The sequence below is a fragment of the Papio anubis genome, chromosome 16, assembly GCF_008728515.1.
Source record: "Papio anubis isolate 15944 chromosome 16, Panubis1.0, whole genome shotgun sequence".
Taxonomy (NCBI): domain Eukaryota; kingdom Metazoa; phylum Chordata; class Mammalia; order Primates; family Cercopithecidae; genus Papio; species Papio anubis.
The window spans coordinates 89,713,990-89,838,303 of record NC_044991.1 but is presented as its reverse complement, the minus strand read 5'-3'; the positions used below and the strand labels follow the sequence as shown (position 1 = coordinate 89,838,303).

General features: G+C 56.9%; 1 protein-coding gene across 1 annotated transcript; it reads right to left on the bottom strand.

The window, feature by feature from the left end:
* Window positions 1-34,813: 34,813 nt before the first annotated feature.
* On the bottom strand, window positions 34,814-64,046 carry SLCO4A1 (solute carrier organic anion transporter family member 4A1). Its single transcript, XM_003904521.4, has 12 exons — window positions 63,919-64,046; window positions 49,730-50,594; window positions 48,203-48,293; window positions 46,440-46,561; window positions 45,810-45,921; window positions 41,893-42,047; window positions 40,486-40,681; window positions 39,159-39,324; window positions 38,886-39,058; window positions 38,536-38,600; window positions 38,020-38,168; window positions 34,814-35,357 (listed from the first exon to the last, which is right to left on the bottom strand). Exons 1-12 carry the CDS (start codon window positions 64,000-64,002, stop codon window positions 35,214-35,216), a joined length of 2,322 nt encoding a protein of 773 aa, XP_003904570.1. The 5' UTR covers window positions 64,003-64,046; the 3' UTR covers window positions 34,814-35,213.
* Between the last annotated feature and the right edge of the window lie 60,268 nt (window positions 64,047-124,314).

Sequence of the window (124,314 nt, the reverse complement as noted above, 5' to 3'; positions counted from 1 at the left end):
TGGTTTCATCAAAGTCTGGGGAGGGGTTAATGAGGGAGGGTGGAAAGCAGGTGCCCAGAACAGCACCCTCCCCACTCAGGGCCCCACACCTGGCACCCTGGGCCGGTCTCATGATGCTATGGGATGTGATCCCCTGGGCCCCTTATTACTGCCTGGATTTGTCATCAGAAGTCACCCTGAGAGCCCACACCCCAGCAGGATTTGGGAGGGGCAGCCCCACAGCACGCGTCAGTGCCTCCTCACAGGCCCTGCAGGCTGTGCACACTCCCTCCCTCGGAGCGCCTCACAGGGTGCCCCTGCCCCTGGCTCGGGAGCCAGGTGAGAGCGAGATTCTTGTCCTTTCCCTGTCCCCGCAGCGCCTGGTAGCACTGGCATAGGTGACCAGGCACAAGCTTGTCCCCCGCATGTCTGGGTTGCCCAGGAGCCCCCAGGGCACTACTGTCCCTTCTCTAGGCCCTCCCCGCCCCCTCCCCTGCTCCCTCCTCCCCAGAACCCCTGGGAGAGGTTGGGTAGAGCTGCTGCTGCGTGTGTGCAGGGCTGGGGAACCAGCCTGGCCTTTGTGGATGTTGCTGGCTGCAGCTGTTGTGCTGGGAGCAGGAAACCTGGGCAGGCTGGGGCAGGCGTTGCAGGGTGTTGAGGGAAGTGGGAGGCTGAGGAACCCCCTCCTGGGCCCACCCAGCTAGGAGAATTCAAGGCTCCTGAGCTGATGGCTGGCAGCGGGACTCCATGCTTATTCATCCGTTCTCGCCCTGCTTTGGGCTTCTCTGTTCAACCGAAGCCTGATACTGTTGTCAGGGAGCTGCAGCTCACAAACATCACAGCTTAGAAATCCTGGCATCAAAGGAAATGCCAGCGGTCCCTTTGCTGGAAGCCAGGATAGTGGACTCAGAAGCCAGCAGATAGGGTTTGAACGTTGGCCCTGCTACTTCACATTTGGACGAGTGTCCTTAGCGTCTCTGTGCCTCAATTGAGTCGTCTGTAAAACGGGAATAGTGGCTGAATGAAGGGCAGGGCTGTTACTGATGGGTCTCCACGGGGAATGAACGAGGTTGATGTCAGGCTGAAGAGGGGCTGGATACCCTCAGCTAAGTGTCGGGTGTGAGGTGAGGTGTTCCATCACTAGAGTAGGCTGGAATAGGCCGGATTTGTCCTCTGGAAGGCATGATTCACCGGATAAGTACAGGGGCTTGGGCGAGGACCTTAGTGTCCACGCAGGGAGTACATGTGCTGGACAGTGTCAGGTCCAGGCACTCACCACTGTCTTGGTAACACTGGGGCCTGAGCACGGGCTGGGCCGTCAGGCGCCTCTTTCGAGACCCCCACAAAGAGGAAGGCCACAGCAATGGCCACTGGAGTCTGTCCCTCTGCCAGCCAAAGTAGGAGGATGCAGCAGATTGTGCTCTCTCTCTGCCTAAGCTCATTGTTTGGTTTTCAAACCCCTGACCTTTTGGCTAAGCTGCCCTTATTTTCAAAGGTTTATCTTTGAGTTAGCCTGGGAGCTTAAAAAATCATAAAAGGCAACTTAGTGCAAATATTGTGATGGAGCATTTGCTTAAAACCACGTAGGAAAATGTCACTTGGAAGGCCTTGCTCTACACGGCGGATGGCGGGCCCCCGGTGGGGACTCCTGGCAGCTACGCCGCTCAGCTGCTCGCCTGTTCTGAGTTCTCCTGTGCACTCACCAACCGGATGGCTCTGCAGCCGGAAGCTTTTAACTCCACGTTGTTTGCCCCTTTCTCTCCTGATTTCTGCAGACAGAAGCCCTTCCTAAACAGCTGAGACTCTAAGAAAGTGCCGGTGAAGCTTGGGAAGGGCCGGGCCGGGTCCGGTCATGCCCATTGGTGATGCAGCCACACCCTTGGCCACCAGATGCCTTCACTGACACATGAAGCCGGGCACAGCCTCGTTGGGGGCAGGGCCCCGGGGGCGAGTGTCTCCTGCAAGCTGGAGAACCTTGGAGACCTGCTGCCCTGATCCCAACATTCCCAATGCTGCCTGTTGAGGAGCCGGCCGGTCCCAAGGGCAGCAAGGACCGAGGTCCACAGGCACGGCTGGGATGCTAGGGTGCAGCAGGAGTGCTGAACAGGGGCAGCCCGTGTGCTGGGGACAGTCTGGCTTTCTGTGGTTCCCTGAGTGGTGTAAGCAAGGCCATGTCCTTATTACCAAGCAAGGTAGTCATCTGTGCCTGGGGTGACAATCACATCCAAAGAGTCACCACATGAGAGGTCTTTGGAAGACGCTCCCAAGGGTGGGGGTCCCTGCTTGTTTCATTGGCTAGCTTACTCTGAGTCCCTCCAACGCTGCCCGGCACGTAGTTGGCACTCAGTGGGTTTGTGTTGCACGAGTGGAGCAGATGCGATGGTGAACAGGATGAGGCCATGCCAGCAGGATGTGCAAAACCTGTCACTGGTTCACAGCAGGCTTCAGGCTTCTGAATGTAGGAGAGTCACCATCTCTCCAGCCTCCATCCTTCTCTTCCCTCAGGCCCCCAACCACTGTTGGGCGACTCTTGCTAGCAGGAAGCCCTCTTACTAAATTGAAAAAATTAAGTTTACAATAACATCTACATCAGTTATCTATTGCAGCATAACAAAATGCCCCCACACTCAGTGGCTTAAAACAACAGGCATTTATTGTTTCAGTGGCAGCAGTAGTTGGTTTCCTGTGAGGATGAAGGTGGGTGGGGGAGAAACGTGAATGTGTTAGAGGCACAGAAGATAAGTAATAAACATAATTGGTAGAGCTTGGCTATAGATTTTCCCACCCACAGCACGGGAATTGCACGTGTTCCAGGACGTACAGTGTTCCAAGGAGGATCTTTAAAAACGGAGCGGCACCTGCACGTGTGTACGCGCAGCGAGTGTTCGCAGGCCCGCAAGGAGGGCGGAGCCTCCTTCCAGGCTCACACTGGCTGCGCTCCAGGCATCTCTGGGGCTGTTGGCAGATTCTGGGGGTTGTGCTACAGGCCGATCAATCCTCAGTCATCGGCATCCTTGTCCCTCACATTCCCAGGCCGCCCCTTGGACCTCGGCCAGCTCTCTGGAAACATGAGCCGTGTTCTCAGGGAAGAACCAGAAGAGGAAGCGGGCGTGGCTGCCCACAAGTGCAGCGGCTGCTGCATGGGATGGGCCCCAGGAAGGCCAGGGATACAGAGGGCATGTCGGGGTGACAGGCTGGAGAGGAGGTGGTTTCAAATCCCAGCTTCACCGGGCCTGGACCCCCAGTTTCCTGTGTGTGAAATGCACGACGTGGCCTCTAGGTCGCCAGGCTGCTGTGAGCATCCTGTGATGTGGACACACTTCATTCCACACAGAGGCCAGGGCCCACCCCGGTGGCTGCAGGGCAGCTGGAGAGGCTGGGTGGGAGGAGGATGGCCCGGAGTGGGGTCACACACTCCGTCTTTGCCCGCGTGGGGACATGCTCGGGGCATTGCCGTGGCTGTCTTGTGCGCTTGGCTGAGGATGGAGAGTGATTGGCCACCAGAGTTATGTGAGGTCCCCATCAGCGTCATAGACACTCAGCATTCCTGTTTTGGGCCTCAGGTGAGCTGGGATGGCCGTTCCACAGTGCCCGCAGGTCGCCTGAGGAAGATGGCACCAGCAGGCTGGGAGGCTCAGGGTAGGACAAACAATTCACTCTGGTTTTCCTGGGACTTTCGAGGTTTTAAAGCAGCAAGTCCAGAGACCTGGGAGCTGGAGCCCTCTCAGTCTCAAGCAGTTGGGGCTGAGGGTCACCCTGGCTGTGTATTGTGGGAGTTTGCTCTTACAGCCTCCCTCCCTTCCCATGCTCTCTCCTGCTCCGTTGACCCCCCACCCCAGGTCTCCCCTGCTGGGACCAGGTCTCCCCACTCCCTCCAAATCCCAAATCACCCAGGATTCCTTCACCTGCCACAGCTAAGAAGCCAAGAATCTTCCAATTCAAACCTGACATGGCTCCATGGAGAGCTGGCTGCTCTGCAATGGGCCCAGTTTTCAATCATGTATTTCCTCCGGGCTCTGATTCAGCCGGATGGTCTGACTCACACAGTCGTCAGACATATATCAACAAGTGTGTCTCTGCCGTCTGCTTGGAGGCCAGAGCCTCCTGGTGAGCCCTTGGTTCAAGGGCTCACACCTAGTGGGCAAAAGCGGTCAAGTTCCCTTAATTTTCATGCCCCCAAGAGCCATCTGCCCTCCACCTGGCTCTGCGGGAATCTGGCGCAGGCCTGGTACCCAGAGGACAGGGAGATGTGTGTTGAGCGAATCGTGAGCACCTGGAGGGAACAGCTGGCACTTCACCTGCTCAGCCTCTCCCCTCGCCTGGGTGCCAGCACCTGCAAGTCTTCCTGTGAATCGCCTGCTGTCCGCATGGTCTGTGTGTGCGCGCATGTGTGTATGCCTGCATGCGTGTTGGGCTACCAGGCACAGGGGCTCAGAGGGTCCCTGCTGGCAGGAGCAGGTCTTCCCACGCTCATCTCCTGTCCTTTCTCTGAGACCCAGCAGGAGGCTCTGTCTCCTCTCCCCAGGGCTGGCATCCACCTGGCAAAGAAGGCTGTGCCCAGCAGGGAGGGAGGAGGGCATCCTCTGCCTGCCCTGCCATGCTTTGTGTTCTCTCTGCTCAGATGCACAGAGCCGCATCTCCGCTGGCTGGAGTTCTGGGGACCCTCTCCGCTGGCTGCAGCTCCAGGGACCGTCTCCTCCTGCTTGTGGCTGGTTTCTCAGTGTGAATGAGACTCTGCTCCACCCGACCAGGCAGAGGGCTTGGGATCTGCAGTCCGACCCAGGGGCTTCAAGTCTTGGCTCTGCCACCTCCAGAGTGAGCGACCTTAGGTGGCCCTGAGCTTCGGCTTCCTCCTCTGGAATATGGGGATGTTAACTGTGCCTCACGTTCATGGGTGTGGATGAGATGGCGCTGCCCACATGGTGGGCAGAGTAAGGATCCCAAGGATGTTCATGCCAGACTCTCCAGAACCTGTGAATATGTTGGGGCACCTGCCAAAGGGGATTAGGGGGCAGGCGGATTAAGGCAGCTCATCAACCACAAAATGGGGAGGCTGTGCTGGGTTGTCCTGGGCCCAGAGGAGTCACAAAGGCCCTTAAATGTGGAATAGAGAGACAGGAGAACCAGAGTGACGGCAGCCTGAGAGGGTCTGGCACATTGGACGCACAGGGAGCCATGGCGCTGTCCTCACAGCACAGCAGGCCAGCTGTGAGCATCCCACACTGGCCGTGTCCAGAGAGCCTGGCTGAATGATGAGTGAATTAAGGATGGCTAAAGTGGGCTGGGGAGGTGGGAAGAGGCCGCTGGGGCCCAGTCCCTGCCGTACACCAGACTTCTCCCCTCCAAGACAGCACGAGGGGCCCAGGGTCCCCCAGGCTCTCTTTGCCCACCCTGGCTGCACCCGTCCTGGCCTTCACCTCCAAGCAGAAGGCGCTCAGGACGAGAGCCCAGCTCCACGCGGCTCAGAGACCACTCCCCTCCTGTCCAGCTCTGGTGTCGCAAGCTGTGCTGCGGAGAGTGAGGACAGAGGGGGCCTCTCAGGACAGGCCAACCCGGTATGAGGACAGAGCAGGCAGAGGCCACAGTCCAGGTGGCTGCAGCTGCTCCGCACCTGGAGGTGGGTGTCCAGGAGATGGGGCCCGGAGAGCGGCTCTGTGTGGAGCGGGGGAGGCACAGTTAGGGAGGAACCTTGCCCATGAAGTTCCATGTCCCTCCCCAGCTTGCTGGACTGTGAACAGGAGCAAGGACTGACGCCCTGCATCCCGGCACCCTGCACCCCAGCATCCTGCACCGTAGCGTCCTGCACCCTGATGTCCCTGCTGGGGCCTTGCGGGCTCTTGGGACTCCTGCCTGCCCAGCCCACTGAGTGCCTCCGTGCTGGCTGACCGGCGGGGCTGCTACAGCAAGCACGTTCACGGGGAGAGCACCGGATGTCTGGGGGAACTGGCTGAGGTGGGGCAGTTTGGGAAGACTTGTCCAAGGAGAACACGTTCACCGAGTCCTGGAATGTGGTGTGTGAGCAGGAAGGGTGGCGGGCGGGACGGGGTTGGGCCAGTGTGCAGCCCGAGGTCAGAAGACAGAGGGGTTAGGGACGCGGCTCCTGGACCTCTGTGCCTGTGACATGGAGTTTTATTCCTGGAGCTGGTGGAAGACCCTGCACATTCAGCCTGGGCCCCGGGTCAGGGCTGGTGGCTCTGGGGTCCCGCCCGAGGCAGCAGGCAGTGGGGTGGTGGGAGGAGAGGAAGCAGGGGGGACTTGTTGCCACGGCTCTAACTTGACTCCTCGCAGAAGCACAGCCTTGACTCCTGTCCACCCAGCAATCTCACCGTGCGCCCTTCCAGGCCTGCTGAGCAGAACCGCGTGGAAGGGTGAAGCAGAGACGGCCTGGAGTCACCTTGGATTGTGAAACCCATCAGCAAGTTTAAAGAAATCAGCCAAGAGACACACAAAGAAAGCTGATGTTTTGGAGGAAACAGGGAATTAGGTAGATTATCTTCTGAGGAAAGAAGATCCATTTCCAAGACATATTTCAATGCAGCCCAGTTTCCTAAAAGTTATTCCTGGGAAGAGCTTGCTATGAACGCACCTCAGGCCGATGGACACAGAGAGTGTCCCTTAGAATTTCCTATGACGTTCCCACCAATTTCTCTGGACCAGGTTTAAAACTGATGAATAGCAGCCCCCAGTCCCCTAAGCTCATTCCCTTTTCTCCTCATGCCCTCCCTGGCCTACCTATACTCTCCTCTCTGCCTCCTGCTAGAAGGAGGGTTCCTAATTGCTGGGCCCCCAGCGGAAAGCCATTTTCTTTTTGCAATTTGCTTTTGGGAAAAAGACAACACACAGGCAACACAGGCGATGCAGAGGGCCAAGCCAGCCCATCTGTTCCATCTGCAAAACAGAAGTAGCATTTTGTCTGCTCTCACCCAGAAGCTGCGGGCTTATGGCTCTTATAAATGCACCAATTTGTGGTTAACTTTCCAGGCGTGCTTGTGAGCACACTAGGCGATGTAAAGCTAAAATGGCTGCATTCAGCTAATATGAGTCTTCCGTTTATTGTCAGGAGAGAAAGGACGGGCAGCTCTTGCATTCTCTTGAAGGCTCAGCAGTCCGGCCCCCCGCCTGGAGGAGGTGAGGAGATGCTCGAGGCAGGGTTGGAGTTGGAGCAGGACGCTGAGGGTCTTGTCATGCCCGTCCTTCCTTGCACATGGCTGTGCCAGGCTGCCCTCTGGGGAAGGCAGGACTGGGTGCCGTGGCGCAGGCATCTCTTCCCTCTGACTTTCAGGCTTCCTTCCTCCTCGGTCTAAGGATGGAGTTTGCACAAACATGACTTCTGCGTCTCCAGAGATCCAAAGTGTCTGACTTTATCCGCAGTCAGGAGTCCTCCATGCTTAGAAATATTGAAATAGGAAAAATGTCTTCCAGTTTGTAGTCGCTTCCTAGGAGTTTCCAAAAGCAAAACCTTGAAACGGTTCCTCCTTTGTCATTCTCGCCTTGGAGCTGCAAAGGCCCATTCGAGACGCTTTCTTTAACAACGTGAGGCCATGCCATGGGGGAAAGGAACCCCCGGGGCAAGAGGGTCTGAGGGCAGCTGCCCGGCTCACTGAGGGTGGCACACTCCCTCCATGACCCTGAGAGAGAGCAGAGGGTTCACAGGGTGCCAGCATGGGCCTACACCAAGGGGGACAGCATGGGGACGCCAAGCCCAGTCCACACAGCAAGTCTGGGCTCCCATGAGCCACGGACACAGCCAGGGCTGGTCCATCGGCTGCCTCTGAATTCCCCTTTCACCCCAAGTCTCAGCTAAGGGCTCCATCTCCCACTTCCTGCAGCTAGACACGCCACAGAGTAAGTTCTGGCAGGGGGTGTGGAGAGAGGGCACCCTTGCCGCTCAGGCAGCATCTCCCTGGCTTCCTGGCCTCCCTCTGGCTGGGAGGTGAGGGTGGTGAGAGATGGAAGCTCCTGGGGAGACATTCCAGCAGCAAGAGAGAGGGAGCCTGTCTCCATCCACTCGGGGTGCTGACACACACCAGAGGCTGGCTGGAGTTCCTAAACAACAGAAATCCCTTCTCACGGTCTGGGAGCCGCAAGGCCAAGATCAAGGGAAGATTCAAGGTCTGCCGAGGGCCTGTTTCCCGGTTCACAGAGGGTGCCTTCTTGCAAGAAGCCCCACCTTCACCACCAAATCCCCTCCCAAAGGCCCCACTTCTCACACTTTTGCCCAGGGGGTTGGGATCCCAAGACAAGAACTTGGAGGAGCGGGGGCTGGGATTCCAACCCAGGAACTTGGAGGAGCCACAGGCATGCATTTGATTACAAAGCCCCTCTCTGGGTCTGAACCCCATGCCTTCCCAGGACTCCTGCCCTCCTGGGACCATTCCTGGAGTCAAATGGAGCCTGAAGCTTCCTGAGGACACCATTTGAGGCCCTGGCCAGCCCCAGCTGCCCCCTGGACTTTCAGTCCCATGGAATCTTTATTCTCTCGAACTGTTTGACTTGGGTTTTTGCCATGTGCCCTGATGTCCTGGGACAGTCATCTGTGAATTTAGGAGACACCTCCATCATTTATTCACCTCCTAGGGGATGAGGATACCTGGAGGGCAGGCCCTGATACCCTGCTCTCCTGTCAGGGGAAACTGCGTCCAGTGGGCAGAAAACCAGGGCACGGGCATCCGGTCCAGGGCCGGACAGCAGAGCAGCTAAGCCCAGGAGAGAGGTCAGCCTCTCGGGCAAGTTCCTGAAGGACAGAGTGTTGGGTCTCCCCTCGGGGCCCCTCCCTGGCTGCACCCCCTCCCCATTTAGAGTCACCAGGTGCCTCTCCTCAGGCTGTGGGACGAGGAAGGAGCCCTTTGCTGTACCCAGTGTTGTACCCAGTGCCTTGCCGGTCGGACCACGTGCTCCCCGAAGACTGGGCCCAGCTCTCCCTCCACTCAATCACCCCCAACCCCCACACTTCTAAGTCTTCAGGACCTGCTTTTTCAACCCCCACCAGCTTAGGCTGGTCTCAGAGGACTGCTCTGGGAGAGGAAGTCCAGACCATGGGCTGGGGTGCCTAACTGTTGCTCGTTTTCTTTTCAGAGAATGAATGATGTTGAGCTTGACATGGATAATTGAGTGTAAAACTTTTCTAAAAGTAACATACACAGATGCTGGGCCCCGAGCACTGCCTCCTCTGTGCTTTCTAGATAAGGAATGAGAGGCTGCTTGTCCTTGGTGTAGGCACCGGTCCCTGTCCCCAGCTCCCTGATTTTTTCGGTTGTTCTTATTCTCTCTCACCCCCGACTCCATCGGCAGGTGCTGAGACCACACGTGGTTTGACCCTCTCAGGTGTGTTCTGCGCTGCCTGTAAGACCCGTCCCTACCACTGGCCAGGCATTCAGCCCCCAGCAGCCCAGCCCCTTTGCCGGGCGGGGGAGGAAGCTCTTGGAGTCCATTGTGGTGGGACCAGGGACCAAGGCTTCACACCCGGCACTGCAGGCAGCAGGTTTGCCAGTCACTGGAAGACTATTATCCGTACAGTCCCCAAACACGGTTTATGACTATTTGGCTCATTAAATAGCCTGAATCCCTAGGGAAACAAATCAGACGAGGTCTATTTTTCTTCAATCACTGCCTCATCCCCTGCAGCTCTGGTGTCCCCAAACCACCCTTAGGCTCCGCGATTCTCCAGAAGGCTCTGCGATTCTCTAGAAGGCTCACACAGCATTGCAAACCTGCTGTGCTCACATTTGCTGTTCATTAGAGCAAAGGGTGCCGGCTAGAATCGGCGAAGGGAACTGGCAGAGTCCAGGAGGGCCCAGGCACAGGCTGCTGGTTTCCCCACTGGGCAGCCTGGCAGCACTTGCTTCTCCCCAAGCTGATGGCCTGCCTTGGGGTTCAGGGCTCTGCTGGGGCTCAGTCCCACAGGCTCTGTCAGGCGACCATGTGCGGTGGCTCGGTCTCCGATCCCTCCAGAGGCACAGCTGACACCAAGTGGCCCAAAACGCCCACCACAGATCCGATTAATAGCACAGACCATCCAGCCTGGCCCAAGGTCCACAGAAAACCAGGGCTCTCTTAGCAGGCAGGACAGGCCGGGGCTCAGAGGCCAGCTCCCTGTGAGGAGAGAAGTGGCCAGGACTTTCTCAGGGAAAGGAGAACCGTTCACTGCACAATCAGTCACTTTCTCTTCCCCTCAGTGACGCTCAAGGCAAACTCCAGATTGATCATTCCATTCCGTTCCACTGGTCCATCCGTCTTTCCAGTCCATTCCATTCCACCACCACCACCACCCGTTCCACCACCCTCCACCCCTTCCTCCACCGGGCCCCCATCCGGTGCCGCCCGCCCGCCGCCCATCCGCCCCATCCGCCATCCAGATATCCGCCACGATCCGCCCCGCCCCATCCACGTCCCCATCCGCCGCCCCACCCGCCCACCGGGCGCCACGCCCCATCCACGTCCCCGTCCGCCCGCCCCATCCGCCACCCCACGCCATCAGACCCGCCGCCCCACCTGTTCCACCTCCACCACTGCCACCACCACCACTGTCCCCTCCACCATTCCACCTCCACCCTCCACTGCTGTCATTCCATTTCTTCATATGCTGGATGTCAGTAAGGGGTCAGTTTCAGACTCCACGTTCCACTGTGTTGGGTCAGGGATTACAATCATGGCTGGTGAGCGGAGCGAGCAGCGCCTCACAAAGGCGACGGGAGAGGAGACGTACTGAGTGAAGGGGGAAGAGTTCCTTATCAAACCAGCAGCTGTCATGAGAAAATCATGAGAACAGCATGGGAGTGACCGCCCCCAGGATCCAGTCATCTCATGAAAATCATGAGAACAGCATGGGAGTGACCGCCCCCAGGATCCAGTCACCTCCACCTGGTCTCTCGCTTGGCGCATGCGGATTATGGGGATTGTAATTCAAGATGAGATTTGGGTGGGGACACAAAACCTAACCATATCACTGCACAGCCCCTGCCGTCCACGCCGGCGCGAGGCTGCTCCACAGCCCCACTGCCCGCCCGCCAGGCGCCTCCTGGCAGCCCCACTGCCGCCCCGCCCGGCGCGGGCTGCTCCCAGCCCCACTGCACGTCCCGCCGCGCAGGCGCACTCCACAGCCCCACTGCCCGCCCCGCCACGCAGGCGCACTCCACAGCCCCACTGCCCACCCCGCTGCGCAGGCGCACTGCACAGCCCCACTGCACAGCCGCACCCGCACTAACTGTGTAAGAGGCACTGGAACCCAGAGCTTTCCCCTCAAACGATTGCTGGGTGAGATGTTGTGGCGTTGTTAGATGATATGTTCCACTATGTGGTCTTTTGATAGACAGGGGGATGGATGGGCAGATGGATGGGCGGATGGATGGGCAGGTGGATGCCTGCCGTAAGCACAGGCAAGTGTGCATTGCCGCAATGACATGTTGCCAAATGTTGGGGTTACCGTATTTATAAGTGTGCATGTTGCTGTGTTTGCACATTGCCTCATTTGTGTACTTGTGTGTTCCTGAGTATTCCTGTTGTCCTGTTTGTGTTGCCCCATGTACACGTTGCTGCTTCTGCAAGTGGCCCGTTTGTGTGTCTGTGCATTGCTGTGTGTGTGTGTCTAGAGAATAAAATGAGAACTGAGAGGGGCCACCTTCCTCAGAATCGCTTTCCAAATGTGGACCTCCCAAGCCACCCTTTCCTTGCACAGCCACAGGACAGACGATGGCCTTCCCGCTCTGGACAAGCCTTGACGGGAGCAAATGCTGCCTGTCCGGAGCCTTCTGGAGGCCCTGGAGGACGCTGTCCCTGCATCACAGCTGGTGCAGAGGGGTGGGGGTTTGACCCAGGGAGTCAAGGCCTTTCTGACCAGACCCTTGGGCAGGGAACGTGGCCCCTCCAAGTCTCAGTGCCCGGAATATGATATGGTGAAAACTGCCGGCTGCCTTGCCAGGTGGACGAGGGAAGATTAACCAGGCAACAAGGGTGGTTGGTAAACGTGTGTGGGATGGACTTCCAAGGTGATAGGTATATGTGTGGCTCTGGGAAAGTAAATCTGCAGCTTAAACAAGCTTCCAGAACTTCAACATAGAAAATGGATATTTTCTATCAAAGGAAACGCCTTGAGAGGCCACATCCTTATTTCTCTGATTTTGCTGTTGCTCAAGGAGGCCCTGGAATGCCCTTACCTTCACAGCAGGAAGAGAGCACTGTCCACATTGCCCGCAGGTTCCCGCTCAAATCCAGAGTGAGCCTGCAGAACAGCCAGAAAGCCCACCCAAGGTGCCTCAGCCTGGAGCTCGTCCGCGCCGCAGAGCGGGTGCAGGTGCAGACGGCAGAAGGACACATCAGGGCCGTCGCGTGAGTAACGCCCCGCGTGAGAAGCTCAAGACTGGACCCTACTGTTGATTTCCGAGGGAATGCCCCACCCCTCCCAGCCCTGGCGCTCCCGCTGCATCTGACGCCAGGCGGAGGAGGGTCTCTGCTGTGGAGGACTTGTGATCGAATTGGCCCACCCAGATCATCCAGGATCAGCTCCTGCCATGTTGTGATATGAGAATAAATACGCATTTCAATGGTCTCTGACATAGAGCGACGATAGCCCTTGTAGTGTCTTGACCATCAGGGGTGCTAGGAGAATCTTTTGTTCTGATACTCGGTCTTCGGCCCCAGATCCTAACAATGAACTCCTACAGCCTTTGCAATTTCCTGAGGGGTAGTTGCGTCCACCCAGAGCTTCTCAAGCCCTTGGAATTTCTGGGGTGATAGGAGCGTCTTTCGAGCTGATGGGGTGGCTCTGGGGGCTTCAGGATGGGAGCTGGTGGCCACGGGAACCAACCACAAGATTAGAAGTTTCTGCCCCAACCTCTGATCTTCAGGAAAAAGGAAAAGGGGCTGGAGGTTGAGTTGATCACCGATGGTCAGTGACGTAGCTAATCATGCCTGTGTGATGAAGCCTCATGAGACCCCAGAAGGATTCAGTGCAAATGAGCTTTGGGGTTGGAGGATGCATCTGCCTGCCAAGAGGGTGGCCCCAACTGCACAGGGACAGAGGCTGCTGCACCCAGGGACCCCCCAGACCTCCCCCAGGTATACGCCTGCTGGTCATCTGCGTCCCCTGCAACGTCCTTCATAATAAACCGGTGAGTCTGTGTTCCTGAGTCCTGGGAGCTGCTGCAGCAAACCACTCCAGCCTGGGGAGGGGTTCACGGGACCCGGTTTATAGCTATGTGGACAGAAGCCCCTGGAGCGTGCAGTTGACTTCGAAAGTGAGGGCAGCCCTGTGGGACTCAGCCCTCACTCTGCGGGGTCTGACGCCATCTCTGGGTGGACAGTGTCAGAATTGAATTGAAGGACACCAGCTGGCATCTGCTGGAGAACTGCTTGGTGCTGGGACAAGTCACCACCCCCTGGGTCGGGAGTGCTGTGTCCGGTGCTGTGAGGGTAGGAAGAACAATTTGGTTTTTTCCCATATCTTCTCAGACCTTCCTGCCTTGAGGTCTGTACCCTTGATCAAACCTGCACTTTATAGGATCAGGGACTGGGGCGGGGACATCTTCAGCCTAGCCGCAGCTGGGAACTTTGAGGACCATCCTGAGAGCTGCCTCGCCCAACCTAGAGAACAGTGGAGATCAGCCAGGTGCTGCACCCCCAGGGCAGAGTGTACGGCAGGACCGCCCGGTCCCTAGAGGTAGGACAGCATCTGAGCTGCAGTTTGCTCCCTGGGGGCCTGGCTGAGACGCGGCTGCATCCAGGACTTAACCCTGGGACTTCTTCTCGGCCTTGGGGACACTTACACCAGGGACTGCTTCTGGGGAACCGGAGCTGTGACGGTGGCTCCTGGGGAGCCTGCCAGGAGGCATTCACTGGCGGGGACACCCCTGGTCCTTCAGGGAACAATGAGATGAGGAGATAGAAGAGCCCACAGATTTTAAGGGACCCTTGGCCAAGCGGGGGCCAGATGCAGACACGTTCCAGATATTCAGGCCCATAGGAGGCGTGTCTCGGGCAGCGCAGGCCGGCATTCAGCCAGAGTGGGCATAGCAAAGGCTTCCCTGTGACTGCTGCTGGTGGGCTGTGTGGTTTAAGACAACAGGAACTTATTCTCACTGTCACCAACCACAGGGTGTGGAGGAAGCCACCACTTTCTCCAGGGGCTCCACATACAGCGGTGTCAACCTGAGTGGCTTTTGCCCCTGCTCACGGGCATCCCTGAGGGTACCTGGGGGGTGACTCTGCCAGGCCTAGGGACAGTGTGGACCCCCTTTCGGTTACAGTCCTGGGAAGCCTGGGGCGGGGTCTGTGGGATTCCTGTGCCTCCGGCCATGTGCTTCTGCAGGGACTCAAAAACGTTGGCACAGGAGGGCACCGGCTGGTTGGAATCTCTTTTAGCAACCAGCACAGCTCTGCAATCTGGTTTTTAAAAATATCGTTGGAGGGAAAAAAGGAGCATTAACTGAAGGAAAATGTGTTCTAGTAGAAATGAGCAGTTAGAATACAGACACTCCCTGTGAACCCACAGGACCTGCTGAAATCACTCATGTTCTCTCTCATGCTCTCTCTCATGTTCATCAATGACACGTGCTTGGCCTGTGCACGCGCACATGGGCATGGGACTGGAGTCTGGTGCATGCCGCGTGCCTGCGTTGCTCTGAATCCTGTTACATGCATGGCCCCTGTTGATACGCACCCTGCTCCTGCCCACCCGGCTTCTCTCCCTCCCTCTCCCTCTACACACACACACACACACACACACACACACACACAAGTTGTACATGATATATTAAATATATGCCCATAGGTAATAGGTTTGATGGCTAAGCGAGAAGACCTGTTATTTTATTTTTCTTTAAAAAAGGGCTGAGGCTGCTGGATGTCGCCAAATGAAGAATCTTGCTGTCCACATCCTGAGCGGCCCTCGCATCCCAGTCTGGCTCTGTAATCCTTTTCAAATGCCACTTCTGTTTAACAAGCATGTCCTCTGGAGGGGAATCTGGTGCTTCTTTGTTGGCCGTCACAGCCGGCCGGGCAGCCCCGCTCTGCAGTGGGCAGCTGGCACCCAGGCATAGGAGGGGTCATGTGCTGGTTTAGCTTCCCAGACTCACGGGGGCCCCGCCCCAGCCCTGCACCTTCTGCGGGGTCACAGAGAGCCCGTCCCATATGGTGTGGGGGATGGGCTGGCCCTCCCCCAGCAACCAGAGGCCCCATTCCCGAGGCTCCAAGGGTGGGTCTTGGGATAGGGACACCAGACAGTGTGGAACCCAGAGCCCTTTCGCTGGGCTTGCTGGGAAAGGCAGCCCCACTCACTGGTTGCCGAGTGGGTTCCTGGTGGCCGTGGGCAGAGCTGGGGATGGAAGAGGCACAGAGCTCTGGGGGTGCTGCTGTAGCCCCTTGAGTCCTTCCCTGCCCCCTGCCTTTCCTCAAGCTGGTTTGACTTGGATTTTTCACCTGCACCTAGACATGGTGAGCGTGGGCACTGGAACCCAGGTGGCCAGAGGGGCCCTCCAGACGCCCCCCGGGAGCCTCTCGCCAGTGGTTACTGAGCCCCTTACTCTGCAAATGAAGCAGGAAATGGCGGGCAAGCGGCAAGGTCCAGCCCACGGTTCCATTTTCTGTAACCGGTTGGAAAATTCTGACGGCGTCATGCATGAATAGATTCTTGTCTTCTCTGGAAATTGCAAAGGCTTGATAATAAAGACATTCGTTCCTGAGAGGCTTCGGTCTGAGAAGAGCCGACTGGAGATAATTTGCCGCTTCCTGTGACAGCTAATGATTAGCTTCATCACAGCACGTCGCTGCCACAGATGGGTTTGTCTACACAGCCCAGTCACTTCAGAAAACACATTTGGACCGGGCGCAGTGGATCACGCCTGTAATACCAGCATTCTGGGAGGCCCAGGAGGGCGGATCACGAGGTCAGGAGATGGAGACCATCCTGGCTAACACGGTGAAACCCCGTCTCTACTAAAAATACAAAAAATTAGCTGAGCGTGGTGGCGGCGCCTGTAGTCCCAGCTACTCAGGAGGCTGAGGTAGGAGAATGGCGGGAACCCGGGAGGCGGTGGTTGCAGTCATCAGAGATCACGTCACTGCACTCCAGCCTGGGTGACAAAGTGAGACTCTGTCTCAAAAAAAAAAAAAAAAAAAAAAAAGAAAATAAAAGAAAAAGAAAAGAAAGGAAAAAGAAAACATGTTTGAGGAAACATAATCTGTAATCCTAGGGCCTTCTTTCAAAACATTCCCGGGCCGTGGTCCAGCTGTTTCTACTCTGAATGCTCCCGAACAGCCCTGTGTTTGGTTCCTTCCTCGGCCTGGGGGCTGCAGAGGCTGCGCTGAAGTCCTGGGGGCTCTGTCATTCCCGGCGGGGGTGTGCTGGAGACCCCCGGGGGCCACCCCGGGGCTGGGGAGCTTCTCCTTTAACAGAAGCCGAGGGCAGCTCCCCTGAGACCGCTCCTCTCCCCTCTCCATCTGCCAATGGATCGTTGGGGAATTCTTGACTTTGCCAGGTAATATTAGAACTCTAATTTGGGGAAGACTGCACGCGGGTAAGTGGGTGAGATGAGGGGCCTGACAGTGGAAGCTGTGACGGCAGGCCCGGGAGGGCGGGGTTCATGATCCAACCTCATTGTGTTTACCATGTTTGACATTTCCCACAACAAAGTTAACACAACAAAGTCAATAAGACAAAACAAATGAAAGCGTGTTTATTGAATTGCGGTTCTCCGCCTGGAAGAGGATGAACTGTCAGGCCCCGAACTGGAAACCGGTAGGGGTGTTTCCTTTCTGTTATTAAAGAATAAATCTCAGAATGCGTCCATGAAAGTGTCTCGCTGCAGAGTATGGAAATGTTAATTTCCTTTTGCAGTTTCTCTCCCGGCGAAATGAATGGTAACTCTGAGATAACAGTGAGTAACAGCGGAACCAGGGCTCTGGCCTGCGGCTCAGTGGCGGGCAGGCGTGGAGTGAGAGCAGGCAGCTCCCTCTTGTTCTGTGGTTGGGACTCTTGGGGTTCCCGCAGAGCCTTCCTTGGCTACGGGGTCGGAGCCTGTGGTGACCTCATGCAGGTGACACCCTCTGTTGACCCCATCCTCCTCTGGAAAACTGTCAACCTCACTCCCCTGGGGTATCAAAGGACTTGATGAGATGACGGGCACCCAGAGGTTGTCTGTCTCCCTGTGGGCCCCCTGAGACAGAGGGGAGACCGGGGTCAGGTGCAGGAGGTTTACTAGGAGGACACACAGGAATCCCCGCTAGAGCAGGAGGCGGCCGACGTGAGGGGCGGGCCAGGACCACTGCGGGCACCTGAGGCACCGTGCAGCTGGGGAAGCCACAGCAGACAGGCCCACCCACCAGGCAAGGTGCAAAACAGGGTTCGCCTGCCTCACAGGTGCAAAGCAGGGGCAGAGGCCAGGGAAGCTCATGTGAACAGGAATGCAGACGCTGGCTGCAGGTGTGGGCTCAGCCCCGGTGGTGAGGGTGGGGACACGGGTTTCCCGCATCTGCTCCACCCCTTCCATGATTATTCCTGCAGGTCGGGGTTCCCTCAGGCCCACCCCCTTCCTTGGCCCCAAACACTCCTGGGTGCCCCTTCCCATAAGTGGAGTGGGGTGAGGAAGGTGTGGATCCCCCTGCCAGGAACACAAGGAATTAGGCAGCTCGGCAGGATCCCCAGGGCTCTGCCTCAGCCTCCGTGAGTTCTCAAGGCATGGGGGTCACCTTCCAGAGTGTTTGGGGGTCTAAGATGACCAGGGAGTCTTTGGAAATGGTCGGTCCCCAGGAGGGGCCCAATGCGGAGTGGAGATGGCTGCTCAGGTGAGTGCTGTGCTGGGCACCCGCCTCGCTGGGCCCTGCTGGGGCTGGGGTCCACTCTGCCACATCGCCCGTAGGGACCTGCTGCTCATCCAGCCTGGGAGGCCATGGGCCAGTGCCTGAGGAGGCTGAGCGTCTGTCTGTCTGTTCAGGCAGCTGGTATCCTCAGTGTCTAGGGTGACGTCTGCAAGCCCTGGCTTCTGCACGAGCGCCAGTGTGATGGAGGAAGGACTGAGGGAGACAGGGAGCCACTCTGCCCAGGGACAGGCCTGCGAGGCACAGGGCACAGTCAGCCACGTGCAGGCCGGGGGAAAATGGGCTGAGGGTTTGGAGATGAGGGCCTGGCTTGATTCCTTAGAGACCGTTCATTATGGGAAAGAGTGGGGCGCCTCCGGCCACCTGCTGGCTCCAAGACTAACCACAAGAGGAAATGTCAGAGGAAATTAACTTTGCTCGAGCTTTTGTGATGAGTCTGATTTTCCAGCTTCTAGAAAGATGTGCTTCCATGCTGAAGTTTGTACTCATTTGGTTTATTTGGAAGAATTAAAGGGCTTCTTGGAAAATGTTAATATCTCCTTCCCACCAGCCTGGCCACCCCAGCTTCCCCCAGGCCCTGGAAGTTACATCTCCCTGTGTTTGGTGCTTCTGACATTGCAGAGGGAGTCCTTCCTCCTGGCAGCTCTGCCTTCCAGCCTCGAAAGCCATTGCTGGACACAACCCAAGTCAGGGGACTGGGTTTGCTGGAGTGGGTGGCAGGGTCGTGCATCCCCCACCCCAGCCATCTGCTGGCTCTGGAGCCCTGCTCTCACCCAGTGGGTGTCTCCTGGGCCCTGCGTCCATTCCATTTTGCCTTCAAAAGCCTGAGCTGCTGCTCTTACTCACCCAAGAGAGCCTCCAGTGTCCAACAAGAGCCCAAAACCCCCAGAAAATATAGGCAGAGTTGTATTTGCTGTGTGCTCACAGACTGAGCTTTTGCTTAAGAACTTGGTGGGGCTAGGGGTGAGTGGGGTCGGGGCGAGCGGGGTCGGGGCGAGCGAGGGGGTGAGTGGGGTCGGGGCGAGCGGGGTCAGGGGTGAGCAGGGTCAGGGATGAGCGGGGTCATTGGTGAACAGGTGGGGGTTGCACAGGGCTGAGGGTACATGGGCTGGAGGCGTACAGGCTGGGGGCGCATGGGTAAGCCCTAGCACTGAGTGGTATAGGGGGCAGCCACCCTCCCAAAGGGGCCTAGTGGGGAGCTGCAGGCAGGACCTGGGTGAGGTGTCCTCGTAGGGACCCCAGGGATCCTCTTTGCCCTCTGGGATGGGCTATCTCTGCTGCTCAGTGGACGTCCAGCTTCTGGGGCTTGCAAATGGGGTCGCGTGTGACTCAGCCCCTTCTGTGTATGTGTGCACATGTGTGTGTATGTGTGTGTAGGTCTCTTATGCTGCTGAGTGCCTGGAAGGTAGTGAAGCTGGTGGTGCTGGGACTGAGTGGGTGGGAGTAGGTAAGGCCTGGGGGTAGCTGCAGCGCTGCACTAGTGCCTGGTAGGGCATGGCCGGGAGGTGAGCGGGGATCCCCTGGGAGTACCTTTTCCTGCACTCCCACGTGCTCTGGGATACCCCTGAGGCTAGGAAGGCAGGTTGGGCCGTGGCTGCCCTGGAGGCTGTGCTACGCTGGCAACAGAGCAGCCAGGCGGACAACATGGGTCCCGCGGCCCTAGCAGAGGCACAGGGAAGCCGGCGTCATCCTTCCGTGTCCAGGAGCAGCCCCCCACAGCCCGTGCACCCCGAGGTGTGGCTTAGGCCCAGCCCTGCCCTTGGAGTGCAGAGTCTGGCTGGAGAGGCCCACCCAGAGCGGGGGATGGCAGGGGCCTCCTGAGGGACCTCCCCCTCTCTGGCTCAGAGGCTCTGCGCCCCACACGCTGCCTCCTGGCTTGGCCCCTCCCGGGCTCATCGTGTGGGTGCTAAGTGCTCCTCAGATGGTTGGTGGAAGAGCATGTCTCTGCAACCGGCCCAGATGACGCACCTGCCCTGCCCTGGACGCCACCGTGCAGTTTCTTCTGCCTCCTTTGCCTGCTGCCTCCTCCCTAGGCCTCAGCTCAGTTGGCTCTTCCTCCACACGCCCTTGGCCTTCAGTGTAGATGCCCCAGGGTGGCCACTGTGTCTCCCATGGCTGTGTGGCCTTTGGTCAACTTCATGGACCTTTGAAACAATGTGAGGCCTGGATTAGGAAGCTGCTGCCACTTGCCTTCAGAGGCCCCAGCCCCTGTTTGTGGGTGCCTTCCCATTGCTCCTGTTTGGGGGCACCCTTCCCATCTGCCTGCAATGGGCATCCTGTCCAGCCACCCCTTCTCTGTGGCGCTGGGCGCTCTGATACTCTCTTCCTCTTTCTGCACTGTCCAAACTTGCCCTTGGTAAAATAGCTGATATACTAATTCAGACTAAAGAGCCAACGACGGCTAAGGCTTAGTGTACTCTCCTTTTCTTTTCACCTTATAGTAAAATATTTTTAAAACAAAGAAAACAAAACCAAGATCTGACTCTGGAATGGTATTCAGCTGGCAGGGAAGGTGTCTGGGGTCAGAGGGCCCTCGGGGGCTCAGAAACAGCAGCAGGGTCTGCTCTTTAGGCAGCTGCCGGCCCCGCCCCTCTTCCCCCCTCCTGGCACCAGGATCTTCTCACTCAGACCCCGGCCCTCGGTGGAGCGGAGCTGCCTTCATCCTGAAGCTTTAGGACATGACGCTCAAGTCACAACTGTGACATCAGAAGAGCTGCGAGCTCCACGCCTCTCTGCAGTCGACTGTTGTCCTCGGTAAACAGGGAAGTGCCTGTCATTTCTCAGCTGGGGGGAGGAAAGCTCGTTTCCACCGGTGCTTGGAGATAATGTCCTCGTGAACAGCTGTTTAGACACCACCTGCCATCCGGTACCAAGAGCTCCGCCCCGGGGCGGGAGCTACACGGAGACACTGCCCATTATTCTGAGTCGTCTCCATGGGCGGCTGCATTCCCCAGGTACAGAGATTGCCCTGCCCAGACGAGCAGTGGCCGCGATAACCAGGAATGGAGGCAGGGGCTCTCAGAGTCCAGAAGCCCCCAGCCCCCGGAGGGCACCTGCCCCTCACCATCTTCCTAATTCAGTGGCTCTCACCATGGTACCTTCTGTCATCAGAGATGGGAGTGGCCAGGGAGGACCTGCTCAGCCATGGAACCACACGGAGGCGGTGGGGGCGCCTGGCTACCCGTTTACCAGCCCTGTGTCTACAGTTCGGAGGAGGACAGAAGGCTTCCTGGAGGAAGAAGCCGGGAAGCAGCTCTGCAGTCCCCACACCCCTTGCAAGGGCAGAATTTTTAGGAGGGCAGAACCCTTTATTTCCTTAGAACAGGCGCATCCGCACACTTATTACAAGATCTGAATTCCAGCGTGAGCGTGCCCTGCTGGGTTTCCCAGGTAGAGAATCTACCTCCTCTACTTCCGCTGTTTCGTCCAGCTCTTTCGTGCCCTGGGCGTCGGAAGCAAATGCGTTCTCTCCCAGGAGAACAGAGAAAGCCTGCTCTGGAAGACGTTGTCAGAAAGCCGAGACTCCACATCCATCACGGCCTTGGTGAAAATCCAATTAGAGGAAACTCTGTGTAAGGCTCAGATGGGGTTTACAGCCTTCTAAATTCATTCTCTTCTTCCTTAAGAAAAAAAACAAACAAAGCAAGAAAACAGCCCATTTGGTCAGGCCACAGCAGACAGAATGGAAGGGAGCAGATAGTTGCCCCATGAGCCCAGCCTTGGGCACTGGCCAGCTGGGGAAGGTGTGGGGGGGCAGCCAGGGCAGCCAGGAAGCAGCCCTCCATCCCCACCGCCTCCCTCCTCCCTGCCTCCACACCCTGCTGCCACCCTCCCCTGCCCACCCGCTTCACTGCACCCAAGGCCTGCTCGTGCCTCCCCACCGCGCCCCTCCTTGGCCTCTGAGTCCCCTGCTCTGACCATGTGTATTTTATGACCCTGGTTGGTCACACGTGCCCCAACCTCCATGCACTCCATGCACTGTGGCCTCACCCCAGACCCTTGACCCCTGCTAATCCACCCCATTCCTGGTCTCTTAATCCACCCCATTCCTGCTGCAGGAGCCCCGGCACGGCTGCCTGTGCATGCTTTGGCCAGGCCTTTCTGGGGAAACTGGAGAGTAAACAGCGCTGTCGTTCTTGCGGCTCTCGTTGCCCTGCTGGTGCAGTCGGTCGGGTTGTTGCTGCAGACTGAACTCATCACAGCCATGGGCTGAGAGGCGGAGCACAGGCTAATGAGGTCCTAATGAGTGACTTCCAGATGTGGGGATTGCTGGGGCGGGGGCCGCCCTGATGAGTTATGGGGACCCTGATCACCCTGGTGGGAATGAGCTTGTCCAGGGCAGTGGGGCAGGGGTTTCCTTGCACACTCAGGAAATTTGAGGGAGGGCGTGGGGGGATGAATGAGCAGGTGACGGTGGCCTAAACTGAAACAACAGCCCAGTCCCCAGGATGCCAGGGAAAGACTCTCCCTAGGGACTAAACTCTGGTGCCAGGGTGGCCAGCCCTGTGCTGACAAGCAGGCTCCCCTGTGGAGGGGTGAGCACCGGACAAATCTAACCCCAGTGGATGGACGTTCTGGGGAGACCAGAGGCTCCCAGAAGAGGCAGCATAGCCTGGTGGGGATCGGCTGACGAGTTCTGAGGCCATCAGAACATCTTCACGGGCTAATCAGCTACTTGTGCCTCCGTTTCCTCGCCTGTCAGGCAAAGGTGCTGATGGTTTTAGTGATTTAACAAACACCTGTACTGCACTTCCTGTAATCTAGGCCCCCAGCTCATCACCCCAGTGAAACTAAGACTGGTATCAGCCCCATTTCAGAGGGAGAAATTGAGGCACAGAAAGGTTAAGTAGAACACCCAGGACCCCTGGGGCTGCTGCATGTCCCTGGACCTCCCACTGCTGTGGGGGGATGAGTGTATGTGGGAAGCACGTGGTCACGTGAGATCTTTGCATGAGCGTGTGCGGGAAGCGTGTGGTCACGTGAGGTCTTTGCGTGATCATGTGCGGGAAGCGCGTGGTCACCTGAGGTCTTTGCGTGAGCGTGTGGGAAGTGCGTGGTCACGTGATCTTGCATCTGGTGCAGCAGTGCATCACTTACTGATGGAGAGAGTTTTGAGAAAGTCGGTGTTTGGTTGTGAACACTGCAGAGTGCACTCACACAAACCCAGACAGTGCCACCCATGACACCCCGAGGCCATGTGGTGCTGCCCGTTGCTCCAAGGCTGCAAACCCACACAGTGTGTTGCTGTGCTGAATATGAGAGGCAACTGTAACGCAACGGTGAGCATTTGTGTCTCTAAACACACCTGAACCTAGAAAAGGTACAGCAAAACTAGGTCTTATATCGTATGGGACCCTGTGGCATTACAGGTTCATCGCTAGCCTGAACATTATCCCATGGTACGTGACTGTATTCTCTCAGTCCTCACTGTCACCATCAACCTCAACATCAACTATTCCTGCAGCTTTGTCCCACCAAGCGCCCATGGAGATGCCCCTGGAGCAGGTGCCCCCACCAAGATCGATGGAAAAGCCTGTCCTTGCCACCTCCAGACATGGCCAGCAGCGAGCGGCTGGCTCTCCAGGAGAAGTGCTGGGTCTGAGCTCCACCAGCGGCCGTTCCTCGGAGCCCGAGGTCCAAGCCCAACACGACTTGGAATAAATGATCAAGTTATGAATTAAACACAAGAGAAATGTAATTACCACAGGAGCCAGCTGAGAATAAAATGGATTACGCATATCACAGTCATTAAACGGTGATCACATGAGGGCCTTTCTAATGTGCTGCTGATTAAAATCAATCTAAGCACAAATTATGGTTCTGAGTAATCGCTCCCTATGGCTCATCCCTCATGTTCCCCAAGGAGCTGACACTGAGAGGAAGCACCGGGGCGCCCTCACAGCCTGCACAGCTTCAGGGTCCACAGCCTCAAGCCTGCAGCTCAGCACAGAAAGAGACCACCGTGTGGCCCTGGACTGGTGAAGATGCTGGCCATCCTCATGCTGTGGCCAGCTGTGTCCCCAGAGCTCTGCACAGGTGCAGCGGTGAACCCTCGCCATGCCCTATGATGGGGGTCCCTGTATGGGCCCCATTTACAGATGGGGACACTAAGTTGGGGGGGTGACATGATCCACACAAGTTCAGATGACTTGTAAGTGGCAGAGCCAGGATTTGACCCCAACTTCAGGATGGGCTAGGAGCCACCATTCACCAGGACACTGCATGACAACTGTGTGTGCGTGTGTGTGTGCACGCCTGTGTGTGCATGTGTGCGCTTGTGTGCACGTGTGTGCCTGTGTGTGCATGCACGTGCGTGCATGTGTGTGCGTGTGTGTGTGCATGTGTGCACGTATGTGTGTGCTTGGGGGTATGCATGTGTGTCTGTGAGGTCACATGCACACACATGCTGCTATCTGATGGGATGATGCCTGGACTTTGGCAGGTGCCCCAGATTTCTGAAGACTCATGTAATGTCCCACCATCCCCCTGAGTGGAGAGACTCTCACCAAATTGGAAGTGAGAAACTGTGGGAAGGGTGGGCCTGTCCCAGCAGAGGTCACCACACTCACCTGTCCCCTCAGTGGTCACCATGCTCATCTGTCCCGGCAGAGGTCACCATGCTCACGGAACCCAGGGACCCCCATCTCAGTCCTGTAAAGTCTTTGGATCCGGGGCCACAGGCCCACCTACATTCCACCCATGTCCATGCGTGACCCTTCTGCTCTGGGCTCCCACCTACGTGGCCAACATGGTGGCATCCCTAGGGAGCCCTCGAGGAACACAGCCCTCCCAGGCACACAAGCAACACCTGTGGCCAGCCAGGGTCGTCACTGTGGAGAGTGCCATTGGGGGAGGGCCGGACGTGAGGCCCACCGTGGCCAACTGTTTCCACTCACCACGTATCTTGCCAGTCCACACAGATTCCCTTGTAAGTTTTGATTGCTGGAGAGACGTCTGCCTCTTTGGCTGGCGACATGATTTGGCTCTGTTTCCCCACCCAAATCGCATGTTGAATTGTGATCCCCAGTGTTGGAGGTGGGGCCTGGTGGGAGGTGACTGGGTCATGGGGGTGGTTTCTAATGGTTTAGCACCATCCCTGAGTGCTGTCTTGTGAGAGTTCTCACGAGATCTGGTAGTTGGAAAGTGTGTAGTGCCTCCCTCTTTGCTCTCTCTCTCTCTCCTGCTGCCATGTAAAGATGGGCCTGCATCCCCTTCCCCTTCCGCCAAGATTGTGAGTTTCCTGAGACCTCCCCAGAAGCAGGACCCTGTACAGCCCGCAGAACTGTGAGCCGATTAAACCCCTTTTCTTTATAAACTACCCAGTCTCAGGTATGTCTTTGTGGCAGTGTGAGAAGGGGCAAGTGCAGCTGGCCTCCAATGGAAGCATGATTCACGGTTTCCTCCTTCTCAGTGCTCCCTGAGGGTGCAGAGAGGGAGGGACAGTGGGCAGGGCGGCCAACCCCTCTCTGTCAGCTGGTCATTGGATGGTGTTAGCCCTGCCTCCTGGGTCCCGCCCACAACAAACACTTATTGAGCACCAACTGTATGCCAGGTGAATAAAACAAAGATATCAGCCTGTGGGGAACTGTGTCCTAGCAACGCTACAGACACTGAATTACGTCGCCAGCTAGAAGGAAACGGAGATTTCGGAAAACAGAAAAGAAGGGTGCTGGGGGGGTCAAGAGCACCAGAGAGGGGGAGCGGGCTGCAAGATGCAGTTCTATAGGATGATCGGGGCCTCCTTGTCACAGACCAGGAGGAGGCAGAGGAAGGAGCCCTGGGGATGTCGGGGAAGAGGGGGCTGCATGCCAAGGCCCAGGGCAGGGGTGGCCAGCTCTGTTGGGGGAGCCATGAGGCTGGAGGGAACAGGCAGGAGGAGGCAGGTGGATCACGCCGGGCAGGGCGGCCAGTGGCCACCAAAACCAGGGGACAGATGGGACCTGCCTGAGTTTGAAGGGTCTCTCTGGCTGCGGGTTTTCTGTCCAGAGTCAGGGTGGTGGGAATATGGATCCTCATTCCCCTCCGAAATCCACCGGCTCCTCCTCCCGCAGCCGTTCTTAGTCCCTCCTGCATGCTGTGGTCCACCAAGGGGGTCCTCAGCTGCACCCCTCCGTGGTCTCCACGCTCCTCTGTCCCCTCTGTGGTCACCACGCTCACCTGTCCCCTCCGTGGTCTCCACGCTCCTCTGTCCCCTCCGTGGTCACCACGCTCGCCTGTCCCCTCCGTGGTCTCCACCTCCGTGGTCTCCATGCTCCTCTATCCCCTCCGTGGTCTCCACGCTCACCTGTCCCAGCAGGGGTCTCCCCTTTGGAGGGGTCCTCACAGGGGACAATGCTACTGTACCCTGGCCCCAGGGGTCCCCCTCAGGACACAGCCCACGTGCCCTCGGTGGTCACTGCCTGGATGGAGCACCTCATTGGCTCCTTCCCTTCCCTGCCTGCCTTCCCCACCGCCACCTGTGCTCACCAGGATCAGCCCCCAGATAATCCATTTGCAGCCAAATACTTGTTGCAGAGCCTGCTTCTGGGGGACGCAGCCGAGACAGTGGCATTCTGGAATCTATTGCTGTGTAAGAAACCAGCCCACACCTGGAGTGATGGTCAGCACTGACCGTGCTCCTGGATCTGCAGTTTGGCCAGAGCTTGGCGAGGAGGGCTTGTTCTGCTCTGCAGTGTCGCCAGGGCCTCTGCTGAGGGCAGAGGGTTCATTTCTAACTTGCTGTTGAGAGCCAGGGGGAAGCTGTGTCATTTCAGACAAGCAAGTCGGGAAAGACAGTGTCACGCCTGCTGATCTGAGGGGAGGGGACACGGACCTCCCTGTCTCGATGAGGGAGGGGCAAGGTGCTGGGAGGGTGCTCGGAATGGGAAATACAGCATGGGCATTTGGGGAAAGTGCCATCTGCCATCATCTGCTCTGTGGCCCTGGAAACTCATAATTCTCCCTCATGCAAAATAAACTCACCTTCTGCCCTGGCTGCCCTACGGTCTCTTTCCATGGTTACATCAAACTCGGACTCAAGCCCGGGGTCTTGTCCCGCAATCCAAGTCCAGGTATGGACACGGTGCTGCAGGCGTGCGGCTCCCAGGTGCACCCCTCTCTCCATCTGAAGAGCTGTGAACTGAAGAGTTATCTGCCCCTGACAAGCTAACACCAGTAGTGGGACAGACACAGACCACACTGTCGGCTCTCCTTTCAGAGAGCAGGGAGGGGAGAGGCACACAGCAGTCTCCTGGGCATGTGGTCCTGAAATTTGGGTGAGTGAAATTACTGGGCCAGGCTGAGGGCCCAGTCCTAGCTCAGGGGATGGCTCTCCAGGGCTGCCCTGCCATCTGAGCTCTCAGTTCCATCCTCTGGGTCAACTTTCCTTTTCCATAAAATTAGTTCATCCTTGTAGCTGAAAAGTTTTTGCAAACTACCAAAACTCACCCAAGAAGAAACAGATAAAGTGAATAGTCCTGTATTTACTTAAAAAATTGATTTTTTTTCAATGAAATCTTCTGTAAAAGAAATCTCCAGGTCTAGATGTCTTCATTAGTGAATTCTAAGTAACATCAATTTATTCAATCTCTTCTAACAAATATACAAATGGATGAGGGGCTGCAACTACCACACAGCCTGGTGATTTTACCCAGAGAGATAAGCTCATGTTCACACAAAGCCCGCACGTGGATATTCGAGCACAGCCAATACAGGAACCTGCACAGGAGATTAAAAACAGCATACGGATTAATACACACACATGCAAGTGTGTACACATGGCTTAATACATACACATGAGTGTGTACACACGGCTTAATACACACACACGAGTGTGTACAAATGGCTTAATACACACACACACGGTTGTGTACACATGGCTTAATAAACACACACACAAGTGGCACACACGGCTTAATATACACGTACACGAGTGAGTAGAAGCAGAACCACAGAACTGGAATAAGGTTGATAGGCTGGCTGTTTGTGATATCAAAGTACAGTTTTGTAGAATCTTACCATGGGGGAGACTGGGCAAAGTGTACAAGGGATCTCTTTGTATTGTTTATTTCTTACAGCTGCATAGAAGTCTAACATTACTTCAACTTAAAGAAAAGAAAGCCAGGAAGGGTGGCTCATGCCTATAATCCCTGCACTTTGGGAGGCCAAGGAAGGTGGATCAGATGAGCCCAGGAGTTACAGACCAGCCTGGGCAACAAAATTTACACAAATCATCTGGGTGTGGTGGTTTGTGCCTATAGTCCCAGCTACTCAGGATGCTGAAGTGGGAGGATCAGCTGAGCCTTGAGCCCGGGGAGGGTGAGCCTACAGTGAGGCGTGTTCATGCCACTGTACTCCAGCCCAGGTGACAGAGTGAGACCCTGTCTGGAAAAACACAAAGAGGATGAAACATTTCCCAAGTTATTTTATGAAGCCAGCATTACTCATATACCAGAACCAGATAAAGACACTACAAGAAAATAAAACTAGACACCAATATCTTCCATGAATATAGACACGAAAATCCTTAACACAACACCAGAAATTGAATCCAGCAATATTTAAAAGCATAGCCCATGATTAGGTGTGGTTTACCCCGGCGTGGGGGCAGGCCTAACATTCCGAAAGTGACCAGCGCAATCTGCCACATCAGCACTGAAGAAGATCTGCTGCAGGGTTGTGTCAACAGACTCAGAAACGGCCATCAAAGCTCAACACCCATTTACAGTTTAAAAAACAAAAACTGTCAGCAAACGGGAAATAGAAGGGGAACCTCTTTAACTGATAAAGGGCTTCTATTAAAAAAAATACGTGCAGCTAACATCACACTTCACACTGAGTGGTGGACTGTTTTCTCCTAAGGCGAGGAACATGTAGAGGATGCCTTCTCTCACCACTCCTATTTGACATTGTACTGGAGGTTCCAGCCAGTGCAATAAGGCAAGAAAAAGAAATGAAAGGAATATAGATTGGAGAGGAAGAAATAAAAACTCTCCCTCTTCACAGATGACACGGCTGTTTTTGTAGAAATCCCACAGCGTCTGCCCAAAAGTGGGCCTCGCAGGTTTCATGACACAGAGTCAGCACATGGGACTCAACTGTAATCTCTCTACGCCAGCAGAGGGTACTGGGAAGTGAAATTGCAAATACAGCAGCAGTTTCTATGAACGTTCAACTCAGTCATTATGAAAACATGGTGGTTCCTATGGCTGTTCCTCGGGTTCACCCCATCAGCCCAAATCTCGATCTACAAATCTTGTCAAGACGAGTCCTCCTCTCCTGGAGGCTTCCTGGGGGTTGCCCTGGAACATCTCCCGAAAGATTCTTAGAAACTCCGTGTTTTGTGTAGAGCGTCTTTAAGGTATACCCTCAAGATCCACGGCAGACCTTTCCTTTCTTTGAGAGAGTCAATGAATAATTGCCTGAAATTTTTCTGCTGTTTTAACAGAGGAGTTTAGGGCCACACCCTTCACTCCCTCCTTAGACCCTCTGCGCTGCTGTCGCCTGAGCCTGACATCCTTTCATTAATTTAAGGATCCTTTGCCACCTGGAGAATCTTGGAATGAAAAACAGTGTTTTTGATTTTATTTTTTAGGCCACTGTGCAGTAAAACTGGATTTTGTAAGAAGTGATTCTATAAACCAGGCCTGGTGGCTCACACCTGTAATCCCAGCACTTTGGGAGGCCGAGGCAGGAGGACTGCTTGAACTCAGGAGTTCAAAACCAGCCCGGGCAACATAGCAAGACACCATATCTACAAAAAATATAAAAATTACCTGGGTGTGGTGGTGCATGCCTGTAGTCCCAGCTACCTGGGAGGCTGAGGTGGGAAGATCACTTGAGACCAGGAGGTCAAGCCTTCAGTGAGCCATGATTGTACCACTGCACTCCAACCTGAGTGGCTGAGTGAGAACCTGTATCAAAAAAAAAAAAAAAAAAAAAAAGGAAAAAAATAAGGAATTTGACACATGTATGGATTTGTGGAACCATGCCCACCGTCAGGACACAGATAGCTTCGTGACCCAGAGCACCTCCGCCATGCTACTTTCTTGTTTGCCTGAGATGGAGTCTTGCTCTGTTGCCCAGGCTGGAGTGCAGTGGTGTGATCTCGGCTTGCTGCAGTCTCTGCTTCCCAGGTTCAAGTGATTCTCCTGCCTCAGCCTCTGGAGTAGCTGGGATTATAGGCAGGCGCCACCAAGCCCTGCTAATTTTTGCATTTTTAGTAGAGATGGGATTTCATCATGTTGGCCAGGCTGGTCTCGAACTCCTGATCTCAAGTGATCTGCCTGCCTCGGCCTCCCAAAGTGCTGGCATTATGGGTGTGAGCCTCCCTGCCCAGCCCCAGGCTACTTTTAAAAGCCACACTTTCCTCTCCACCCCAGCCCCTGGCAGCAGCTGGTCTCCTCTCCATCCCTACAGCTTTGCCTTTTGGAAGCTGTCGTGTAAATGAAACCATACGCTACTAGCCTCTTGGGTCTGGTTCTTTTGCTCAGCATGGTGCCACCCAGGTTCGTCCCTGTCGCATATTAACAGTGCCTCCCTTCACGGCTGAGTCCAGTGCGTGGCTGTGTGACAATCCTTTCAAGCCCCAGAGGACATTTGGGTGGTTTCCAATTTTGTTGATGATTGTGAAAATTTGCTTGAACCCGGGAGTAAGAGGCTGCAGTGAGCTGAGATTGCACCACTGCACTCCAGCCTGGGCGACAGAGCAAGACCCAGTCTCAAAAAAAAAAAAAAAAAAAAAAAAAAGAATTGCGCTATAAAAAACATTTGTGTACAAGATGTTTTGTGAACACAATTTTGCCTTTCTCTAGGAGTGGAATTTCTGTGTTATAAGAAGGTGCGGGTCTAACTTTATAGTAAACGGTAGAGCTGGGTTCCCGAGCAGCCGTATTGTTCTCCACGTCCGCCAGCAACGGGTGAGTATTCCAGCTACCCGAGTCTTCATCAGCACTTGGCACTGTCAACAGCTTTCTTTTAAATTCTGGTAAGTCCTGGCTTCTTTAATTTTATCTAAATTTTGCTTGAAAACTAAAGGTAAAAAACGAAACCCTCTCTTCTCGTCCTTACGCACAGCTGCAATAAAGCCTGCTGGTGTTCCCGCCTGGAGTCGCTACTCGCCCGGGGCATCTGCACATTCTCTGCCTGTGTCCCCACAGGCCTCAGCGCTGCATAACCTACTGTTCCTGTCCTCTGAGGCTTTCCCTTCCTCCAGCTTCCGTCAACCCTTGCCTCACTTTCCTTCAAGCCTTTACTGACAGCAGAGGCCCTCAGGCTTAACACAGCATCATTACTTCTTTCCTTTCCAAATCTGCAGGTGTGGCTAGTGGGAAGGGCTGATTCCCTCCCCTACAGGGGGAGTGGGCACAGAGAGCCCAGCTGGGGACTGGAGCACCCAAGACGGCACCCCCATCACGGCGAACTCGGCCTGAGAGCTGGTGCACAGAGCCAGGGCTCCCGTGGTCTGGGCTTCCTCACAGTGTGGCACTGGGTTCCCAAGGCGAGCGTGCCCAGAAGGCACTGACAGTAGAAACTGTGTCACCTCTGCCACGAGGCAGTCCCAGTCGCCTGCCAGGGTCAAAGAGAGGGTGCACAGACCCCACCTCCAGCAGAGGGAATGGGACGTATTGTGGCTGTTGTTGGAAAATATCATCTGCCTCAGTGGGGTTGGAGTGTAGGTCTCTACGCCCCCTTCTTGCCTCCCGTCATCCTAAGGAAGTGCGCGGGGAGGGAGTTGGGGTGCCTCTGAACATGGGGCCCACACATGCTCTCCTGGCAGAGCTGCGGTTATGGAACAGACACAGATACACCAACATATCTCCAGGGTCTACAGGAGTGAAAGCACAGGGCAGGCAGTCAGCGACGAATGCATGGATGGATGTATTTAATAATAGCTTTACGGAGATATAAGTCACATCCCCAGATATTCACCTTTTAAAGCGTACAATTCGGTGTTTTAAGCGTGTTCACAGAGTTGTGGAACCATCACCATTATCTAACTCCGGAACATTTCATCACTGCACCAAGATGCCCTGCACCCATGACAGTCGCTCCCACCTCGCCTTCCCCCAGCCCCTGGAATCACTAGTCCATTTTCTGTCTCTACAGAGGGGTCCATTCTGGACATTTCTTATAAAAGAATCACAAAACACGTGGCCTTCTGTGTCTGGCTTCTTTCTCCAACCATGTTTCAAGGTCGGTGTGCACCTGCACCTGTAGTGCTGGGCTTCGTTCTTTCTGATTGACGGCCAAGCGAGACCCACCGTGTGGTCAGCCCACGTTGATTTACCTACTCATCAGCCAGGTGACATTCAGGCTGGTTCACTTTTGGACTATTAGGAGCAATGTTGCCGTGAACCCTTGTATGCTTGTCTTTATGTGGACACATGCTTTCATTTCTCTTGGGTAGATACCTAGGAGTGGAATTGCTGGGTCTTCTGCTAATTCCATGGTTAACTTTTTGATGAACCGCCAAACTGTTTTCCGAAGTAGCTGTGCCATTTTTCCATTTTCCATTCCCACCCACAGTGTGTGAGGATTCCAAGTTCTCCACGACTTGTCGTTTTCTGGTTTCATTTGTTTGCTTTTTGTTTTTGATGCAGTCAGCACTCTGGCTGTGGTTTGCACTTTCCTGGGTGTCTGGGAAAATCTTGAGCATCTTCTCCTGGGCTCGTTGTCTTTTGTGATGAAATAAAATTCAAATCCTTTGCCCATTTTTAAATTGGATCATCCTTTAATTGCTGGGTTGTAGGAATTCTTCTTACATTTTGGATTCAATTCTTCTGATTATTTTGCGAAAGTCTTACGCTGCCACCCAGGCTAGAGTGCAGTGGCACAATCAGAGGATGATCTGGCCCCACACACGTGCATGTGCGTGACTCTAGTTCCCCAACTCTGCCTAAAGGGCACTTTCCCGACAGCTCTTGCAGGGGGTGTGGCTAAGTTTGGGAGCGTCCATCACAACTGCCATACGATACAGAAAGAGTCAGCTCTTGATGCATGGAGGAGGAAAGTGAATGACAGCAGGGACCCGAGGGCATGACCCGCTTAGGCATAAAGTGGATAAAGGCTTTTTCTAAAACACAGCCGACGCCCTGCCCATTACCAGGGCCGGGATTGTTTCCATTTTCTCCCTGGGCCTTTTGGCTTGTTCCTGCCTCAGGACCCTGGCACTTGTTGTTTTTGTTTGTTTGTTTTTTACCTAAAATGTTCATCCCCTCCTGAGGTCTCAGCACATCACCTCCTCTGAGAAGCCTTCCCTGACTGCCCTAATGGCGCCCCCGGCCTCCCTGTAGGGAACCCTGTATCCACCCCTTTCCATCAGTTCTGGAGAAGAGGACCTCGTGTTGGCCTGGTACCACTGTCTCTCCAGCACCTGGAATGGAGCCTGGCAGAGGTGCTTGGCAAACCCCTCCTGTCGGCAAACACTGCACGAAGATGTGCAAGGTGCGTGGATGGTGCCTCTATGGCTCCTGGGCCTGCCCCTTGACCCTACCTGTCACTTGGGCTGAGTCCCCCTTGGGGTTCCAGGAGCCCACGCCGCCACTCAGCACGTGGCCAGGGTTGCCCCTGCCTGATCTGAAGACTGTGAGGACAAGAGTCGGTGGACCAGCACCCTCAGGCCTCTGGGGCTCCACTTCCTTTCTGTGAGGTGAGGTCAACCAGGTGACCGAGGGAAGGGGAGGCCCTGGAGTGGGGTGGGGTCCTCACTACAGAAGGAATCCAAGAGCAGACGCGTGGGAATCTCCATCCACACTGCAGCCGCTGGGGTGGGTCTTGGCACAGTGCTGAGTGAACACTCCAGTCCCAAAGGTCCCACACTGGACGACTCCGGGCAGGCAGCATTCTCGAGGCAGCCACGTTGCAGACGGGGACTGGCTCAGTGGGCACAGGGGCAGGGATGCCTGGGAGGGTGGTGGGCATGGCATGAGGGGTTCCAGGTTCCAGGGAGCAGCTCTGCAGCCTGATCACCTGCACGCGTAGTAAACGGCAAAGCACTAGACACACCTGCCCACGCGGCTCACGGTGCGACCCTCACTGTGGTCACACAAGATGCAGCCACTGGGGAGGGGGTGTGTGGCTGGGTGCCCCTGGAATGCCCCGCACAGGCCTCCTGGGGCTGCCTCTTTGTCCTGTGCACACCCTGAGTGCCCAGCCCCGGTCACCTGTCCGTCACCCCTCCTGTTGTTCCCAGCACCTCTGGAGACCTGACCTGGGTCACTGGAGGCCCAGCCCTTGCCGAAGGGCCAAAGCCTGGATCAGCAGGAGGTAGAGAGGAGCTTCCCACCAGAGCAGAAACCCACCCTCACATCCGACACTTGTGACGTCAGTCCTGCCCAGCCTGGTCACCGCATGGTCAGATCTGGACGTTCAGAGAAGGGTAACAGACTCCCCCAATCTTACAGGATGCGAGGGGTCAATGGCCTTCCCAGTACCCTGGCCTCGTGCTCGCTGTTTTCACCACCACCATCCCAGGGCCCCTCCATCCCATGGGGCAGCTCAAACTGCCTTTTCCTTGGTGCCCAAACCTCCCAGCCTTCTCCTGACCTCAGAGCATCACCCGGGGACACTGACCAGGATGAGGGCCTGTGTCTCCCCTCATTCCCATGGGGCTCTCCCACTGGGGTCTGTGCCACCAGCAGTCCCCAGAGCCGCTCCACAGGCCTCGGAACCACGCAGCTGCCACCCGTGACCCACCACCCTCCTGGCATGAGGCATGGCTGTCCGAGGGCCTTGCAAACGAGAGGGCCTGTGCTGGCTCCCGTGCACCCATGCACACACATACACATACACACACACACATGCGCACACACACATTTCAGTGTTAACAGCAGCTGCCGGCCACTTCCGTCCTCAGTCCCAATGTGCAAAGACAGAGCTCAGGTCATTCACGGGTGTCCGGGGCGGGGACCCAGGCTTGAAGCCTGAGGCTGAACTGGAGGCGGGAGCCGGTCTCCGTTGGAGCACACAGTCCCAAAGACCATACCAAGGATGGCGAGACCACCAAACTCTGCAAACTCATAGAAATAAAGCACACGGTATGGGGACACAGGCTTAAATACAAAATATATTTAGATATGCACAGCTTTCACTGAGGACACACAAGCCTTCCTTGGGTTGCAGGCCAGGCCCGCACCCTCCCAGTGGGATTCAGCCCCTCAGAGCTTGCCCTCACGCATACCACACACGATCAGGTATAAAATACATTCTATAAATATCTTCTGATGCAAAATATGTGTCCATAAATATATATTTGTGCAAGTTCCTCCCACCCACTGAAGGGCTGTACAGCTCTGGGGACAGGAGTTCACAGCTGACTTTAAACCACAGGTTAACTAGAAGGTTGCAGGTCAAATAGAAGTTTCCATGTGATTGCATCACCCAAGGGCACCGTTCTGTCATCAGGAAATGCTGAGCGCCTGCTGTGGCCGGGTGGGCGTGGGCGGTGGTCAGATGCTGCTCTGGAGCTGGCTATCTGTGGCACTGCCAGGGGCCGAGGACTGGCTGGGCAGACAAGCTTCCAGGCCATCTGAAGACTCCGACAGGGGCTTGTATAAACAGCAGGCTGTGGCAAAGAAGAGGACGCCCAGCACCTGGGGAGAGAGGAGCCCACTGGACCTTGCTGGAAGCCCGGCCAGAGCCTCTGGACGCTGGTGGCCTGTCCCGGGCCTGTCCCTGCCCTAGCCTGCAGCGCCCTCGCCAGGCCACGGAAACCCATCCTGCTCTGACAGCGTCTCTCTCCCGTATAACCGGTTTGTAGCGTAGACACCAACACTGTTAACGAGGGAATGAAGCACACCCTTTGAAAACAGGGGCACAGGACTGGGGGGCTTGTCATGGGTTGGATGGTGCCAGACACCTGTGAATGGGGACTTTCTTGGAAACAGGGCCTTTGCAAATGTAATTAAGGATTTGAGATGAGGTCATCCTGGATCTAAGGTGGGTCCTAAATCCAATGACTGGTGTCCTTACGAGAAAAGGAGAGGAAGACGAGACAGGGACAGAGAGAAAGGCCAACGCAGCTGCAGACAGAGCCAGAGCTCGGAAGGAGCCAGCCCTGCCCCCACCTTGATTCTGACTTCTGGCGTCAGACCTATGAGTGAGTCTGGTTCTGCTATGCTAGGCCACCCCATTTGCGGTCGTTTGTCGTGGCGGCCACAGAAACCTCACACAGAGCCAGTCACCGGTTGCCGGTCGCCACCACAGCCCGGATTCCAGCCCGGGTGCCGCCATCATGGGCAGTTCTTAACCTTCAGGGTCTTGGTTTGTCAACGAGGGGCCGCACCGACTTTGCAGGGCGAGAGGACGATGTGGCAGGAATCTCGCGTGGGCCCCAAAGGCGGTACGGTCCAAGCACGGATGCTGCCACAGTGCCCACGCACAGTACATGTGCCCACTACGGTTTCCACGCTGGGCGTGGGCCAGGAACACCCACTGTGCCTCCTGGAGCGTCAGCCTGGCTGATGGCCCTGAGCCTGCATTCAGGGAGTGCAGCTGTTCTGACTCGGTGCGGGACAAAGTGGAACGTGAGGGTGTTCATAAGGAGACACTGTGCTCCCCCCGCTAAAATTAACACGGATGCAGGGGCTGCTGAGGCCAACTCTGACCCCCTGGACACGGCTCCTGCTGGCTGTGCTGAGCCTGGGGGATGGTTACGTGTGGAGGGCTCTCAGCCTGCTGCTCCCGGACAAGGGATGCATCCAACAGAGACACACCCTGGGAACGTACAGCAGCCCCGTCATCGCAGACACTGAGACCCCTGTGGACGCGTGAGTCAAGGGTGGTCCTCAGCCCAGCCAAGGAACCACACATTCTCATGAAGGAAGCGCCTCCGGCTTCCTGCTGGCAGAGCTGAACGGCAGCGTCAGTGGTCCGGTGCTTTGGGGCCACGGCTAGGTAAATAAGGGTGGCTGGAACACGGCACTGCGATACGGTGATGGGGGATGTGGTAACCACACCGGCTAAGTGATTATCAGGTGGTGGTGTGGACAGCCTGGACGCGATGGACAAAGGTTATGTCTTATGAAGTCATTTGGTCAATTTCCTGATGCACACATGCCTTTGGCCCTCCCCAAACATCGCCACTTCCTGAGCAGAGACGCGCCTGACAGACAGTCGTCTGTTATTTGATGCCAAAGTGAAAGGCGTATCACACAGGGCTTGGGCCTTAGGATCCAGTATCCCCAAAGCTCCCTGCAGAATAATTGCTGACCTTGCCTTCTTCCAAAGTTGGACAAAGGGAGAATGCGAGTCCTGGGCAGGACAGATCAAGATTTCACCAGACTGTGCAGAATGGCACATGCTTTAAAAGTTATGAACTGTTTGCTTCTGGAATTTCCTATTTAATATATTCAGACTGTGGTTGACCTCGGGTAACTGAAACCATGGAAAGTGAAACCTCAGATGAGGGGGAAACCAAGGTCTATTTCTCTTTAAATTAACCCACTCTGCTTCTCTCCAGGGCCACGCAAGGCCCTGCTCAGACTCACCTATTTTCTGTTAATCCCAGGGGAGGTGAACCAGCTGGGCTCCTTTCCTTTCTCTAACCTCCCTCCCGGAAAGCCTGAGGCCAGGGGTTCCTGCAGGATCGACTTTCCTGGGTCTGTCACCCAAGGAAGAGCGTGAAGATCCTCTGAACAGCTGGCCCTGGGACTGCATTCTATTTAGGTTTTGTGCTTTATCCTCTAATGGGGGCAAATTCCAAACACAAATACTGCGCTTCCTCCCAGGTAGCATATGCCAGAAGTCACAACAGAAAGTTTGTTAGCCTGAAAAATGAGGGCCAGGCTAAGAGATCCAGTGGAATTCAAGGTGCACTGAGCATGGAGAGGCTACAACCTACCCGCTGGCCCCCCAGACCAAGGCCCGGAGCGGACCAGCTAATCCAGCCGCTCTAATGAAAGGAGCTGCTTATTTCTGCAAAGCTTTTGGTTAACAGGCACCCCAGGCACACGCAAGACCACACTGCAGAGGGGCAGCCCCGGGAGGCGGGAGAGGGAGCAGCACCTGTGCCTGGGCTTTGCGGGAGCTGCTGGGGACCCGGACAGTGAACCCCAGGGGGAGGCCCTGCGGTCGGCCTGCCTCCCTCCACAACCAGCTCATGAGGAATGGGGGAAGGGCCCCTTCTAGAAACTGGCTGTGAGGACATCTGTGATGTACTGGGCTGTGGTCCAAGCTGCGGAAAGATGACGGAGTGTCTGGAGCCCTCAGCCACCCTCAGAGCAGACCCTCCGTCCCTCCCCTGGGCCTGCTCACCTTGTACAGGAGCCCCATGATGAGGATGTAGCGGCTCATGGCCGAGTTCTGGTACACCAAGCAGGAGCCCTGCTGGCCACACTGGTCCTGCCACAGCAGACAGGCCTTGTCGATCACCCAGCCGAAGGCGATGGGCCCCGGGATGCCCCCTGTGGAGAGAAGCCCACTCAGCACCCACACTCCTGGTAGGCAGGGGGCAAGGTAGGGGGCGGGCAGCCAAGAGGCCTGGAATACTGGCCATTGGAGTTCTCAGCGGGTGCAAAGGGGCTTAAATGTTCCTTTCTTTGGAGATTCGGCATTGGGGCTGGGAGTTTCCCATGGTCTCCCAGGGAAAGCCTTTGGGCAAATAAATGACGATGGGCCCCTCTAGTGGACAGTTAGGGAATGGAACCCTTCCTAGGCAGGCACAGCCTCCTGCTGGGAAGCACATCCACTTGGTGGTTAGACACTTGCCCATGCCCTTGTGCAGTGAGCACACTGCACAACTGACCATGGCTTCCTCACACTGCACAGTACCTAGTATTCTAACTACAATCCACTGGATTCCCAGGGCAAAGGATCTCTGAGGGTCACGGACACATCTGCAATAGAAAACCGCAGCGTCAGCACCACAGAAGTGGGGTTGCCAAGTCACCCCCCAGGCCAGCAGCCTCCTGGCCCAGCCCCCAGCCACATCGTCACCTCCCCAAGCAGAAAGCCCCTCATCAGAGGGTCAGAGACAGTGAGGTCTCTCCCGCCACCAGTGACAGGCCCGCTTAGCAGGGGCCTGGGTGTTTCCCGGAGCGCTCCCGTCTCAGGATCTGCAGAGCTCTGCTCGGGGTGCTGCAAGGAAAGCGTTGGACAAGCGCACACCCGGCCCCGCTTACCGTAGAGTTGCCGTTAGTGCAGGAATGCTGCTGAGGAATGTAAAGAAAATTACAACGAATATGAAAACCAGAAGGAGGGGCTTTCTCTGACAAGTTGAAGTGCATTTCCCTGCAGTGGCATGGCCAAAACCAGAGGAAAGATTCTGAGGGACACAGCTACAGTCTCGGTACACCTGGGAAGCCCAACAATAGCGCCGATTACAAGGGGAAGGCACGGGGGCCCCTTCCCAGGGTCCAGGGGAGGACGGGGCAGTAGGCAGCGGCCTCACTCACCTTCTGGCCATCCACATTCATCTCAGTGGCTGCAGGGCACCCCGCATGGCACAGCGAGAAGTACATGAGGCCGTCTGAGCCACACACAGGGCTGTAGTGCTCCGGCTGGCAGCCGCAGGCAGCGTTGCAGGGCGCCGTTAGGTTCAGGTGGCCTTCGGGCAGGAGGCTGCAGAAGGCGGACAAGCGGGTGGTGGGGCCCAGGCCAGAGCCATGTTGGAGCCCGGCAGGCACAGGGTCAGCCTTAAGGCTCATCCCCATGCAGCCTGCATTTTGGGTCTACAAACTTGCCAAGCTTGCACCACCCCCAGCACGCTGGGCACTCACGCTAGGCACTGCCTTCTGGTGATAAAATGGTTTTTCCTTCTCACGCAAGGAAGGTACCTCCGTGCCCCCCAGCACCGTCTGCCTGACGCACAGCCCCTTTCCCTAGTTCATTTGTTTCTGGACAGGCAACGCGTTCACACGGATCAAATGCAAACATTAAGAGCAAGCGAGCGCCAGGTACACAAAGGCGGCCTCGCAGCCCCAGCCCCACCCCAGTCCTCGGTTCTCCAGCCACAGGCTGGCCGTGTGTTTGCAGGAGTCATCTGCACGTACATGCCCCCTGCCGGTCACAAAAGTCTGCACTTCTCCCTTGAATCAGAGCACACCGTGCCCATTGTCCAACTCCTTCCCTTTTCCCCTTCACGGTGTGTCTTGGCAGTGGCCCAGGATGAGCTTCCTCCATTCCTTTGTGGGCAGGGCCTCTGTTGTGAGGACAGCATAGTAACTCCGTCCACCCTGATGACTCTTAGGTTGTTTCCGATAATGCCACAACGGCCACTTTGTGCTTCTCGGTCTTGCACGGCGTCTGTAGGTGCACTCCCGGGGCCCGCAGGGCAGCGCCGAGGTGCAGGCTACCTGCATGTATTTTGGATATTCCCTAATTGCCACCTGACCAGCAGGTCCCCCTCCCACTTCCAGCACACGGCAACGCTGGGAGCACATCCTGGGACACTACATCACTGACAGAGACCAGCCTCGAGGACCCCGAACACTGGGGCTGCTGTTCCATTTGACAGAGCAGAGGGCTGAGGCCCAGAGACGCATATGACTGCCCAGGGGCACAGCCAGGACCTGAGCGCAGATGCTTCTGACGGCTGGCATGGCACACTTTCACGTGGATGCTGCCGGGCGCCCTGCTGAATGAGTGTTGCCCTTGCTGCTGTCCTGCGACGTAGACCTTTCCAAAAACCACCTCCCCCAAGTGCTGCACCCTTCCTCCTCCAACCAGGGACCACAGGTGCTCAGGGCCCCGACTCAAATCCAGGTGCCACCTGGCCCTCACCTCCTGCTGTAGCTGGCTGTGACACCCGCCATGGGCACACCGGGGCAGTGGAGGGAGAAGACGAGGATGCCCAGCAGGCTGACGACAGTGCAGAACAGGCAGAACTTGATGACCGCGGAGCCCCGGAGCCTGAGCTTGTTCACAAAGAAGCCACCCAGGAAGGTGCCGCCACCGCCTGCTGGCACCACCAGGTACCCTGGGGAGAGGGAGGGACTCAGCCAGGGACTCAGGCAGGAGACGGTGGTGGGAGAGGGCGGCACATCATCCGGGTCCACTTTACAGGTGGGGAAACTGAGGCACAGAGGTATCAATTCCTGCCTGCATGGCAGCACTGGACCCCACACCTGAGCGCTCAGCTGCTGATGGAGTCCCAGGAGGGACCTCTGTCCAGGGCCCGCAGCGAGGACGCCTCAGAGGCCGAAAGACGCAGGGCATGGGCAGGGCTGGGGGAAGAGGAGAGCCCAGAATGCTCCAAGGTCAGCAGCCCATATCCCAGTGGGAAGCCAATGACTCCTCCAGTGCCCGCCCAGGGCAGCTACACCCCCTCCTGCCACAGGGGCCTCTGCCGAGTCCCCACAGGCTGTGACACGGACATTTGTCGAAGCCTGAGTGGCCACCAAGAGTACAAAATTAGGATTAGCTGACACCCCTCTTCCAGGCCAAGTGGGGAGGGGAAAGGACGTGAGGGGACAGCTTTGGGGGGACTGGTGAGGAGGTTCTCCAAGGGGCAGTACAGCTGACCTCTGGGGGTCTGCTGAGTGTGGGAGTGTGGGAGTGTGGGCTTGTGAGGTCAGCCTGGAGGGGCCAGGCCTGGAGGGGCCTGTGGGGAAGGGAGGGGAACCCTCAATCTGACACCCTCTTCCTATCTAGATGATAGGCCCTGGAAGGGCAGAGCATGGTAGATTGGCCGTGGTGGCCCACGTGCCATGGCCCAGGGTACCTGTGAATGCTGGCAGGAGGAGGAGCTGAGGAGGGGTCTCCACTTTCTGCAGACCAGCCCAGCCTGAGAAGGCCAGCCTGCCTCTGGCACCGAGAAACCCCCAGCTGCACTGTCCCAGGAGGTCCTGAGGCACCAGCACCCGCTCACAGAACCACCAGGTCCAAACCCTTCCTGCACCAAGTCACAGAAGCCAAGGCCGGGTAGCGAGTGGATGGAGCCTACCCCGGACCCTTCCACCTAGAAAGCATGTCCCACAAAGAGGGTGGGACCTCCATCCCCCAGGCCTGTGGACAGGGTCGCTCAGCCCCCGTGGCGCTCTCCACACCTGCTCTGGCTGGTAGGGGGAGGGCGGTACTCGCTGCCAGGTACCCTGTCCGGGTCTTCCTAGAAGATGCCCTCAAGGATTCTTCGCTCCTCTGAGAACTGACACAAAAGCAGAGGACCCCCAAGATCCAGAGTTTTCTTACCAAACAAGGTGGCAGCTTCCGAGGCACTCAGGCTGAACTGGGACTCCAAGAACTTGGGGCTAAACGTGGACATGCCGGTGATGAGTGTGGCCTCGGTGGCTCCAGCCAGGCACAGCAGGATGAACGTGGGGTTCTTCAGGAGGAGCCAGATGGAGCTGGGCAGAGGTGAGGGTGTGGAGAAGAGACCGAGGGTCAGAGTGGGACAGACCCAGGGTGCGAGGAGCCTGCTGTTCCTGAGGCTGTCACCTCCCCGCTCTGAGCACAAAGGGCCCCCATTTTGACAGGCAGTAGAGTGGGGTACAGGCAGGTGGGGGACACCCACATTTATTCCAGAGAAACCCAGAGGGTGTCAGGCTGAGCCTGTGGCCTACTTGTCTAGAAAGCTGCAGCCCCTGATTAGGGAAAAACCTTATCAGTGCCTTGGCCAGAGCTTCAGCTCAGGCGGGCAGACCCCCCAAGTAACCCAGGACCCTGTTCCATCACGGGCCAGCAGCAGGGCCTGAAAAAGAGAACTGCCTGGGGGAGGCAGAGGCCAAGTCCAGGACTGGATAGGCCCCGGGATAGGGAACGGAGTCACCCGGAGTCACCAAGAGGTGCAGCCAGTCCTTAACCACCAGCCCCCGGGAGAAGTGGGATTGGAATCCTCCATCCAAGGAGCCCCTGGGTGGACCCAGCTGGCTTGGTTTGCACTTGGGGGCCACCGAGTCCTCAACCAGGGCGATTCCTTGGTGCATGCACCTGGGGCCCTGGGGGGAACTGTGGGAACTCTGAGCCCCGTCTGGCCCTGAGGACTCAGCCTTTACATCTGCCTGTTGCAGTCCTGGCTGTGGGGTCTCAGGACGAGGACACGCCCCCCCCCCGGAAGCTGGGAAGGCCTCATGTCAGGCCTTGCAGTTTCTAACCCAGGTGGTGGCTGACAGCAGTGCGTCGGGGCTCCCCATCCCTGCACACGGGGCCCTGGTGGGTGGATGGGGGTCCTCCCCGTTTTTGTTAGCGTTGGAGGGCCGAGCAGGGCTAACTCCCAACTGCTGCTTAAGCACGCAAGATGCTGAGACGGAAAACGTGTCGCGTGGTGTAAACCAAGCGAAGCCCTCCTGGCCAGTGCAGTGAGCGAGGCAGACAAGAGAAGGGGAACTGCCTCTGCAAAGAGAGGCTCGGCTCTCTCTGGGGTACACAGGTCACCAGACTGGGCAAAGCTCACATCATCATCCCAGCTCACAGCTACACCCTGTTCACAGCACGCTCCTGTGCGTGACCCTTCTCCCCCAGAGTGGGGGGGGCTCTTGGCCTCAGGGTGTTTGAGACGCAGCTATTGTCCTATCCCCAGAACTCGTAACACAGACCGGGGGCAGAGACTTTTCCTGAAGCCCTAGGTCATGGCACAACAGCCTCTCATATCAGCCCACGATAATGCAAATTTTCGCAATAAATGATGCGTCTGCCACACGGGAGGGGCACCAGGCACGTCGCTCTGCTCACACCACAGTGTCGCTGACTTGAACCCCTGCGTCTGCAGCTTAGCGACGTCCTGTAAACCTGTGCTTTCCAGCCTCCCGCCAGAGCGGAGCGCTGGCCTCACGTCACCCCACCGGCTCTTTCCTCCCAGCCACACTCAGAGCTGGTTCCCATGAACGCAACTCTGAACGCCCGGAACATTCAAATGCTCTCGTTCGAGGACGTGCCCAAATGTCAATGGATTCTGAAGAATTAGGAACGGGCAATGCAGCCCTCATTAGCCTGAGCCCCGACAGGCCCACAGGTGCCTTGCAGAGCTGATGTTAGCGACAGAAACCCCACTCCAGCCTCACACTCTGCCTGCTTGGAGGTGTTCACTGGCTTGGACTGACCTCGGCAGCCATGAACACGGTTTTTTGTTCCCTTCCCTGATTAAAATGGGACAGCCCAATTCTTTCAAAATTATTTCCCGACCTGAGGATTCCAAAGCCTTTCCTCCTGGGCAACTTAGGTCCCACGTCTTGAAAAGGGCAAAGATGACTGAGGGCAAAGATGACTGAGGGCAAAGATGACTGAGGGCAAAGGAGACCCCAGTCCATACCTCCAGCCAGCCCGGCTGGGGCAGGACACCTGCCAGGAAAGCCCTGGTGTGTGGGGGGAGAGCTGAGGTGGGCACCGGGGGGCAGTCCTGGCATATGGAAGTGAGATGGGGTGGGTACCCTAAATCCTGTAACAGGCTCATGCAGATACCTGGGGTTCCCCTGGTCCTGCCGTGTGGCGGGGCAGAGCAGTGGCCCTGGGTATATGGAAGTGGAGGAGTGGATAATGGGGTCTGCATGTGGGGACAGGGTGGAATGGTGGGGGAGTGGAGGGGAGTCCTGGGGCTTTTCCCAGACCTGCCCAGGCTCCAGGGTGCGTGGCTGCATCAGGAGGCCATGACTCTCCGAAGTGCTACACAAACTTCATTTCTTAATCATGGATTGCTCGGCTGATATTCTCATGTTGAATTTGCCCAGAGAATTAGTCATGACTTTAAATAAAGGAAACATGTCCCACAATTTCTTACCAGCAACTGGTTTAGGGAACTAACCCTGGACATAAGCCTCTTTGTCACCCGATGAACTAAAAGTGCCCCAGGGTTCCCAGGTCCGCACTGGGGCTCACAGCCACGCTGCGAACAGGGCGCCTGGCCCTCAGCTCTAAGCCGTTCTGCTGCCAGGTGTGGGGGAGAGAGGGTGAGCCGGCGCCTGCACGATGTTCCCAGCTCCTGGTGAACGTGGCCCCAGGTCAGTTCGGCCCATGGGGTCACCCTCCCTAGCAGGCAGCTCCCAGCTCCTTCGGGGGTCTATCAGGGCCCTAATGAGGTCCCCCCTTCCCATCTTCATCCAGCCCTGCTCCTCTCTGCTGTGGACAGCTCGGGGCTTTCAGAGGGGCCACCGTTGGCCCTGATGCCTTCCTCCTGTCCTGGTTGAGGACAGACAGCAGGGACACACCCACTGCCCACATCCTCCACCCACTATGGCCAGTGAGATGCAGCCATTTGTAAGCTCAGGGACCTGCTGCTAAAGGGGCACAAGAGTCTCCCTGTGCTACGGCCTCAGAGGCTGAGGACTTGGGTGGTGACCACACTGAGGGCTACCTGTGCCCAGCGCTGGGGAGAGCCGCGCTGGGGAGAGCCCCGCTGGGGAGAGCCCCGCTGGGGAGAGCCCCCCGGGGAAGGCATGATCCCCAGGAGAGACCTGGAGGGCCTGGGCCCCTACGTTGTCCCTGTAGGACCCCACCAGGCCAGGACTCCGTGTTCACCCTAGCAGTGCAGCAAGACAGCAAAGCAAGGCCGGACCACACTCAGCAGAAAGAAGGGAAGGCAGCCAAGGCAGACGATAAAGCAAGCAGCCTTCCCAGAGGGTGAGCAGGACACACAGGGTGCAGAGGGGAGGTCCTCAGAAACTGAGGGAGGGAGACAGAGGGCAGCAGCCCAGAGCCCGGGGCGGGGGATGGCCCAGGTGACACCTGACGAGAGGGAACTGGAGCGTGGGGGGTCACGGTGAGGGAAGGCTCTCAAGTTGAATGCAGCCTCCGTGGGGACCCTGGGACACACAGGCCACGGGGAGACTTGCTGGTGTGGAAGGGATTTGCTCCGTGGCCATTGGAAGCCAGGCGCAGCCCGCAGGAGCCTCCACACTGTGAGTGACGGGTCCCCGGGTGCAGGCCGAGGCCCTGGCCCCGCTTTGGGACTCACCCACGGCTCTGCAGCCCTGAGACAGGGTCTGCGGCCTCTGGCCCTGGAGGCTCTAGCTGTTGCTCCTTAATCTCTTGGCCCAGGTCTCAGGGGTTGGTGGGCCACAAGGGAGGTTTGGGGCTTCATCCCCATCATGATCCTGGAAGGGTCTCACCGACTCCCCGAGATGGGGGCCCTTAAAGGGTTTGAGGACACTAGGAACCCTCCTGCCCTCAGTCCTTACAGAGGCAGGTCTCTGATGGTTTTCCCGAAGTCTGGGTTGCTCGCCTCCCCGTGGCTGCCGTCCTTCAACTGGTGCATTTCCGCCGCTCTCATGACCGCGTAGCGCTGGGAGCCTGGAAGGGCACAGAGTCAGCTGGGGCTGGGAGCTCCTGGAGGTGGACTTCTCTGAGGGAGGCTCTGCCCCCACTCCTTTGCCCCTCCCCGGTCTGGGAACGTCATCGTCTGACATCCCTGCAGCCCCAGGGAGGTGGCGCTGGAACAGAAGCCGCATGAGAGTGCTCCACAAGCCGGGCTGGAGGTGTGGGAGAGCTGGGGCCCCAAGTGCGGCTGGGGGAAGGAAGGGATGGAGGCCCTGCCCCGATTGGGACACGAGCCTGTTCTGTGGCTTGAAGGGGAGAAGCCGCTGGGGCAGAGGGGAGGCCACAGGACAGGCTGGACACACAACCTGCCTCGTGCCACAGCCAGGAGGCATCTCTCCACCCAGATGAGAAGATGCAGATCAAAGACAGAATGAGGGTGTGCCGCAGACTTGACCATGGCGGGGAAAAACAGAGGAAATGGGGTGCCCCCTTCGTGAAGACTAAGGGACAACCCCCCGATGTGAAGGCCGGGCTGGGGACAGGGAACCCACCTGGCAGCTGCCGAGGGTAACCAAGGATGGGAACGGCGGTGAAGAAGGCAGCAGCCCCGGAGCCCAGGAAGCCGACCCACCAGGCACCGACCCACAGCGGGCTCTCGGTAGTCAGCTCCGTCCTGTGGAAGAGGCAGAGGCACCTGGGTCAGCGTGGAGCCCACCTGTGCCCTCCATGGCACACATACTGGGGGGGGCCTGGCCCCTCCTCCGGGCAGACCTCCGGGGTCTGTCTGCACACTGGTCAACACAGGCCCCTGGCGCTGCTGGCCACAGGTCCTGTCCTTTCCTTGCAGACCAAAGCAAACACCACCTTGGCTTCACTGTCTAAGACGGATGGCTCCGTGCCTTGGCCCACGCTCCAGGTCTGGAGATGCCACCTGTGGCCTGGTCCTGAGACCACGGTGGGGTTGGGCGCTAGGAGGGGCAGGCTCTCCAGGCAACAGCGGGCCGAGGCATCCCTCCCCACAGCAGAGGGTGACGGATGGGGTTCCCAGGGATGCCAGAGGGCTCAGCTGGAGCTCACCGAGAGCTCCCCACAAAGGGGCTGCTGTGCACGCGGCAATTTGCATATAAGTGCGCTTTCAAATGAAAAGGCGAGTGGAAAAGAATCATGGGCTGAGGCGGCCGTGCGAGCAGGAGAAGCCCACCCAAGCTCTGGGCTTCCAGGGATGCGTCTTCACAGTAAGGAGGAGGAGGAGGTGGGAGGGCAAAAGGCCAGCAAAGGCCGGGAGCAGAGCTGCAGAGACAGAGGACACAGGGAGCGCCAACACCTTGCAAGGCTGCAGCCAGGCGGCACCTGCTTGTTCTAGCAGGGAAACACTGACACCGCACACAGGGCCAGACCCCGCTCTGCCTCCCCACTTTGTGCACAGTGGGCCCAGATCCCAGAGCCAGATGGGGCAGAGAGACTGAGAAGCATCCAGACCCAGGACACAAGCCCCAAACCTACCTCCAGGCTCTGCCTAGAACGTGCACGATTGAGCCCACATTATCAACCCGAGGCCAGAGGGGCTTTTGTAAGAGGCCAGAGTGCTAGAGACCTCCAGGAGAGGCACCATCTGCAGAAAGAGTCCCAAGGTGCAGCCGTGCCCACACCACGTCACAGTCGACCTTGGAAACTTCACAAGTGCAGGCTGGGCACAGGACGAATGGGGGACCCTGCACCCATAGAGCCCTGACAGGTCAGCAAGGACATGCTTTCTCCTCTCCCTCCCCCTTCTCCCTCTGTCTCTGTCTGTCACTGTCTGTCTTCTTTCTCTGTATCTCTCTTTCTCTCTGCATCTCCATCTCTGTGTCTGTCTCTTGGTCTTTCCCTGTCTGTCTTTCCCTCTGTCTCTCTGCTTCTCCCTCCACCCCCACCTTGCTTTCTCCCGCTTACGTTTACAGAAACTAGCGTCACACACACAAGATACAAAGAAAGGAAAACAAAAGAATCTCAGTTCCATTAGGGAACTAGTGGCCAGGGCTCGCTGGACTTTGCAAGCGCTTGGGCCTTGGGCACCGTCCGTCTGCCTCGCCCCCTGCCCTGGGGCGGACTCCCAAGGCCCCCAAGATCCCCCGAGTCCAACAGAGCCAAGGCCAGCCTTGACTCCCTCCAGCCCGGGGGCCCAGCACCGGCACCATGCCCGGCCTGACTCAGAGGGGGCCCTGCTGGCTCTGAACCCCCTTCCAGAGACACGTGGATCTCTCCAGTGCACGCAGTTTGGTGGGCTCCCGTGGGTGTGGCCCCGCGGCAGGCAGCAGGGTGCGTGGCCACTCACCGTCGGCCCACTTCCGTGTAGATGTTCAGCAGGGCACCTCCGATCAGGTAGCCAGCAGCGGGGCCCAGGATGGCTGCGGTGTAGAAGATGGCTGCAAGAGAGGCAGAGGCATCAGGGCCGCCGTGCACCAACCTGGGGCTGCAGAGGGCCGTGTGGGGCTCCGTGCCCGAGAGAAGCCCTGCACCCACCGTTGTGCATCTCCGGCCCACTCCCCTCATGGGCCTCAAGTTAGGCAAGTCCGTGCAGCCACCACTGGGCCTGACGTGGGTCAGTGTCAGCTTTAAAAAACCTCCTCAAAGCCAAGCGCACTGCTGTCTTTCCCTTACAATAAGGGCAAAGGTCCTCGAAGCCTGGTTTGGCAGGACGTCTAAGTAGCCGCACAGACCGACCCTGGCAGGAATTAGGGACCCAGGGTGGGGAAAGGGACCAGAGAGGCCTGAGCCCCTCCACCCAGCCACGCTCATGCCCCCGTAGGCTGAGATTTGGAAGGGTCAGGGTAGTGGGACGAACCTCACTGGAGTGAGGTGATCAACGCCTGCCTTGGTTCTCGGGATGAGCAGAGCTCAAAGAGGACATGAGGAGGCTGAGGTCACTGCAGAGTCCGGCTGGGGCCAGCTGCTCCCCTTGACCATCCCTACGATGCCCCACCCAGGAGAGGAAAGCCAGGCAGGGGGCACCAAGAAGTGGGGTCAGTCGGGCCATGCACAGGGTCAAATTGTCCCTGTTGGACAGGCCATGGGGCTTCCCTACGTCTCAACAAACAGGAGCCAGAAGCCAGTGAGGGGCCCAGGGCTGCCCCAGGGCAGTGAGCTCAGCTGCCTGGCATAGGGTTGTGATACAGATTTACTCTCAGGCGGCTGTGAAGCAGCCATGAGCTGCTTCGTGTTACTTTTCCCCTCAAAGTTCTGACTCTCCGGATTTGCTTGGTCTCTTCCGCATCCCCCTGTGTGGCTGCCGGAACAGACATGGTGCTTACGGGGAGGCATGGGTGTGGCCTCTGGGCTCTGTCCCTCATCACTTATCCCACATGAAACTCCTTCCCAGGCAAGTGCCAGGTTCCCAGCTGGAGCATGAGGTCTGCCACCTTTGGACCTGGTGCCACCCAGTGCCTGGTGACTGTGCCCCATTCCAGCAGCCACCATTGGACCTGGTGCCACCCAGTGCCTGGTGACTGGGCCCCATTCCAGCACACCCGTCATGGGGGTGGCTCAAAGCTCTGCCTGCCTTGTCTCAAGAGTTTCCTGGCAAGGTGGGCTGGACACCACACAGTGGCTGCACTGAGACTCCTGGGCACAGCGGCCTGGAGCCCTGAGCAGGGTCCGCATGAGAAAGCCGGAGTCCCTTATGTCAGCTTTGGGCCTCCGGCCTGACTCCCCTCCCCTACCGCCTCTCGCAGCAGCCCCAGGGCCATGCAGGCAAGGTGCACACGAAGGCAGGGGGTGGGGCTGGCTCCGCCGGTCGCCCTCACTCCTGCAACACTACCCTCGGCCCTCCCTGCCCCGTGACAACCTCCCCGGCCCCACTCACCAATGTAGACGGGCGAGTAGCTGGACTTCACATTCTCATCCAGGTAGGTGACGCCCAGCGTGTAGAGGGGGGTGGCGCCCACGCCATGCAGGAACTGGCCCAGCATGAAGACCAGCTGGTAACGGTACAGGCCCGAGGTGCGGTCCGCACACGCCGCGCTGGGGTTGGCAGGGCACGTCCTGACGCCCGTGTCCGCCTCCACCTCGTAGCGGCCAGCTGTGAAGTGGGGCAGGGCGAACACCAGCGACCCCGTGCCCATGACCAGCACGCCCCAGCCCAGCCAGCGTGGCTTGTGCCCTGAGCCCCCGAAGTAGCTCACGAAGGTGAGGCAGAGGCAGGCGGCGATGTCGTAGGAGCTGGCGATGAGCCCGCTCTGGTAGCTGTGCAGGTCGTAGCGACGCTCCAGGGAGGTGATGACCGTGTTGATGAAGCCGTTCACGGTCATCCCCTGCAGGAATGCGGCCGCGCACAGGAAGAACAGGATGCCCTTGGGCGTATTGAGGACCTGCAGGCACGGGGGTGCGAAGGCCCACCAGCCGCATGCCACGCTCTGCCCGGCCGAGACGTACCGCACCTCATGGGTCCCCCGGGCGCCACGCTTCTCGGCCCAGGGCTGGCAGAGAGGCTGTTTGCTGGTGTCCAGGGGACTATGGGCAGCGGAGCGCAGGGAGCCGGGGCTCAGGGGCGTGCCGTGGTCAAGCCCGTTTTCCATGGCTGAATTGGGGCCGGGAAAGGTGAGCGGCTTGTCCCCCAGCGGGTGCAGGGGCATCTCCGCGCCTCCGCCTGGTGACCTCGAGGCTTCAGCCACACAGTGTGAGTGGCCTCCGTGGGAGTGGCCAAGTGGTATCCAAGGGGCTGGTGTGTCCTGTGAGAAGAATGTCTGGTTAGCAAGCTCACGTCTCTCCACGGATACAGCACGACCAGGCGGGAACATTCCAGCACACCCATCATGGGGGTGGCTCAAAGCTCTGCCTGCCTTGTCTCAAGAGTCTCCCAAATCCAGGGTGGCGTCTGGCCAAACCCACACTCAGGCACTGTCTCCCAGCCGCAGTTCCGCTGCGGGAAGTGGGGGCTGTGCCCGGCCTACTCACAGGGGCTCGGTTCCTGCCCTTTCTAGAACTGTTGGAAGGAAAAGCTGCCGCTTCAGCAGTGTGGCGTCGGGGCTGTGAAGAAGGCAGGGCCCACCGAGATGGGGCCACACAGTGGAGAGTGGAGCTGAGACGCGGAGGCCGAGTCAGACACTGGGGTCCCAGGTCACCCCGCCCTGCCCCCTCTCGTGTCAGCCACGTCCCCTGCCATTTGCAGCCGAGTGGCCCCGATGGATTCCACAGGGGGTCTCCACGTTGGTCCTGGAGCCTGATCTTGTTCATCCTTAAATTCATACCCTGGCAGCTTTCTGTACCCTTTGGCGTGAGAAAGGAGCTCCTCTTGGTGCAGTTTGGGAGGTGCAGGAATGAGCTGGAAACGGCCTCCGGGGCCACGTGTGTCCCCAGCACTGGAGACGCCCCCGGCCGCCAAGTTCTGGCCGGTGCTGGTTCGGCCTTGGTCTGCGGCAGCTGGCATCGCTGCCTGTGGCTAACAGGAGCTGCAATCGGCAGCCATGTGAACCAGTTACCAGGAAAATGTGCCCACGCGCCACCTTCCTTCTGAACCCTGCACTGCCCCTGCCCCGTTGCCCTCACCAGCCCCGTTTCCCACCATCCCGAGGCTCCGCAGGGCGCCTCCTTACTCCCCACACCAATTCCCGGATACACAGGTCCCCACCACTGCCCAAGGCCTTCTGGGAAACCCAGGTGGCTGCATCCTCTCTGCATCTTAAGGGGTTTCCCCACCAGAAATAAACCGGCAAATAAACAGGGCTGCTGTGATGTGGAACACCGGTGCTGCCTCCACCTTCAGAGGGTCCTTCCCGGGGCTGCTGTAAACCGAACACCTGTGCTGCCCCCACCCTGGGAGGGTCCTTCCCGGGGCTGCTGTGATACGGAATACCTGTGCTCCCCCGGCCCTGGGGCGGGGGGTCCTTCCCGGGGATGCTGTGATACAGAACACCTGTGCTGCCCCCCCCGCCGAGGGTCCTTCCCGGGGATGCTGTGATATGGAACACCTGTGCTCCCCCACCCTGGGAGGGTCCTTCCCGGGGCTGCTGTGATACGGAACACCTGTGCTGCCCCCGGCCCTGGGAGGGTCCTTCCCGGGGATGCTGTGATACGGAACACCTGTGCTGCCCCAGGCCCTGGGAGGGTCCTTCCCGGGGCTGCTGTGATACGGAACACCTGTGCTGCCCCCCCACCCTGGGAGGGTCCTTCCTGGGGATGCTGTGATACGGAACAACTGTGCTGCCCCCGGCCCTGGGAGGGTCTTTCCTGCAGACCTCAAGGTGCTTGCCATCTGGGGCACCTCCTGTTATGGCTGAATTGTGACCCCCAAAAGAAGCTGTTGTGGAGCCCTAATCCCCAGTACCTCCGAATGTGACAGTTTTTGAAACTCAGGCCTTTAAAGAGGCGACTAAGGTTAAACAGAGACATTGGGTGGGCCCTGATCCAATGTGACCGGTGTCCATATTAGAAAGGGGATGTGAACGCCCACGCAGGGAGGGAGAACGCCACGTGGATGTGAAGACCACTCCCCTGCCTGGGAGGGAGGCCGGGAGCAGCTCCTTTCCCTGCAGGCTCCGAGGGCCAGCCTTGCAGACACCATGATCCCTGATTTCCGGTCCTCAGCAGTAAGACAGGGCCTGTTTCTGTCGTCTAAGTCCACAGTCTGGGTCTTTTGTCTTCACTGCGGAGCTGGGGTGGGGTGGGCAGTGGCGTGTCCATATTGGGCCACATTGTATCACATTTAACAGGGACCTGGCGCTTCCAGAAGCTTCTTCAGTCCATGAAACATCGCACCCCGGGAGGCTCCAAAACACAAAGCGTGAGAAATGCTGCCCACTGATGTGAGGCTGAGGCTGGGGCCACCTCAGCCGTGCTCAGGGCTCTGCAGAGTTCGAAGCCCCAAGTATTCAGCCATGGGGTCTCCTTCCAGCCACAGCTGGCGATGCACAGAGATGCATGGAGACGCAGGGACAGCGAGCAGTCCCATGGGGACCTGGGCTAGGTGCTGTCCCAGGATCCTCCTGGCAGCTCCTTACAGAGTCTCTTTGCTGGGCCTGCGCTGGGACTAGGGTGGGTGGACGAGTGCCCCCCACGTTCCCCAGGCAGTCACGTTCACCTGGAACCTGACTGAGCGCGTGACCTTATGTGGAAAAAGCGTCTTTGCAGATGTGATGAGTGATCTGAGAAGAGATCATCCTGGGAACAAGGTGGGCCCTAAACCTGGTGACAGGTGCATTTAGAGGAGAAGATGACACAGAGAAGGCCACCTGCAGAAGAGACAGAGACAGGCATGGCACTCCCAGGACCACCTGGAGCCCCGGGAGCCATCGGGGCAGGAAGGACCCTCCTCAGAGCCCCAGGGGGAGCACAGCCCGTGTGGATTTTGGGTTCCTGGCCTCTGGAGCTAGGGGAATAAAATTCTATGTTTTCAGCCTCTTGGTGTGTGGTCATTTCTTGCAGCAGCCCCCACGGAGGCAAACAGGTGCCACATGTGCCCCCAAATTTGGGAGATGACAGAGACCTGGGGAGGGCCCAGAGAGATGACCCTGGGATTGAGGCAGAGTTAGAGCTTAACAGACACAAACTGTAAGGTGAGCGTGGCGGGTGGGAGCAGAGGCACAGCCGCTGATCCACTGTGGGGGTGGAAGGGGACACAGGGGTATCAGTGAGAACCAGCCCTGGGACAGGCCTACGCTGAAAGACACTGCAGCATTTGGGGATGACAAATTGCTGACTTTTTTTGTTTTTTGTTTTGGTTTTTAAATAAAGGGGTGACTTCATCTGTGAGGGCAGATAAACGGGCCCAGCATGGTCAGGCTGCGAGCAGGCCGTGGGATCTCCCCCAGGTGGAGGCAAGGCTTGTTTTACATCTGGAGAGATCTGGCAGCACCAGCACCCCTTCCCCAAGGCCACACAGATCTCAGAATTGAGCCCCCAAAGCTGGGCTCTGGCTCCTCTCCCCACGTCCTCCACCGAAGCGCGGTCCCCACACAGCTCCTATGTGGAATCGGAGGTCTCACCTCTCAGTGAATGGATGCCCCAGCCCCAGGCTCCTTGGGACGAATGCAGGCAGCTGCTGTAAAGAATCCCGCTGGGCGGTGGGGTGCTGACACCCGCTGTGCACACTGAGCGCCAGCTGTGTACCAGGCACTGTCCCAGGCCTCAGAGTAGGGGAAGAAGGCGCGGGGGGGTCAGTCGTTTGCTCAAGGCCACACAGCCCGCCGGTGGCAATGAGGATGCAGCCCCCGCAGTCTGGCTCCAGAGCTGACAGTCTGCGTCACAGCTGCCTTCTGACATCTATTGAAAGAGCCGTGCACACTCGTGTGGCACTCACGTGCGTCCGCTGTTGATCTTGGATGCTGCTGTGAGACTGTTTGAGGCCGAATTTGGAGGCCTCGGACAGCAGAGATTCCACAGCAGTCATTCCTGAGGCCTGGGTGCCCGAGGCCACACCCGGGGTTTTATTTACAGTGCCAATACCTATGCACGAGCTGGCAGGCCAGGCTGGTTTGGGGCCTGCTGTGTCAGAAAGGGAGTGTGCGTGGAAGGAAGCAGAGACTTTTGTACTGTAAGAGCAATGCGCCACACCTCCCCGAGGGGCAGAGAGCCACCCACTGCCACCCACAAGCCACAGGCTTGCCACTGAAGTGAGCTGTCGCAAGGATGACGTCCCAGGAGCATTTTTAACACAAGAACTCGAATGCCAGGAGTCGAGTGGAAAAGACGAGGAGCAACAGCCCCGGCGTGGGACTGGTGAGGAGGGGCCACGGCTCCACCGCTCAGCAGCCCGGAGGATCTCCACCAGCCGCTGAAACAGAAAGCAACCTCAGAGACCCAGAGTAGTACAGGCCAGGCTCAGAGCTACCCAGACTCCCCAGGCAGCATCTGCGCGTGTTTCCTTCGCGTCGTTTTTCTTAGTGCACGCACACAGAGCCAAGAAGTACCCTGAGGGCTGCCTGGAGGTCAAGGTCCACACACATGCACACACATGCACATGCAGACACATAAATAGCAGAAACTTGACCTCATTTCCGGGCTGGGCCAGAACATCAAGGGAAGGAACCTCAACGGGGCCAAGGAAGGAACAGCCTGACGTGGGCAAGGGAGAGCTCAGACAGAGGTGCCGCCTGGCTGCAAATGCTGGGACAGGGGTGGCGGGCTGGGGCGGGTCGGATTCACCAGCACTTCTGCAAAGGGTCTGATGAGGTCCTGGGATGCTCAGTGGTGGGCAAACCCATGTAAACCATTGCGGACCAAGACACAGACTGTCGTGAAACACCCACTCAACGCCCAGATACTGGGTTTGCCTTGTACACGCAGTGTGTTCAGCCCTGGCCTCAGGACCAGACGCTGGGGTCAAAGCAGGTAAGGGGGAGGTTCCCGTCTGCACAGCTTTGAGAGGAAGCCAGATTGCTAAGCTTCGTGATCAGCAATGGCCACAGAGAAACAGAAGGACTTCCTTCTTGAAAATGAAAGCCACAACTGAGAAAGAACAGGTAGTTGCAGGGGTCCAAACAGCTTCAAGCTGAAGGCTGATTTACCTGAATTAAAAGCTCTGACATAAATATGTAAAGCTCAGTCAAAAGTCACCTATTAAATTAAAATTAAATTTAAATCAGCAAATTTAAAATCCTATTTTAAATATTAGCCATGTGGCTTCTAGCAGATGCCCATCAGACAGCTGCACACGATGAGAATTACGCGGCAGCACTCAGCTCACCAGCTGTGCACCTCCAGGGGCTTCCGTTGGGGCCTGGTTCTGACGTCTTTCTGAGATCCAGCAGCGACCTGGCTTCGGGCCAGCCTCCCCTTATCTGAATCTGTACTTGCCCTCACGCAAGCGGCACGCGTGTGACAGTACCCATTCCATCTTCGTCATGCCCAAGAGTTTCAGCTCTGGGTTCTCTTCTGAAGCTGAAAATCTCTGGGAGGCCGTTTCCCCCTTCAGCAGTGGCGTCTAGATTGGAAAGGGGAAGGTGGGCGTTCCATGACTCAGGGGCTAAAGGACAACAGAAGCAAATATAAAAGCTGACTCTGATGGGGCATCTGCCTGGCTCGGGCCGTCACCAGGAGACGGGTGGGTTGCTGAGTGACGCAGGGCAGGCGACACTCCTGAACTCTCAGGGTGATGAGGACAGTCCCACGTTCATGCATTTTCCAAAGGAAGTTTCTGGGACTGTACCAAGACCTCACGTGGATACGTCGTAAGCACTGGAATTTACTTAGCGTGCCGTTCTGAGCTGGTGAGCCAGAGGGATGAGAACTCTGCCTGGAGAAGTGGGTGCCCAACATGTGTGTCAATGCTTGGCCTGGACCTGAAGGAGTCCTTGCTGAATATGCTGTGCAGGACTCACAGTTCAGGGCTAGTGTTTGGCACGAAAACCAGCCCAACGTGGGACATGAAAGCATCTTAGCCGCAGCAGCCGAGTCCAGCGATGGGGACAGCCAGACAGACACATGCTTGGTGGAGGCAGCCAGCGGCCCCGTCCTGGTCTCAGGAATCAGTTCCCTCAAGGACAGTGCTGCTGGGGCCCATGAGGACCATCCAGGCCACTCACATGTGGCTTTTCTTCTAGGATCTGCTAGCTTCTGAGATGGCCAAGGCAGATAACCTCATGGCTCAGTAAGAAGGTGAGCGTCGCCTCTGTGTTCGCTGCTAATGGTGCCTGGAGTAATGCTGTCTGGTCCGCGTTAAGGCGGGCAGCTCGGCGGCCCACACCTTTGGTTTCTTGGTCTCAGGCCCATTGTGGATAAGCTGGTGTGGGGTGGGGCAAGGGAGTTTCAGGAGCTGGAAGGGCCTCATGGCAGCCCCATGTAGAGGCCGCCTGGCCCCTGGCCTGGCCCCTGGACTGGCCCCGCCAAGGGGAATAGGACATTGCAGCTGGGCTCAGGGAAGCAGGGAGGCCTGTCCTTTCGATTCTTCTTTCCGGCACCCTGTGTGTGCCTGTGTGTGCACAGCTGTGTAGGTGCGTGTACACAGGCACATATGCCTATAGTTTCTTTCCACTTGGAATTGGTTTTGAGAAAAAGGTGCGTTAGCTTCCCAAGCTGGTCCCTGCACCAGTGAGGGATGGAGCCTCATCCTCATCCCAGAGCCACACCCTCAGCTTCAGCGGCTTCTTCTGATGCATGGACACAGCCCCCACTACAGGGCTGGGGAGGGAGCTGCAGGCAGCCTTGACCCCAGACCAAATTCAAAGGACCTGCCTCTTCCAAAGGCCTCCTTCCAAGGGCCACGGGGACCTCATGACTGTCCTCTCATCCCAAGCTGGCTGCATGGGTGGGCTGGTGTATACGCAGATGAGACTGCACCGCTGATGTGGCCAGGCACAGGTGAACCCCAGTGCTGCAGATGAGGAGTTTGGGGTGATGGTGAGAGGCAGTTGTGGAAGGCCGGGCAGTGGCAGCCAGGTGGCAGAGGAGGGAGTGGGAGACCCGGGGCAGGGATGGGTCAGCCATGGAGTGCAGGAGACTGCACCCGCGGGAAGGACAGGCCAGCGGCCAGCCCCCAGGCCGCTCTGGCTCCTGTCAGCCTCCCAGCTCCAGTCCACTGTCATCCTCATCTGAACACCTTGACTGCATCTAACACCAGGGCATCTGCTTCCTGTCTTCTGCGGGGCCCACTCTACAGCCTCTGATGCCATGTGCGATGGTCTCAGGGTCAGGGCCAAGAGCGCTGTAATGGTGAATTTCGTGTGTCAACCTGAGTGGGCCCTGGGTGCCCAGACATTTGGCCCGGCATCGTTCTGGGTGTGCTGTGAGTGTTTCCAGGTGAGATTAGCATGTGAAGGGATGGTCCTCCGCAGGGTGGTGGGCCTCATCCAATCAGGTGGGGGCCTCCAAAGAGCCAAAGGCTGAGTGAGAAGGCCTCCTCCGGTGACTGCTGCAGCTGGGACCTTGGTCTTTTCCTGCCTTTGGGCTTGGACTGAAATGCCAGCTCTTCTTGGATCTCCAGCCTTCAGGCTGGAACCTGCAGCAGTGTTTCTCCAGTTCTTGGGCCTTCAGACTCAGACTGGACCGAAACCATCAGCTCTCCTGGGCCTTCAGTTTGCCAACGACAGGTCTCGGGACTCCCCATTCCATAAGTGCGTGAGGCAGGTCTTCAGGATAAATCTCTTTCCACCTATCCTGTTGGTTGTGTTTCTGTGGATAACTCAGACGAATACAAGCCAGTCCTTCCAAGCTTTGGCACCCGCTTCCTAACGCCTGCTGTGCGGGAAACCTGGGCTTCAGGGACTCCCAGGACACCGTCGCACCCGTGAGGAGCCCAGCGGCAGTCACTCGAGAGCAGGGCGCGAAAGCTGCCCGTGGCTGCGAATCAGAACCACCTGGGCTGCAGAGACCGGCAGGGACAAGAGGCACGGAACCTGGAGTCAACTCCAGGCACCATCCAAGGCCCTGGGAGCCGGGCTTCGGGAGGAAGTTCTGACAGAACACCACCGCCGTTGCCGTCCCGGAACCTTCTGGAGGCCTGAACCAGCTGAGCTCTCCTGTGCACACACAGTCACTGAAATCTGCCCCATCAAGGGAGTAGGGCCCTCTCCCATGGCCTTGTACTCCTGACGGCTGCTCCAGAATGAGGGACAAGGTCTCCCCCGGGGCTCTAGCCACACGGCTCCCACGCAGCCGGCAGGTGGGAAGGAGCCCCTGGAAGCAGAGCCTGCCCGTGTGCCCAGGCCCGGAACCCTGACTGGTGGCCCTGCCTGCAAGCCACTCCAGGCCCCCTGTGGCTGCCCCACCCTGGGACACCCACTCACCTCTGGGCCTGTCCTTTCCCGGCCACCCTGATGCCTCCATCCATGGGAGAACATCTGAGGCCAGAGGAAGCCGAGCGGAGCCTTAGGTGGTTCTCAGCCCGAGAGAAACACAAACCACCCCGCCCCTCCTGTGCATCGAGAGAGCCAGCTGCCCTTTCCCTGGGAGTTTAGCCCCCTCAGGCCCTGTCCCTGCTCTAACCCACAACAACCCTGCAGGGGAGGAAGGGGGAAAGTTGCTGCCAGAGGCCTTGGCAGCAGCCAGGGCGTGAATTAGGCCAAGGCGATCAGCCGGGGGATAATGTGTCCCTGGAGCCTCCGGCCGAGGGCAGGCCTGGGGAGGGTGTACGCATGCGTGTGCACCTGTGTATGTGTCTGTGCCCGCTCTTTTAGGAGGAGGCCATGGGGGCCAGAGTTCTCTTCCAATTTCCTCATGCTGGCCTTGTCAGTCAGCTGCATCCCTGGGATAAGAGGTCGACTTCTCTGCTAGGGTCTTTTAGAGGTGAATCCAGCTGACCTCTGCCTCCCCTCCTCTCAAGCCAGGACTTCGGGAGGAAGTCCTGTGAGGAGCCAGTGGCCACGTGTGGGTACTTGACACGGCCTGGCTTGTGGGAACTGGGGTGCCAGCCTGTATCCCCATGTGCGGGCAGCTGACACAGCCCAGCCTATGCCACTTCTAGAAGCCTACCTACTTCCCCAGGCCCCATCCACTTACTTCCCAGTCTGGCTCTCTGCAAAGCGCTCTCAGCGCAGCATGTGGAAAGGACACAGCATCTCTGAGAGACCTATTTTAAGCCTGCCAGACCCTGGGCCTGACCTGCCTGACTTACTGTGGCCCAGCAAATGTTCCCAGGGAGGCCTGGAGCTGGGCTGGGTGGGTAGCACCCCCTCCACATTAGGGGACGTCTCAGGCCCGGCTTCCAGGACCCACTCAGAATTTGGAGGCCAGGCAGGACCACGGGGTCTCAGTTCTCCTTTCTCTTCAGATTCCAGCCCAGGCACTACCTGACAAAGCCGAGTCCCTCCTCCTGGCACCTGACGGCTCTGAGGCTGCCCTGAGCGCCTGCCTGCTCCCCACACCGTCCTCAGCCACCTCCCCTGCCACAGCAGCCCCCTGTGACACCTGGGACTCTCTCCTCTGTCTCCAAACTCACACTGGGGTCTCTTCCTCAAGCTGGGTGAATGAATGAAGGGAGCTTTCACTTCTTTAGGTTGAGGCACAGACTCTGGCAGCAGCATCTGGGGGCCTCAGCTGTGCCTGGTGCACCCCAATTTGCATACCTGGTGACCTCGCATAGGCGAGCAGGCAGGAAGCCATTGCTTTGCATGGGGCCGACAATGAAGGACTGTCTGAGTGAGAGGGAGCCGGGGCGCAGCAGCAGGGCGGGCCCAGACAGACCCGTCCCTCAACCTGAAGATCCCTGCTTGCACCCAGTCTCCGCCTACTGAACCTGGGTGTGCAGGTTTACTCTTCCTTCCGACTCATCATCCCATCCATGGAACTAAAAGCTTCCTGCCATTTGAGGGCATGTTTGAGAAGAAGAGAGAGGCTGGCTCCAAGCCACGCAGGTCATGGGCGGGGGCATGGGGGAGGCGGCGCTCTCTGCCTCAGTTTCCCCCATAACAGAGACATTATGAGAATGGGAATGAGCCACTGAGCGTCCTACTCAAAGTGGGCCCAGTCAGCACTGGAGTTCATGGGAACCAGACTCAGAATGGAAATCCATCGTGTCCGGCCCCGGAGCCCCGCAGGCCCTGCCTGCCGCAGATGTGCACAGCTGCCCTGGCCTCCTCAGCCTCCTTCCATGGCTGGAGTGGAAGTGGCTTGCCTTGCCCATGCTCAGGACCCCCACCGTGCCTCGGCTACTGGTGAGCAAAGGTATAAGTGATGCCACAACTCAGGTTTTCCTGCATGTGGGGGTCCCCTTTACAGCCCCGTGGTATTCACAGCTCTCCTTGTTCTCTGGGGAAGGGGAAAGGACCTCCTGGTTCTCAGGCTAGTCCTTGGGCACAAAGCCTGCTTCCCAGCCTGCTGTGCAGAGCAGCCAGGGCCCTGGGACTCCTGAGGGTGAAGGTGAGGAGGTGGGGGATGCCCATGACCTCCCTCCTCCAGGAGAACCCCGTGCACCACAGGAGGCAGGGCAGGTGGTGGGAGGGAAAAGCGGGCAGCTCAGAGGGCCTGCCAGCAAAGGGGCTCAAATCTGACCACCAACCTGTGGGAGAGACAAGACCCACAAGGGCCCTCGGGGGGCTTGAGAGGCTCTGGGATGCAGGTTCTGTCCGGATGAGGGACCTGCCTAGCACAGCTGGGCCACTCTCCTTCCAGGTGGCCTCCTAGGCCCATGGGTCCAAGTGTCAGGTCCGCAGTGTCTCCCGAAGGGCAGAGCCCAGTGGCAAATGCAAGGCCCCAAGTGAGTCTGCGGCAGACTGGACACCACACGCCGCCCAGCAGACCGGACACCGCACGCCGCCCAGCAGACTGGACACCACATGCACCCAAGCACCCCAAGCTCTCCCTGTGGCTTGGACCAGAGGGGCAATGCCTCAGGTACCCCCCCAAGTCTTGCTAGATTTAAAAACAAACACCAAGAAAAGGTGAGGTCTGTGGGCAGGAGGGGCCTGGGTGCACACGGCAGGGAGAGGAATCTGGGTTCTCTGGCATCCATAAGCGACCCCAGCCAGTGGTGGCAAGTCTCATGCTACGCTTGGGCTACACGGGGAGCGGCTTCTGCAGAAGGCATGTGGTTTTAAAAAGCAGACACTTTCCCCCAGAAATGTAGTCCCAGGGTCTAATTCTGTGTGATGCTGGTGGGAAGGTGCCTACGGAAAAGAATTGAAGGGTGGGAGACAGCTGGAGACCCCAGCATCTGAGGACAGCAGGTAGCCTGAAGGGCTGGCAGGGGCCAGAGAAGGAAGCAGGGTCCCCAGGACCAGTTTGTTCTTTGTGGCCCCAGTCTGCTTCCTTTGCAGAGACCCACAGGAGGACAAGCCCAGAATCTGTTGTCCCAGAAGCAGGGCCAGTTTCCTCCTCACACCCCCAGCAGGGCCAAGGTTCCTAGTCACCCAGAACTTGTTAACCTAGCATGTGAGTTGCTGGCGCCTCCCTCCCTGTTCAAGGGTGCAATCCCCATGCACCTGTGGTTCCAACAAGTGGGCAAGACCCAGATCCTGCCTGAAGTCAGCTGACACTCAGCAAGCTTGCTGGGGGCCAGTGGTCCCTGTCCCAGAACGAAAGCGACAGCAAGGTCCGAGGACTGTCCCATGTCCTTGTCCAAAAGCCAACAATGTGCACCTTGCCACTTGTGAAAGAGGCAGTCACGTGGCAAGTGAGGGAACGTTTTGTGGCCTCTGTCCACACCCCGCTGGAGGAAGCAGGAGGGCTGGCCTGGCGTGGCTCCCTCCCGGCCAGGTGCTCCGAGGGCCCCGCTCCCTCCTGCCCCCAGCACCAGGCTGCACGCTGACTTTTCTGTGGCTCATCTCTGACCACCTACAACCAACCGCTGGGGAGAGCACCAGGACCCAACATGTTCTGGTCGACCAGTCCAGGAAGCCAGGAATGTATTTTGGCTCAGCAGTACCCGCCCCAGAAATGGATTAACACTCATGGAGACATCCAGATCAAGGACCTTGTAGGCACAATACTAAATTCGATAAGTTAACTTTTCATTCTACCATGGGCTGAGAAAAACTTTGCCATTTGGAAGTCAGACCAACCTGGAACCAAAGCTGCAATGGGGTTTGGTCAAGCCAAGGGGCCCATCAGAGCCCTGAGGAGAGCCAGTCTCTCTGGGCTTAGTCACTGGAGTCACTTGCTCTAGCAAGGAGAGCACGTCCATCCACCTGGCCACCCTTCACCTGGCCCAGCCTGCCCTGCCTGCCACGTGCCCAGCCAGCTCTCCACCATGGTAGGGACTTGCCCAGCACCTGCTTTAGGGGCCACACCCACAGATTAGGTCATGGCCACTCGGGAGGGAAGCTCCCTCATGAAGAATTTTCCAGGCACCACCTGCTGACCTTGCCCAGCAGGAAGGCAGGACATAGCCTGCCAAGTGCAGTCAGGGCAGCCTGACCGGCACATTACCATGTCCGGCACATTCCAGCAGTCAACACCTAGCCCCGGCTGTCACTGTCTCTGTCATTATTACCAGATTCACAAGTGGAACCGGCTAAGACCAAGGAGCTGTCCTCTGAGATCCATCTGCTCTGCGGTGCTGGGAATGAAAACCTCGCTGATATCGGGCTCCACAGAGCCAGTCTCTGATTAGATGGAGGTAACCCAAGTTCCAAAAACCACAGCTGAGGAGCAGCAGCTGACAAGCCGGTTGCATGGATGTGGAAAACTACCGCGTTCCAGCCGCCTCCAGACAGAAACAGGACGCACAGCCTGGTCCCGCGGCAGCTCCAAAGAGGGCCTTGCACGCCAAGCGGGGTACCCCCCAGCCTGAGGGTTCACCAACCACGCAGACCACATGGAAACCTCGCTGAGCTTCTCTCTCCCCTCGGGGCGCCAATGAGGGAGGCGGTTTCTCCCTTGGAAGTGGAAGTCGGATCTGCTCCCGGGTTCCCGGTCTAGGGCCGGTCTAGGGCAGCTAAGCCTGCCTGCTCCTTCCTTTCCATCCTCCCTGGCCAGGGGCGCCCAACAGCAACGCGAGGGCACCCGACCTTCTGCCTGCACCTGGGGGGCGCCCGAGTTCCCCCAAGCCAAGGCCAAGACGTCGCGTGGTGGGGCAGGGAAAGGGGCACTGCCGTTGCTGGAAACTAGCCCCGTGCGCTCCGCCCGCGCTACCCATCTGGAGGTGTCTCGAGCGCCTCTGGCGCGAACAAAGCCTAGCCGCCCCCGAGAAACTTCCGTGCATGAAGGTTTCCTCCTTGACTCAGCAGCAGCGGCCGCCGCAAGTGGTTGACTCCGCAACCCTGGAGCTCCGCGGAGGTGCGTCCGTCCCCAGCTGGACCTGTGGGGCCTGCACCTGCGCGCGCTCCGGGCCACCTGCCCAGGTCACCCGCCCCGGCCACTCCAACAGTCCCCGCCAGGGCCCCAGCCCCTACTCACCCGCTTCCTCCCCGCACCCGCTGCAGCGCTCCTCCTGCGGGCGACTCGGGAGCTCCTACCTGCGCAGCCGGCTGCGGGAAGCGGCCAATTTGGCCTCCGATTCCGCTCGGTCCTGCCCGCCCCCGCGGAGAGGCTCGGGGCGCTGAACCGGTGCCCAGGCCTCCCGCCCCGGCGCGCATCCCCTCGGCGCTCCAGCCCCCGCCCACGATGGCGGCACCTGCCGCGCTCCTACGCCACCGGGTCGGGCCCTGCGCACCCGCGCCCGCTCCCCGCTCCCTGCGCACTCACCGTCCTCTTCTCCAGGGCCTGGCCGCCGCGCAGCGCTGCGCTCCACGCTCTGGCCTCCCGGGCCGCCCGCGCCTCTTCATTCATCGGCTGGGGCCGCCCCCGCCGCAGAGGGAGGGGCGGGGTTTCCTGCGCGGGGTCCGCCTCACCCCCCACGGCCAATGGCAGCGGCGTCCGGGGCCCCACCCCCCGAGGGCACAGAGGCGGGAACGCGCGGCGGGGTACCCCGGCGTCTCTCTCCCGAGCCCCGCCGCTTCCCGGAATCGCCGCTCCAGCTCCAAGGACCGGCATCCCTGCCGCAGCCGGGAGGCCGAGAACGCGCGGTGGCGACACCGCCCCGGGCCACGCGGCGAGGCCGTTCCGAGCGGACTCGGGATTCGCTCCCGGGCGCTGTGGGGCCGAGTGGAACGAAGCCGCCGTTTTTCGGCTCCGCCCTTCGGAAAGGCCGCCGCAGGGTCTGGGCCACGTGGGACCCGCGGCGGAGGGGCTGGGGGAACGCCACGGGCGGTCCCGGTGAAGGTGCCCGCCGCCCCCGGCCTGACCCCCGGGTTCTGTTCTGGCACGCGACCCGCCTGCGCGCACGGTGAGACCGGCGCCCTAACCTGGGAATCCGGGGGATCTCCAGCCCTTTGCCTTTTCCATAACACCATCCTCTTTTTCACGTTATCACTGAGGGTGGAAGGCAGGGAGGTGCCAGCCACGTTCCCTTCCACAGTTGGAATTCCTACCCCGGCTTCCTGCCGTTTGTTCTGGAACACATTGCCCCAGGCCTCCGAGCCTCAGTTTCCTCGTTTGTAAAATGGGGGCGATGGCAGAGCGTCCTCAAAGGGGATAAGACGGAAGAAGTTGGCTCATATCAGGGTTCATAATTGTTGCCGAGTATTAACAGGTAACCACAATCACACTCCACAAAGCTTCCCTTTTAGTGTCAGTGAAATTAATTTAAAAGAAGTTTCCGAAAGTCAAGTGTGTGTGTGTGAATCCTGAGATAAGTCAGGTAAGGGGGAAATGACCACCCCACGACCACAGGCTGGTGAGGAAGTCCCAGCCACGGAGGCGATGCTGCAGGACCTGGCCTGGTGGCATAGCGTGGGGGGTGGGTTCACCATGGAGAGGCCAAAGAGGTGCTGAGGCTTGTGAGAAAAGGCCCACAACCCCATGCGGTTATTTATGAAATGGTTTTCCTTCCTCCAGGGCTGGGGGCTTGTGCCCACTCGCATCTGGTCCTGGGACCCCCTGGTGGTGTCCTCAGGGCTCCCCCTGTCCCAGGCCGGCCTCCACTTCTGGAAGCAGATGCAAGGCCCACTGCTGCTGGGTATATCCGCTTCCATTCCTGACACCGCCCTTTAAGAGAAAACGCTACCCGCATTGTTCCCAGATGGAGAGGGTCCCTCCCAGAGGGTGAAGCACTGCCACAGGGGCTCGCGGCCCTGCCAGGAGTGGAAGGTGCACATCCAAAAGTATTTCCCCTGCGAAGGAAGGGGGCTGAGCATCCCTGCAGACCTGGCCTCAGGTGCGGAGTCTGCGGAAGCAGCGTTTCCAGGCAGACCCGACAGAAGGTGCCTTTGAGAGGTAGTGAGCTCCCTGTTACAGGAGACGTGTGAGCAGAGATAGCCCATCATCTGGTGATGATGCTGGAGAAGCACTTCAAATGTCAGAAGCATGATTGGACTCTGTTTCCAAAACTCACTTCTGGATTCTATCCCCTCAAAACATTATTTACACAATGTTTTTCCTTTAAACCATTCACATACTTGGTTAAAAGGGTAAGTTTATTTTGAAAAAGGTCAGTGTCGATTACCACAAAGAGGTTACCATAAAAATCGATGAAAAGAAACAAAATGGTATTAAACTCTAGCCAAATATCGCTGCCTGTGGAGTGTTCCCGGCCTCAGACCTGCCTTAGACCGCACCAGGCATTCTTTGGGATTCCTGCATAGGCACCATTGGAAATGTAAATCCAGAGCAAACATTTCAGGTACATTCATGCAAACACAGGCCCTCAGTCCTGTCCTCAAAGGCAAACCCTGGTGCCCAAGCTCCCCAAGAGGCTCCTAGGAGCGCCAGGAGGCCTTCACCCAGGCCACACCTGTGCGAGCTGCTGGAAGGGTCCTGCCGCAGGCCATCAAGGTGGTCTGCAGGACTGGCCCAACTCCAGGCCCCACATGGTGGGGTCCATCTGCGCCAGTTTTCAGGAGCCGACTCTGTCGTTAGTCTTGCCCTAGAGGACTCAGGGGGTCAGCTATAGAGCACAGCAGTGTCTTGGAACAACGGCAGCCTGATTATGTGCCCTGGAACATACTGAACTCAATAAGTTCTATCCCGGCAGGGCATTTTTTCTTTCTTTTCTTTTTTTTTTTTCTTTTTTGAGAGGAAATAATTAAAAGAAAAAGAAAGCAAGAACCCCTGGCTCCCCTGTGGCCTTGCAGGGCTGCGCTGCTGCCTGTCAGGGCGGCTTCAGGAGGCTCGGAACAGATGCTGCATGTTTATTGGCCACTTACTGTTCTCTGACATCATCTTTAGAGGCACCCCAAAGAGCTGAAAGGTGACAGCCTGTATTTCTGCCTCCCTCTCTATGGACATTGTCACTTGGAGGAAAACCGATCTGAAGATCAGAAGAGAAGTGTAGAGAGAAGAGAGAGATACGTCAGGTCGAGGGACAGGTTGACGGCCAACCCAGAAACAGCGTGGGATCCTGATGCCTCCGCCTGGGGGGTCCAGCCTGGAACACACATCATTCCCGGCTCTGACCAGGAATGGTATCCAAAAAATGACCTCACTTAGCTATTACTACTTGATTAGGAGGATACTTAAAATCCTGATAATATTTTTGTGGTTGCTTCCATTCGTGGTCATATTTCATTTCCATTTTCTATCAATTTGGTAGGTGTCTTAGCTGACGCATTTGAAACTGCCTGTCCTTCCTTGACTTACAAAAAAGAAATGGCCATTTCAGCCTCATGATAATGGACAAGTCTCAGAAATAATGAAAACATCGTTTAATTGTTTCATTCTTTCAAAGTCTTAGACTGTGACCATGCAGGGGAGGCTCTAGAGAAAGTTTCTAACAATGATTTAAGTTATGACTACACTGCTTTGCTTGAGAAAGAGGATTTTGCTGAAGCCTGAAGGCGATCAGGCTGCAGGCAAAACGTGGCTTGAAGTTCTCAGCTACAGAGTGGCACGTTTCAATCTGTTAAATGCTAAGTTCAGGTGAGGAGTTAGGATCATGGTGCGACCCAGATGTGGGTTGGCGGCTGGCACACAGCTTAGCGAACAAGAGAAGCACAAGGCCGGAGTGGCCTTAGGAAAAACTCAGCCCAGGGTTGTCCAAATGTCTGCGATGGAGGAGTTACATGGGGGAATTAAGATTGTCAGGTTAGGGAAGGGCACAGGTGGCTGGGAGTCTCTTAGGTAGCAAAATTCCATGGATGATAGAAAGCATGTTCTCTCTTGGAAATCGTCAGCCCATGTCCCTCCCTGTCGGGAGCCCCTTTGGAGCAGGGTGTGGCTGGAGGGCCCAGCTTGCTGGCCATGCCTTGGACATGGCATTGCTTTTCCCGGGCTTCTGCTTCCTGCTCTTCCCGGTGATCTGTGTCCTGCGGGGCACACAGCAAGCCCTCCGTGGGACGAAGATCTTCGTCTTCTATCCATGCTGCTTTTCTCGCCTGCGACGTGACCTGAGGCACTGGCCCCGCTGAGCTGGGCCCTTGGCCAGTGCTGTACAAACACCATCCACCATCTGGTGACAGCAGCCTAGCAATTGAGCAACAGAGGTCTCCCACTGTCCTCCCTCCTGCCGTCCTCCCTCTGCATCTCCCAGAGCAGGACGACTCCAGGGAGACAGACTCAATTCAATCTTTGTCTGTTTCAGAGAATCTGTCACCGTTAAAAGTGGCCACCAGGGAATCTGATTCCATTGCACCAGGTCTCAGGTCTCAGGCGTTCTTCCAAAATGCTGGTGGATGGTGGCCTCTCGCCCTGGGATTATAGATGCCCAAATCAACCATATGTGAATAACACTGCATTTAACCTGCCGACAAAGGGTGGCCTTCTTGATGGTGGTGAAGGAAGTTTTGACCCAGGAGAACAGAGACCGTCATTCACAAGCACTAGGGTCCGGCGAAAGCACAGGCTTCAGCATCTGGACAGGCAGCTACATTATGGTATCATGTTCTCTTTAGAAGCCACCAACTAATTCCTGTGTGTTCAGAGCCTGCTGTTAGAGATTAGGTTTGGGGTAGAAAAAATTGGAATCTGGACTTCCCTGCCTGGCCAGACGGCCCTGAGCTCTGACACATGATTTGAGGACACCTGGAGTGCCCTGAGTTCCAGGGGACACATATCAGCCAAGTGGGGAAAAGGCCACTGAATGCCGGTGGCTCCGTGGCAGAGGCACATGGAGCTGCAGGAAGAGATGTGCTGCCCCCAGCACCGAAGAGCACCAGCCCTGTCCACACCCGGGGCCTTGGCTGCCCACAGCCTCTCTAGAAGGGTCATCTGAATTTCACTGGTGATCTACTTGTGAGGTCTTCTACATACACTCTTACAAAGAGGTAAACGTCTGCCAGCCCGAGGGCATCTGGAACTGCCTCGGTCTGCCTGGCTCCTGTGCCTGCCCACAGGTCTGGGGGTGGAGCTGTTCACAGGGCTCACTTGGCTGGGACCTCACATTCTGGAAGGGCCTCGCATTAGGTAAGTGATAACCTTAGCTTCCAATACAACCGTACATGCAGTCCCGGACCCGCCGAGGCACGGACCCGTCAGGTCTTCCACTCTCATCCTGGCCCACCCAGCATGACTAGCAAGATTATATTGCATCGAGGGTGTTTACGGTAAAAGCATTAAATGCATTCATTTGCGTTGTCGGCAATTGTTTGCAGCCTTCTTTGAGCATTCATTCCCTCATGTTTCATTTGCTGGGACTTTGGCAAATGGAAGTGGGCAGTCCCTGTCCCCACCTCCAGGGCCCTGCCTTGGCACCTTCCCCACCAAGCTGACACCTCTGTGAGCCTCAGAGAAGCTAGGAGCTTTGGAGCTTTGTCCAAGGACATGGGCACCCCACTGTAGCCTCACTCACTTGGGGGTGAAAGGAAGGTGACCTGCCGGGCCCTTTCAAAGTTTGCTGACAATGTGCAGAGCTCCCTGGCTGTGTGTGCAGAGCTCCCTGACCATGTGCAGGGTTCCGTGGCTGTGTGCAGAGCTCCCTGACAGTGTGCAGAGCTCCCTGGCTGTGTGTGCAGAGCTCCCTGGCCATGTGCAGGGTTCCCTGGCCGTGTGCAGATCTCCCTGGCCATGTGCAGGGCTCCCTGGCCGTGTGCAGAGCTCCCTGGCTGCCTTGCAGATCTCCTGCCATGTGCAGGGCTCCTGGCCATGTGCAAGGTTCCCTACGTGTGCAGATCTCCCCTGGCTATGCAGGGCCCCTGGCTGTGCAGAGCTCCCCAGCCAAAGAGCTCCCCTGGATGTGTGCAGAGCTCCTCGGCCGTGCAGAGCTCCCCGGCCGTGCAGGCTCCCTGGATGTGTGCAGAGCTCCCTGGCCGTGTGCAGGGCTCCTGATGTGTGCAGAGCCCCCTGGCCGTGTGCAGGGCCTCCTGGCCAGTGTAGGGCTCCCTGGCCTGTGCAGAGCTCGCTGGCCGTGCAGAGCTCACTGGATGTGTGCAGAGTTCCCTGACCGTGTGCAGAGCTCCCTGGCCGTGTGCAGAGCTCCCTGGCCATGTGCAGAGATCCGTGGCCATGTGCAGAGCTCATTATTGGGGGAAGTCAGGTGATAGAACCCAGAGACACAAAAATAGGGATGCCCACAGGTCCCTGAGATTCCTTCCTGAGTGGTGTCTGCTGTCCCTGGGGTCCTGTGACCCTGGAATTACCATGACCATGCCCATCTTGTACCGACATGCTCTGCCCTGGAACATGCTGCCCAGGGGCTGGGTGAACTGTCAAAGCTAGTGAGCAATATTTAAGCCTACACAGGGGCAAGGAATCTTCCAGAACTTTCTGTGATTAGGTGCCATGCAGTCTGCATCCTGCAGGCAAGCCGGGCCCTTTCCCATGTAGGGGACTCACAGATTTTTCATTTTCCCCGTCACAGGGTAGAAATGGGATTTTCTGGCTCACTGAGAGGCCTGGATGTTCTACTTAAACCCCAGGAACGTGGAGCTCCAGAGGAGATTAGACAAGCCAGCTCAATTTCCTGACCCAGATGGTTTGTTCCATCTGCAGGAAGGGGGTGGCTCCTGCTTACAGGGCCCAGGGCTGAGTCGGCCGGTGCGCGCTGCACCTCCCTGGGGTGCCCTTCCTGGCCTGTCTCATCCCCCAGCCCCTCCTCTGGCTGGCGCTGGAGCCGGGCCTGCTGGGCTCCTTTGTGCCGTCACAGAGGCTTGATTCCCCCAGATATGCTTCCCACAAATCCTTCCAGATGCTCTGGCCAAGTGGCTGAGGTTGTCAGAAAACCTGGGCACTACCAGTGTCTGTGGCCACCTCTCCCTGCCCGCACCACCCTCTCCTCCGCCGCCGCCCTCCTGGGCAGACTCCCACTCCGGTCCCTGAAGAGGCAGCCACATCCCCCTTTCCTTCCCAGGCTAATCCTGTTCCCTGCCTTTCTATCCAAGCCCCTACCCCAGGTCCCACGTCCTAAAATGCCGTGAACTCAGTCCGTTCGCCCCATTTGCTCTGCTCCACCGAGGCACCCCTGGGAGAGCAGCTTCCTCTGGGAACACGAGTGTCCCCTGCTCCTCAAGTCCTCACCCCACCATCACCTGCTCCTCCTCAGCAGCCTTCAGGGTAGGCCTAGCCCCGACCACACCCTGGCTTCTGTGGCCATCTGTATCCTGCACAGCCCCAGGACATGTCTGCAGCAAGGCATCCAAGTTCTGGGCTCAGAGAATCCCACAGCCCAGCCCCTCCTCAGGTCCAGCCCCATCTGCAGCCTCCCCCGTACTGCCTGGAGGCGCCCTCCTCTTCCCCCACGGGCTGCGGGCTTCAGGCTGCGGGCTTTGGGCTGTGGGCTGCGGGTGGGCTGTGGGCTCTCTCTCCTTCTGCCTCTCTCTTTCTGTCTGCCTCCTCTATTTGTCCCAGGAATTTTATTTATTGTAAAAACCACATTACAACAATATTAAAGGAAATTTTTAAAGGGAAAAATTTGCCGAAGGCCCAAGGACATGAGTCCAGCAGCGACTTTCCTATTTTCCATATTTTCTTCTGGCCTTGCCCAACGATAGCCACATTTACGATGCCAGCTCCAGGGATGGACTCGCCTCTGCTCTGTGCGCTCTGCATTTTCCACAGTGCTGCAGCCTCCCCACCAGCCTCACACTGAGGGCCACGGCCACACCTCTGTGTGGGCACACGCCTTGCAGCCATCTTCCCTGTTTCATCCACACAGGCTGACATGTTCATGCCGTTCCTTGTCCTGGAGAACGGTCTCAGAGGTCCCCGGAGGGAGCTGGCAAAGGTGAAATCAGCAAGGATGGGGTGTGGGGTAAGCTGCCAGGGCTTTTGGGAGAATAACCTGACATTGCCTGTCACCAGATAGAACTCACGCAACCCTACCTCAGCAAACTGCAGACAGCCTGGAGTCTGCCTGTGGGGAGCTGTCGAGTGAGTGACAGGGTGGGAGTGGTGGGCATTATTGAGGGAGAAATATCTCAGCCTCGCTGCCATCCCAGAGAGCGGGCTGCACAGCAGCTTGGGGCCCTGAAACCGGGGCGCTTTTTCAGGGAGGGGCGCACCAGCAGACTGCCCAGTGGGGAGGGCGGGACACAGGGCAGTGGGACAAGGTGCCACCTTCTGAACGCTCCTCACTTGGTCCACTGAGCACCTATTTCTTGGTCTTAAGAAATCCACTGGGAGACAGCGGTATTTCTTTGGATGGGCCTGTCCTAAGGCAGGGTGCGTTCCTCCCGAGTGGGTGCCAGCTCCCTGGGTGGCCCCTCACACCCAGCAGGAATCACCACAATCACAGCCCAGGGCACACCTGCCCCGAGCCAGGCCCCACCACACCAGGCATCTCCCAGGGTGGTCCGTCAGGGGCTGGGAAGACGGCACCTCCAACCCGCCGGTGCCTTCCACCCTGCTCTCCGTCTCTGTCTCTGTCCCCCGCCCTGCTCTCCGTCTCTGTCTCTGTCCCCCGCCCCTCCTCCACATGACCAGAGGTGTCACCATACAACACACAGCTCAGACCCTTCCTCTCTGCCACCCCCTAGACACGACACTCCCGACCCCCGTCCAGGTTTCCCCTTGGCCAGCATGCCCCTGGGCTCCCCTGCTCAGTCCAGGAGGCTCATGCCCCCAGCACCCCTGCTACCACCAGCAGGAGGACGCCACTGAACCCCGGGACCTGGAGCCCCCAGAGAAGCTGCCCCACCCCACCCAACCCCGTGGCCCTGGGCAGGGCCTCTGGATGGGGCTAGGGTCCCAGGAGAGGGAGGCTCCCGGCAGGCAGGGCAGGCTAGGCCAGGTGACACGGGACGATCTCTGGGAGAGAATAAGGGGGTATGCTGGGAGCTTCAGGGAGACCGTCGTGGTGCCGGGGGCTGGGGGCCTTGGCGGGGCCTGGCTATTCTCAGCCAACTTCCCTTTCTCCTGGGCTGGTTCCGAGTGTCAGACTGGGGCACTTGGCATTTGGTGGTGCCCCAGCCTTGCCTCTGCCCCCCTCCCTTAGAGGACCCCATTCCCCAGGCCTGGAAGCCCCTCCGGCATCTGAGGAGCTGCAAGGATCTTGGTTTATTCTCGCCCTCCTGTACTGATGGCACATCCTCCGGCTGCTGCATGCACAGAGCTGCGAGGGTGGCTCGGTGCTGGGAGGAACGCACGTTCTCTGAAAGAGAGGCCCCTTTCAGCCTCTCTCAGGCCTGAATTTGGGAAGACTGCGGCCAGTAGGGACAGCCGCCCCCCGGCACAGTCCCCGACTCTTGCCTTCTGGGAACTTCAGGTTTCAAATTTTAATTAATTCATTTTTTTAAAATCAACAAATAAAAATGCTCCATAAAGTGTTCAACACGGTTTCCGGCGTACGTATGCTCTGTGAAACGGCCCGATGAAGCAATTAGCACAGTCATCCCTCACATACTTACATTTTTTTGTGGTGAGAACATTTAAAATCCACTCTTTCCAGTTTTTAAGTGTATATTAATAGCTGTAATCACCACGTTGTACATCAGACCTCCAGAACTTTCTCATCTTAGAACTGAAACTTTGTGCTCCGGCCAGAGTCTCTGCTGCCCCCTCCAGCTCCTGGAAAACACCCTTCTGCTCTCTGTTTTGTGAGTTCAACCTGAATTTTAGAGTCCACGTGTGAGAACATGTAGTGTCTGTCTGTGCCTGGCTCATTTCACTTGGCATAATGTCCTCCAGGGTCATCCAGGTTGTTGCCAATGACTGAATCTCATTCTTTTTTTGTTTTTTGAGATGGAGTCTTGCTCTGTTGCCCAGGCACCATCACAGCTCACTGCAACCTCCGGCTCCCGGGTTCAAGCGATTCTCCTGACTCAGCCTCTGAGTAGCTGGGATTACAGGCATGCGCCACCACGCCTGGCTAATTTTTGTATCTTTAGTAGAGACGGGGTTTCACCATGTTGGCTGGCCTCGAACTCCTGTTGGCTGGTCTCGAACTCCTGACCTCAGGTGATCCGCCCACCTTGGCCTCCCAAAGTGCTGGGGTTACAGGCGTGAGCCACTGTGCCCTGCCTGAATCTCATTCATTTTTAGGGCTGAGTAGTACTCCACTGTGTATCTACACCACGCGTGTAAAATCCACTCCTCTGCCGTTGGATACTTCCATATCTTGGCTGTTGTGGGCAGTGTGGCAATGAACATGGCGGTGCTGGTGTCTCCCCAAGGTGCAGAGTCCACTTCCCTTGGGTGTATCCCCAGCAGAGAGATTGCTAGATCCTAGAACAGTTGTATTTTTAATTTTTGATGAACTTCCACAGTGTTTTCCATAATGACTGTACTGATTTACATTTCCAGCAGCAGTGCACAAGGGTTCCTTTCTCCGCATCCTCCCCAAGGCTGGCTGGCTTCTGTGTTTTCGTAATTGCCCTCCTAACAGGTGTGAGGCAATAGCCCATTTGGTTTTGATTTGCATTTCCCTGATGAGTGCTGATGGGACACTTTTGTCGTATGCCTGTTGCCCATTATCCTGTCTTCTTTGGAGAAATCTCTGTGGAGGTCATTGACCTGTTTTAAAATTGAGTTCCTTGTTTTCTTGCTGGTGAGTCGTGTGAGTCCCACATGTACCTGGATGTCCACTCCTTATCAGATGTGAGACTGGAAACATTTCCTCCCGCCTGGAGGAAATATTTGTTTTCCTCTGCTGCTTTCCCTTGCTGTGCTGAAGCTGTTTAATCTGATGTACTCGTGGGTGTCTGTGTTTGTGCTGCCTTTGTTTTGATGTCATATTTCCAGGGATTTCTTAAAAGTGCACCTGCACTCACTATTGGTGGGAACGCGTGATGGTGCGGCCACTGTGGAAACCAGTAGGGCTGTTTCTCAAAAAATTAAAAATAAAATTCTACTTCTGGGTATATACCTCCCAAAATTGAAAACAGGGACGTGAAGAGATATTCGTCCGTCCCTGTTTGTAGCAGCCATGTTCACAATCACCAAAGGTGGACACAACGCGGTGTCCCTGACGGACGCATGGTCCATTCACACAAGGGGATATCACTCAATCTGAAAACTGAAGGAAGCTCTGACACCTGCTACAACATGGATAGACCCTGGGGACATACTGCTCGGTGAAGTAAGCCAGTCACAAAGGGACAAGTACCGCATAATTCTACGTATAGGAGGTCCCTAGTCAAGTTCACTGAGCCAGACAATAGGATGGGGGTTGTCAGACGCTGGGGAGAGGAAAAGGGGGAGTTATTGTTTACTGAGTATGGAGTTTTGGGTGTGCAAGCTGGAAAGTGATCTGGAAATGGATGGTGGTGATGAATTCACATTGTGAATGTGCTCGGTGCCGCTGAATATATCCTTCAACATGGCAAAGGCAGTGATGGCTGCAGCGTGTGGAGCGTCTAGAGCAGCCGCTGCCATCATGCCAGCTGCAGCAGGAAGGTGCCAGCAGTGGTGGCGGGAGTGGCTGCAGGAGCAGCAATGGCGGTGATGGGACCCCCATGCCCCACATCCCCGAGGCAGCTGACTGCACCACTCCCACCCTCACACAGCCGGGCAGGACCCACTCCCAGGCCCAGGGCCTCCACCACGGCCTCAACCTCACTCCCCACTGTGTCTTGGGAGCCCCTGAGCACTTGGCAGAAGGCACAGCGGGACTGTGGGGCCGCACCCGAGTGTGTCGGGTTCATTTGTGCAAAGGTGGTTGAGGCCACCTCACCACCTGCACTTCGCCCACCGCCACTGCAGGGAAGACACGGAGAGGAGGCAGGCAGTCCGCACCCCTAGGAGCCTCCCCACCCCCAAGCCGGCTGCCCCCGGGAGCCACCACAATGGGGCTGAGCCAAGTCACAGGCTGGCAGGAAAGCAGCATGGTTGGACATGGCGGGGTGGGCAGAGAGGGGTCCTGAGGCAGAGCTGGCCCCCAGGGTGGTGCCACACTCCACAGAGGCGGCAGGAGCTCCCCAGGCACAACTGCAGCCGCCCAAACCACAGCTGCAACCCGGGCACCCCCATACTCTGGGAGCGGGGAGCAGGCAAGAGCCCCGCCCTCCCGGCCACAGCTACAGCCGCCCAAGCCATGGCTGTGGATCCAGGCATCTCTGCACTCTCCGGAGCCCAGGAAGACCCCCCTGTCCCCACAGGCCCGGAAGTGCTTCCCACTGCCTGACTTCCCCCTGTCAGCACCTGCCTGATCAGGGAGGAACGCTGAGGCTGGGCACTTTTCCAACCCGGCCAGTTGTGCGCACATTTGGGGCAGCGCTCACATGCCAGCCCCCTGCCACCTCAGCCCCCTCCAGACTTTGGGCACCAATGAGCATGTGAGAGCAGTCGAGGGGGGCACTGAGGGCAGCTTGGTGCTGACCTGCAGGTGCCCCTTGGCACAAACAGCCTGGGTGCCATGAACGGCAGCAAACAGGCTCCTTGGTGGAAAGGGGTGAGTCCCTGGTGAAGACACACCTTCAAGCCAGGGAGGGCCTGAAACCTGGGGGCTGGGCTGCTGGTCCCATGGACCAGAGTGGGAACTTGTGGTAGGGGCCCATCCATGGCCGCCCACGGACCAATCGGCACGCACTTCCTCCCCTGTGAGGCCCATAAAAAGTCCCGGACTCAGCCAGACCAGAAGAGATGATGGGACCACCAGCTGCAGAGAGGAGCTGCCCACGACAGGTCTCCTCTGAGCTGTTCTAACACTCAGCAAAGCTTCTTCTTATCTTGCTTACCCTCCACTTGTCTGCATACCTCATTCTTCCTGGTCGCAGGACAGGAACTTGAGACCCACCAAATGGCAGGGCTGAAAGAGCCGTAACACATAACGCCCCTGCTCACCACGTTGAGGGTGACAAGAAGGAGAGAAGAGAGAAGGAGAGAAGAGCTGTGGCCTTTCGGGGAGCCCAGACCTAGGAGCTCCCAGAGCTAGGGCTGAGACAGCCTCTTTAGGCCTCTGCAGTTCCTGGTAGCTCCAAGCTTCCGGGCACCACTGCGTTCCCCAGTGTCAGCCATGGAAGCTGCTTATGGTCTGCCTGGACCAGTTGCAGCCTCACAGGGAGCCAGTGCCCATGCTAGTGTGTGGAGCTGCCCACCCTGCCGCAGCTGGCATGGCTGGCTGTGAGCAGTGGTCGGATCCCACGGTCACTCACACACCCTTTGCCGCTCCATGCCTGGCTTGCCCTCAGCAGGCGTGGGATCCAGGCTGGTAGCATGAGCCGAGTGCAGCCTGCCAGGCCGAGTGAGTGGAACAAGCCCAGCAGGCCCCAGCAAAACTCAGGCAAAGTCGCCAGCAGCCACAGAGGCTCCTAGCTGGCAAAGCGACGCCCCAGGATCCAGTAACAGTAGGAACTTTGATGTGATGTATTTTTAAAAAAACATTTTATAGTTTTAAAAAATGTGCCTAAAGACAGGGCCCCTCCACACTGCTGGTGGGAGGCAGAAGGTGCTGTGTGTGGAAGTGTGGCAGCTTCCTCCCAAGTGGAACACGCAGCTGCTGTAGGATCCAGCAAACCTGCTCCAAGAAAAGCAAGACTTTACGTCCACACAAAGCCCGAACACAAATGTGTCCAGAGGGTTTATTCGGAACAGCCCCAAACTGGAAACAACCACACGCCCTTTCCCCGGGGATGGGTGGAGAAGCAGGAGCACCCGCACAACACAGCAAGACCCTGTTGCTCTGTCACTCACTTTGCTTACACATTTATTTATTTGTTTAGAGATGGAGTCTCACTCTGTCGCCCGGGCTGGAGTACAGCGGTGTGATCTCTCCTCTCTGCAACCTCTGCCTCCCGGGTTCAAGTGATTCTCCTGTCTCAGCCTCCCAAGTATCTGGGACTACAGGCACGCGCCACCACGCCTGGCTAATTTTTGTATTTTTAGTAGAGATGGGATTTCACCGTATTGGTCAGGCTGGTCTGGAACTCCTGACCTTAGGTGATCCACCTGCCTCAGCCTCCCAAAGTGCTGGGATTACAGGCGTGAGTCACTGTGCCTGGCCTTACACCTTAATTTAAATACCCTGTATATACATATATATTACTTTATATAATACCCTGTTTTTATATATATAAATAATACCCTATATATATACACACACACACACACATATGTAAGTATATTTGTGTGTGTGTGCATATATATACCTTACTTTAAAAATGATTCATAAAAACCGCCGGCAATGGGCACTTGCTTTGTGTGGCACAGGCTGAGGCAGTGTGTGCAGCTGCTAAGAGCACAGGCTTGGGATTAGCAGACTCGGATGGGATTATTGACTTTGAGAGATACCTGCTGTGTGACCTTGGGCAATCGTATGAATTTCTCTGAGCCTCGGGATTTTCATCTCTAAAATGAAGTTAATAAGAACCTCAAGCTCATAGGGCTGTTGGGAGCGCCGATGCCACCACACATAGAAAGGGCTCTGCCCGGCAGGCTCCGGGCCGGGTAACCATAGTGATTCATTCACTCCACAAAGTGCATCGAGCCCTGCAGGGGACTGGGTTCTGGCCTCCAGGAATGTGGCTCTCCCAGGGCACTCCGGGAAGATGGATCAGAAAGATAAACACGCAAATAAACAAGCTAACTTTAAGTAGTGACGAGACATACAGGGAAATCTCACAGACCTACCTGGCCAGGGTGGGGTGGGTAGCACAGGCCTCTCCCAGGGGATGGCATGTAGGCAAAGACCCCAGTCATCAGTGGACAACTGGCCAAAGTATGCCCTAGGAGGGGGCAGCAAAAGCACAAGCCCTGGAGGCAGGCACGGAGGCCACTGGAGTGGCCAGAACGGAGCAAGGAAGGGCTGGGGGGCCCTGGGGGAGTTCCTGATCCCGCTGATCCCGCTACTGCGGAGCTACCGCTGATCCCGCTACTGCGGAGCTCGCTAGGGGGGTCAAGTAGCCGAGAGGTTGTCTGTGCCTGGATCTTGGCCCTGGCCGGATGGCAGGTTTTACGCTTGGCTGAGTGAGGCAGGGGCCACTTCCTGGGCCTGGCTGACCCAGCTCCTAGTGGCAAATTATTCACGGTTGCATCAGATCAGGGAAATGGAAAAACCCCAAGAGTGCTAATAAACATTGTCATCGTAACCCTCATTGTTTATATCTCTAAACGACCTGAGAGGTGTTAACTCCTGCAGTTGTTTGGATATGTCCCCCCAAATGCTTGTGCTGGCAACTTAGGCCGTGAGGCTGGAGTGAATGGATTAATGCCATTATCTTGGGAGTGGGTTCCTTATAAAAGGACGAGTTCGGCCTCCTCCTGCTTTCTCTCTCCTGCCCTCTCTTCCGACTTCCCCCATGGGGGGATGCAGCAAGAGGGCCCTCACCAGACGCCAGACCTCAATCCTAGATTTTCCAGCCTCCAGAAGTGTGAGTCAATGCACTTCTGTTCTTTATAAATTATACAGTCTGTGGTATTCTGTTATAGCAGCACAAAACAAATGTGGACAATTCCCTCTGAACAGGCCTCATTCCCAGTGATAGAGGCACTATCTGGGGGTGTGCCTGCCTCCTGGGTCTTGGCTTGCCACTGCTAGGGAGTGAGCTTGGAGTATCAAAGCCTGTTTACCCTGAGCCAAGACCCTCTCTTGCTTTGTAGGCAAACTATGATGATGATAGTGTTGATGCTGGCAACGACGGTGATGGTGGTGGTGGTGGTGATGGTGATGGTGTTGATTGTATTGAGGATGGTGGTGGTAATGATGATGGCGATGGTGATGGTTGTAATGAGGGTGGTGGTGGTGGTAATGGTGGTGGTGATGGTTGAGGTGATGATGGTTGCGATGAGGATGATGATGATGATAGGGTTGCTGATGATGGTTGAGATGATGGTGATTGTGGTGGTGGTGATGGTTGAGATGATAGTGGTGGTAATGATGGTTGTGATGAGGATGATGATAATGATGATGATGATGGGTTGGTGATGATGGTTGAGATGATGATGGTTGTGATGATTGAGATGATGGTGGTATGATGGTCATGATGAGGATGACGATGATGATGATGAGGAGGATGGGGTTGGTGATGATGGTTGAGATGATGATGGTTGTGATGGTGGTGATGGTTGAGATGATGGTGGTGATGATGGTTGTGATGAGGATGATGATGGGGTTGGTGATGGTGATGATGGTCGAGATGAGATGGTTGTGGTAGTGGTGATGGTTGTCATGAGGATGGTGGTGGTGATGATGACCATGGTGACAGTAATAGTTGAAATGATGAGATTGGTGGTGGTAGTGATGATGGTGGTAGTGACAGTGATAAGAGTTATGGTGATGGTGACAATGACAATGATGTATAAAGGTCTTCCTCGTGCCAGTCCTCCTCCCAACACATGGTAAAGAGCTTGAACTTTATCTAAAGAGCAACAGAGAATCGCAGAGATTTTAACTGCATGTGACATAATTTGATGTGTGTTCTTAGGTCTTGTGGCATGGAGAAGGACTGATGGAGACAGGAGACCAGGTAAGAGGTGATGGGCAGGAGGGGTGGCAAGGAGGCCACAGACTTGAGAAAAGTTTTGGAGATAGGGCTCAGGACTCACTCTTAGGCCAGAGGTGGCAAATGAGGGAAAGAGGCCATTCTCGAGGTGAGGAGGACAGGTGGCGCAGGGAGAGCCAACTGGGGAAAAGCTGAAGAATTCCTGAGTTAGGCAGGGAAACTCTGAGACACCTGCTGGGTGCCAGAGGCAATAGTGGGTCAGCAGCTGAACATGGAGCTCTGGGTTTGGGGGACAGTTAGGCTTAGAGGTGAGAAATCCAGGGTCATCTGTGGAGATGAGGTGGCATTTATCTAGACCAAGGCTGGTGCCCTCTGGGTGAGACTGCTGGTGAAAGTGAGAGTGAGCTGAAAGAGCAGGAGGGGGACGGGATGTTGGCACATTGCTTGTGCCCTGGGGCTTCCAGGAATGCCCAGGGAGCTTGAGGAGAGGCTACTGACCTCTCCCTGGTGCCCCTCTGTGTGGGAGGTCAGTCCAGAGGCCAACACATGCTCAATGTCAGGAGGGAGCCCCGGGTCCTGCCAACCCCACAGGCAGCCTGGGAGGCTGCACCCCGGGTGGTCCAGCGGGTGAGACAAGAGTGCGGGGGCGCCTCCTGCCCTGTGTTGGGACTGAGGTGGGGAAGGCCAGCTGGGTCTGGGAGCAGGCACAGCAGGTGGGACCAGTGGCACCACAGGGCAGGACTGCTCAGGAAGACGCTTGCCAAGTAGCACCTCGAGGGCACCTGTCCCTGCCCTTCCTCTGGTTTTTCTCCTCAGAGCCTCAGCTTCCTAGCTCTGAAGGCAGCGGGACTGAACCGTGACCCAGAACCCCAGTAAGTAAGACACATATGAGCAGAACCACTGTGGTGCACACCCCTGCCGCCCCCTTCCCTAGGCCCACAGACCCGCCCCAGGCACTGCAGGGCCAGTCTGGGATCCTCAAGGACTTGCACGTCCAGTGTGAGGCCTTGGTGGGCCCTGAGGTGTCTGGAACTGGAGGGAAGGTGCTGTGAAGGGAAAGGCACCCAGAGGGGGCTCCAGGGAAAGAATGGGCTGCCCTGTCATTCGCAGTGCCACTCCTCACTCTATCTTCCGTCGGCTTCTCACTCTGAACCAAGCAGCCCCTGTGGGACCCTAGCATAGCTCCACTGTGCCCTTACTCATGCCCCGTTCCAGCTGAGATGCCCACAAGGGGCTGCCGGGTCTGTAGGACATGGGGTCCGCCCAAATCAATGCTCCACCTGCCTCCGGAGGGTGAGACTTCCTGGGGAGCCCGAGGCTGCTCCACTTCATGAAGCCCTGTCTTTCTTGTCTCTTCCGACGTCCCGCGCCACAACCCATGTCCGGGCCCAGGTGCCCCTGGCAGTGTGGGCACACGCCCTGCTGAGGCTGGGGGCCACTCCCCTCTCCGCTGCTTGGCATGGCTCTCCCAGGCTGAACACACCCTCAGCAGGGCTGGGCCGAGTGGTCGCCTGGCACGGCAGCTCACTCAGCCTGCAGCACGGTGCCCGCCACCCTCCTGGCCCCCTTGGCTGTGTGCTGTTTTGTCTTGGTTTATGCAGCATTATCTTACAAGCTAAGGAATGCAAGGGTTGGAATTTCGTGGGGCTTGGTGTGATGTGACTGTGATGATGAAGGAACACACTCCTTGGCCGCACGGAGGACAGGGGAGAGCTGCCTCTGGCCTACGCCCACTCGCCCATCCTCGTGCAGTGGCCCTGCTTGACTCAGCATGCGGAGGCCCAGGCCGCCTGGCTACAGCCTCGTGCTGCTTCCTCCTCCACATCCCAGGGCGTCACTGTGAATGGAAAAACCAGGTTCATCCCTGGGCCTTGGATTCACCTGTTTTTTGCCTTCCTTTGTGGGGAGGAAAGCAAAGGCTGGGGCCTCTGTGTGCCTGAACCCGGAGCCTGTGCCTCGGCACGCGCTCACCTGCCTGGTCTGGTCACTGCGGGGACTCGGGTGACTCTCGGGCGCACAGGCTGCTGTTGTTCCCCGGACCCCGGCGCTCCTTGCAAAGACTCACTGAGTGGACAGTCCTTGTTCCTCCCTCGGGTGGGACGGGCGTGCCCTTCCTCTCTGACTAGATTAGGGGTTTGCTCTGTCCTTTTAAGCACCGAATTCCGGCACAGTCTGCTCTTTCGGTAAAACTGGCAGAAGTGCGGTCGGATGGTCGTTTCCCTTTTTTGATGATGACATCTTTGGATAATAAAGAGCTTCCCCTAAAAATATCTAAATACGGAAGTACCTGGAAGCTGCTTAGGAGACAGGCTGGGTTCCTGGTTCTGGGCCTCATCCTGGCTCTGAGGTGTGTCTGTCAACACAGACAGATCAGGCCCCACCGCAGCCAGGGCCCCAGTCCCTCGTCGGTGCACGGGCTCCACGGGCACCACCTGGAGGCTGCAGGTGTTGCTCCCAGGGCTGGGGTGCACTGCACACTGGGTCCCAGCGGTCTCTACCAGAGGTGGCACACGGCCCTTCCAGCCACTTTCCACACGCCCAAGCGGCCACGTGTGCCCCACTGCCCCGGGGGAAGTCAAATCCCGCCCCTTGCCCTCAAGGAAGAGCAGGAATATAGGATCAGCGTGGGCAGTTTTTGTCTTGGTTTGGGTCTGGTTTCATTTCAGGGGAAGCCACACTCCCACGCATCTCCACAGTGGCTGGAGTCCTGCGACCCCAGGGCCCAGACGAGACCTGGGCAGGCTCATCACAGCTTCCCAGGTGCTCCTGCCAAGGTCAGCGGGGAGCGGGTGGCCTCCTGCAGCCCCTACCCCTCTGGCCAGGGTCCTGAGTCCTCGGCCTCCCCCGAACGTCCTGTCCCTCATGGCTGCTGGTGGGGCGTGGCCAGACACACCCCCGATCGGCCGGTGGGAGGGGCCCCGACCACGGCTGCCACGGCCCCGCCCCTGAGGCTGAGTGAAGTCATGCTCTGGGCGGTTGTGACTTCTGGTCGGGTAGAAACGTTTCTGGTTGAGCTGTCAGTGGCTGAAGGTCCTTCCTGCCCCTGGAGAGGAAAATTTCAACCCTGGAAAATTACCAGGGCAGGCAGCCAGGGCGGTTTCGGCCCTGGGGCGGTGGTTTGAGAGTGAAGTTTCCTGGGCTGGTCTCAGCCTGCAGGAGAAGCGCTGACTCCCGGGAACTCTGACAGGCACGATTCTCCTGGTTCTCTGGGGGCCAGGAAAGCTGTCCAAGGCTTTCCCAATGTGGGCAGGAACCAGTCATTGTCACATGGAAGCACGGCCTTTGGGACAGGTGCAGGCTGTAAGCTGTGTGTTCAGAAGGCATGTGGACTCCTTCCAGCAAGCACAGCCTCACCCACCTGACTCACGCCTTCGTGGCGCCAGCTCCCCTCCCCCAGCCCCTTTAGGGAAACTTTTCAGAGCACCCGGAAGCCAGGCAAATACCAAGGGAAGTTTAAATACCCGTTAAATCATTAAAGCAGAAAACGCATCTCCTCCTTTGTCCCACCCTCCTCTTCACACACACCTCCTGTCTGTGGGTGGAGGGCACCTGACCCCCTCCGGGTTCCTCTGCCGCTGCTGGGAGTCCCAGGCCTGTGCCACGCATGCCAGCACACACCTCAGGCTCCACAGGCCCCGGGAAGGCTCCGAAGTGCTCCAAAGGAGACACAATTTGGAAGCCATGCCCAGCTCCTCTCTGAGTGAACCACAGAAAACTTCACTGATGGAACCAAAAGCACCCTGGGCAGCCAGCCTGATGGCTGTGGAGGACGGTGTGTGCATCTGCGGCCTTGGAGGTCCCAGCTCAATCAGGTCAGGCTGCTCTGCCCGCCTGCTGGGGCTGACGGGCCTGCCATAGGCCCTGGAGCCACAGTCACCTCCAAGGCTTGTGAGCATCACATGGCAGGCACCACTGAGGCTGCCTCCCTGGTGACCGAGTGGCGTCCGTGGGAGGTGACTGCACAGGAGGCAGCACCGGCCTGCCTGGCGCCCATGTGGCCCCAGTCCGACCAGTTGGGCCATTGCAAGCGCCAGCACCCAGGCAGCACTGGGCCTCAGCTTGTTCACCTGTAAAGCAGGGGACGCCAGGGCTGTGAGGAGCAGGGAGACTAAGCTATAGAGAGCCCAGAGCAGCGCGAGCAGTGGGCCAGGGCTGGCTCCAGGCCGGACTCCCACTGTGGCTCCTAAGTTAGAAACGTGCAGGAGACCATGTCCTTTCCTGCTGGGAACCTCCCGCGGCTCCTGGGGCCTCAGAGTGAGACCTGCACTCCTTTTGTCGAAGGCCGGGTGAGTTTCGGGGACTGCAGTAATAGCCCCAGTGAAGGGCCGACAGCTCACAGGTCACCTTACAGTTCTGGAGGCAGAGGACTGAACTGGGGCACCAGGAGTCAACAGGAATGAGCTCCTTCTGGAGGATTTAAGGGAAAATCCATGTCCCTGTCTTTCCCACCTGCATTTCCTTGGCTCAAGCCCTTCCTCGCAGCCTCGGACCTCTACTCCCCTCCTCTGCCTCCGACCCTCCTGCCTCCTTCCTAGGTGGCCCTGGTGATTACATTGGGCTCACCTGGATAATCCAGGCTCCCCTCCCATTCCAAGGTTCTGAACTCCTTTGCCAAGTAAGGTGATGGTCACAGACTTGGGGGATTAGGACATGGTTGTCATGGGGGCCACCATCCAACCTGCCTGGAGGGCGTTCCCGCTCTGAGGACCTCCTCCCATGCGTGGTCTCCCCCGATGCTGGCCTTTGCCCCCGCGGTGTCTGCTGCCCCCAGCTTTCCCTTCACCTCAGCCCCGCTGTCCTCCCCACTCTCGGGGTCCTGGCTCCAGGTCCTTTCCCCAGAGGCCAGCCTGGCTGCCGGGACTGCTCCCCTGAGCTCCTGGTCACTGCAGTGTCTGCTGGCCTACAATCCATGCTTTCCCCATAGACCGAAGTGGCACCCAGGCAAGACAGCCCCCCTCATCCCCAAGGAGTCCCGGAGTTGGGACATGTGTGCCGCGGACCCCAGACCTGCCCAGAGCCAGACCGGCGCCTCTTCCTGCCTCCAGCCCCTGGGTCACGGCTGCCCTGAGTTGTCCAGGCTGGAGTGAGCTCCACGTCTCGGCCGTGCTCGGGAGCAGGGCACTCAAAGCTTTTGTCGCAGTTTCCTGTCTGTGGATTCATTCTTTCTTCTGGTTTCTGGAGCTTTGACTTCATCGTAGCCCTGGGACGCGGTGGAGCCAGATAGGGTCCTTCCCGATGCCACAGATACCACGAGTAAGACAGCCACAGAGGCACAGCCACACAGGTGTGGTCACAGCCATCATGGTGTGTGTTCGGGAGCATTTGGCTGTCACAGGCCCTGACCTTGGCAGGGCCAGGGGCTTCCTGGGAACATGACTCTGAGCCGAGATCTGAGGGTGAGCAGGCCCTGTCCAGTCGAGGGAGGGCAGGACATGGCGAGCGGCCGGGCAAGGGCACCGTGGCAGGAAGGAGCTGGACACACACAGAGGAATGCCAGAGGACAGTAGAGGGCATTGGGTGGGGGAAGCGGACCGTGTGGGTGATGGCAGGCTGGCCGGTGGGGATCGGGGTGCACAGGACCTGCCAGGCCACAACCCCAGGGTAGCGGAGGCGTGGGAGGGGCGGGGGAGGGGTGGGGGAGGCGTGGGAGGGGTGGGGGCGGGGTGGGGGAGGCATGGGAGGCGTGGGAGGGGCGTGGGAGGCGTGGGAGGGGTGGGGGAGGGGCGGGGAGGGGCGGGGGAGCCGTGGGAGGGGTGGGGGCACAGGGTCTGCCTCTTGCACTTGAGTGTTCTACCCCCACCCCCAGGCGATGCCGGCTTTGGCATGGGTCCTCCACGCAGCAGGCAGGGCTTGCACAGGGGTGTGGGGCTCGGGAGGGGCGTGGCACTGCTATCTGTCCAGAAGAGAGGTCTAGGGCGAGCAGAGCCCCCACCCCCCGAGTGCCAACAGCCTCCTGCGGAGCAGACTCTGTGCCCACAAGGGCTTGGGCGCCTGGGCTCAGTCAGGTCCGCCCCTTGCACGGTCGGGCTTCTCAGGCCCTGTGCCCTCAGTGTGCGGTGCCCACCTGATCCTTCACTCGCCCAACCTCAGAGCCCCTGCTTCTCCCACAGACACTGATAACACTCATCTCCTGGCTATCAACCCAGGAGGGCTGCCTGCAGGTGGGGGCCGGCGATGAGGCCTTTGAAACCCCAATGCCATGACTCTGTGGGGAATTTGGCACAGAGGGTTTTATTCTATTGTCTTAAAGTTAAAATTTTAAAGCCAACACCCATCTCCATTATTAAAAACTTTTAAGCTTGTTTGAAATAGTTTGGGTGACAATATGCTTTTTTACTCTACATTTTATTAAATCTAAATACAATCAAGGATTTCTGATAAAAATTTAGTGTCTGATTGAGATGGGCTCTAAAAATAAAACAAACACCAGATTTTAAAGACTTAGTAGAAAAAAAGGAGAGTAAAATCGCTCTTTAATAATTCTTTAGGCCGGGCATGGTGGGTCATGCCTGTAATCCCAGCACTCTGGGAGGCCGAGGTGGTGGGTGGAGCACCTGAGGTCAGGAGTTCGAAACTAGCCTGGCCAACATGGCGAAACCCCATCTCTACTAAAAATACAAAAATTAGCTGGGCATGGGGTGGCGCGTGCCTGCAATCCCAGCTACTTGGGAGGTTAAGGCAGGAGAATCGCTTGAACCCGGGAGGTGGAGGTTGCAGTGAGCCGAGATTGTGCCACTGTACCCCCGCCTGGGTGACAGAGTAAGACTCCATCCCCCAAAATAATAAGTCTTTATATTGATTATCCAAGTGATAATATTTTGGCTCTATTGGATTTAAATAAAAATAGTATTGGCTGGGCGCCATGCCTCATGCCTATAATCCCAGCATGTTGGGAGGCCGAGGTGGGCAGATCACCTGAGGTTGGGAGTTTGAGACCAGCCTGACCAACATGGAGAAACCGCATCTCCACTAAAAATACAAAATTAGCCAGGCATGCATGCCTGTAATCCCAGCTACTCAGAGGCTGAAGTGGGAGAATCACTTGAACCCGGGAGGCAAAGGTTGCGGTGAACCGAAATCATGCCAGTACCCTCCAGCTCAGGCAACAAGAGCGAAACTCCATCTCAAAAAAATATATATATATATACACGTATATGTATATTCCTAGCAGAAGCTCGGAAAGGGCGGCTTGCAGCCACACCACTCAGCAGCTCCATTATCTGCTGCCCAGCAGCGGAGGGGGTGTGGCGTGTGAGTGGGCATGAGCGTGCACAGGTCTGTTGGTGTGTGTGTCTCTGTGGGGGTGGCTATGTGTGTGGGTGTCCATGTCACTCTTCTGAGGCAGGGACAGTCTAGCCGTGGTTCCTAGGATGGGGCCTGGAGGCCTCTCATCTCGCACTGAAGAAACCCTCCAGATAAATAGCCTGGTCTGGCATTTCAGAGACAGAGTGGACCATCCCCCGACTGGCCCAGTATTTTGGGGATAGAGTGGGCTGTCTCCACTGACCCCCTTCTTTGTGGAAGGAAGCTCTGCTCACCAGCCAGGGAAAAGGAGGGGGCGCTGCTCCCCGTGCAGAACTAGGGGCTGCTTTGGGCTGTTGGGTAGTGGGGCCCAGCTCGGAAGCTTCTTCTTTCTCTGGCCCCATAGTCAGCCTACACAGGGTGGAGCCTGCAGGGAGGTCCCTGGTGGTCCTCCAGCCCCGGTGAGTCAGGGGCCTTGGGCAGAAAGGTCAGTCTGTGTGGCTGACCTGACACCTCCACCTGGGTGCATCTACCTGGGGGAGAGAATTCCTCCCCTCAGAGCCCCGGGGAGGGGCTGGGCTCTGGGGTTGCTGGCTGCTCCTGGCTCAGCTGCCCGTGTCAAATGCCACATCCTGGGACCTTGTGATCTCAAAATTACTCAGACCCGGGACCTCCTTGCTCAGGAAATGGCAGGTCATGTGGGGCCACCGGGGTTTTACAGTGAACTGTTATGGAGAACCAGAGTGGAAATATTTGAAAAGTCATAATTCTTCTCTTAGACAAAATCTCCCGTCTTCTGTGTGGGTGGGGCAGTTCTCCAAGGCATGACCTATGGGTGTGGAGGGGGCTGGGGTTGTGACCTCGGGCTGGGAGCAGGTAGGGGTCAGCGTTGTGACCTCGGGCTGGGAGCAGGTGGGGGTCAGGCGTGAGGCCGGGCTTAGGCCTGGCCTTGAGTCTCTGCCCTGTACCATCTGTAAAATGGGCCCATGGGTCCCTCCAGCGTTCTGGTCTCTGGGGGAAGAACAGACGAACCCTGGGAGGCCCTAGGGGCTGGCCGTGCAGGAGAGAGGGCCCAGTGGGGCGCGAACAGGAAGCCTGCCTGGGGTAGTGTCGGCTAGGAGCCGCCGCCCCTTCCTCCTCCTGTCTCACAATGAGCCTGGCAGGCTGATTTGGGGCCTTCCCAGAGCTGCAGAGCCCTGAAGTTGCTGAGTCACATCCGAGAGCAGGAGGGAGGAGGACTCCCAGGCGGGGACAAATGTCCTCAGGGTCTGCTGTCCGGCTGTGTGCCCGGAATGGCCTGACCCACTCCCTTCTGGCTTCTTTCCTGGTTGTCACGTGAGACTGTGAGACCCCAAGGAGGTGCCAGTGGCTTTTATTTCATCAAAACCACGTGGATTTCAAGGAAGCAGGTCTGGGCCACTGTGGGTGTCACCCCACCAGGTGCCCACATTGACCTTTCCTGGAGCCCCTTCCAGCGCCTGAGCTGGGCTCTGGAGCGACACGCAGAGTCACAGGTGCCCCCGGCTCACACCTTCATTGCTCAGTGATGTCTTGGCCCCAGGCAAGGCTGGCCCCTAGTTGGCCTTGGGACAGGGGACCCCACTGACCTCACCGCCCGCTGTGTCCTGGGGTCATCCCGGTATGTGCTGGTGACTTCCGCATATGCTGGGGGCATTTTTCTGTGCATAGGCATATTATATTTTGGACAATATAGGAAGGAATAAAAGGAAGCGCTCATCCGGATCCAGGTCTCTGTAACTGCTGCGTAAGCCGCCCCAGGCACTATGGGGCCCACCTGGTTCCTGCTGCCCATGAGGGAAGGAGGGGGTCTCCTGCAGGCCCACCTGGCCATTTGTCAGTCTCGGGGGCAGAGAGCCAACACCCTCGGGGTCTCATGAGAGCAGGGAGGGCCTCCAGCAAAGCTGCAGCTGACCACGGCCACACTTGGGTCCCTCGGGGCTGGCTGGGGTCTGCAGCCACCGCGTTGGCCCATGGGAGGGAAAGACTCTAGCGGGCCCCGCTCCAGGGACCGTGTCTCTGTAACTTGGTGTAACCGGGAACCATTGAATCAGAGCACTTCTTTTTAAGCAGTTTTCAGTCACGCTTGAGGGAAGGAGCCTGTTCTTCCACTGGAAGGTACGGCTGCCGAAGCTGACATCTCAGGGTCTATTTTTAAAAAGTCTTTCTCGTAACTCTAATCAGTTCCGCGTGCAGAAAGTCCAACTGGGCCTCACATCACCACCAAATGCGTGGGGTTCCGGGAGGCACAGAGGCCCCAACAGCCTAATCCCTGCGTGGGGTCCACTCCTCCCTGCGGCTGTGGACCTGTGAAGTCCCCGGGTCCTTCCCACTGGCCTCCCAGGCAGTGCCTCTCCTGGCCATGAGAGGGCAGCCTCGCCCCTGCTGAGCCCAGGCACCCAGCGACCCCGGGACACAGAGCTGGAATCTGCAGCTGTGTGGATGTCCGCGGGCGCCTGCCGGGAGTCCTGAGAAACCAGCATCTCAGGAGGAACAGGGAGGTCTCTGATGAGCCACGACCCTTGATGGGCACCCTGAGCAGGTGGAGCAGCTGGGTAGATAGATTTGGCTCCCAGAACACTAAGGTGCAGGGAAGCTCAACTTCAGTGTCTACCCACAAGCTCCAGGTGCACAGGTAGGAGGAGGCCCCCAGCACACTGGTAGGGGAGGCCCAGGTGCCTCTAATCAGTCCTGCATGCAGGAAGTCCAGCTGGGCCTCACATCACCACCAAATGCATGGGGAGTACAGACGTGCGCCACCGCGCCCGGCTAACTTTTGTATTTTTAGTAGAGACGGGGTTTCGCCATGTTGGCCAAGCTGGTCTCGAACTCCTGACCTCAGGTGATCCGCCTGCCTCAGTCTCCCAAAGTGCTGGGATTACAGGCTTGAGCCACTGCGCCCGGCCGGAAATATTTTCTTTCTTTTTTAAAAACCAACACAAGTTCATTATAGAGGCTTAGAAAATAAGAATAAGTCAAGAGGCTGGAATAAAAGTTGCTTCTAATCCCACAGCCCCTGAAGGATGGGGGCACTGGTTACCCGAAGTGAATGAAGAGCCTTACACCACTTGAAACCATGACCAGCATTTTTAGATTCTACTCATCACTTTGCCCCTTACCCCTCAAAGGCCAGGACCCCCTAACCCAGGAGGGCAGGAGAAGGGGGACTCCCTGAACAACTGGAATCTTGGGGGTAAGGGACAAATGAAAGCATTGTTCATGCCTTTCAGAATGGGGACCCCTCCTCACTCTTGCCCACCACGATCCCCAAGAGATCCAAGCCCAGCCCCGGGCAACGTGCCAGGTCGGCTGGTCAGTTTCTACTCTGCAGCTCCCATGATGTGACAGTGACCTGAGCCGGCACACCGCTCAACATGTGGTCGAGTGAAAGATCATAAAACACGCACCACGCTGGCTTATTTGACAATCACGTGTAGCATGAACATTACAAACACACTGGCGTGATGTGGATTCATGGCCTACACAAACAACACACAGAAACATGTACACAGACAACAACACGCAGAAACAGGTACACAGACAGCAACACACAGAAACAACATGTACACAGACAGCAACGCAAAAACAACATGTACACAGACAACAACACGCAGAAACACGTACACAGAACAACACACAGAAACAGGTACACAAACAATACACAGAAACATGTACACAGACAACAACACACAGAAACAACATGTACACAGACAACAACACACAGAAACAACATGTACACAGACAACAACATGCAGAAACATGTACACGAACAACACACAGAAACGTACACAGACAACACACAGAAACAGGTACATGCGACCGGCACCACCGCCCAACACCTGAACTTTCATCGTCCCACACGAAAGCTCTGTCCCCACGAAACAGCAACTCCCTGCCACTCGTACCCACACTCTACGTTCTGCCTCTATGTGTGGCCACTCTAGGAACCTCGTACGAGTGGAGGCATGCAGGACCTGTCTTTCTGTGTCTGCTTATTTCACTCAGCACAGTGTCCTCCAGGACCGTGCATGTCGTAGCCAGTGTTAGCAGTCCCTTCTTTTTTAAGGCTGAGTAATATTCCGTTGTATGAATAGACCACATTTTGTTTAGTCATTCATCCACTGAGGGGCACTTGGGTGGCTTCTACCTTTGGGCGACTGTGACCAAGGTTACTAGGAACACAGGTGTACAAGTGCAGACCCAGCTTTCGGTTCTTTGGGGGCACATACCCGGTGTCCGGAAGCGGCACTGCTGGATCCCAAGGTGATTCTACTTTGGATTTTTGAGGACCCGCCACGCTATTTGCCAGTTTGGCCTGTTCTGTGCTTCTGCTGGGCAGAGTCACTCAGTTCGCGTCATGCGTGCTGGGCTCTCTCATGAGACGTCAGGTTGCAAGATGCGTCCAGGTTGTTGAGCTCGGCTGAGGCTGCTCTCCCACAGGGCCATACGCGTGGCAGATCCCACAGTGTATTTACCCACGCAAAATGGTTGGCAGGCGTCTGGACTGCTTTCAGCTTGAGATAATTATGACCAGGGCGCTGTCAACTTTCTAGCACACACATTTTGGGAACGACGTATGTGCTTCTGATGGACTCGGTGGTCCAGGGCGTGCACATGCCTCAGCTGGATATTCATAATCTCCCTCCAGGCCAAATGCTCTTGGAAAGAAGCCGTGTCTGCTTGGATGTACGCAGTAACAATAACAAGGTTAACAATGGCCATGCATGTTTATCGGACACTTCCTTCGTGAGTGGTGACCCTATGATAACTTGTATGAATCTCACACCAGACACTACCATTTCCCACATTCAAGATTAGGATAAAACAATGAGGAGCCGTGGCTGCCTGGGTCCCATTGCCAGTGAGTGTAGAGCTCACACTCAAACGCAGGCAGACGCCAGCAGCTGCTGCACACACAGTCTTCATCCACGTCTAAAAGCTGGCTGACAGCCGGGCGCGGTGGCTCACACCTGTAATCCCAGCACTTTGGGAGGCCGAGGCGGGCGGATCATGAGGTCAGGAGATCGAGACCATCCCGGCTAACACGGTGAAACCCCGTCTCTATTGAAAATACAAAAAATTAGGCGGGCGAGGTGGCGGCGCCTGTAGTCCCAGCTTCTAGGGAGGCTGAGGCAGGAGAATGGCGTGAACCGGAGGGCGGAACTTGCAGTGAGCTGAGATCGCGCCACTGCACTCCAGCCTGGGTGACAGAGTGAGACTCCGTCTCAAAAAAAAAAAAAAAAAGGTGGCTGAGCAAGGCCGACCATGCTCCTGCACCTCTCTGTCACTCACATGACCTTTTTAACCAATCAGTTTTAGCTGCAAAAAAAAACCAAAATGGCGATGGCAGCTGCCCCTGCCACCATGCTGCCTCTGCCTCCACTGCACCCAGGGCTCGCTGGGTCTGGTGGCCGCTGGGAGTGCGTGCAGCCTTCCCGGGGTTCTGCGCTTGCCTGTGAGTCCCGGGACACCCCTGCCGCAGGGTGCTTCGAAATCACTCAATGGAGAGCGGTCCGTGGGACAAAATCAGTGGGGATGGAAGGTGGCGAGTGGGCTTGTTAGATAAGAAGCCAACCCGCTTCTCTAGTAATCTCTTCTGATTGGCAGCAAGAAAGTTCGCATGGTCCCTCAGTTCCCCTGAGAGTGGTTTTGGGGAGAACGATGACTCACATGCCCTTCGTCACCTACTTGTTTAATTCTTCACCTTCTTATGGAACAGCACACACGTGATGTTCACCATTTCTGCAACTCTTTTATTCTACGTGTTGGCCTAACCTAGATACTGTTCCATGTCGATGAATAACATGCCAATGAATATTCGACAACACTTTCAGTGACTGCGTGCCTTTCTACCGTGATTTATTTACCTTCTGAGATCGTTTCCGGCTTTTGGTATTATATATAATGACTGTTCTTCCATGCAAATCTTTGCGCAGACTCATCCTCTTAGGACACTTTTTTTTTTTTTTTTTTTTTTTTTGGATGGAATCTCTCTCTGTCACCCAGGCTGGAGTGCAGTGGTCAGATCTCGGCTCACTGCAAGCTCCACCTCCCGGGTTTATGCCATTCTCCTGCCTCAGCATCCCGAGTAGCTGGGACTACAGGCGCCACCACCTCACCCGGCTAGTTTTTTGTATTTTTTAGTAGAGACGGGGTTTCACCTTGTTAGCCAGGATGGTCTCGATCTCCTGACCTCGTGATCTGCCCGTCTCGGCCTCCCAAAGTGCTGGGATTACAGGCTTGAGCCACCGCGCCCGGCCAGGACACATTTTAATGAGTTTTATTGGGATTTGGGTACGTTGTTCCAGAATGCACCATTGCCCCCATCCCCATCCCCAAGAAGACGTGCCCATTTATTTCTGCTAGCAGGTATTTTCCCAGTTCTTAGGCCAGAATTGGTTTTACAATTTAAAACGGTATTTGCCTGTTTGACAGAAGATAAACTGAGTATCATGGATGCTTTCATTGCATTTATTTGATTCAAGAGAAGTCAGGCATTTATCATAAGTTTATTGGTTAGAGTGTAATTGGTGGATATGCCTGTTCACATCTTTTGCCCATTTTTCTAGGGGTGGGCTTGTCCTTTAAAAACTGTATTGCTTTATGAGAACACAATTAACTCTTTGACTGTAATGTCTATTGAAAATACGTTCTCTTAGTGTGCCATTTGCTTTTAATTTTGGTTTATGGTATCTCTACCCATACAGACGCTTTTAATTTTCATGTAGTCAAATTTACCAATCTTTTCCTTTGTGATGCTTGGAAAGGCCTCACTCATTTCAGGGCCATAAAATGATCTATATTCATTCCAGTTATTAAGCTGTCAGTAGATTTAGGTATGTGGTGACATAAGGCTTCTCATCTGCACTTCAAATAGCTCATTTCAATACTTGGTTGAGTGAGTAGAGATCACAGATGGAATATAATTATGTGATTTGAAAATGGATAGAGGCCGGGCGCGGCGGCTCACGCCTGTAATCCCAGCACTTTGGGAGGCCGAGGCGGGCGGATCACGAGGTCAGGAGATCGAGACCATCCTGGCGAACATGGTGAAACCCTGTCTCTACTGAAAATACAAAAAAATTAGCCGGGCGAGGTGGCGGGCACCTGTAGTCCCAGCTTCTAGGGAGGCTGAGGCAGGAGAAAGGCGTGAACCCGGGAGTTGGCGGAGCTTGCAGTGAGCCGAGATGGTGCCACTGTACTCCAGCCTGGGCAACAGAGCAAGACTCCGTCTCAAAAAAAAAAAAAAGAAAATGGATAGAAGTGGATATTTCCTGTATATTTCCAAGGAACTCCCCTAATACAAACTTGTGAGTCTCCTGTCACAAGGAGGACTGTTTTTCCTCCATCAGTCACCTCTTCGTCCACTGGGACATGACTTCCTGAGGCCAGGGGCCAGCTTCAACCACTGCTGACCCCAGAGTACAGACTCCAGGTCTTGCTGAGGACCTGCTGGACAAACAAAAGTGATACCCAGGGAGTATTACTCAGCCACAAAAAAAGAGAATAAAATCCTGTTATTTGCAGCAACACGGATGGAACTGGAGGCCATTATGTTAAGTGAAATAAGCCAGGCACACAAGGACAAATGTTAGACACACTTACTCACGCATGGGAGTGAAAAAAAGTGGGTCTTGCTGCAGCAGAGAGTAGCTAGACGCTTACCAGAGGCTGGGAAGGGGACGGGGAGGGGAGATGAAGAGAGGCTGATTCCTGAGGGCAAACACTCCGTTTGATAGAAGAGAGAGGACCCAATGTTGGACAGATCACTAGGGCGACTATAATTACAATCAGCTGTTTCAAAACAACTAGGAGAAAATCATTCTAAATAGGACAAATATTTAAGGTGATGGATATCCCAGTTACACGGATTGAACCTTTACAAATTACATGACTGTATTAAATTATCACACGCACCCTGAAAATGTGTACATCGATTATGTATCAAAGATTTTAATTAAAAAATTTAAAAAGCGGCCGGGCGCGGTGGCTCAAGCCTGTAATCCCAGCACTTTGGGAGGCCGAGACGGGCGGATCACGAGGTCAGGAGATCGAGACCATCCTGGCTGACACGGTGAAACCCCGTCTCTACTAAAAAATACAAAAAAACTAGCTGGGCGAGGTGGCGGGCGCCTGTAGTCCCAGCTACTCGGGAGGCTGAGGCAGGAGAATGGCATGAACCCGGGAGGCGGAGCTTGCAGTGAGCCAAGATCACGCCACTGCACTCCAGCCTGGGCGGCAGAGCGAGACTCTGTCTCAAAAAAAAAAAAAAAATTTAAAAAGCACAGAGACAGTGTCCCCTCGATATGGGGGGTGCAGGTGTGATGATTCCTTCGGGAGACGCCATGTGCCTGTGTTTGCTCAGGTTGCATTTGGAGGTCAGCACGCGACGGGCCTGGGGTAAGGTGGGTGTTCCAGGGAGGATCTCCAACAAGGCTGCCCGAGGCCCTTTGTGCCTGGAGGTGCTGTTGAGGGGAGCGTGCTTCCTCACTGCTCACAGCACACGGGCAACAGAGAGATCTGACTTGCGGAATTTCATAAATCACAACTATTTTAGTTTCAAGGGTTGAAAATTGATTAAAGCTGGAGCCATCATGCATCGTATGGATCCAGAAGGCCCATCTCTCGTCTCTCTCAGGCGCGCTCCCTCCCAGACCCGCGTGTCAGCAGTTTTCTGGGAAAGCAATCTTTTTATGTGTAGCATCGCCGTGGCAGATTACTGTAATGACGCTGGCTGGCTGGTCTGCGGACGGCTGCCGGCCTGCCAGGGCAGGAGCTGGAAGGAGGGCGTCTGCGGGCTGCTCTGCCTGTGCTCTGCTCCTCAGGCCGGGAATTCGGGAGCTGGTTCTCCCTCCTACGCTCCTTCAGGGAGGCGGTGGTCCTTCCAGGGCCTCTTAGTTGGACGGTCACTCAACCTGCCCATTTTCTCACGTGAACTATTGATCTCGCCAGCATTTCTCGGTGCGTTTGGTCTAGGTTTGCACTGGCATTTGACACGCCCAGGGAAAGGGGGGCTTTGAAAAGGATACTTTCACCTTAATGGACATTTCCCCCAGAATGATTCCCTGTCAAGGGCTCCACCTTTGTGAAAGTCTTCCTTTTACCTGCAGTATAAGTTTTGTTGCATTTTCCTCTCCACAGAGTCACTGAATCACCTGGGAAATGAGAGCACACTCCCGGGTGGACTCTCAGCCACGGTTCTCCCCTCCTCACGGCAGCAGCGTGTTCCCACAGCCTCGCAGGGGACCGCAAGACAGGAAGAGCCTTCTTCCACCTCCTGGGCTTGAGCTTCATCCTGTAACTTCCATTGGCCAATGGGATCTTGGTGAACGTGGCACAAGTGAAGGCTTGAATTGCTCATGGGCAGTCAGGCTGTGTTCTCACTTCTGTCCTTGCCATGACAGGAACTGGCCCTGGGTGGCCTGCTGGTCCCGGGAGGACAAGAAACAGTGAGCAGAGCGGACCCTTGCCCACAGCCAGAACCAGCTGGATCAGCCCGTGGATATGGGACTCAGAAAGAAATGTTGTCTACTATCTGCAGCTGACTGTGGCTGTTTGTTACACAGCTGTAGCTGACTGATACAATAGGGAACTCAGGTGAGAAGTGTCTGGTACTGATCTTATTCGTTGATCTCCCAATTATCTTTGGTGTTCTTCCTTCCCCATCTCTGTCACCCTTCCCAGGTTCAAGCCATCTCCTTATACGACAGTAACAGCACGATAGTCCCTATGTCCTGCAGCATCCCTACTTCCTTCCCAGCCAGCCCCTCCAATCCAGTCCCCTCTAGCATGGAGCCCCTTGATAGCTCTCTCCCACTCTTAGAAACCGACCAGACTCCTCTCCAGATCTCCAGCCTGCTGCCTCTCCCATCCCCGTACCATGTACGTTTTAATCACAGCAACATCCATGCCATGCTCTTCCCTCCCAGACAATCTCCAGTCATCCTCCAGTCTCAGCTAAAATGTCACGTCTTCCAGGAAGCCCTCTGGTTAAGCTCAGCCTCTCTGTCATATTCTAAGAACTTATCATGTTGCATGTTCTGTTAGTGGCTGATTGTCTGATTCAAGCTGGCCTCTCCCGCTGGACAGTGGCCCATGAGTGGGGACCCTGCCTTCTTGCTCATCATCATGTCCCCACACCCAGACAGGACCTGGCCTAGCACCAGCACCCCATGGAGACCTGACGAATGGACAGACAGTCCAGATGGCCAGTGAGTGACAGCGGGGCAGCCCTGTGGCTCCCTGCGTGCAGGGGCCGTGGCAAGGAGTCCTGGATGGAGCTCAGCCAGCAGCCTCTCCCTTTAGGTCCTGCTAGAAGCCTGGCGGAGGCACATTCAGCACAACAGAGGGACACTGCTGGAAGCCAGGGGGCGGCTCAGACTGGTGCCCCTTCTGCCCCAATCTATTCTATTTGCCCCAGCTGGGGTCCTGATGATTCTGGTGGTCTGTAGGATGCTGACCCTGAGCCCCCGCCATCTGACTCTGAGGGCTGTGCTTGGGAGATGAGCTCGAGAAATCTCAGCAGCCGCCTCTGAATTTAGCCTTGGAGGGTGCAGAGTGCTCTGCGCCTCCCTCCTCTGCCAGGGCCTGTGGGCAGTGTTGCTTGCCAGCCACGGCCCAGGACATTCTTCCAGCAGGGTGGACAGAGGGCAGTCCCCAAAGCATTTCCATCCTGGGTTTCTGCTGATCCTGTTAGATCTTTCTGGAATTTCCAGGCTCCCTTCACACAGAGAAAGGAGCTGGCCTGGGACCTGCGACAGGAGCTCCTGGCACTGGGGCTGCACCGGCATCCCGGGCCCCTCGCTGGCCTGTGGCCCCTCACGCCAGCAGGCCTGTCCCCGCTGGGGGTTCATGCTCCTTCCAGCTTCTGTTTACCTGGAGAGACCTCTTAATGCCTTGGGGTGGGGGATGTCACCCCCCAAGTCCCCAGTCTCTGCATTTCCTCTCTGCCTGTCCCCTGTGGCTCTTCTGCACCCGGTGGGGCAGAAGAAGGACAGCCGTCCCCTACGGGATGGGAACATTGCCCCCACTGTGGGCAGATCCTTGTTGCTCAGCATCTCCCCCACCAAGTCCGTCAGCGGTTCAAGGCTTTGGTTTCTCCCAATCCCATCTCTGCACCCAGCCTTGTCAGCATTACTGCTGAAAGCCAGGGTTGGGGGTGTCCCTGACATCACACACATCTTCCCTCAGGCCACTCCCACCCAGCAGCTGCCAGGAGCCTCTGACTTTTAAAAAGCTCAACTTCATCATGGCTACGGGGTCTTACATGGGGATTCTGAACCCTTGCTGCCCGCGCAAAAACACCAGCGTCCACTCAGCCAGCAGGCCAGGGAAACCCCAGGGCTGGGCAGGGCATTTTCCACTCTGGAACTTCATTCTTGCCACCAGCTGCTCTGTGCCTCTCTAATAAAACCGTGGAACCCAGGCGTGGCGGCCGCGTGCCTGTCAAACCTGCTTCCTCATCTCCTTCCAGGATTCTGACCAGAGTGTGAACAAGTAAATCAAAGTCCTGTTCGTTTCTGAAAAAACATTATTTTCCTCAATGAATGTTCAAATTGTGTTTTATTTTCCTCTTTTTAAAATGCTTTTTTAAAAGAATTGTTTTAGGTGGGGCATGGTGGCTCACGTCTGTAATCCCAGCACTTTGGGAGGCCGAGGCAGGCAGATCACTTGAGGTCAGGAGTTTGAGACAATCCTGGCCAACACGGTGAAACCCTGTCTCTACTAAAAATACAAAAATTAGCCAGGTGTGGTGGCGGGCACCTGTAATTCCAGCTACTCGGGAGGTTGAAGCTGGAGAATCTCTTGAACCCGGGAGGCAGAGGTTGCAGTGAGCCGAGATTGCGCCACCACACTCCAGCCTGGGTTACAAGAGCAAAACTCTGTCTGAAAAAAATAAATAAATAAAGAATTGTTTTAGATTTACGAGACAGTTGCACAGATAGTTCAGAAAGCGCCACACGCCCACGCCCAGCCCCCCGGGATGAGAACATTTCACATCGCAGGGATATCTGTCATGGCCAGAGTGCCAGCGTTGTCCATGGCGAGGAGCCGGACACTGTGCTTCCCTGACGCCCTCCTGTCCCAGGACCCTGTCCAGGACCCCAGGAACCATTTACACCTCACATCTCTGTGGGCTCCTCGAGGCTGTGGCTTTCTCAGACTCGCCTCGTTTTTCATGACCTTGAGGGTTTTGAGGACTGGTCAGGACCGTGGTGGAATGGCCCTGGGTCCCAGTGTTATGCCTTTTCAGCTGTCTGGTGGGAGCCTCCTGAGGGTTCCCTGCATGGCCATGCTGCCCCACATGGAACCCCAACACTGACAGGTCTCCAGGGCACAGTAGTTGGTCAAGGACTTAAGGTTAGAAAGGTGTTGCCACGGCCTGATTTCTCCCCTGGGTCCCACCCAGGTTGCCTTGTCCTCGCAGGCCAGCCTCTCCCAGTGCCAGGACAGTAGCAGCAAGACTCCAAGCCCCCCAGAAAGAACGGAGCCTGCTCCCCACTTCCAGGAACGGACTCACCTGCCTCACGGGTCACGTGCCCGACCCTGGACCGTTCACTGCAGCTGGCCAGCTTCATCCGAAACACAGAGGGACGGAACAGGGCAGGGCTGGGTCCCCAAGGCAGGACTGGAACCACCACCTCAACAAGGGGTCCCTCTGCAGTGTCCCAACAGACACCGTCTCCCTGCTGGCCTGAGAACTCTGGAACTTGGCTGTGAATGGCCACAAGAGGAGGAGATGTTCTTGAAACATCTTTTCAAGGTTTATGAGACATTCTATTAGCCCAGCCTCAGATCACTGTTCACGTGAGATGCAGCGTGTGCACCCCTGCGATAATTTTCTAGGCAAGAGGCAATAAAACGAAGTGGGCTCACACGAAGGCACTGCCGCCTTGGTTTGAAGGTTTGAAGGTAGGGTCTGTATTTGGGGGCCAGGTGACAACACATAAGCATTTAATCTGCAGTATGGGCAAGGATCATTCCGGAGCGCGCTAGACAGACAAGACCCACTTGAAATTATTGGAAACTTGTTTCAGGAGGTGACAGTTTGCTTGTTCCCTTAAACGCTATTTAAAGAGGAAACCAAATTATCTAAAATTGGCGCGGACAGTGGTGGACACACAGCCGACCCTCGCTGTCCTCAGTGTGCAAACACACAGGATTCTGGCTGGGATGCAGCTCCAGACTCGCCCAGGACAGCGACGTGGCAAAGAGGTTTCCGGGCGCAGCCTTCACGGGGCGTGGCTCACGTGTGTGAGGGCCACGCTCTGGGTCAGCCATTCGTGCACAGGAGCTTCGATCTTCGCAGCTGGTGCAGATGTTATACCCCCGCCCCCGGCCCTATCTCCCAGTTTGGGATTCCGAGTTCCTCAGGGAGCAGAGCGGGCAGCCAGCCTCTGCAGCAGCCCCGTGGGCAGGGCCAGGAGGGGGACAGTGTGTGCCCTGCGGGTGCGGAGTCCCCGGGAGGCCCCGTGGGGTAGCAAGGAAGCTGCTGCATGTGGCTGTGTGGGGGCACCGGCTCTGTGGAAACGGGCACTGCCTGGCCTGGAGCCCAGCACCCCCTGCACCCCTCTAGCCACAGAGGCAGCCGTGCTGCGGCCCTGCCAGCAGCTGAGTAAAACTGCTAATGAAATAGCATCGTTAAAACTGGGCCCGCCGTCCAGCCAGAGTGCTTTGCTGGCCCCCAGCCCAGCGCTCGCCAGCGCGGGGTCAGGGTGTGGGTCCCCGGAGAGCAGACAGAGCTGAACACTGCCCCCGCCTCGTCTGGAATGTGGTCCATTCGGCCTCACGGCCGTTTGCTATTTTCATGCTTTTTCTCCATCCGGCGGGTTTCTTGATGGCAGGAATTTCACCAGCTTCGGTTCTTCCTCTCCTCCCTTCCTGCCTCCCTCTCCCTTCCTCCCACCTCCAGCAGCGTCTTTTCCTCCTTCCAGAATTTCAGATGATGTCTTCCATTTGCATTAAAACCAAACAGGTTAATCATCATATTTAAATAAAGGCATTGCCTGAAAGTGCTGTCTTCGTTACTAATGAACCTTGGCATGAGGCAGGAGCCTCTGTTTGTGTTTTTTAAATTGCGGATACAGGTGTGGGGAGGGCCCTTCCGGAAGGAGAACTTTCTTTGCAATTTCTGAATGAAGAAGAGTTTGCATTTCTCTGGGTTGCCCGGCCCCGTTGTTTCTGTGGTCTTAGAGTGACACGGGGAGCAGCTGGTCGTGACAAATGCGTTGCTCACATGCCCCTGTGGTCTCCGCCAGCGGCTCCTGGGCATTTGGCATGGCCTGGAGGCCTTGACTAACGAGGGCTCCCCTGTGGGCTCTGCCCCGTGCACCACTGAGCTTCAGGAAGCCGCTGTGAGGTCTCATACCACGCCCCCTGCCCCCCCGCCCCCGGCTCAGCAGGTCCTGAGCCCCCTAAAACTCTCACCTTCCCCAGACAGATAGGACTTGCTGGCTGCTTCAGATACTAGCACAATATTGTGGATGGTCAGGGAGTCCCCAGGAATGGCCAGGGGAAGGGGGTGCCCTTTAAATTCCTGAAGCTGGATAAGGAGGCCTTTTAAAAAACAGGGCTGTTTACAGGGGGCAGGGCCAGCTGAGGCCTTGGACCTCCAGAGACACTTCCTCCCCCAACTTCCTCCACCCCCAGCCCCATCCCACCCATCAGGCCCGCTCTGGCCAAGGCCCTGCCTTTCACCCAGCTCCCTCTCCATCAGTCCGAGAGAGGATGCTAGAGAAAAGTGCACCTTCCCTAGAGAGGCTACAGGAAGATTCCCGGTCCCGGTGGGCAGGTGGTAGGCAGAGCCGGCAGACGCAGGGCTGAGCTGCGCCTGGCAAGGGCCAGCCAAGTTCACAGAGGGTTGAGCTCAGCAGGCACACCACAGGCCTGCCTGCACGGAGAGGTCATTGGAGTGGTTTCTGTGGGCCCCCAAAGCTACAGGGGTGTGGGTGAGGCAGAAGGGTTGGGGGAAGGGGCAGGCTGACCTGAGGCACTGGCTGGGAGGGCGTAGCAGTAGGTCGGCTCTGCTAGGAGTGCGTATACTTACTTTCTGCGCCTTCAGGTTCTGAGCAGTGATTCCTGAGCCAAATCTTGTCTCTCAGGCAAACCTTGCAGGTGTCTGTGTGTGCGTGGAGGCAGGGTGCACCTGCTCCCACAGGTGTCTGCTCCCGGGGGTCAGGGTTGGTGGAACATCCAACCCTTGCTGAATGCAGACCTGGGACGCTGAATGGGATGGGGACGCCCCGACTGACCGGACTGCAGCAGAACACGGGGCTGTTCTGGGGCTTGGCTCCCTCCCCTGCAGCAGAGAGGGCTCCAACGCCATGGGGCAGGTCCTGGCAGGTGGGATGCATGGGTGGGCTGTGCATGACTCTGGGCCTTGCTGGGCGGCCACACGAGTGACTGGAGGCATTTTCCAAAGATGTCCCATGGGTCTGCCAGCCCCAGGCTCTTCTCCAACATGAGCAAGGCTGCTCCCATGAAGGGGTCTCTGTCCCCTCTTCTGGAATCTGAGGGCCTCGTGACTGTCAAAAGGGATGCCAGGTAGCTCCGTGTCTCGCCTTCCACCCTCTCTCTCGAGTGCTGGCCTCAGGAAGCCCACCCATGTCACATGTGGGGCTGAAGGAGAGGCCCAGCCCCAGGTCCCAGCTGCAAGTCCCGCGGACGGCGGCATCGTCTGTAGGAGACTCCAGAGGATCCGGGTTCCAGCCCCGAGGCTTTCCCGAGGAGGCTGCAGACCTTGGGGAGGAGGCCTGGGCCATCCCAAGTGGCCTGTCGGAGTCTCTGACCCACAGGTGCTGTGAGCAGCGAGCATGGTCGTCCCGCAGCCTAGGCCTGGGCACTTACTGTGCTTCCCAGAAGCTGGAACTCGTGCTGGGCCCAGACAACTCCTCAGGGCAGGGTGGCCAAGCTCTGGCACATCTGGGGGCCGATCCCCACAGGGCTGAGTCCGCCGGGGGCACCAGCCACAGTCCTGAGTGCTGACTGTGCACCGGCTGAAAAAGCTCTCCCCAGTGGCTCTGCCGCAATTTTTTGGTTGAAGCAAACGCTGGCGTTGGGTCTCACCTGCCTCCACGCTTGCCCTGGCTCCTGGAGGCTCCAAGGGATGGGGCATCTCATGAACAGGCAAGGTGGGGCCTGGGTCTGGCCAACTGTTGTTGCCTCTGGTGGTGGTTGGGGGTCCAGCACCAGCATTTGCTCACTCTGGTCCCCAGAGGGCTGGGCAGGTGCTGTAGCAGGAGGTGCCCCTGACCGCGTGGCCTGGTGGAAAGGAGCCCACGCACCTCCCTCCCAGCTCGGCGGCAGCCTGGAGGCAGCATCCAGAGGGCCTGCAGTGCGGCCCGAGCTCAGAACCTCTCCCAGCGCCAGCACGATCAGAGGATGCTTTAACCAAAGCCATTAAGCTGTCACAGCCCATCTGCCTCCTGCCCCTTCCTGCCAGTTACTGCAGGCCGGGGTGGGGGGCGGGGGGCCAGCAGCAGCGGGGTGTGGGGAGCCCCTCCACTCCCCTGAGTCACCACCATCCAGCCAGACTGCCCGCCACCGGCTCTGAGCTCATCGGCTCTCCCATCAATCACTTCCCTTCGGAGCTGGGCAAGGCACTGGGGAAACGTGGGCCTGAGCAGGACTTTGTGGCCAAGGCCACTGGACTAGCTCGAGAGTCCTGGGCGGGGTCCAGGCACGGGCTCCAGGCCTTCTGCCCCAGCTGGAGGTGCCATAGCAGGTGCCTCTTGTGGGATGAGGGCAAGTGACACAGTCTTGAGGCTCCCCCGGTCAGACCCTTCCCCCTTCTCCCTAGGCCGTGGTGGGCTGGTGGCCACTTCCACTGCTGCCTGTGTCTGAGGACATCAGCCCAGGATTGGCACAGAAGAGGAAGGTGTTGCATCAACACGGGCTCATTCACCTGACAAGGAGATGGCCGCAGCCTCCCCTGCCAAATGGTGACGGTGCTGGCTGGTGCCCCCAGGAGCTGTTCACCATCTCCCGGGCTAATGGCACTTGCTGCCTGGCACACGGCAGGTGACTACACTGCATGGCTTATAAATGTGGTCTCTGCCAGGAAATCCTGGGAAAGAGCCAGGGAGGTGGCGTTTTATCCACGAGCCTGCTATGGCTTAGCCTAGCCCTCCACTAACTGTGACCAAGCTCCGGACGAGACGCAAACTACTGAGGACCTGCAAAGTAAGAAGACTGCAGGGCGGAGGCGGAACTTGGAGGAGTGACCTGCCGTGGGGTTTCTGGTTTCCTCCTCGTGGCTTTTTCTGGAGGGCAAGCCCCACTCTCACATCCACATGGCAACACAAGCAAGTAAAACGCAGATAGAAACCCCAACCTGGGAAAAGGAGTCCTACAGGTAAGAAGGGGGCAGAACCCCAGAAGGGGGAGAGCCGGGGAAGGGAGGGGGTGGAACCCTGGAAGGGGAAGGGCTGGGGAAGAGAGGAGGGGGGACCCCAGAAAGGGGAGAGCCAGGGAAGAGGAGAGGGGCAGAACCCTGGAAGGGGGAGAGCCGGGGAAGAGAGGGGTGGAACCCCGGAAGGGGGAGAGTGGGGGAAGAGAGGGGGCAGAACCCCAGAAGGGGGAGAGTGGGGGAAGAGAGGGGGCAGAACCCCGGAAGGGGGAGAGCCGGGGAAGAGAGGGGGCAGAGCCCCGGAATGGGGAGAGCCAGGGAAGGCAGAGGGTAGAACTCTGGAAGGGGGAGAGCCAGACATAGCAATTGCCTAAATCTGTGCATGGATCCGGACAAGTCTCGCAGTGCCACAGACCCAGCCCAGCAAAGGTCTTGAGAACCACACTGACATCTGAGCCCACAGAGAGGTGGGGTTTAGGACGAACCTGGCTGCTACAGTGGAAACAGCAACGTTCCCTGAGGGCTAGGACAGCACCCAGAGTCCACATGTTGTGCTCAGACGTAAAACAAAATTACTCAATCGGCACAAAACTAGGAAGGTGTGATCATCCTCAAGAGAACACACAGTGCTCAAACGCCAGCCCCGACTGACACAGATGCCTACAGCAGCCGCAGTAACTGCTTTGTGAGATGCACGCATACACACGCAGCACACACACACACACCTCAGAAAGGAACATTAAATGAAATGAATACTAAACCTCACAGAGAAGCAGGAAAAAAATAAACAAATGAGTATTTTCAAACTAAAAGAATAGAGAATCTGCAATTAAAATTGTACTGATGGACTCAATAGCAGAATGGAGACAGAGGAAAGCCAGTGAACATGAAGACAGATAAATAGAAAATATCCACTCTGAAGAACAAAGATAAAGAGAAGAAACAAGAACAAAGCATCACGGGCCAGCTGGGGTTGTATGGAAAGGCCCAGCACATACCTGGTTCCAGAAAGCAAGGAGGAGGTTGGGGCAGAAAGTTATTTGAAGGAATATTGGCTGAAACATCCCAAATTTGGTGAAATACATAAATGTAAGCATTCAAGAAGCTCAGTGAACCCCAAATAAGATAAATGGAAAGGAAACTAGACCCAGACATGTCATCATCAAATTGCTAAAAACCGAAGGAAACATCTGGAAAGCAGCTAGAGAAAAACAACACATTTTGTACACAAAAGCAATGACTCAAGTGACTACCAAATTCTTGCCAGAAACCATGGCAGCCAAGAGACAGCAGAACAATGTCTTCAGTGCATGAAAGGAAAGGTTTCTCCTTGCAAGGTGTTGTTCATTTCTTCCAAGTTGTGGAATATATGGGTGGAAGATTGGACACAATACTCCCCGACTCATTTTTCCCATCTGTAGGATCTGTGGTGATGTCCTTTTTAGCTTCCAAGTTTGTAATGAGTGTCTCCTCTTTGTTTTGGGGTCAGTCCATCCAGAAGCTTATCAATTGTATTGATCTTTTCAAAGAATCAGCTTTGGTTTCATTTATTTCCTCTATTTTCTGTTTTTGTTTTTTGTTCAGTTGATTTCCACCCTGATCTTTATCACCTTCTGCTTTCTGCCTGCGTTGTGTATGTATTTTTCCCTTACTAGTTTCTCCAGGTGAAAGCTCCTATCATAGTTGGCAAGTGTTTTCTGTAAAGGGCTGGAGAGTAAATATGTTTGGTTTTGTGAGTCATGTGGTGTGCGTCACAACCACTCAACTGCTATTGTAGCATGAAAGCAGCGACAGAAAACACGTAAGTACCAAGTCGTTCTCCAGCATAACTTTATTTTCAACAGTGGGCAGGGGCCAGACATGGCCGGTGGGCTGCAGGAAGGGGCCAGATATGGCCGGTGGGCTGCAGGAAGGGGCCAGACATGGCCGGTGGGCTGCAGCTTGCTGGCTCTTGGCTTAGAGTCCTTTGTGATCTCTTCCTTTTTTATCATTTCAGCAATTACTGCTGTAAAATGTATCCTAAACACTACTCAATTTACATCTCACAAACGTTGATATGTTGTTTTAATTTCCACTGAATTCAAAATACTGTCTAATTATCTCTGCATTAACCCTATGTTTCCATGCTTTGACATCTGGGTGACCCAGGAGTGGCTCCCCTTCCTAGGGCTCCCCAACAAGAGCTCCTTGCATAAGCAAATCAAGGAATCCAGAGCCCACCCCCCAACCGCTCCCTAACTGGGCCACACTCTGGGCCAATGTCCCTCTACCCTAATCACCCCAGGGCCAGGAGCTACACCCAGACCAGCTGGCATTAATGCAACCGGCCAGTTCTCCACCTGTCCACCCCCTGGCCTGGTCCTTCCCACACCACGTTCCTCGCTCCCTCTGCCTCCTGGCCCACCCTGGTGCTTCCCTGTGCCCCTTCACCATGGCAGTGATGCCAGCTCTGTCCTCTTGGGACAGGTGACAAATCGTCTTTTCGATGGTGGTTGTCTCCTGATCTGTGGGCCTCACCCTACCTGAATGACAACGAAAGTTACATTTTAAAAACACCAGGTCACCTCCTCTGTTGATATGTTGTTTAATTAACAACTTCTAAATAACTCATGAGCTCTTTTTGTTTTTTTGAGATGGAGTCTCGCTCTGTCACCCCAGCTGGAGTGCAGTGTTGTGATCTTGGCTCACTGTAACCTCCACCTCCTGGGTTCAATGATTCTTGTGCCTCAGCCTCCTGAGTAGCTGGGATTATAGGTGTGGGCCACCATGACCAGCGAATTTTTGTATTTTCAGTAGAGACAGGATTTCACCATGTTGGCCAGGCTGGTCTCAAGCTCCTGGCCTCAAGTGATCTACCTGCCTCGGCCTCCCAAAGTGCTGGGATTACAGGCATGAGCCACCATGCCCAGCCACTCACGAGTTATTTAGAAGTGAGTTGCTTAATGTATCAGGATGTTCTATTATCTTTCTGTATTGGGTTCTCCTTTCACTCTAATTCTAGGATAGTCAAGGAACACAAGTCTCAACAAATCTTGAGATTTATTTTCACTTTGTTCTCTGCACGACTTGAGTCTTTCAAGATCTACTGAGACTGTGCTGGGACCCAGTGTGGTCGGCCTTGGTCACTGCTCTGCGTGCCCTGGAGGAGCGTGCACCACTGCTGGGCTGCAGTGTCTGGCACATGCCATGGTCCAGCTGGCCCCCGATGATCTGTGGGAGTGCCTCTCCCCAGCGTGTCTGGACAGGTTCTTGCTGAGCTCTGGAACCCTGAACATCCGGGGCATGAGGCGTCAGACACAGAGGGGGAGCTCCAGCCAGCAAGCGCCTGTTCCCGCTCTGGGAAGTGCTCCTGGTGCACAGCATCACTGTCCAGGTGTGGTCAGGCCTCAGGATGCTTCCCAGAAGTGCCCTGAAGGTGTCCTGGTGGCCGCCGTGCGAAGGGATGATGTGACTGCACCACAGTCCCCATTTCAGGAGCACGATTCACTCCAGGACGTGATTCTGAGCCCGTTCCACTCTTCAGGGGCTGTGGGGGGTGGAGGAAGGGCTCACGAGAGTCACCCAGGGCCACAGTTCACCCTGCATTTTCCCAGTGGCCCTGGGCAGGCCATACTCTCGGCCTCCAAGAATTCGCGCCCCTCCCATGACAGAGGAGCCTGGGATTGGGGAGAAGGGATTGTGTGCTTGGGGGCACCAGTGCCGTGAGAGGACCTGTGGGGGAGGCGTGTGGTCCTGGCATAGGGCCTGGAACTGCCAGGACGAGGGAGGGGAAGGACACCCAGTACCACCCTGATGTGCAAACCCTTGAGCTGCCTCTTGGACACCAAGGGAGGAGGGAGGGAGTGTGCAGGGCTGGGAGGGCTGATAGCGCCATAGACACCATATGCTTTTCATGCCTGAAGCTTCTGTAGGAAAATAGAGATTGGCCAAAGTTTCCGTTACTAAAAGTGTGAAATTAATTTAAGTCCATCAAACTCAAATTTGTGCAGGCACCAGGCAGCCACCCCCGATGGCAGCAGCTGGCCAGGCGTAAGGGACACAATCCGCAGAGGTGACGAGACCAGCAATGACACTGGACTGCAGAGTGAGTGGACGTGAGAGCGATGAGGCCTGTGCAGAGAGCAGTAGCTGAGCCCAACACAGCTGAGCGCAGCCACGTCCAGCCCAGCCACGCCCAGCCCAACACAGCCACGACCAACCACACCCAACCCAGCCCAGCCCAGCCACGCCCAGCCACGCCCAGCCCAACACTGCCACGCCCAGCCCACAAAAGCCACACCCCACTCCCAAACCACACCTGAATACAGGCCTAGTGTTACCAGAGCTTCTCATTTTCCAACAGAAATATGCAATTGGGGTCAGCATGTTCAATTTCCCAGTTTTGAATATACTTTCAAACATCTTGACCAGCTCTACTCAGGGTTATTTGACACAATCAACTACACGTGTGAAAGTGGCAATCTGGAAAGCTTCGACCTATGTGCACACCCTCGAAACCCTCCCCATGGTCCAGGGTGAACCTCGTCACCCGGAGCATGTCCTCCTGCCCTGCGTCCTCCCACCCCGTCCCCAGGAACCGCCGACGTCACTATAGGCAACTGCCTTTTGCAGAATTCTGTATGAATGAAGTCACATGTATACACTACTTCTTTCATGCAGCATAATTATTTTCACGTTCCATGTTGTCGTGTGTTTCAAAATTCCACTCCTTTTTATTTCTGAGTTGTATGGATGCACCACAATTTGTTCATCCAATCACTTGTTGGTAGACATTTTGGTTTTCTCCCCCAGGTTTTTGCTATCACAAATAAAACTGCTGTGGACATTCATGCGTAAGTCCTTGTGTGAACACGTTTTCATCCCTCTGGAAAGAATTCCTAGGAGTGGAATGGCTGAGTCTCTGGTAGGAGCGTGTCTAGCTTAACAACCTGCAGGACGGTTTTCCAGAGCGGCGGGACCATCTTCCATCCCCCTCAGCAGCGTACGGCGAACTTTCAACAGCACCACACGGTCCTAAGATGCACACGCCTGTGGGTGCTGCCCAGCCACGGCTGCCAGCTTGTCTCTGGCCCAGAACCACTTCTTGCTCAACAGATGGGGAGGCCGAGGGGGACCACAGGCCATGCCAAAAGTCATGCAGCAGCTGTCAGCTGAGCCAAGGCTGGCAGTGGCCCAGGCTGATCGTGCCGCCTCCATGCTGGCAACTATCTCACCAAGGCACACTCTGGTGGAAGCTGGACGCAGGGGACACTACGCTAAGTGGAGTCATCCAAGAGATACACCGACCACATCTCTTCTGTGTTTCTATCCCCAAGCTCCTAGGGGCCAGGACCACCTGCCCAGGAAGTGCCCATTGTGCCAAGAAGAACATGACCCAGCACGGGGTCACCGCAGGTCCCTGAGCAGAAGAACTGGCCCAGGCAGGACCCCAAAGGCTCGGTAGCAAGGTGCTCCTCTGGAAAGCTGTGATTCCTGGAGTGATCTGGGCTCCCTGGTGCGGGCTCCTGAGTTCTGCCTCTGTCGGGTCCGGGGCGGGGCCTCCTGGTTCAGGGTCCTGAGCTCTGCCTCCTGAGCTGCATCCTCTGAGGGCCTCTCCGGAAGGAGCATTGGGATGAATTAAACAGCAAGGCAGGGCTCGCCTGGTGCATGCTTTGCTGACAAATGTGGTCATTTTTCTCAATTCTGGGAAAGAAGGGACCCGGACTTGTTTTTTCTTGCCACGTCTAGAACTCCTCTCGGAGTGTCCAGTTAGTAGGGAGAAGGGAGCGCCGTGGTCTCTGGGTCCTGCTGGCACCTGAAATCTGGCTGTGCAGTGTTTCACACCTGTCCTCTTCTTGTCACCCTCTCTGTCTTTCTCAGCAACTTTTCAGGGGCTTCAGAAGAAGGACGCCGGAGAATGCCCGCCCGAGACTCTGAGGTGCCCTGTGCTCATGGACTGGTCCTCCTGGCTCCATGAGCGTGAGTGAGTGTCTGCAGGTCCCTGGCACTACGAGCTGCAGTGTTGAGCAGGTGGCCAGTGGCCCTGGCTGGGTGATTTTGGACAAGTCGCCTTTGCCTCTCTGGCCTCCATTGTCCCTCTGTCCAACAGGCCCCACGACAGCAAGCGTTGGTTGTTGTGTCTATGGCCAACATCCCACTTGCCTTTCTGGGCAGGGACGCTTGGGAGTGGTGGCTCTATCCCCGAGCACGTCATAAGGGCACTCTGCTGCATGCCCTGGCTGGAGGGACCCCTTGCCGGGAAAACTCCCTAGAGTGTGAACCAGCAGCGGCTCCACCGTCTGGGAGCCGTGGGCATGCTGCATGGCGGGAAGGAGGCCGGCACCACAGAAGGGTGGCAGCTGCCCCCGGAAGCCTCTCCCCTGAGGGCGCCCTAGGCTCCACCGCTAGCCGGCCGTCTCCTTGCAGTAAGTCATGTTTCCTCCAGATCCTCTTGGAACTGCTGGGAGTGGCTGCCCCACCTGCCCAGCTCTTTCTGGGTCCTGCCAGGCAGGGATGCGTGAACTGAGACAGGCTGGGGATGGCTCCCAGGCCTCCCTGCTCTCAGCACCAAGGGAGGCACCCAGACACTGACCTGTGGGGGCAACGGAAACTCTGGGTCCCCCCACCAGGATACGTCTCCTTTCTTTGCATCTGATGCTGACACACACGTAGGAGGAGCCCAGTGGCAGAAACGGGGCTCATAGCCTGAGGCTGAGACCAGCGTCTGGGGCGGCCTCTCCCGACACTGAGGCTGGAGTGTGGGGCTCATAGCCTGACACTGAGGCTGGTGTGTGGGGCGGCCTCTCCCGACGCAGAGGCTGGTGTGTGGGGCAGCCTCTCAGGTGCGGGCGGCCTCAGGGATCCCGGGGTCAGCAGCTCCTCCAAAGCTGCATCTCCCTGGACTAATCTGCAGAACCCACCTCCCACCAGCCCCTCCACAGCAGGACAGCACCCACCTCCTTTTCCAAGGCCGCCTCACCCGGTGGAGGCTGCAGCTCTCCTGGGTGTGAGTCAGGAGAAAACACTCGCAGCCAACACTGGCCGGACACACCCGCATGACATCGGATTCCATGGTGAGGAGTCCAGTGGGCAAATCTGAACAATGTGAGGGAAGATATTGATGAGGTGTTAAATATAACCCATAGAATAATCCACAAGTCTGTACTGACGTAAATATAAAATAGGCTTTGGGGAGAGACAGCTTTTCCTTACCATAGAATTCCAACTCAGCCACAGAGTCCTGGTGGGAACCGTCATCAAAGTCAACAGGGAGCAGACACCACCAAACCCCGGGTCAAAGTCAGCATCACCAGCAACAGGCAGATGGACACCAGGAACCTCCATCAGCATTGCTTTTGGGATATTCTTGCCAAAATTGTACAACTTGATTTTTTTTCTTTTTCTTTTCTTTTTCTTTCTTTTTTTTAAGAGATGGGGTCTCACTGTGTTGCCCAGGCTAGAGTACAGTGGTGCGATCACAGCTCACTACAGCTTCCGTGGCTGGGACTACAGGCACGCACCACTATATCTGGCTTGTTTTTTTTTTGTTGTTGTTCTTGTTGTTTTACTGTTTATTTTGTAGAGATGGGGTCTAGCTATATTGCCCAGTCTTAACTTCTGGCCTCAAGTGATCCTCCCACCTTGGCCTCCCAGAGTGTTGGGATTACAGATGTGAGCCACTGTGCCCCGCTATATAAGTGGAATTTAATTATGAGGAAATCTAGAGTGAATCCAAATTAAGGGATAGTCCACAAAATAACTGACAATATTCTTTAAAACTGTCAATGTCATGAAAAAACAAAGACTGAGAATTTGTCCCAGATTGAGAGACTAAGGGGCCACAAGGACTAAACACAACATGGGACCCTGGACTAGGAAAGGGTGGTGAGTGTGACGGTCAGCAGGGGTGAGTGGGACGGTCAGCAGGGGTGAGTGTGACGGTCAGCAGGGGTGAGTGGGACGGTCAGCAGGGTGTGCATGAGGGGTCTGCTGGGTGATCTTGTATCAGTGCCATTCCCTGATTCTGATCATTGTACAATTGATCACTATCCTCAAAGCTAACTTTTTTTTTTTGAGACGGAGTTTCGCTCTGCCACCCAGGCTGGAGTGCAGTGGCGCCATCTCGGCTCACTGCAGCCTCCGCCTCTTAGGTTCAAGTGATTCTCCTGCCTCAGCCTCCCAAGTAGCTGGGACTACAGGCGCCTGCCACCACATTTGGGGAAATTTTTGTGTTTTTCATAGAAACGGGGTTTCGCCATGTTGACCAGGCTGGTCTCGAACTCCTGACCTCAGGTGATCCACCCACCTCGGCCTCCCAAAGTGCTGGGATGAGTGTGCGTGAGCCACCGCACCCGGCCTCAAAGCTAACTTTTGGGGATGTTGGATGAAGAGTACACAGGAACTTTTCTACTATTCTTGCAACTTGTTAAAATCCTGTAATTACTTCAAAATGGAAAGTTAAAAATGATCTTTTAAAAAAGAGTTAATACTTGCAGTATATAAAGGACTCTTTAAAATCAACGAGAAGATGAATGTCCTGTGGAGAGCACATGGGCCGCGAGGTGCCGGGAAAGAACGGCACAGAGCACGAGAGAAACAGCTCGCTGGCATCAGCGATGAGAGAAATGCCAAGACGCTCAGTGACGGCGTTTGAACACATTACACTGCAAACTAGGGTGTGCACTGTAAGGGAGCGCTCGCGTCGCTGGGGACGGGGGGCGAGCATGGCTCACCTGCAGAGCAGTTTGGCAACAACGCATCAGAAATCCAAGTTGTGATTGTTCTCCTTTTGACCCCTACGCTGATGTCTCCCACCCCAAAGCCCCTCCCAGTTTGTACCTGGATACGGAACTGTAGGGACCCCCAGGACCTCTGGCTCCCAGCTGGTGCAACCACGGGGAGGCTGGGCAGGAGACCAGGTGGACGGCTCCCACCAGAAGGAATCCCCAGGTCGGGGGACAGGGCAGAATCATTCTGACCCTGGATCCTGCAGGACCCCCTGATCGTGGAGGTGAAGTCATGCCTTACCCCAACCCCAAAGGTGCCCCTACATGCCACCCATGGGGTGAGAGTAATATGGCGGCCACTGCCTGTCTCACAGATGTCCAGCCTGGACCAGCTGAGGGGAGGGGAGGGAGCTTAGGAAGCAGAGGTCTTGCTTCTCTCTGGATCCCCCCATCCCGTCTCCACTGCTGTTGGGGGGTTTCGGGTACCCTGGGGCCCTGATAGCCAATCCCACCAGGAACGGGGCCATTTTCTGCCCACGAAACTCCTACTAGGACCTGTGGGACCGGAGGGCGATTAACACAGCTGTCCCGGATAACGCCACCATGGAAGGGGCTGGAGAGCAAGGCCGCCGCTTAGTCCACAGGACCACAGGCATCTGAAGGATGGATTCTAGGCCGTGTGGGCCCCGTGACCTGAAAGGGAGTGCATTGGATAGGCCTGGTTCTGGTTAAGGGTGGAGAAGGCACCCTGAGCCCAGGAGGCTGAGTGGATCACAGGGGCACCTCAAGAGGGAAGCTCGATTTTAGGGTGTGGCCCAGCCTTCTCTCGGGGTTGAGCAAATCCACAGTTTTGAGAACACGGCTGAAGGGCGGGCACACACTCACACACTCATGCACACACTCACCGCCATGTGCACCCTGAAGGCTCACTCTTCCCAGCCCCAATGGGTGACCACATCCCCTGCCCCCTGAGGAGGATCCATGCCCCTTCCTCGTGGCGAGGACCAGTGTCCCTTCCCCCTGGGGAGCACCACTCCCCTTCCCCCTGGGGAGCACTACCGTCCCATCTGCCTCGAGCCCTGTGTGTCCATAGCTGCTCCTCACTGTGCAGGTGCCCAGCGGACCTCTTCCATCATTCCCATCCTCTCTGATGAAGCCCAGACATCACTTCCACCTGCTCCTCCTGGGCGCCTCCCGCTAGAATGTGGGCCACCAGGGGGCAGTGGCCCCGTCTGTCTATTCTCTGAGCCCTCCTGGAGGCCAGGGCTCCCGTATCCTAGTGAGGAAACTGGGACACCAGGAGGCCAAGGTGAGTCCCAAGCACACAGTTGAGAGCGATTGGGGGTGTCCGAACCCAGCCTCAGCAGAGAGAGGGGCTGTGCTCCAGGCTGCCTGTGGACTGCTCACATGGGGGAGGCCACTGCCATGGGGTCCATGCCCGGCCCTGGGCAGGCATGGGGGCTGTCCGCACCACCTGGGCTGCCCAGCTGCCAACTGGCCTGAGGACTGCACCGGAACGTGCCTCTCTGCCACCCAGCCCTGAAGTCAGCCCTCCCAGCTCGCTCTCCGCAGGGCCACAGTGGGCAGAGTTGGAGGCCCGCATCTGAAGAGTGCCTGGGGACGTGGTGGTCCTTGGCTCCAGAGGTGGGGCTGTTGCTGATCTTGTAGGAGCCGTGAGCGCATCTCCTCAGTAAGCCGGGGCCAGACCTGGGAGGCAGATAGAGAAGCTGTGGCCAGGGAAGAATGAAGTAACCCCCACAGGCATTCCCAGTCTTTACTGCCATGGCAGAGCTCTGTTTAGAAACAAACACCATTTCTCCAACACAGCACACACACACACACACACACACACAACCGCGAACACACACACGCACACCAGTTGTCCAACACACACACACAACCGCGAACACACACACATACACACACACAACCATGAACACACGCACATATGCACACCAGTCCTCCAACACGCACATACACCCACATCACCCCTCCAACACGACACACACACACACGCACACACAACCGCGAACACATACATGCACACCAGTCGTCCAATATGACACACACACGCACACAACTGTGAAAACACATGTACACATGCACACCACTCCTGCAACACAGCACTCACACGCACACACATGCACACAACCACGAGCACACACACAAATGCACACCACTCCTCCAACAGAGCACACACACACAACACACGTGTGAACACACACACACATACACACACATGCACACCACTCCTCCAACACACACACACACACACACATGCGAACACACACGCACACATGCACACCACTCCTCCAACAACACACACAACCACAAACACACAGGCACACAACTGTGAACACACACGCATGCACACCACTCCTCCAACACAACACACACACACAACCACGAACACACACACACATGCACACCACTCCTGCAACACGACACACATGCACACACAACCACAAACACACACACATGCACACCACTCCTCCAACACAACACATACACCACACACGCACATGCAGACATGCACACATACACAGACGTGTATGCGAAAGCACATACATGCACATGCATGCACATGCAGGCAGACACACAAGCACACACGCACACATGTGGACACACGCACACACATTGTGCCCATGCTGGGTGCTGTTCCTCCTGGGGTGTGTCTCACTCCGCCATGTGCATGGCCCCTGTGATGGAGCCACTTTCACTGGGGCTCAGCTCTGGTGGGGGCCTGGGGCTGGTGCAGGTGCCTCCGTGGGCTTCCTCTGAGGGCCCCAGGATGCACTAAGGTCATAGCACAGAGCCCTCCTCGTGTCTGCCCGAGCCCCTTCCAACAGTGACAGTGGGGGCCAAAGCGGGGTTGGGCTTTCCCTGTAGTTCCCGCTCACCTCTTCCAGCGCTTCCCCCCAGCCCCCGTATGGCCTCTCTGCCCAGCTTCCAACACCCACAGGGAGCTTCCCCAGCTTTTCTGAGCGGCAGGGGTGTGGGCTGCCCTCCTGCACCGGACCTGGCTTCAAATGCTGAATGCCACCAGTCCTGCAGAAGAACCTAGATCCCAGCAGGGGCCTCGAACACCCGTGTCTCGGGGTTCTGTGTGCCCTTGAGTTTGAGAAATGCCCTTGGGGGGTAAAGGATGGGACACCAGGTCAGAAGGGGGTGGGGCGGCCTCTTCAGGAGTCTTCAGTATCGAAGGACAGCCACCTTCAGAGTGGTCACAGCCCAGAGCTCTGATGCACGCAGAGCAGGAAAGACAGCCACGTGGGTCTGGCTGCCAGTGTGCAATGCACTTGGGGACATGGGAACCCCAGCATGCAGGGGAAGAGGGGACGGGGTCCATGCCCCACACTTTGCTGACACCCCGGGCTGCTGCTCAGGGAAGCAGAATGAGGGTCCTGCCCTGAGCTTCTGGGTGGGGAGATGTCACCCCTGCACGTGCGGCCACCACACTCAGCCCCACGGGGGCCTGGGAGTGCCAGGCAGGGCACCCGCAGGGTCAGGAGGCAGGGTCAGTGCATGCAGGGAAAAGTGAGGGCACGGGGGCCAGCAGGCCCCTCCTTTCAATGGGGGACCCTCAGCAAGTCCCTGGGCCCCCAGGTCCCGGTTTCCATGGGTCTCCCGAGATCCATCAAACAGAGGCAGCCCCTCCACCTACCTATGTCCTGCCTGCCCTTTGCCTGGCCTGAAGCCCACCCTACTCACTTCCTGTCTGGGTTGGCCTCTGCTAAATTATTCACCGGGCATTACTAGGGCAGGCCCTGCCAGAGGAGGCTGGGTGAGGCTCTCCTGGACCGCATCCCATCCCTCCACACTCCCTTAGTCATCTCTGGCTCCAGCTCGGAGATGGCTGCTAATGGAGCCATGTGGCCGCCTCTCCCACGGCTGCCACAGCCAGCCTGGATCCTCCCTCTCCCGAAGCCCCTCTCTCTGATTGGAGTCCTCACGCCCGCTGCCTGCTGGCTCTGGGGCCAGAGTTCTGTGGCACATGCGCTGTGTCCAGCAGTGCTTGGCACAGTGTTTGCAAACACAGACCCCAACCAGTCACCGTGCTGATACCCAAACCCCATCGTCAGTGGCATGAAACTGGGGGAGGTGCGGTGTGCTCCAACACTCACCAGGCTGCAGCTGCTGATGCTTTTGCTTTGTTTTCCCAAAAAGTGCTTCCCAGGGGCCAGCTTTGCTTTGGGGTTTGTGTGTACGTATGTGTGTTTGTGCAAGGGGGTTTGCACTGGACCTGCAATTGTGCACGCCTGTCTGTGCATGTGTTCACAGGCGTATGCATACGGGTGTGAGAATGTGTATACACACATTTCTGTTTGTGTATTCATGTGCTTGTGTGCACGTGTCTGTGTGCATCTGTGTACATGTGTGTCACATGTGCAGTATTTTACACCCAACACAGCTTCCACTGCCTTCTGACTCTCTTGTGCACGGCCACACTCCCACATACCCAAATGTGGGTGCAGGCCCAAAACATCGGGACTCGCAGTGCCGCAGGCCTGGGTCCGCCTTGTTCCGAAACACGGTTTTTGGCTTGTCTTCACTTGCTGCTTCCTGGCTTGTTCAGCCAGGGACCCTCTCCCCTGTATTAGGGTCCCCCCTAAATCTTTGGTGCCAGTTCCTGTTGAGAGAAGGGTCCACGCATCTCCAGGGTCTGTGCCAGCCCTGTCCTAACCCAGTTCCTCCTGGCAAAGCATAAGATGTCTCCCCCAGACCTCCCCAGGCCAGGCCCTCAAATTTCAGCCGGCAGCGCACGCCCCGTTCAGTTCAGGCTGGCTGGAAAAGAAAGCGAGCAAAGGGGAAGGGCTGCTCACCCAGGGCTCACCTCTGGGCTCCCGGTTCCAGGCCTCGGGGCAGACGGTGTGCCTGCCCCCTCGTGCCCTTGCCCCGCTGGGCAGACATTCGCTGTGGGTGCTGGGCAGCTTGTGGGAGGAGCTGGCCTCTCCCCAGTGCACCCCGGGTGGCAGGAGCTCACTGGTGAAGTGCTGGGGAGGGGACTCCAGGCCGACTTGGAGCACCCCCCTGAGGCTAAGGCTGAGCCTGTGAGGTCGGGACCACTGCACTCCCAGAGGCAGAGCTGCAGCTTCAGGGCTGGCCGCCTGAGCCCTCACTTCCACCATAGACTCTGACCCTCTCCACCTCACACAGATACCTCTCAGCCTCCTGTCTGATCACCGAGGTTTTATTAAAAGAAACCTCATTTGGAAGCCCTGGGGAGCTGAGAGCTCTGCAGGCAGGTCTTCCTATGAGCGAGGGTTTCCTGAAACAGAGCGATTAAGAGGGAAGCCAGGTGGACAGGGGACGCTGCAGCCTCCAGGCTGCCCCGGCACTGGGCCTCTCCTGGGAGGCAGCTCCAGGGGCTGCAGGGGGAGGAGCTTAGGGCCAGGGTGGGTCCTGTGCCTGATGCCTAGACAGAGATCTGGGACCACCAGCCATAGCTCCTGCACAGGCCAGGGGTGGGCAGGTACTGTGGTGGGGGCTCAGCTCCTAGCCCTGTTCGCGCCTCACCAGCACTCAATTATGTGGCAAATATTCCCGATTTGGAGCCTTGTCCTGCCCTCAGATGTCTCCCACTACTGGCCATTTTCCCACAGGCTGAGTAATTCTCACGGGGATTTTATGGCTGGCAGCGGCCATCCACATGTTTCTCTCCCATTAGTGGTCACAGGGACTCAGAGTCACAGGGATTCAGCTTGTCCAGCACCCACCAAGATATGCCAGGAGAAGGCTGGGGTTTGAAGGGTTTGGCGAGTGTTGGAGCTGCCTGGGCTGGGGTCTGGAGACAGCCTGGTGGCCGCGTGGTGGCCTCACAGGTGTGAGCACTGCAGCAGGTTCTGCTTCCCAGCTCCAGATAGCCGGGCGCCGGTCTCTAAGCAAGCTCACTCCAGTGCCTGCCACGCGATAAACCCCACGGCACAGCAGGGAGCTGAGAGAGTCCCATGAAAGGCCCCAGAAGATGGATTTGATGTGTTCATTCTTATTGGGAACCCTGATTCACAAACCCTGGTAGCTTTGTAGGAAATTGGTTATTCGCGCCCAGAATGAATCAGTAAAGCTTCCCCACGCCAGTCACCGCCTGAAGCTGTCAGCCTGTGGTCAAGAGTACTGCCTTGGTGCAGGCAAGGGCGAAAACACTGCCTTCAGAGTGATTTACAGACCCAGGCCAGGCCAGCCCACTGCCTGCCTGGGATCCGTGCTTCGGGGAACAGGCACAGACCCCAGAATAGGGCCGGCTGCAGGTCCAGAGAGCACATGGGCCCCCAGGGCCACAGCACCCCCTCAGCTGCTCTCCTTGGTGCTGAAAGAGAGCCTGGCAGCAGAACTGCAGACACCCGCAGCAGAGACGGGGTCCCCACCCCAGCACCCCACAGGCCTTCAGGCTCACAAAATTTCCCACCCAAGGACATCTCTGGTTGTGAGTTTGTGGTGTGTGGGGCTGGCTAAGTATTAGGAGTTCACTCGCCCTGGAAAGACTCCCACCAAGAGGGGCAGGAGTTGGCACACTGATTCCCAGGGTTCTCAACACCCAGGGGGTCCCTCTGGATCTGAGCTCTGGTTCCCCAAGTGGTCACTGGCTCCCTAACCGCCTCCTCTTCTGTCACCTTCCCCTCCTCCGGCCTTGTCTTCTGTGCCCACGCTTGCACCAAGTAGGAAGGAGAAGCCCTGTAGCTGCCCACCTGGATCTTACACCCCAAAACGCGGACTTACTGGGCTGCAGTGTTCTAGGACACTCTGCTCTAGGAGGGGCTGGAGCAGAGCCCCAGCTGCTCCACATGCTCCTCTTTATCTCAGGGGCTTGCACATCCAGCATATTCCAGTTATTCTTGAGAACCACAAGCAAGAAAGGAGGGAATAGCCGGGCCTCCAAGGACCTGTTTTGCAACAACCTGTGGTTGTTCACTGTGGCCACCTGCCACTCACTCATGCTACCCCTCTCCTCCCTCCGGTCTCACCTTCCCACCATGCACCCTGCTTGCTGGAATCACCTCCCGCATAAACCCTGTGCCCCAAACCCTGTCCCAGGGTCTGCTCTGAGGACCTTGAAGGAAGACACCAGCGTTCCCCACTTACAGCAGGCTTGGGGCCCAGACTCAGGAACAGCTTTGGAGATGGATGTCACGCCTGATTTTCTGTTGGGAGAATCCCTGCCTCTGCCCTCTGGCCTCACAGTCCTCAGGCGTTGCTGGCTGTGCCGGCCGGGGTCAACCCCAGCTGTCCTGTAAAGCCCACCTAAGTTTGATCTTCCCAGCCCCAGAACACTTGGTCCCACCAGATGCTCCAAGAGCTGTCTGGGCAGAGCCGTGCACGCTGCCTCTCTGGCTCCCCTGCAGGCTGGGGTATGTACTGCCTCCCTGGCCACCCTGAGGGCTGGGGTATGTACTGCCTCCCTGGCCGCCCTGAGGGCTGGGGTATGTACCTCCCTGGCCGCCCTGAGGGCTGGGGTATGTACTGCCTCCCTGGCCGCCCTGAGGGCTGGGCTATGTGCTGCCTCCCTGGCCGCCCTGAGGGCTGGGGTATGTACTGCCTCCCTGGCCGCCCTGAGGGCTGGGCTGTGCACAGCCTGAGTGACCAGCACAGAGGCTGTGTGACTGGCACCAGGTGTCTCCAGGAAGAATTTACCAGAAACCCTTGTTTATTTTCTTTCTTTTTCTTTTTTTATAATTAGATACTGGAGCTAGACGCAGTGGCGCACGCCTGTAATCCCAACACTTTGGGAGGCTGAGTCGGGCAGATCTCCTGAGCCCAGGAGTTCAAGACCAGCTTAGGCAACATGGCAAAACCCAGTCTCTACAAAATATACAAAAATTAGCCAGGTATGGTGGTGTGCCTGTAGTACCAGCTACTTGGGAGGCTGAGGTGGGAGGATCGCTTGAGCCCAGGAGGTGGAGGTTGCAGTGAGCCAAGATCACACCACTGCACTCTAGCTTGGGCAACAGAGTGAGATCCCATCTCAAAAACAAATTAGATACTGGGTCTCACTATGTTCCCCAGGCTGGTCTCTAACTCCTGGGTTCACGCAATCCTCCTGTGTTGGCCTCTCAAAGTGCTAGGATCACAGGCGTGAGCCACTGCGCCCAGCCAGGAACTCTTATTTCTGTGAACGCCTGTGAGCTCGTGGCCTGGAACCTGTGCCCCTGAGGCCCCTGGTGCGAAAAGCTTCCTAGCAGCCCTGAGCTCACCTAAGAGGCAAACTCGCTCTCAGCAGCTGATTCCGCCATGAATCTAAGCATGAAGTTACCGAAGTCGGTTTCCACACTTCATCTCAGGAACACAGACGTGACATCCTGGAAGCAGGGGGAATTCAAGGTGTCCTCATTCATCGTTCCGGAGCCCACAGCAGCCCAGGACGTGCAGGCTGCAACCGTGAATTGTGTGTGGATTGCTTTCCTGAAAGGAGGCCCTTCTGCAGAGCTGCCAGACCCGGGGGCGGGTGGGACCCGGGGCCCTGCCAGGCTCGGCCACCTCTCTGCCTGGGTCTGAGCTTGACCAGGCGGGTATCACTGGAGTGTGCCTTTGTGGAGCAGTGCTCTGGGGCTCAGTGCGCCACGCTGGCTCTGCCGTCCCTGTTCCACAGAGGAGAAAAACGAGGCCCCGAGAGAAGCGGCAGCTTGCCCAGGTCACATGCTGGAAACGAAGCCAGGCCCAGCCCCGCCCCCTGCACGTGTCCGGCTGAGCTTCCTGAGGAGCAGTGACCACATCCACACTGCACCAAACCCTCCTGCAGCCGGTTCTCACTGGACAGACAGTCACCGTGTCAGGGCGGGTGAGCAGCCACCCGCAGAGTGTGTGTGTGTGTCACGTGAGGGACGTGTGTGGATATGTGTGTCACGTGAGGGATGTGTGTGTCAGGTGAGGGGTGTGTGTGTGTCAGGTGAGGGGTGTGTGTGTGTCTACATGGGGGACGTGTGTGGATGTGTGTGTGTGTGTCACGGGAGGGATGTGTGTGTAATGTGAGGGATGTGTGTGTGTGTGTCAGGTGAGGGGTGTGTGTGTCATGTGAGGGACGTGTGTGTGTGTCACGTGAGGGACATGTGTGGGTGTGTGTGTATCACATGAGGGATGTGTGTGATGTGAGGGATGTGTGTGTGTATGTGTGTCTTATGAGGGATGTGTGTGTGTCTTATGAGGGACATTTGTGGGTGTGGGTGTGTCACATGAGGGATGTGTGTGGGTGTGTGTGCATGAAGGATGTCATCCCTGTTCCGTGGCCCAGACATGCCTCACCTCACTCAGCCCTGTGCTCCAGGAAGGTGGGTCCGGTCCCATGGCCCCAGCTGGCACTCCTCTGTCCCCTCCCATCTTGGGGTTTAAGCACCTCCATCTGTCCAGGTCCAGCTGAGAAGCCGCCTCTCCCAGGGCCGTTCCCAATCCCCAGGGACCACTTCCCTCTGGACCGCCCTGAGCACACACCTTCGTTGGTGGCATTTGTCACCTGGAGACAGTGACTTCCTCTCATGAGAAGGGGAGCCCCTCGAGGGCAAGGCCTCTCTGTCCACGCACCCCCACAGCTGTCTCACGCTGGACCCAGCACGCAGTGGGGGCTTGGTAAGAATGGACTGACCCGGGTCTCTGAATGAGTGAAATGTAAATGTCCACCTTGTGAGTTGGGTTTTGAGTGTGGGGCTCCAGTTCACACCCCTGTTGGGTTAGCCCAGGGCAAAGCCATGGTCACCCCCAGAATCAGCTCCACCGCTGGCTTGTCCTGAACACACTGTACCCCAGACGGCACCTGAGTCCCAGGCAGCCAGCAGGTCTGGGGACAGCCTGGTAGGAATTCCCCTGCTCAAAGCTCCTTTCCATCATTTGGGCCTCATTTTATGTGTTCCTTCCTCCAGGAAGTCCTCCCTGACCACCCACCAAACCAGGTAAGCAGCGAGTTGCTTCTCCCCTCAAACTCAAAGCCATCTTTGGCTTTCTAAGCCCCAGTTTCCTTGGGTCCCTCATGGCCAAGAAGCACAACATGAGATGTGCCCCCATCGTGCCCCAACACTCGTGCGGACAGTCCGGGGGTGAGCTGACCTCTGCTGAACTGTGTGCACCAGGGCAGGTGCTGCGTCTGCTTTGGGTTCCCACCCTGTCTGAAGCTAACGATGCTGGATCTTGGGCCTCCTTGCCAAATTGGACAGAAAATCTGTCCTAATTCTTGGGAATAATAAGGCCCTTGGAATCTCTTTGCTGTGGAACTTGAAAGACCCCCTCCCCCATTGCCACGAGGGTGATGGTCACTTATGTGTCCACTCGGCTGCACCATGGTGGCCAGCTATTGGCCACACACCTGCCTCAATGCTGCCGTGCAGGTGGTTTCTGGCAGGATGAACACTTAGCAGATTTTGAGTTAGGCATGTGACCCTCCACCATGGGGGTGAGCCTCGTTCCAGCAACTGAGGCGTTGAGAGCAAAGACTGAGGTTTCTGGAAGAAAAGGGGATTCTCCTCCTCAAGATGGCAACGTGGAAGCCGTGCTGAATTTCCAGCCTGCTGCCCTGTGGAATTGGGACTCAGATGGCGGCATCAGCTTCCCTGGACTTCCAGCCAGCTGGCCTGCCCTGCAATTGCCAGTCTCCACAATCATGTGAGCCAATTCATTATAACCAGTCTCTCTTATTCTTGATAGATAGATAGAAAGGAAGAGAGAGAGAGAGAGAGAGAGAGGAAAGAAAGAAAAAGAAAGAAAGAAGAAAGAAAGAAAGAAAGAAAGAAAGAAAGAAAGAAAGAAAGAAAGAAAGAAAGAAAGAGAGAAAGAAAGAAAGAGAAAGAAAGAATAGAGAGAGGGAGGGAAGGAGGAAAGAAGGAAGGAAGGAAAGAAGGAAGGAAAAGAAAGGAAGAAAAAGAAAGAAAGAAAATGGATGGATAGCTAGCTAGCTGGATGGATAGATACATAGATGGATATACATAGATGGATGGATGAATAGATAGAATCAATAGATTGATTCATAAAGACAGAGAGAGGTGGACATGGATCCTACTGGTTCTGTTTCTCTGGGGAACCCAGACTGACCTAGCTGGTCACCTACACTGACAAGCAGACTGGCTGTTCG

What these genes read in the sequence shown, in the direction of transcription:
- SLCO4A1 (XM_003904521.4), bottom strand. Translation starts at nt 64,002, where the DNA reads ATGAATGAAGAGGCGCGGGCGGCCCGGGAGGCCAGAGCGTGGAGCGCA. An exon ending in TACACGGAAGTGGGCCGACG is followed by an intron (nt 46,562 to 48,202) that starts GTGAGTGGCCAC and finishes CCTCTTCCACAG; the next exon opens with GACGGAGCTGACTACCGAGA. An exon ending in TCATGGGGCTCCTGTACAAG is followed by an intron (nt 35,358 to 38,019) that starts GTGAGCAGGCCC and finishes CTCTCTCCCCAG; the next exon opens with GTGCTGGGCGTCCTCTTCTT.